Here is a 144,179-nt window from a genome sequence, read left to right on the forward strand (position 1 = left end):
CACTTATCCTTGCATGAAAATAAGTAGTATAACAAACAGTAAAAGAATGAGTCAGTCGATTCTGGCCTAAAAACACTTCTCTCTGCCTTCATCTATTGGCTTTAGGCAACACCAGCCTTAAAGAAGGATTGTCACTCCCTCTTACAAACATAGTTTTCAGCTTCTACCTTCATACCCGTTCCCCCCAGAGCTTCCTTAATGTGCTAATAAATAATTGTTGTATGAAGGAATTAATTATTAAAATAACTAAAATGATGGTTTAAGGCTAATGTCTGTGCATCTAAGAAAATTAAGTTGTGTATGGCTTTGGGTTTTGATGGAAAATACAAAGGCCAGTGGTGTGAACTATCCTATGCAGAGGGACACAGTAACAACCATCTTGAATATCAAGGACAGCTCATTTGAGATGAGTCAGGTTTAATATTATGACAGGAATAACTTTCTAAGAAGCAAACATACAGAGAAAATAGCCAACACCTATTCTTAAAACCAATCAAGGCCAGGTATTTGATGCTCTTTATTGAGTTTACAAATAAAAAGGAGAATAAATCAAGCTCAACTATCCACAGTAAACAAACCAAGGCTGTGACTTTTATTCCTTATTGATCACCATTAAGTAGAAAAGGAAAACATGCATATGGATGATATCCAGATAGTGTGTACTTTAACTTTCAAAAGTCTATGTGGCTAATCTCAGACAGATGGGCACAGATAGGGTTTTTGGAGCTGCATTTCACACAAAATCTTTTATAAAGAAGCAAGAGAAACGTTTAAAATTTTTTCTTAAAAAGCTAAGCTATTAAATGCATGGAATTTCATTCTCAACCATCAAGAACCAGGAGATTGAAACTGCATCTCTGAAAAAGCTGCAAGTGAATGAACATCCACTATGGTGTTGGATACTTTGTTCCAGGAATATCCATGGGAAAGTAGTCTTCAGTTCTGTAGAGTGTGGGCAGTTCATACATCTGTGGAACTGGTGGGGGCTTTTTCTGAAATCAAAAGAACAACTTTTGAAAAGTGGTTAAGTGAGAAGAGGGACTTAGCTAAACACTATAGCACTGGACACTACAGACTCTATTATTTTAGAGTCATATAGTTGCTCAGTACATGGCTTATAACTCATTGAGGCCTTTGAAAACCTTTCTTATTCTGCCTGTATTTTATACCACCAGTTGATACAGGGACAGTTTCTCAGTTCTCAATTGCCCCAGTCTTAACCCCTCTACCGCTGTCCAAACAGCTAACTCTGAGCTACTGTTGGGTCTTACCATGGCCACTATATCATATTCTAGCCTCAGAGTGCTCTCCTATGCTGCTAATGTAAATTACTTTGTTCTGTATTGTAGGGGAAGAATGTGATCCAAAATTGCCATCATTGTTTATTTCCAGGACTCCAGCCTCTCCCAGAAGACCTCTGCTGGGCAGCAGCTGCTTATTCACTTGACTTTGGGTAGAGGAAAACCAGTATGATGGCATCTGTAACTCACTGTGGTCAAGGATGTCATCCAGGAGGGAGATCTCTAATAAAGTATTCACAACTTTGTACTAGACCTTGTCCTATTTAAGAGCCTTATTAAGAACTGAGATGAAAACATCTCAAAAGGTCAAAGAATTTCAGATCTAAAAGGGACCTCAGAGGTCATCTATTACTATCCCCTTACCTGAAGAATTATCTCTGCAACATCACTAACAAGTTGTTGTCCTTCACTTAGTCATTCACTCTACTTCATGATATGGCTCACTCTACTGACCTTTAACTGTCAAGAAATTTTCTTTACTATCAAGCTGAAATCTGCCCCTGTAGTCCATTACTCAGTTCTGCCTTCTTGGAACAGCTTACCTACTTCTACCTTGGATAAGTCTCTTTTCTGGGCCTCAGTTTCTTCTTCTGTAAAATAAGGAAGTTGGAACAGTATAAAAACAACTCTGAAATGCTTAAAAATTCTAATCAGTGTAATTGTTGTTTCTGTTATTGATGAGTCTTTTCAGTCATGTCTGACTATTCATGGGGTTTTCTTGTTAAGGATACTAGAGTGGTTTGCCCTTTCCTTCTCCAGCTCATTTTTACAGATGAGGAACAGAGGCAAACAGGATTAAGTGACTTACCCAGGGTCATATAGCTAGTAAGTATCTGAAACCAGATTTGAACTCATGAAGATAAGTTGTCCTGATTCAAAGCCCAGTGCTCTATCCACCATACCACCTAACCAATCTCAATTCCAGAGGTCCAGTGATGAAGCTTATTACTCACCTCCTGACAGAGAGGTGATGGAATCAAGATGCAGAATTAACATGCATTTTGGCACATGACCAGGGTGGGAATTTTTTTCCTCTTTGCCATGCATATTTGTTGCAAAGGCTTTGTTTTTCTTTTTTCTTGTTTAAAGTGGTGGGGGAGGGGAGAGGTGGAAGCAGGGAAGGAAGGGAGAAAAAAATAAATGCTTATAATTTTAAAAAAATTTAAGTGAGGGAATTGGACTGTGGGATCTCTACAGTTCCTTCCCACTTTAAAGTCTATGAGTTTCTACTTCACTTGAACTTCAGTTTCCTCATCTATAAATTATGGTAACATGTTTCCTTCATAGGGAAGGACATTTGTAAGGATCAAATGAAATAATGTGGATCCCTGACCCATGGGTTTGATGATCCCATGAAGAATAGCCTTATGAGTTTTTGTTTCTGTAGGGAGATGTAACTTCTGATTGTCTGGGGGACCTCTGAGTCCATGATATGCTTATGTATAGGAAGAAATTACTCCTGAACGTAGAAGACAGAAGTAGGGGTACAGAGAAGCCCTCCAGAGCCATAAGTATATGGGGAAGAGTTATTACCTTCATCATATCACTTGACTCTCAGTACCTGTACCCCAGAGATTGCTAAGAGTGGGTGAGATCATCTTCTCCTCAGCTGAGCTGAGATTTTTATCACACTCTCAGATTTTAGAGCACCTCACTCTTGTGTCTTCTGTCACCTACATGAATTTGAATGACTTCCCTATTACTGTTTTACTGCTTTCTTTGATCAATATTTGTGCTTGCTATCTGTGATTGTCTTTTAATCTAATAAACATTTGGTGGGAAGGGAGCCAAAAGGACAGAGATTAAAGTAACTGTTACCCTCCAGGTCTGGGAAAAGACTATTTCCTTCCCCCAAAGTAATAACAAGGGAAAGTAGCTTTTATCCTCAACTTTACAAAAAAAGGGGGGGGGGAATATCAAATCACTAGATAGGTAATTGATGGGTATAAGCTCAGCCCCATACCCTTCTTGAAGATTAAAGAACATGGGAGTGATTGGCTTGTCACAGCCATCTTCCTATTCTCCACAAAGGTGAAACTCCAGTATCTCTGAGACATGAGATGACTTGTTCCAGCTCTATCTAAAAATCAGTGTTACAAGCATAGTAGCTCTGGTCCTTATGTTCCACTGCATTCTTTGTTACTAACATATAAAACAACTACTACAATCATAAGATGCTATAGAATTGGAAATCTGAACAGTACCTCATTGAACTGAAAGTTTCAAAAACTATAAGGTTACTGATTAACACTGAAAGACTTGCAGCCACCCTACTTAAGACTTGAGTAAGGCTAGCTACGAATCACCTATTGTGCACACACAGGGACTGTCACCCAGCCTGACAGTCCAACCTCATCAGGAAGCAGAATTCTGACCTGACCTCATTGCCACAGCCAAATGCCAGCATCCCCTTCTCTCAAGAACAATTGCACCAGGGCCTCCTAAGATGCACTTCAGACTTAGTCAGTTTAAGACTGCCCTTGCGGGAATCTGCAACACCTGTAAGGCCTAAAAGCACTAGATGCTAGAGCAAAGCCATGGGAAAATGTCCAAGGGCTCAGAACCTCACTGGTCATTCTCTCACCTCAAGAAAGGCTCTTAGAAAAGATAGGTCTTTCCCCCATCAAACTCTTTACAAACTGGATTAGCGTGTCCTGAGGCAGAAGACCTGGGTGCCAGTCCCAGCTCTGTCTCTAACTCACTCTGCAACTAAGCCCCATTTTCCCTTTTCTGATGGCATCTTCTTGAGGACCTAAACCACATAGATCACCACCTCTACCATGCTTACCTGCTATATTACAACAATAGCTTAGGTTCCTTTAACTCATTTATTGGCAAACTTAAAGTTTGCCAAGCACTTTGAACACATTATCTGATTGGATATACCAGAAACCTCCCCCTAGCCAGCATCAAGTGGAATCTTTTAGGGACTCATTTTCCACTTTCTTTTCACAAGCTGCCTAATACATTTGTCTTATCTTCCTATTATACTGTAAACTTCACAAGGGAAGGAATAATGTCATAACTGAAACCTTGTAACTTCCCTGGAACTTAGTACAGTGACCTTCATCTAGTAGGTACCTGATTCATTCAGTAAAATAAAGATAAAAGAATAAGGTAACAAAAGAATATAAATGAGAGAATATAAGTAACCTTAGGCAAGCTACTTTCTGGCCTTAAGTTTGTTTTCTCCTGTGCAGAATGTTGAGGTTCATGAAGCAATAGGCACTACTGTCGGGTACCAGGGGAAACAAAAATAGGCCTTTCTCTCAAGAAGTTTATAGTTTATCAGATGGACAAGATCAACTGGTCTCTAAGGACTCTTCCAGGTCTGATGATCAATGGCCTTCTGGAAAGCCAGGGGAAGTTATTGCCTAAGCTGAGGTTGAACCATAAGATGATGGAATGAGTAGAAAGTGCTAACAACAACAGAAAATGGTAAGCCCTTTGGGATGAGGAACAGACAAATCCATTTCAAATCTAGGCTTCGAGGTCTGAACTACATTTAAGGTGGATCCAACTCCCACAGTATTTCCACCATCACCTAGCACAAGTGTCATTCTTCCTTGTTTTTTAGATGATAAAATGAGGTTAAATAAGCTATGTTCAGTCACTCAGTAAGCCCATAGCAGCACTGTGCTCTGAACCAATTTTCTGACTTAAAAGCCAATGTTCTCTCCACTCTACCAAGATTGTCTCTTCAGTGTGGTTGCTCACTAATGTTTCATAATTGATGGAGGCCCCTAAGAAACCTCACTCATTCCCCCGTGTTTTTTTCTACCTGTGTTCCTTCCTACCACTTGATAAAGGGGGAGGTCTGAACTGTCCCAGAGTCCCAGTAACTTCACCATCCAAACAGAGCCTGCACTGAGTCAATCACAGTGAAAAGGTGGAAACTCAAATTGAGAATGTTACAAGCCAAAGGCAGAATTAGACAATGCTGGCCCTAGAGTCAAAGGACCTGGGTTCAAATCCCACCTATGAGGCTTTACCCTCCCATGATCTTTGGCAAATCACTTAACCAGACCTGGTTTTAGTTTCCTCATCTGTGAAATAAAAGGATTGGACTAGATGGCCTCTGAGGTTCCTTAGGGCTCTGGATCCACTGCTCTGTGGGAGGATCAGACTCTCACAGTAGCCTGCTCTCACTTTCTAGCACATAAGACCTTTTCCTAACAAAAAAAAAGGGGGTGGGGGGGGTGGGGGGGGGCACAGCTAGAAACAGCAAAGCCCATCTATACTATACAAACCTGGAACACAGGATAGTATAAGAGGTAGAACTGTCCAGCAGACAGGTCCTTTCACAGAGAGTAACAAGTTAATGGGGAACTGAGAACATAGGAAATTATATTCTTGAGTCATGTTACTATGGTTCGTGTAGTCTAGGATTCCATTTCTTATTGGTTTCTAAGGAAAGAATCATCAGGGAAAAGGGATCTGTCCTCCAGTGATTTTTTTCCCCAATGTTATATTAATGTTCGTTTTTTTTTTTTACATCACTGTCACTCTCCAATAACCTCCCCCAACACCCATATATCACCTTGTAAAAAAAATAAGTACAGTTAACAAATCAACACTTGACTTTGCCTGCAAATGGGCACCTCATTTTGCATTTATAGTCCAACTCTTCTCTATCAAGTGATAAGAGGCAAGCTTGACTGTATATCCTCTGAGGTCAACTGGTCACTGATTAGTCTTTTCACATTGTTCTATATTATAGTGTTCACTTTATAAACTGTCCTAGTCCTGCTTACTTCACTTTGCTTCAGTTCATACATGCCTACCCAAGTTTCTCTGAATTCTTTACATCCACAATTTCCTAAGGTACAAAAATATTTCATTATATTCATATAACAAAATTTGTTCAACCATTCCCCAAAGGACCTTCTCTTTGCTTAGAGTTCCCTGTTGCTATAAAAAGTGCTGCTATAAATATTTGTGAATACATGGGACCCATCCACCTGCCTCTGACCTCCATGGGATATAGTTCTATACCCATATCACTCGGTTAAAGAATATGTACAGTATATTGTCCTTTTTTCTGGTAAAATTCCACATTATTTCCAGATCCACTGGATCAAACGACAGCTCCACCAACACTGGAGTGTTCCTATCTATGTTCCTATTTTCCCACAGCTTCTCCAGTATTTACAGTTTTCAACTGTAGGCACCTTTACCAATCTAATAGGGGTAAGGTGAAAATGGAAAACTTTTAATTTACATTTTTCTTATTTGTAGTGATTTGGAGCATTCTTTCATATGATTATTGATAGTTTGAATTTCTTCTTCTGAAAACTGTCTGTTCATATCCCTGGACCACTTATCTACAGGAAAATCATGAGTTTCTTTAAACTCTTCTTGATCTCTTTCTATCACCCAAGCCTGTACCACCATAAGTGTATTCCCTATTGTGTTAAGTAGTATCAAGGGTTGTACTTTAGTACTTTAATGGGTCTGAGACCTCACTGATGTGGTACATCCCCTCCAACAGTATAAACCACAATTCAACCATGTTTCTTCAACCTGTATAATTCTTGTCCATTTCTTTCCAAGAAATTCTCCTTAGGGGATGTTGAAGGCTTTCTTCTAAGTCTTAGAATCTCTCGTGGATCCCCTTGCAACACTATTACCTTGAGCTCTCATTATATGACCAGCTAACCTCTTTTTCCAATCATACAGATGCAAGGTGGTATCTTTTCTGCCACATGTTGAACAGAACTCATCATCATTAATATGCTGCAGCCAACTTTTGCTCACCACACATCTCTCCATTGCCCAACCATCCTTTCCCATTGCCATTGACCACCTTCTGGACACCTGCAATTCTAATTTTTCAGAGACTGTGGTATTCTATGATTTGTGCCCAAATAACATCATCAGAAGAATAATGAAGGTTAAAAATGAGTTTTAATTTCAGATAGGATTATTGAAAATGTCACACAATTTCCCAAATGCAATTAAGTCAGTCAGTAAACATTTAAGTATCTACTGCGGGCCAGGCATTGTGCTCAACCCCTCTTTTTGATGATCTATAGCTAAATGTGATGTCTAAAACTAAACACAGCGCTCTAGAGGTGATCTGATTGGGGCACAGCACTGGAGGACTATGCCCCTCTTAATGCATCCTAAAATCACATTAGCATTCTAGGCTGTCTAGCAACCACAAAGAATCATACAAACTTATAACTAGAAACAAACAGGAATGGAAACAGTAGTGTGCTAATAAATGTTTAACAACTGGCTCTCAAGAGATATATATATATGGATATACATATATATGGATATATGTAAGTTTAATCTGCTTTATTAATATGTTCTTCTTCATTTTCTTAAGTCTAGATAGGCAACAGAACAATAAACCAAGCCCTGATTTGTAACAGTTGCTGATTTCCAGTGTAAATGCTCACAATCAAAATTTAACAACCTGCTCTCTGGAGTGAGTTTGAGTTTGTGCCTTCAGCACACCCCTAACAGCATCGTGACCCTAGGTGTTCCTTCAACTCTACGATACTCTATTACTCTGCCAAGGAGTAAACATGCCATGGAGACAACATAGTTCAAGGGAGTTCACACCAATTTTCTAATCAATCTATTAATTAATCGTCAGCAAGCATTTATGAAGTGCCTACTATGTGCCAGGCTCTGGGCTAGATGTTGCGGACTCAAGACAAAAATGAAACAGTTCCTGTCCAAGGAGGCTGCCCTCTTTTTGGAGCCAAGGTAGCTGGTCTAGGATCACCAGTCACTAGAGTTCTTACCCTGTCTTCAGAGGTGTCACTTTTCCTACCTGCAGCCTGCAAGGACTGAAAACAGCTGAGACTTGGCTACCACGCCTGCATATTTGTCCCAACCTCCCCCTTCCCTAACCTATTATGTCAGGGTAGGGTGTGGCTATTCTGCCTCCCACAGCATGGCCTCAACCACTGAACTCTGTGGGAACATGGCTGCCTCCTCTGGGCAGCAATCCCACATGTTACAGTGGGAAATGAGGCACATGGGGGCCTCTTTGTTCTGTAGTTACTCTCAGAAGCACTTTCCTCCTACTGCATTTTTCTAATGCTATACCTGGTATGACCAGGAGCAAATCATGAAGTCTCTGTCTATCTAATCCAGTGTCCTCATTTGATTTTATTATTTTTTTCAATCAATAAGTCCATTTTTTTTTTTACTTTCAAGAATAAACTACCTCAAACTTTCTACTTTGTTAGTAAAAATTAACAAATTATTAACAAAATTGTTAACAAAAATTAACAAACCTCTTTCAAATAAGAGGTTTCAACACCCTCATTTTACATTTACAGATGAGGAAACTGAGATCCAGAGAGATGAAATAAATTGCCTGAGGTCACATGAACAGAGGATAACCTAGCCAGGATTCAAACCTGACCTTAAATCAGGCAGTCTTTTTGCACCCTTCATCTTGGAATGATGAGAAAAAACACTCAACTTGAGATTAGGAGACCTAGGGAGATTTAAATCCTAACTTTGCCAATTACTATGTACCTATGACAAGTCAATTAACTTCTCTGAACCTCTGTTCTCTTCCTTCTAGAACAGCAATAATAACACAAGAGCAGTAGGTTTGGAAAGTGAAGGTAGAGGCTCAAATTCTGGCTGTCACTTACCACCTGTGTGATTGTGGGCACATGTAACCTCTATGGACCATAGTTTCTTCATTTGTAAAATGAAGTGGTTAGACAAGATGATCTCCAACATTCTTTCCAACTATAGATACTTTAATTATGTCTTTGAACTACTTACTTCACAGGAATGTTGTAAGGAATGTGCTTTATAAATGTGAATTTTTTATAGCTATCTATATTATTCATATTTCACCTTCACAGATTCCACAGTTGTCCCCTGCCCAATATCCTGTTTGGAGTGATAATAATTACAAACACACCTGATCTCCTGGACCTACAAAATGAGTGGGCCAACCAAGTGCGTTGGGGGCTTTGCTTCTTTGCCATACCTCTCTTGCCTGCATAGTCACTACTGCAACTCCTGGGACTAACTCTTAAGGCCTGCCCAGGCAGTAGCTATGCCCAGGGGCCAGGAACCTTGGAGGCCATCCCCAAGAGGAGCAACACTCCTTCCTCTGTGCAAAAATTCTGCATGTTGAGTCCTGCCTAGAGAGTCAAAATGGCTGGTGGCAGCTTTGCAGGATGCAATGGAGATTTTCCCTCCTCTTCTCTCCCCCCACCAAAGTCTTCCTGATCAGACTTATTCTATACAAAGAGAATTTCATGGACTACACCTTAAAAAGTAGTGACTAAAAGAACAGCTAATGGGGAGGATTTAAAAGTACCCCTGTCAGAGTCTGGTGGAAACACCACTAGGACAGTCATCTATTGGCAAGGACTAGTCCCCCAGTGGCTAACTGATTTATGGTCAGGATGTCTCCATATGTGTTCGTCCTTCGTTGCTGAAGAAGACCATGCCATCAGAGAATGTTTACATGACTTGCACCTGACTTCGTTTTGAGTGAGGGAGGGCTGTACAAGTCACCAGCCTCACTTCTCCTCCAGAGCCCTCTGGATCCAGTGACCAAATATTCATTAGGATGACTGGAGATGACCCAGGATGAGGTAATTGGGGTTAAGTGACTTGCCCAAGCTAGTGAGTGTCAAGTGTCTGAGGTGAGATTTGAACTCAGGTCCTCCTGACTTCTGCACTGGTGCTGTATCCACTGCACCACCTAGCTGCCCCTTCTCCTTCATATAATTCAACATCAAGAACAATTCTAAAAAAGAGTGACTCACAAATTACTGTACTTGTAGTTCTTGTTATTTTTAAATAGGCAACACAAAAGAGGGAGGAGTATCACATAACTGAAAAAGACTGACTTTGGAATCAAAAGATCTAGGTTCAAATTCTAATCATTATTGTGTGATCTTGGGCAAATCATTTTCCCTCTCTGGGCCCTAGTTTTCTCCTTATAAAATTATTTAGGTTTTTTTTTGGGGGGGGGGGATAATTTAAGGTAACTTTTCATTCAAAATCCTGATTCTGTAAGATATCAAATGTTATTTCCCAGAAACCATCTGGAGGAATCCAAACTTGCCCTGTCCTTCACAGTAGTAGAAGAGTTGAGAATATAAATTAAAAGGCAGCTTAATGGATTATTATTATTATAGTAACATATTTTCATAGCACTTCAAAGTTTGCAAAGTAGTTTCCTACCAACAAATCTGTGAGATAGCTGGTGTGAGTATTTTCATCTACATTTTACATTTATCCAAGACTTAAGGCAGTAGGCGTGACTATCCCAGAGTTACCCATTAGGGCAGCAGAAAGGGTGCAGGCTCCCAGATCTGATACTTATTATCTATAAGATCCTGAGCAAACCACCTCTCTCAGACTGGTTTTCTTATATGTAAAATGGGGATAGGGTGGGGAAAATATCATCAACTATAGTACCTACCTCACAGCGTTGTTGTGAGGATTAAATGAGATAATGTCTATAAAGCACATTGTAAAGAGAAAAGAAAAAACAAGTCCTATTGTAACTGATAAAGCAGGACATAAATGTCCATAATTATTAGCATTTTAGCAATATTAATAATGATAATAAATGCCATGGAATTTGAGTCAAAAGAACATGCCCCAAACCTCAGATAGGTACTAATTACATAGGTCAGAGACTCAGATCTGAGCTCTTTAGGGGTTCTTTAGTCTGGCAGTCAGTTAATAAGCATTTTTAAGCACCTATGTGCCAGGTATTGTGCTAAATATTGAGGATACAAAAAGAGGTAAAAAGCCTTCTCTGCCCTCAAGGAGTTCACCAGTCTAATGGAGAAATCAGCAAACAAATAAATATGTACAAACAAGCTAAATGCAGGATAAATAGGAAATAAAGAGAAGGCACTAGAAAGAGGGGCTGGGAAAGGCTTCCTGTAGAAAATGGACCTTTATTTGGCCTTGAAGGAGCTTGGGGATCAGGGAGATAGAGTACTCTAGGCATGGGGAACAGTCAGAGAAAATGCTCAGAGCTGAGAAAGAGTGTCTTGTTTGTGGAACAGCAAGGAGACACTGGTCATTGAATTAAAGAGTACATGGTAGGGAATAAGACATAAGAAGACTGGAAAGGTGGGGTGAGGCATTAGGCTACAAGAGAGCTTTGAACACCAGAGGATATAATCCTGAAGGTGACAGGAAATCACTGATAGGGAGTTTATTGGGTGACATGGTCAGGCCTGTACTTCAGGAAAATCATTTTGGTGTATGAATAGAGAATGGATTGCAGTGGGGACAGAACTGAGGCAAGCAGACCCATCAGCAGGCTATTGCAATAATCTAAAGCAAGAGGTGCTGAGGACATGTGCCAGGGTGGTGACAGTATCAAAGAGAAGGAGGTGTATTCAAGATATGTTGCAAAGGTGAAATTGATAGGCCTTAACTATACATTGGATATGGGAAGTGAGAGATAATGAGGAGCTGAGTATGACACCAAGATTTCAAGGATGGTAGTGCCCTTAACAGTAACAGGGAAGTTTGAAGGGGATTGAGAGGGAGGAGATTAGAGGGAAAAAATCATGAATTCTGTTTTGGATATGTTGCATTGAAGATGTCTACTAGATATCCAGTTTGAGATGTCTAATAGGTAGTTAGAGATGTGAGCTGGTGGCAGCTTTGCAGAATGCAGCATGAAGATGATAATTAATCCATGCGAGCTAAAGATCATCAGGTGAAGCAGTAGCAGAAGAGAAGAGAGCTCAGGACAGAGTCTTGTGGGATATCAATGATTTCAGGGCATGACCTGGGTAAGGATACTGAAAAGGAGAATAAGAAGTGATCTGATGGGTAGGAGGAGAGCCAGGAGAGAGTGGTCTTATTTTACAGATAAGGAAACTGAGGCTCAGAAAGATTAGGCGACTTGCTCAGCCAAGGTCACAAAGCTAATATTATAGACAGGATCTGAACCGAGGTCTTCTTGGCTCCAAGTCCAGGATTCTATCTCTCACTCTCTCTCCCTAATGATCCTATACACCTACTTCCATGCTAGTGACTAAGACCATCCTTTTCCAGGATGTGGAACTCTTGACTGCATAGAGTTCTTGATTCTAGTCTCTTATGTTCCTGCCTTCACTTCCTATTTGCTCTATCTACTCCAAAATTCTGATCTTTTTCTTTCTAGTACTAACTTGGTGACCAAACTACACTGATTTAGACTAGATATAAAAGCTTGGTTTGGTGTTCTTAGAATTTTATTATACTCTCAATTCCAATTACCATGGCCCTAGTAGCTTAGCAGAAAAGCCAAACCCCAATCCCTATCCTAATTAAAAATATAATGGGCCCAAAGATTGCACCACCTTAGGTATCTAGGAAAGATGGGATTCCCAATCTAAACAAAGGGGATAATGATAAAGTTTATACTTGTCATAATGGAAAAAGCACTGGTTCTTGAACCAGACCCGAATAAATTCAGTTATGGGCTCCTTATCTGACTATTTGCCACCACATATAAATCATCTCCCTTCTCTGGCCCTCAGTTTCTTCAAACGTAAAATAAGATGGTTGGGGTAAATGATCTCTAGGGTCTCTTCCATTCTAAATTCTTACATCCTATGCCTAATATTTTCATAGCCAACAGCTAATGTCCAGCAATGTCTAATCTCCAAAAAAGATGAACACATTAATAGATTTTCTTGACACATTTTTCTCAAGCTAATGGTCTGTTTGTTTATTTGGTTGCCCTAATTAAAACCTCAGGATCATTAAGACAGTGTTGAAAATGACAATCAGCCTTGAAGACAAAAAGGTAAACAGGAGCACAACTTACCCCTTTTACGAAGCTCCACAAGAGTCACTAAAGTGTGCCAACAGTGCCTGATGGAGTCAGCAGTCATTAGTTAAATAAGGAAATAAGGACTAGAATTTACTCTAGTAGAAATCCTCAATCTCAGAAGCCCCACTTAGGACATTTTATCCTCAGGCCTCTGACTCACTAACCAGAGGCACTGAACTAAAATTCTCCCATAGGAGAAAGATATGGCCCAGTACCTTGTCTTTAGAGGCTACTGAATGAAAGAAGATCTCAGGTCCTTTGCCAATCATTAATTGTTCCTCCTTCTCAGCCCTGAGCGAACTGTGCTAGGGAAATGGACTTATAGCAATGCATGGATCCTTCAACTCCCTCCCCTAGTAAAAAACAGTCTGAACCCAACCTAACATCCTGGTTCCCCAACCACTCGACTTACTCCAAGCTCTAGTCCTGTCCTGTCACAGTTTCTTCCCAAAGTGTATAATAAGCAAGCTCAGAAATACCATCCTGGCTCTCTAAAAGACCAAAGCCCTTGGCAGAATAGTACCAGGCTAATGGACCTACAGAGGGACCTAAGGGCACAAAGCCTCAGCCTGAAGAGCAGTTGTTGTGTTTACCTGTTAGTGACTTAATTGATTAAATCTCTGTTGGTCACATACACCGCCAGAGGATTAATAAACTCAATGTATATGGCCCGTTTACAAGACAATTCATGCTAATATGCTTTTTTAAAATCACATTTTGTCCATTTGAGCCTCTTCAGTATGAAAAGAGTCTGTTACCAAGGTTGAGAAAATAACATGGGAGAAAGGGAGAGAGTGGGAGGGAAATGAAAGAAACAAAGGGGGAGGGAGTGAGGGAGAGGGAGAGGGAGAGGGGGAGGGACAGGGACAGGGACAGGGAGAGGGACAGGGAGAGAGAGAGAGAGAGAGAGAGAGAGAGAGAGAGAGAGAGAGAGAGAGTTGTTGTTTATTCTTTGTTCTCAAAGAGGACCATGGCATCAGGAAGATGATGCCATGACTTGCAAGTGAATTGGATTTAAGTGAGGGAGAGCTGTGCAAAGTCACCAGCCTCACACTCTCCTCTAGAGCCATCTGGGTCCAGTGCCAAGATATAGCTTAGGACAACTGAAGATGGCCCCAGATGCAGTGTGAGACCTTGGCCTTTTTAAATTAAGGTCTTTCCCAAGTCTCAGTTTGACTGAAGCAACACCTGTTCAATGATTAAGGTTAGGAAAGAAATGAGGCAAAGAATAGTCTCTTTTTACTTAGTAAAAAAAAAAATCAATCTAGGAGAGAAGACCCTTAGGGTTTCTGGCCAAAACAGAAACAACTGCTATTTACACTCACTCTATGCTATTTACACTCACTCTGAACCTTAAGGGCCCAAACAATAACCAAACTTGGGCTGGGACCTATTGTTGGCCAATCAATGAGAGCCAAAGTGATTTGGGTTTAAGGCATGGTTCTTAAGAAAAAAATCTAGCCTGTAAACCCCAAGATATCTCATGAGGTTTCAGCGAATCAAAATTTAAATTCCTTTGGGCAGAGCATCTGCAGGTAAGGCTATGATACTCTATGTGGACAGAGAAAGAGGAAGGAGGAAGTGGAGAAAGGAAGGAGGGAGGGAGACATTGAAAAAAGGAAATGGGAAAGGATCACCAAAGGAGATGACAGGATTTAGGGGTGTGAAGTCCCTTAAGAGATTTCCAAGGCCAGTCCCCTCATTTTACCAATCAGGAAACTAAAGGCACTATGGCGTTAAGTGACTTGCCTAAAGTCATGCAGATAATGTGTAGCAGAGCTGGGATTTAAAACTTCAAATCCAGTGTTCTCTATGCTACCTATTTCAAAAATGGAATCTTAAGAAGAGGAAACTATGAAAGAAAGGAGTAAATAGAAAAGTGGGAACTGGAAGGAGAAGAAAAGGAAAGAGGACAAGGCAAGGGAAATTCTTTTCTCTAAATTGAACAGCCAGTGAGTTCAGCATCAGGACCAGAACCCAGGTGTGCCAACCAGTCGGTTGTTTTTCATTCGACGGTCTTCCACTTTGATACAATGTATCTGTGTATAAAGTCCTACCAACAGTGTGACCAGCTGTTTTCCATCTGTCTGCCCTGGGCCGTCCCCAAGCCTCCTTGAGATTAGCAGTGAGCACCCATGGTCCTGAGCTGCTTGGGCAGGTGCACTAAGGGAAAACTGCTAGAGGAGAATAACACAAAGAATGAACAGAATGAAGAGCACACTGGCCCTGGAGAACCCCTATGCAGTTAGCTTGGGGTGATTCTGGGGACCGGCCCTCTCCTCCATTCCTGCACACAGCAGTGGGGGAAATGAGACCCCAAAGGCCTGCTTCCCTTAAGCACAGGCAGAACTGAAGCCATAAGGCTGGGAAAAGAATGGGAAGCTACAAGGTCCTGGTCTTCCCCACCCCCTACCACAGAGCCTTGGTCAATGGCGCCCTGCCTGCCTTCCGCCTGCTGCTGCTGATCCTGTTGCATGTTGGGAAAGGAAAAGAAAAGAAATAAAGAGAGGGATCTTTCCTAGGTTGTCTTGCTTAGCAAGACATTTGCCTAGACCCTCCAAAAATTCCCTGAAGGGAAAAAGTGAGAACACGTTGGATGGCGACAAGGCAATAAAAGAGTTAAACCCAACCTAGGGGTACAGAAGCAGTGGGGCGAAAGGTAGGGGATTACTCTCTCTCTCTCTCTCTCTCTCTCTTTCTCTCTCTCTCTCTCTCTCTCTCCTTCTCCTCCCTTCTCTCTTTCTCACTCACTCACTCACATACCCCTGTGAAGAGCCCAGCTCAGGTCAAAGCAGTGGTTACCCATGAAACAGCTAATGAAGAATAAAAATAGTCTGTGTATGAGTATGTGAGGGGGAGGGGGGCTGGCGGTGGGGGAGAGAGAAGAAGGCAAGCCCACAGAACTGGCATTGCAGTAGCGTGGGGGGATGGGCTGCATTCAAATCAGGCTGCAGCTCGGGGTGACTCCTGCAGGCTGGATCTGCTGGTGAACTAAGCTACACAATGCGGAGGAACCACCAGCGGCAGGCCGACCCGAGGCTCTGCAACGCCACTGCAGTCAGACTCTACCCGCCAGAGGGGACTAGAATATTCCAAGGGGTGAAGGGGGGGGTGGGGAGGCTGGGCAGGAGAGGAAGCTCCTCTTTGGTTATTGGCTGGTGGAGTCCAACACTAGCTTTCCGGAAGACATGTAAGCCTTCCCACACCCAGGACCAAGCCAGACAATAGAGTGCAGTGGCCAGAGCTCAAGACTTAGAGCCAGGAGATGTGGGTTCAAATCCAAACTCCCCAACATTTTTGCAGGGTCTCATCTCTCTGAGCCTCAGTTTCTTCCTCTATAAAAATGGATAATAATACTTGATCTAATGTCCTCAAAGAATTACTGTGAGGAAAGAACTTTGTTAATAAGAATTTACATTTATGTAGCCTTTAAGGTTGGTAAAACACTATTTTCCACACAGTTGTTACAATGGATATAGCACTGGGCTTGGAGTCAGGAAGACCTGAGTTCAAATTTGGTTTCAGATACTTACTAGCTGTGTAATCCTGGACAAGTCACTTGACGGCTGACTCAGTTTCCTCAGTTGTAAAATGACAATAAGAGTAGCACCTACCCCACAGGGTTTTGAGGATCCAGTGAGATGATATTTGCAGAGTGCTCAGCACAGTAGCTGCTAGTAAGGCACTTTTGTGGCTGTTACCCTCAGCTTTCCTGAGGTGCTGTTTGAATCTGGGTATCTTGATTCTGGCACTCTTTTCACTATACTACACCAAAGTGCCTCTCAGTCTTAAAGAACTATATAAAATGAATGGTTACTAAAACTAGATGAGGTACAGGGAAGAAGTCTTGCTCTAGAAAGCAATTTAGGGAAAGGAGGCAGAAAATCCTAGAAGCAAAAGTGACATTTTCCACTGGACCCTTCATCCAGACTGGTAAACCTGACTCTCTATAGCCATGGTCATCCTTATAGACCTCAAACACTGAGTTGTCCAACCATGTCCTTGCCTTCATGCCCCACCTGGGGCAAGGTACTGCCCATGTGCTGACAAAGTAAATCAATGCTCAGAGACTGGAAATAAGTGAAGAGTCCCTTGCAGTGGGCATGGGATGCTGTGATCTAAAACAGTTTCCAAATGCTGGACCCAGCCAGGGCTTCCTGATTGGCTCCAGATGATGTCATTCAGATGGCCAGCATCCCCAGTACCGAGCCAGGGCCTTTACTTGCTCTCTGAATAATCCATTTCAAAGCAAGCACCTTCAAGTTTCCTGTCTTGTTCCCTAGGTTAATGATTATACTTCTCAGGTAATAGTTAAAGTCAGTCTGACCTTAGGCCCCAAAACACCCATCAAGGTGTGATATTATCACACCAAAACAGCCACCTGGAAGGTATTATTACTTAATGAGACAAGGTTTATTTCATAGCCTGAAGGCAGCAAATTAAAGGGTTTCCCCAAACTTCTAGGGGCATCAAAGAGGTGTCATAGGGGCATCCTAGGGGCCTCTGGTTCCTCCAGAACACCTTGAAGAACAAAATAAAAAGCTCACGGTGGTAGTAACTATTGAAAATTATAATTGTCACCTCTTCATTGTATGTATGACCTAAGGATAAAATCCCTTCTGTTTGTTACAACATCCCCATACTCAAGAGCATGTAATGTCTCCCTGTTGCCTACCATTGCTAGTCCAAACTCTTCTAACTGGCTTCCAAGGTCCCCTACAACCTGGCATCTTAATTGATCTTAAAACACTTCCACATACACCTTGTGCTCCATCATGGCTGGTCACTCTACTGTCTTTCTTACTCCTATCTCTGTGTTTCTAGTTAAGTGTTGTCTCTGCCTAGAACTTCCTCAGTCTTTCCCTCTCACTATCCATGATGGCTCACATTTATTCAGTACATTAAGAGTTACAGAGCACTTACCTCATGTCAACTCTATAAAGTAGTGCTAGCATTAATATTTCCATCTTACAGATGAGAAAAGAGAAGCCCAGAGAGGAGATATAACTTACCCATGATCACATATCCCTGACTGTCAAAGTTGGGATTTGAACCCATCACTCTCCTGACTCCATGTCCAATGTCCTTTCCACTACACAATATGGCCTTTGTAAAGACCCAATAGAATCCTGATGATATTTGCACACCTGTTCCCCCTAGGTAGGATGGTGGTTCTGAAAGCACTAATTCTGAAGAGAAACCTTTGAGTCCACTTGGGGATCTGAGCCAGAGAAGAGTTAGGTCAGGTCATCTGTTTTACCTCCAACCAAAACCATAGGACCTGTGTTTCCTCAATGTCACAAGAACTAAGCTGGCATTCACTGGACAAAGAAAGGGCTACTTCCCACTAAAATAGAACAAAATAATCCATTAATAGTCAACTCAAAGGAAGAGACAAAAAAATCAATTTCTAGGGCCAAGACTCCTTCAGAACCATTTTGAAATGATTTCCTGGGCCATGAGAACAAATGATAGTTAATAATGTAGTTTGGCATCTGTAAGAGTGGATGTTTACCAGCATCCTCAGAGTTAAAATTCTGGGAGGATGCAAGAGTGCTTGCATGGGGGCTACATGTCTAGAAAGGAGAGAGTAGGCTGTGTAAAATATTAATCAGGCACCGTTTTGAGCAGAGCTTGCAACAATCCTGAGCCAATCCCCTCTCTGCAGCCCAACACGCTCAATGACATGACTCACAACTTCTGGAACTCATGCATTCTCTTGCCCTGGATGAACATGGAACAATTACAAAAGCTACTCATAGCAAGAGAATAGACAAGGGGGCAGTGGTGGTACACAGCAGGATTGGAAAATAAGGTTATCTCGCATTATGATAATCATCATCATCATTTCATGTGGTGCTTTAAGGTCTTAAACATTCTTACATATTTTAGTTATCTCATTTGATCCTCACAAGTTTAGGAGGCAGGTGCTATTATTATTTCTACTTTGTTAATAAGGAAACTGAGACTGTGAGAAGTTAAAAGACTTGCCCAGGGTCACATATCTAGTAAATGTCCAACACAGGATTTGAACTCAGGTCTTCTTAACTCCAAGCCCATTAATCATATCCATTGCACCACAACCATGTTGTTAGTTTCTCCACGGTAAGGACACCATTATACTTGTATCCTACTCAAATTAAACTCACATACACAAGTAAATAATGATTGCAACTATGTGGGTCCCCCCTCCAACCATGCAGATAAGCAGTCCCTTTTGCCTTTGAGAATTGCTGTGGCCAAAAGAATTCATCTCCTGGTCAACCTGGCAATAAGACTCTGCACTTAGCAAGTTGGTCCTCAGGCAACAGACACTTCATCACTGAGCTCATACTGGAAAACTTTCTAGCTTAGTGGTCTTGGCAGAGCTTGGGTTCCATCTGCAAAGCATTTAAGAACCTACGATCAAGGAAGCAAGTCGTGGTGAAGAGCTGGCCTCATAGTCAAGAAGACCAGGATCCAAGTGTTGCTTCTGCCACATTTATCTCAGTGCCCCAAGCAACTTTCTTACAAAAACCACTGAATAGAGTGCTAGAGTTGGAGTCAGGAAGACCTAAGTTCCAAACTTGCCACTAGCTAGCTATGTGTCCTTGGGCATGTCACTTAGCCTCACCTAGGTTAATCTCTCCTCATCTATAAAGTGAAAATAATAACACCAGATTGTTGAGAGGATAAAATGGGAGCACCCTCCAAACCTTTAGGACTAAGTTACAGGGCAAGGACCTATATACTTTCATAGAGGGAGTTTTCTTCACTAGGAATTCCTATCCCAATGAAATCATAGATTTAGTCAAAAAATGAGGAGAAAAAAGAGAAGCAAAAGAAAGGCAAGGAAGAAAAGGAGAAGGAAGAGAAAGAGCAATATTACAAAGAAGATGATGATGATGAAGAAGAAGAAGCAAAGATAACCACCCCCACAGAGTGAAGATAAAGGACCAGAAGATTTTCATGGAGGATATTAAAATTTCTTTATCTATCCATATACATGTATCATACAAGTATACATACAATTTATGCATACATATTACACATCTTTAGAATGCTTTTATGTATGTTGCCTTATTTGATCCTTACACAGTAAACGTTATTTTCTTCATTTTATAGACACAGACAAATATGGCTCATAGCAGGGAAATGATTTGCCTAATCAGAATGTCGAACCCAAGTCTTCAAATTCCAGGTTCAGTGCTCTGTTACCATATCACACTTAATCTTTCAAATCCCAAGTGCAGGTAGAGTTCCTGTCCCATCATAGCTTTCCAGTCACTGATTTGTCATGAATGTTGTCATGGAGTGGCAGCCTATCCCTAACGGCAGCCTGGAGACCTAGCTCTGCCACTTATTAGTTCAACTCTGGGCCAGTTACTTCATCTCTCTTGGGCATCAAAGTATCTTCAAATGGAAATTGGAGATAAGAATCTTTGTAGTATCTACCTTTTAGGGTCCTTGTGAAGCAATGTGGTATGGTGAATAGAATCCTACTTCTTATACATCTTGGCTGGGTGACTCTGGGCAAGTCACTTAACCTCTCAGTGCTCCCAGACAGTTCTCCAAGACTTAGAAGTTCATAGAAAGTGCTGACCTGTACAAGTAGAGGGAATTTCCTAACTGGGGAGCTGGATATAACAATGAAATTACAGATTATGCCTTTGTCCCTCTCCACCTTTCAGAGTCATTCTGAAGAAAGGGCTTAATAAAAAGTAAAGCACTATAGAAATGCAAGGTATTATTAACAATGGAAATGCAAAGTATTGGGGGAACAGGACAATGACCTGGGTGAGCCAGCTTTTCACCTAGTATCCAGAGAAATACTGACCCTTAATGGACACATCATTATTTAGGTTCCCTTAACCAATCAGGCTCTCCCCAAATGTCTGCCCCCCCCCCTTAAAATGTCCACTGAATTGGCAATTGAAATCATACCTCCAGGAATCTTCTGCCAGTCAACATACCACCCAACATTCCGAGTGGAATAAATTTATTACCTTATAAACACTATTCAACTAGCTGAACACCAGTGGAGGTGGGGGTGGGCGGCTCAGGAGCAAGGGAGGGATAGTGACAGGAGAGAGAACCTGGGTCCAGGAACACAGTTAAATCCACTCCTCTCAGACCCTGTATTTTGTGTTAATACTTGCCATCTGCTCATGTTGCATTTTTACCACAGAGAGGGAAATGGAAAGGGGGAGGAGAGAGACAGAAAGAGAGAGTGAGAGAGGTGGGGGGAGAGAAGAGAAGGGAAGTGGATGACAAGGAGAAGGAAAGAGAAAGGGGGAGGAGGAAGATAGAAAGATACCATGGCTTAGCATTAGAGCTAAGTCTTGAAGGAAGTCAGTCATTCTAAGAGGGGGAGGGAGATAATCAGAGAAAGAGTCAGTCATTCTAAGAGGGGGAGGGAGATAATCAGAGACAGAAAGAGGGAGAGAGAAAGGGAACAGAGAGAAAAGGAGAGGGGGAGAAGGAGGGGAAGGAGAGGGGAAAGGAGAGGGAGAGGGAAGATAGATATCATGGCTAAGTAAAGACACGAAAATCTCTCTCAGTCTTTGTGTTGCTCTCCTTGCCCTTGCTTCACCACCAGAGAACAAAACCAGAGCCAAATCATGCCTCCTCAGAACTGCCACTGAAGGGAAATTCTTCAAGAGGAAGGGAAGGCAAGGGGAGGCCTCCTCTGCACGTCTGATACTCCACCAGGCAAGAAATCTGCCTCAGGGAGAAGCTCAGTGCAGAGCTGGTGGGGGGAGGGAGAGGGAGAGAGAGAGTGAGAGTGTGTATGTGTGTGTGTGTGTGTGTGTGTGTATGTATGTGTATATGTGTGTGTGTGTGTGTGTATTCACCAGCAAATGTGTGTGTATGTGTGTGTGTGTGTGTATATATGTGTGTGTGTGCGTGCGTGCATGTGTGTGTGTGTGTGTGTGTGTGTGTGTGTGTGTGTGTGTGTGTGTGTGTTGGGGTGGCGAAGGGAGGGGGTGGGGGTTCTAATGGGGAGGAGACTCAGCAGCTGGCAGCTGCGACTCCTACAGGCAGAAATAGGGGACAGCATCCTCTCCCACATCCTCCATTACATCACAGACGGAAAAGCTGCCCCAACCACAGAAAAAGAAAGGCCTCAGACCTTCCTTATGGTGCCTGGGGCCAGGTCTGTCCAATGGCATCATATCAGCCAAGAATTATGAGGGGAGAAGATTCAGGACCAGGGTTGAATGAATCATTTTTTAATCAAATTAAAGTTGAGTGGCACAGTGGACAAAGCCCTGGCCTGGGAACCAAGAGGGCTGGGTTTTAATGTCCTGGTTCTGTCATCCATTTTTGAGGTGACCTTGGGAAAGTCACTTCCATCTCTGAATCTCATCTGCTTCCTCAATAAAAATGGCTGAGGGTAGAAGGTACAGTTAGATGCTCTCTAAGTTCCCTGTAACTTTCTAAGTTCCTCCTAACCTCCTAACAAGTTCTAAGAGCCATTCCAGTTCGGACATTTTCTGTTCAAAGATCCCTTCCAGTTCTGAGATTCTTTGTTGTTGGATCCTTCCAACTCCAATATTCTATATTCCTCCCAATTCTGACATTTTATGTTCCATCCCAATGCTAACATTCTATATTCTATGATCCATTCCTGATTCAACATTCTATGTTTCTTCAAGTTCTGACATTTTATGTTCTAAGGATCTTATAGTCTTAACATTCTATTGTCTGTTATTGTATGACCTTCTCTAAACCCCTTATCCAAAGTACTTGAAAGAAGTTGAAGGATTTTAACAAGTATTGCCCTTTCAACTGAAAAACAGGGCAAGCTTCGTGGAATACTGAGTCTCCAAAGCTTGTTTTCACATACTGCAAGAGGTCAATTGGTTTTCAGACCTACCCTGGGCTGGAATCATTTAAAAGAGAGCCAACCCTGAGGGGGTCTCTGAACTTGGGATCAGGTTTTCCAACCATTCCTCTAGGTGCCTGTTTCCTCAGAGGCCCAGGGCTTTACACACCCCACAGTTCTCTCCTGTGCAAAATCTGCTTGTGCAACTTTGGAAGCCTGGTGTTGGGACTTGGCCCAAAGTGGTTTTGTTATTAGCCAAAGAGTCATCCTTGGAAAGAGTTGTGCTCTTAACCATTGGAAAAATTAATCAAAATGACACCTCGTGAACAAGATGTTTTGGCTCACTGGAAAACAAACAGCGGTTTACAACAAATTAGCAAGGTTCACTCTGTGCTTCTGGGCAAAGAGGCAATTTAGAGCATTCTGAATACTATTCCTGATGCCTTTTCTAGACTAGGACTGGCTCTTGGCAAATAGGAAAACTATCCAAGACAACCATGTCCCTTGGTCTCCCTCTCCTGCATTTTGAAGGGCCCCAAGGCCTAGGGAGCAAGCTGAGATGTCTCCAGTTCATTTTTACACTTTCCTGCTTCTGCCGCCTGCCCTGATAATGTGTTGCAGATGTGAAGCTCTCTCTTCCTTTGTATGAAGTTGCTGGACCAGACTCCCTCTTCAGAGCAACTTTACTCCCTCTAAGTCCGTGTCCTCTGCACCAGGTACACACACCCTCCTAGGTATCTTTGGTATGATATTTAGCAAGACCTCCACTATTTCTCCCCCACCTCCCACAGTAAGTGGATTCAAAGAGAAAGGAAACTTGAATGGCTGATGATTTCTCCCTAATTGTGAAAGATCAATAACCAGTCCTAGAACTACAGAAGGAACAAAACATGTCCAGGGTCCACCAGGACACACTGTCTCTTTGTCTTGGTCTTTTTCTCTACTTCATATTCCTTCAAGTTTCAAAGTGAAGTCTTATGTCCAGAAGCCCCAGCCTCATCTCCAAGTAAGGATCCTATGGCTAACTCAATCTGACACCTCTGTGAGTAACTCAACTTCTGGCTTCAGCCATAATGAAGTGTTCATTTCACCTACTCTACCAATTTCAGATGGTCCCAGGGTACCAGGTACCCAAAACCATATGGGAAAAGTATTTCTGATAACTCCAGGGAAGGGAATTATTCCTAAATACCCAAGCCCTCTCCCTCCTTCCAAAACCTACCACTTATATTCATTAATTGCACAAACATATATGAAGTATCTTCTACAATCCAGGAACACTGGGGATAGAGACAAAAATGAGGAACTTACATGAACAGAGGAAATAACTGAACTTGAATATGTTATATAAAATACTTAGAGTAAAAATAAAGGACTTGGGGAGGGGCTCTACTAATAAAAACTCATACTGATATGAGCTTTGCACTCTTCCAAATGTTTTCACCTGTATGATCATATTGGTCCTCCTTCATAATCCTTTGAAGTAGGCAGGGCATGAATTATGATATCCATTTAACAGAAGAGGAATTGGAAATGGTCACATAGTTAAAAAGTGGTTATGACTTGAACCCAGATCTCCTGAGTTAGTCACAGAATTTTTGAGCTAAAAGGGCCTTTCAAGACAATCTAGTTCATTCCTATCCCTCTTCTCAAATGAGGACATTGAGGTACATGATAGGGAGGTGATTTTGTTCAGGATCATCCAACTAGTATCGGTCAGGAATAAAACCTGGCTCTTTTGATTTATATTACAGTGTTTTATTGGGCATATATAGTGAGCTGTCCCCCATCTAAGGGCCTTGTGTATAGGAATATCCACCATCCCCAAATCCACCTTTTCACATACCTAGGATAAGGTTATTTCTATAGTAAAGAAGAAAAGGCCTTGTGTAAGGGGGACTTATTTATTCGTGGTTCTGTTACAAGATTGCTACATGATCTTTGCTAAATCACTAATCCTCAATGATGAGCTGGTTCACTTTAGAAAAACATGGAAAGACTTGCTTGAAATAATGAAGAATGAACTAAGCAGTACCAAGAGAACATTGTATGTCAAAACAGCAATGTTGTTCTAAGAGCAACTCTGAACAGCTAAGTCATTACCAAAATCAACTACAAGGGACCTATAAAGATGCTATCAACATCCAGAGAAAGAACTAATAAATAGAAGTATATATATATATATATATATATATATATATATATATATATATATATATACACATATATATATGTAGTATGGTTTTACACATATACGCATATTTGTGTCTAATGGTAACCTTCTCTATGGCAGGGCAGGGAGAGAGGGAGAAAACAATTAAAAGCACATGGCAGAGAAGAAAAGAAAACTTAGAAGGAAACACAGAAAAGCGGGGTAGCTTTGAAAATGGTTTATAATATTTATTACATAGTTTTTCAAAGAAAGTAAACTGTGAGATGGAAATTCATAGCTTTATATTGGATCCCCTATGTTGTGCTTTGTACACGTTGTGAAATGTTCTTTTTTTTTTGTCTTCTTGTATTTAAATTCAAAGTGAATTTTTAAAAGGGAAAAAATCATTTACCTTCTGTGTGCCTCCATTAATTTTGTTTCTTTTTTAGTTTAGACCTGTAATGTCATTTGTATAAGGCATTTCAAGCAAGAACATTCCCTCTACTCACGGAGATCAGCAACTGTTCTGCAACTCATAGTGTCAGAGAGGTAAGGGCACTTAAGGACCAGGGCACTAAGAGGACTGGGCCAGGATGACCACCAGTATGTGCCATAGATAGGACTTAAACTTAGGTCCTTCTTACTCCAAGGCCAACCTTTAATCCTTTGCCTTGGCAGTCCATTTCCTTCAATCCACCTACCTCCATATGTAAAGTGAACTGGGATACAATGACAGGCAGTTGTAATGAGTTGAGAAAGATATGGTTAATACAGGCTAGAAAGGCAGGAAAGAATCATTTTCTTCTCAGAAGCTTCATAGAATGTTAGAACCTGAGGAGACCTTAGAACATAGACTATCCAAGCTAAGGGGGACCTTAGATCATAGAATGTTGAAGCCTCTTCTTGAATTACAATAGAACAAGACCTCCTTGAAGGCAGGAACTGTTTCATCTTTGTTCTCATATCCCTAGAGCTAAACACAATACTTTGTACTTAGTAGGAAATCAATTTGTGTTTAATTCAATTGAACATAGAACACAGAATGTTAGCACAGGACCTGAGAGATCACTAAGTACAAGCACCTGATAGAAAGCCCCAGAGGGGAAGGTCACAGCCCCAGCCTACAGCAAAGCTAGGACTTTACAGTCAGCCCACAGAAAACCCAGGTCTTCTGACTTTGAATCTAATGTCCCTTTCAATAAACCATGGCTCCCTTCAAATTAATTCTATGTAGTCCATACACACACATTCACACACAAATACTAGATGTAATTATTGTTGATGTGAGAGCAGGAATAGGGGAAGATGGGGAAGGGAGGAGGGATCTACACTGCTTTCTGAGACTGACTGCTCACTGCAGCTGCTGCCATATAGAACGGAGGGCCAACAAATTGGCCGATCCTCCTCCAGCCTCTTGGAGGCCCCACAAAGAGATCCCCTCTCCCCTCCCCCATTTCTAGAAATCCAGGCCCTGAGACTGCCCTGGTGCCAGCTGTACTGGCCTATACCTTCTGGGCTGAGTTTGGGGGAAGGGAGAGGAGGAGATCCAGAAATGGTGTGGCTAACCCCAGACATGAATTCAAAAGGCATCTGGGGCCCAGTCCAGGGGCTGTCAGAGCTGTCAATCCCCTTTCCCTCTCCTCACCAGGTTGGGGGAGGGAGTAGTCTTCAAAGGCAAGGGGGGAGGAGGGAAAGAGATTCACCAGCAGAGAGGACTGGCTGGAGCAGAGAGATGGAATCAAGGAAGAAGTCAAGACTTTTGGGGAGAGAAGAGAGAAGGGAAGGTGGTCCTCAGGGTAGGCCTCCAATTTAGCCAGGGCAGTCTTCCTAGGAAGTTTTCAAGTAAGTCTGACAAACTGGGTTAAGATCCCAGCCTGGGTCCGCCCGTATGTTTAGCGAAGACTCTGTCTGATCTTCCTGGGGCCTTCTTTCCCCTTTCAGTGTTTACTGGATCTAGGGCAAAAGGGGCCAAGAGGAAGAAAAGCAATTAAGGGCACAAGTCTGGGTAGTTTACTTTGGCTTATTCCCTCTCCTGGGTGAAGCATCTGGAGTTGGGAGAGAGAGGAAAGTCCAAAGTAGATTTCACCCTTAAAAGTCAGTTGCTGATACTAGACCCAATCTAGCTACCTGAGATCAGAACACCTTCTCAAAGGGGGGAATAGTTAACTCTGGGGCAGGCCGTGGGGCAAGACAATGAGGGAGAATGGATTCAAGATCAAACACAAAGCTGAGTTGAGGGATTCAGAGAGAAAATTAAGTAGAGAAAGAGAGAAAACTAAGACTGTTAGGGATTTCTCTCTCTCACACATAAACAAACAAACAAACACATGCACACACACTCTCTCTGTCTCTCTCTCATAGGGCCTGTCCTGGCTCTGATGCTCCCTTGGTGACTGTAATCATGACCACCAAGGAAGGCTCCTCATGTAGGCCAAGATTAACACTCCTTGCTAGAGTGTACTCACTGGGTGACTCACTGGCTACTGGCAGGGATGCATTTCCCAGGACAAGTTACTACAGGTAATGTCTACCAGCTTCATGCTGCTGTGGGAAAACAGGGTCCAACAAGGATTCAGAGTCCCAACAGCAGGAGCTCCCAGCGACATCAGGCTACCTGAAGGTCATCAGGAGGCACTGGACCTCCATCTTACCTGTGGTATCCATAGAAGAGGAAGAGGGCTGGAAAGCAACCAGCCACTTACAGAATTCCTCTCCCTTGTTGGTGATGCAATCAGAGTTGCTGGCCTTGGTTTGCTTATTTCTTCAACAAATATTTGTTGAAAGAAGTGGAAACTAAGGGGGTTCCCATCAACTGGGGAAGAGCTCAACCAACTATGGCATATGAATCCAAGGGAGTATTACTGTACCCTAAGAAATGATGACAAGGGACCATTTTCAGGGAAACACTGAGATTTATATAGCCTGATTCAGAGTGAAGTGAGGAGAACCAGGAGCGCAATTTACATAAAAACAACTCTGAAAGTCTTAACATTTCCTGTGAATGCAATGACTGAATCTATCTCCAGAGGTCCTCTCATGGAGCATACCACCCCATCTCCTGACTGACCACTGGTCCATAAGCACTTATTAAGCGTCTTCTGCGTACCAGGCACCGCGCTAAGTGCTAGGGATACAAAGGAAGGCAAAAGCCAGTCTCTGCTCTCAAGGAGCTCACAGCCTAATGGATGAGACAACATGCTTCTTTTATGTGGTGTTTTTTAAGTTCAGATAAAAAGCTAGGTAGTGAAACAATGAAGGCAGAGCAATGGGCCTGGAGTCAGGAGTCAAGACGACTTGATCCTCAGACACTTACTAGCTGTGTGACCCTGGGTAAGTCACTTCACCTCCTGTTTGCCTCAGTTTCCTAAACTGTAAAGTTTAAAGATATAACCTATCTCCTGGGGCTGATGCAAAGATCAAATGTGATATTTGTAAAGTGCTTAGCCCAGCACCTGGCACATAGTAGATATTTACTAAATGCTCTCTAGTCTATATCTTCTTCTTGTACGTATATAAATGAGTAAATTTGTTTGATGACATGTAACCAAATTGTGATTATATAGCACTACCCTGATCTACCGGTCAACTTAACCCTCTCAAAAAAGAAACTGAGGTTAGTTTCTTATGTCCTTTTCTAGGTGAAATCTTTCTGGCCCTCAGTGGTGACTGATCCCTCTTCTGGCTATCTACATACTATTTTTTAAAAATACTATATTCTTAAATTTTCCCAGGAATCAGTCAATGACAGCGTCTGGCACATAGTGCACAACCTATAAATGTTAGTTGTTGTTGTTAAAAATTCCTTTGTGCAAGGAGATAGTGTACTGGCACTAAAGGAATTACAATCTAGTCAGAGAGTTAAGAGAATTAAGTGGTATACAGATATCATACTGGATTTATAATCAGGAAAACCTGAGTTCAAATCCTACCTCAGGCAGTTACTAGCTGTGTGACATTGGACAAGTAATCTAACCTCTCTATGTCACAGTTTCCCCATGTGTGAAATAAGGGGATTAGATTCAGTGACTTTTGAAGTCCCTATCAGCTCTAACTCTATGATCCTATGAACTACAACACTTATTTGTATATGATTAAGTTGTTATGAGATAACTACACATTAGAGCTTGGAGAACATCTTGGATCCATGATCCTTCCTGTCCAGAGGAAGAAACTGGAACACAAAAAGATTTTAAGTAATTTGAACCAAAGTTATATGGTGAGTTAGGGGCAGAGTTGAGATTTGAACCCAGGTTTCTTCTACTAAAGCTGAGATCTAAAGAACATTAATAGGCAGTTCATATGATGGGAAAAACAGGAGGGAAGTCTGTGATCTGTGTGGGTGGAGAGACTAGCCATATCATTGAATTCACAGATCCAGCAGGTAGAATATATTGCTGAGGTCCGTGCCATTTATTTGACCACTGCTCTGTCATCATCAAAGATAATCATAGTACCATAGACTGGTAGAATGGGAAAAGACCTCATAACATGGCACACTGAATGTCAATGAGTATCTGGAGGGTATCTAAGAAATCATCTAATTTCTCTGATGAAAGTGAAGTGTAGGAATTGACTTGCCCAAGGTCACTCAACTTGTTCCTTAATAGCAAAGCTGGAACTAAATCCTTAGATTACCAGGGCCAAAGGGGCTTTGAATGATGCCATTATCCAGGTTGGTGAGGATATAAACCAGCTGAACCATAGCACTGGAAAGCCCTTTCTCTCCATTTCTACAGTATGACAGGCAGGGTTGTTTTTCACCCCACTCCCTGCCAGGAGGAGAAGGTGGGATACTCACATTTCGGAAGGCAGGCAAACTGGTTGACTGTAACCACTTTCGAATGGTGTGAGGGAACGTTCCATAATCCTTCTCAGCCTGGAGGACTTGTGCCTCCAGAAAGGAGACATGGTGTCCCACCATCTTCACAAATGCCTTGGGGGAAGGTTTTTTTTGGGGGGGGGGGGGGAGTGGAAGGGAACACGGGTAGAGACAAAGAAAACAAAACCAGGAGAAAAGCTTAGACACATCTGCCTTGGATTTGAACACATTCCTGGCTGCAGCTCCACGGCCCAGAGCAAGACGTCAAAACCCCTAATTACTAACACAAGTCTTCCCTCAGCAGCTCAGGTTTCATGCAATGCCCCATAGCCATCCCTGGGAGGACATGACAGAAGGACTATTTCCTGGGGATCCCAGGGTCCAAGTGGACACACTTCAGACAACAAAAGGCTGCTGCTCTGGTGCTGATTTGCTGTGTGACTTCAGCAAAAATTCCTGAATGTTTCTGGGCTTCCGTTGCTCCAAATGTCATAAAATTAGGAAGCATGGTGCAGTGGAAAGGGAGCATTAGTTATAGAATCAGAAGACTTGGATTCAAATCCTGGTTCACTAAACTATTTCCTGTATGACTTCATGTAATCCATTTAATCTCTCCAGGCTTCAGGTTTCTCCTAAGAGAAAAAAAGTTGGACTAGATGATCTCTAGGGTAAAAAATATTGTCCTATGGAACTTTTCCCATTTCCCAGGACTGGGAATGAATGAGATCAGTTCTTCGAAGCTCCTTGGCCAAAAGGCATTAAAGAAATTCAAGATGGTATTATTAGCATAATTCTTCAGGTGCTCTAGCAGATGTGATTTCTCAACAATAGCTTTATCACAGCCTGAGAAGGCAATCTACTCTTTGGGGGGAGGGGAGAAAAAGAATGGAGAGGAAGGAGTTCAGGGTCCACTTGGCAATTGTATATAAACAGGGACCAGAAAGTCCCTACTCACAAGGGCATTCACTGTCTCTTTCTCTTCACCCTTCTGAGTCAATTCACATGGTATCAAAGAGGAGGAGAGTCTTCCTCTCTCTTCTTCATGCTCTGCATCCTACAAACAACTCATCCTACGAACAACTCCAATTGCCTCTCTCACATTAATACCATTCTGGTAGGAGTGTGAGGCACTGCACTGGAATGTAATCATTCCAAGGCCTGAGCTGCCTTTGAAATGCCAATAACTGCCTCATGGCAAAACCACAGCAGGAAGAGAGAGAGAAAGCTGCAAGGCCCAGCCTACTGTGGTCTCATGGGCCAGGCACACGGTTCATTCAACACCCATAGGATTGGGTTTTTTTGTTTGTTTTGAAGTATATCTGTTAAGCTTTTCTCCCTCCCTCCAACTCACCCAAGGTCTAGTGAGGACACTGCCTAGAAACTGCCTCAGACTCAAAAGGCTGAAGAATTCATAGGATTTAGAACTGGGAAAGGACCTTAGAGCTCCTTCTTATTGAACAGAAGAGAATCAGAGGCCCAGAGAGGGGAAGTGATGCTCAAATATCAAGTGGCCTAGTCAGGACTCAAACCCAAGTCCTCCAACTCCAAATTCAGAGCTTAGATTATGATGAGAAGGCACCCAGAGCTGCTCCTCTCAACACAGAATGACCTTGTCTCCAGGAGAAGAGCACCTTTGCTAGGAACCTGACACTGGATGGGCAAGATGATATATTGAGGGTGATACAGCTACAATTTGCATCTGCAGGACTTTCAGGTTTATAAAACACGGAGGCAGGCCATTCCCACATCAGAATCCTCATTTTACAGATAAAGAAACTGAAACAAATCAGTTTCCTTCTTCTGGGCCTCCATTTCCTCATCTGTAAAATGAGGAGGCTGGTCTAGATGACCTATGATGTCCCTTCCAGCTCTTCATCAATGATCCCATGATCCCTAAACTCTGAGAGATTAAGGAACTCACCTAACGGGACTAAAGGTCACAGCTGGGATTCCAGCCTCCACCTCCTACCCCTAAGTCCATTGGTCTGCCACACTGCTTTAATGTGAGGTTAGCTCCTGCCACGCTCACCCTCAGCTCTTCCGTTTCCATCTTTCCTTCAGTTTAGCGGGAAATCCTGGGTCTTTCAATGTTTTAAACAGCTAGTTCTCTTTTTCCTGTATCCCCTATCACCTCTTCCCACAATCCCACCCAAAGCCTTACTCCTGAGTTAGAGCTGAGGCCCTTGCTGGGGAAAAGACAGGGAAGGGATGGGATAGTACTGCTCTATTAGGGAAAACTGGAGAACTTCTTAGGAATAAGAACCCTTAAATTACTTAAATATAGTAAATTGAATTACTATAGATGAGGAAACAGAGACAAGAAATGAGGCAATTTTCCAAAAGTCATATAGTTAGTGTCAGTGCTAGGACTGGAACCCAGGAGCCCTGACTTGATGGCCTGTTAAGTTCCCTTCAAGTTATAAATCTATGATCCTATGACTCCAAGTTGATTGTTCTTTCTATCTACACTGTCATCTACACTAACTACATTGTCTACACTAACTACACCGTCTACATTGACTATACTATCTCTCAAAGTGAATCCCATGAATGCACAAGAGGTGAATGGGGGAAGGGGGTAGCCAGAAGACATATAGCACTAGTCCCAGATGCTGCTCTACTTGTCTGGGAGCATTCAAATCAAATCCATTTCAGAGCAGGTTGGCAACAGATGTTAAACTAATTGCCTCAAGTAGCAGCCCAGCTACTGCCAGGAACAATTTACGCATGTTTAATGTCCAGAGAATCTCAAAGCACTTCATAGAACCCTAAATAGGAAGCCTTGATGGCATGTAGCCATACAAATGGGCTCAGTGATCACTGGCTTCCCAACTGGACCCCCTTCTTCCTCATGGACTGGCCCTCACACCGTGGGAAACCTAAACACTAGTTATTTCTCTACCTCCAAGAAGTCCTATCATTCTGTCTAGGAGAATCCCATCCTACCACCTCACTCCATTTGAAGCAGTAAGACTATGATAAATAACCAAGTTAATTCTGGTGTTGGTTTAGTGAGGCAGGGTGGACTTGTAGAAAAAGTAGCTATTTCAGAGCTCAGAGACATGAGTTCAAATACCAAATCAGACTCTTCATGGCTGGGTATCCTTGGGTAAATCATTTAACCTCTCTGAGACTTGGTTTCCCCCTCTGTTAAACAGAGGTGATAATACTTAATACTTAACTCAGGGAACTGTTGTAAAAAAAAATCACTTTGTAAATCCAAAGAGGCTATAGAAATGTGAGTTATTCTACTTTAGTATGGGGGGGGCGGGTTAGGCCTCCACTAAATAAGGATAATTCTGATGATCTCATTGTGGTTTAGAGGTGACCCTGCTTCCTGACAGCTGTTCCAGGAGGAATACAAGTTCCAACATGTTCGACCATGTTGGAAAACCTTCGAGTAAGGACATGGTGACAATACAGGTCTATCATCTAGAGACAAGCCTAGCATAAGTTGGAAATCAGATTGTTTTCAGGTTGATGAAATTCTTGAGCATAGCAGTTCTGTAAGTACATCAACTAAGCTTTACAGGAGTTGCAGTCTGTGTCAGTGGAAGGAATATGTATGCTGAAGAACTCATGTGTGTTTGAAGAATTTAAAGTAACTTGCATGTTGGCTGGATTCAAGAGGGGCAGGAAGTTTTGTAAGCCAAATCCAGGCTCCTGTAACTGCCGGCAAGATCACCTTACCAAAAAAAAAAAAGAGATGCTTTATTATTGGTTCCAGCTAAAATCATGTAGATCACAAGGATTTTACCATGTTGGAATTATGAAAAAGGATTCAGGAAGTAGGGGATAGGCCAAGGTCAAGAATCAAGCATCAATCCTGCAGGATGAGACAGGCTGGGGCTGATGACCTCTGTGAGCCCCCTGCCTCTGCTCAGACTTGCCTTAGCTCATTCCTAGACCTCAGGGAAGGGGTTAAGACAAGAGACCTTTCCTCTCTCCAAGGGAAAGGAAAAAAATAGTCCAAACTAGTCCAGGGAGCAGTGCATAGAAGTCAACTTCATCCAAGCTAGGAACATCATTCCATGCAAAGAAAAAAAGGACAGGATTTCATTTTCAGGGCTGGAAAAAGTCAGACAGAGAATAGGAAAAAGAAGCTACAGACCTTTGCTTTTTCCCTCTTCAAAAAAAAAATCCAGTAACCAAAATTAAAATCAATCAGCTTTTATAATGTCAAGACTTTTTTTAAAAACAATATTCACTCCTGCCTCTCAGTTGACCCTGTTTCCTAAGGTATATCTGGTTCATACTCACAGACTCTCCTGCAGGAGGCCCAAAAGACAGGAATAGTCAATGTCAGAGGGGTTGTAAAAAGACACACACACTAATCATATGCATTGTTGGTGGAGTTGTGAATTGGAACAACTGGAAAGAAGTTTGGAATTATGCAGAGAAGGTAATTAAAATGTCTATCTCCTTTGACTCAGAGATTCCACTGTGAGACATATACTCCCAAAGAACTAACTGACAAAAGAAAGGGTCCATGAACATCCAATGTTTATAACAGCACTTTTTTTTAGCAGAGAACTGGAAACAAAATAGATGTCCATTGATTGGAGGATGGCTAAACAAATTGTGATAGGTGAACGCAATCTTTTAAGATGCATTTTTTAAAAGAAATGATAACCATAATGACAACAAAATATGGAAAGACTTAGATGAACTGATACCAAATGAGGTAAGCAGAGTAAACAATATAGACAACTATAATAGTGTAAAATGTAAAGAGTGACAGTCACAAAAGTTGGAACTGGATGCTGTAAAACTTTAAAGAGTAAGTTTGGTTCCAAAGAGGATATATGAGAAAACACCTCTCCCTCTACTCCTCTGCAGAGATGATACATTTAGCTGTGGGGAGAATTGCAGGTGTCATAATTTTTTCAGCGTTTTGGTTGGTTTTGCTAACTTTCTTTCCTCTTAGAAAAAATTATCTGTTATATGAGGTGGCTTCTTGGGAGTGAGGAGGAAGGACACAGAGAAAATGTACATGATATAAATATATATATGTGAATAATAATATTTCTGAAGGGGGAAGGAAGAAAAGAAGAAAGGAAAGAAGGAAGAAAGGAACAGAGAGTTAGGGACAGCAAATGTTCAGGTTATTCAGGTCTAGCCTAACAATCTAGCCCCCCAACCTATCCACAGCCCAATGCCTTCTCCTCAGAATTAGATTCTTGAGAGAAAGGCAAAAGAACAACCCCGCCCCAACCTTCATTTGATTTTCAAACACCTTCAAATATCAATATGACAAACCTCTAATTTATCCACTTTGGAGTATATGCCACTCATCTCCATCACTTTGGCTTTAACAAGGGGAATATTTTCATCCAGAATCTGCGACGTGTCATTCCTGATCTGCATGAGACAAAGCAGCTCATCAGGGCAGATGATTCTCTCTCTGGGGCCCTGCTCCCTATTCTATATGCCTTGTCTTCCTCCATGAAGGGGAATGGATTGTGGATAAGCAAGGGTCTGGGAGGAGAAAGTAGAGGAGATTCAGTCTCATCAGTGATATACAGTGGCTGCTGTGATCTGTGGCTTGCTGTCATGTCAGTGTATCATGGTGTATTGTGACACCTGACTAACATAATCGGGGACAGGAATTAACCCAAACTAAGGTGGGGGAGGGGGGAGGAGAGGATTGGAACATGCTAAATTTCTCAAATCTAAATCCAACCCAAATATAAATTAGTTACTTAATTAGAGACCAAAGTTTCTCAGCTCCCCACCACCAGTCCTAATCAATCAGATACATTTTCTAACAAGCACAGAACATGAAAATGTGTCAAAGCCAGACTCAACCAATACTTCTTTCCTTAATTATCAATCAAGCACTGTGCTGTGGTGGGGATACAAGGAAATATAAGAGTATGGTGGATTTGGAATTAAGAAGACCTGAATTAAAATCCTTCCTCTGAAAATTAGTGGCTGTGTGACTTTGGGCAAGTTGTTTAAGGTGAGCTTCCGTTTCCTCACCTATAAAATGGTTGAACCAGATGGCCAGCTTTAAGATCCTATAATCTGCCACTGAGTCCTGTAGGCACCACTTACTATGTGTGTGAATTTGGATCAGTCTCTTCACCTCTTTAGACCCATTTCCTCATTTATAAAATTGGGAATTAGACTCCAGCCTCTTCATTATATGTTACATGTTCTAAGAGCCCTTCTAGCTCTGACATTCTAGGATTATCTTCTGGTGCCACTCTGGGGAAAAGTGGGGAGAAGTGTCCTTGTGAGTAAGTGCAGGTCAGGGCATCTGTTACTTCTTCAAGGAGAGGTTGCCAGCAGATTAGAAAGGTACAGTTGTCCACCTTCCCCAACATTCCCTTCCCATTACCCTCTGCTCCTTCCTTATTTGGAGAGCTGCTCTTCCCCACCCCCAATACCTTGTTCTCATTGGCCAGAAACCAAAAAGGACTCTCATGCTCCCAGAGTTTGAAAAAGGGTCTGAGAAACATCAAAATGAGACCCAGAATGGAAAACCAAGAGAGCAATTACGGGTACACCTGCTTCAGGGGAGGTGGGGGGGGGGGGAACTGGGCCAATTTCTCGGGCTCATTATGTCTGATAGGAAACCAGATCAAGCAGTGGGAGGGCCCATCAAAAGGGAACCAGTGCCTCACTGCTATGCTTCAAAGAAGGTTATTTTTGTAAAACCAAAATGGAGTGAATGGAAAGAGACAGCCAGCTGGGGAGGCCTCAGCTCTGGATCTCGTCCTAGGTGGAGCCTGTCTATTCCCTCAACTCCCGAGAAGGTCTCAGCTTCAAACTCTGATTGGCGTGCCTTTGGTCGGGGTATCAATCTCTTTCCCCACCCACCCCCTCTCCAATACCTTCTGCCTGTCCCCTGGCCCACAGGGAATAGCCAAATGCCCACTGCCCCTTTTTTGCAGAGTCCAATTCTGGAGAGAACCCCACTGCAAGGCAAAAGCCAACCGGGGAGAGAATTATTCCATGCAACAAAGAGTAGAAAATTATCCTTGCTACAAGGTCAGAGTGTCAGTGGAACAAGCCTAGATCTTCTCTCTCACCCTTTCTCCCCTCCTTTTAATCTTTTCAGAGATAGAAAAGAAAAAGGAAAAAAAGGTGGCACAAGATTCAGGCTGTTAGCTATGTGGAATAAAAGAAATGCTTAGAATGGTACAGCCAGGGACAGAGGAGGAGAAGGGGCTTCTTCAATCAGGTAGAAACCCTGTATTATGCTGGGAAATCCTGGGGAAAGCACCTTCAGTTTGGTAACTTAAAGGCAACGTGGTATACTAAGTGGGACTCGAAGAAAACCCAAGTTTGAGCCCCAGCTCAAATTTCTGTGTCTGAGAGCAGGTAATTTTACATCCTTGAACCCTCCGGTTCCTCATCTGCAAAATAGAGACAATATTTGCATGATCTATTTTCATAATTGTTTTGAACAAAGTTCTTTGCCAAGTAAAGCTCATTTAAAAGTGAATTGTTTTTATTAAGGAAGACCCTATCCAGAGACTAAGAGGAGAAACAAAGGAATATTATGATAGGAATTCCAAAGCTTCCCCTACGAATTCCCAGGGCCCAACCCCCCCCTCCCCCTGGGCAGCAGCACAAGCCCAATCTCCTTAGGCTACTGCGCTGCCATCTTCTCAAAGCCATCCTTCTGAAATCAGAGGTGTAGGCAATGGGTGCTGAGGTCGGATGGAGGCCCACCCCAGAGAAGCAAGGAGTATCCTCAGTGATTCAGGGCCCCAGGAAGAAAAGCAAAACACACTTGACCCAAGAAACAGAAGCCCTGCCAAATGCAGCTGCTGGACTAAGGCCAGGGAGAACTTTTCTCCCTCTATTTACAGAGAGAAACAGCTCCCTGGAGAAAGGTGGGATTCAGGCTGCTGAGAGAGGACCCTCATCCGAAGCTGCTCCAGTGAAAATGGTGGGAGCCCTGAGAAGTAACGACTCCACAGATCACAAATGTTGGCAATTCTCACCAACCAGCCTACTCATTTCTACCTACCTATGGTCCCCCCTGGGTCCCCCTCCCCCCAACTAATGTTTCTATAGGTGAGACCATCTATTGATCTCTGCTACTTCTGGGATGACATGACTCATTTCTAGTGCTATTTCCCTTATCACAGCCTTGTAGGGTAGGTAGGAAAAGTGTTGTTCTCATTTTAAACATGAGGAAACAGAACGAGAAAAGTGAAGGGGCTGACCTGAGGGACACAAGCGGCAGACCTGTTATTAGAACGCAAGACTCCTGACCACAAATCCAGGGTTCTGGCCAATAAATAAAGCTGAAAAGGAAGCCCTTACATGTGCATAACCCTTTGCAGCTTATACAGTATCACCTTAACCTTACAGTTTATAAATACTTTCACACATGTTACCTTCAACAACCCCTAAATTATGGCCAAATGAAATTGTTCGGTTTTTTTTAATTGCTTCTGCATTTTTCCTACCTCTATACCTTTGCCAGCGCTGTTCCTATACTTGGAGTATCTTCTCTACCATCTCTCCCTGATGGTGTCTGCTCTTATTAAGATGCACATGCTACTCTGTCATTTCAATTTAATTCAAGAGAACAGATATTTAATGTGTATGCAGAGAACTACTATACTTGAGAAAGATAAGACAGAGTCCTTGCCTTAAGGGAGTTTATCCAGGTGGAACTGACATAAATATAAATAGCTGATATATATTATCTGACATCTTACATGAAATCTCCCCTGATCTCCCAGTCAGGTGCAATCTCTTTGCCTCCTTTAATCTCCTAGGACTTTGTGGTCTTCTTATATTCCTCATCTTCTTATCAGAGTTAAAATCAGGGGGCATGTCTGGTTATCTGCCCATTTTCACATGGTCCATAAGCTAAGAATTGTTTTTATATATACAAATAAATTACATTACTTTACCTAGATCTATGTCTTTACTCCCCTATTTGACTAAGCCTCTTGAGGTCAGGAACCATCTTCTTCCTTGTTTCTCTGTTTCCCTTAGCAACTAACACAAGGCTTTTGTATATAAGTCACAAATGTTTGGGGAATGGGATCAGATTCACCGAGCTGGTCACACAACAGCAGGCGGGATGCACTTTGTCATTTTATCCAGACATCGCAGAGTTCTGGGTATGTGACTCTGGCTATGTTCATGAGCATTAGGTATCACATAGGATACAAAGTGATAAAAAAATTAAATTACATACGGTGGCAGAGTGTGAAGAACATGACTTGGAGTCAGGAGGCCTGTATTTAGATCTCAGCTGTAGGGCCCTAAGCAAGGAATGTATCTTCTCTGGGCCTGCCTGTTTTTACATATATTACATGGGGAATTAGAATACTTACACTATCTACCACACAGAGTAGTGCAGGATTGTTATGGAGAAAGCATTTGGAAAACCTTAAAGCTTTATAGAAACATGAACTAGGAAAGATGCATTTCTGTCTCCAGCCTCTGAATTGAGATGATGCTTCTAGCACCTAGCAGTGATTGTTATCATCCACCTATGTAGGTGACCACTGATACTTCCTATAGCAAGAAGCCTTGAAACTCTGCAGGAGGGGTTCACTGGGTCACCTCTATGAAATCTGACTCCTAACTCCTGCCTGAGTCCATTCTGAACAGGACTACTGAAGTCTAAGGCTTCAGCCCTCCCAGAAGATAGTGACCATTGCTGCAGAACTGTCAGAGCCCCAAAAGCATCAGCCATGAAGAATGGTAATGATGATCCCTCATAATGCATCACTGAAAAAATACTCTGAAGACCGGGTGGAAAGTCTCTAAAATCTAAGCTTTCAGAGTCCCCAGTTGTCCAGATCATGTTCTGAGCCCCTCCCCATCTAGCAGGGATGCAGAGCTAAAGGATGTTGGGATGGGAAAAGGAGATCCTTTGAGAACATGACCAGGAAAATAATCGAATACTAAAATCATAGAGTTACGAAGGTTCTCAGAGTTCAAATATGAGAGCTGGGAGGGTCCTCAGAACATAGAAAGTCAGCTGGGAAAGACTTCAAAAGAAAGAATGTCTGGGAGAGATATGACAGCATAGAATGTCAGAACTGGGAGGAGCTTTGGAACACAAAATGTCAGAGCTGGGAGGAGCCCTGGAACACAGAATGGCAGAGCTGGGAGAGACCTTGGAACATAGAAAATCAGAGCTAGGAGAGACCTTAGAACACAGATTATCTGAGGAAGAGAACATGGAAATTAGAAGGGTGAATATCGAAAGGGCCTTAGGGACCATCAAGTCGAACTGTCTTACTTTACAAAGAAGGAAACTGAGACCTAAGAAAGAGAAATTGGCTTTTCAAGGTCACACAGAAAATGAGTGATAGTCTGACACCAGACCAGAGTACAGATCTGACTTCCATTAAAATCCTCCAGGAACCAACCTTTGCAGCTCAAAGTCAATTCCTTCATGGGACAAACACAACCCTCATACAGCCATGAGGTTTCTCAAGCTGCCTTTGTATTAACAAAAGAGGGTAGACATCAGTCAGGTGGGGGCCTGAGAGAGCAAACAGGCGCGAGGCAGAATATTGCCCACAAGGACACCTCCCCTGGGCCTCTGTATGCTGAAGCCCTTTGAGGCTTCCTAGATGTTTGTACAGTGAGCTGCTGGAACCAGAGGAGAGTTAAATATAGTATTTCCATCCCCACTGTACATCTTCCTGCAGAGGTGCCCGAGAGTGCCACCTTGTGGCTTGGTCTGCGATCCTCTGTGTAATAAGACCATCTCAGGGGAAGAGACTTATCAAGATGGCCGCCTCAGGAAATACTTGGGGGGGGTAAGAGTGGGGAGTGTGTGTGTGTGTGTGTGTGCGTGTGTGCGTGTGTGTATGTGTGTTCCCTCTCCACTGCTGGCTGCTGCCCCACTCGTCTGGTTGCTAAATCACTAGCAACATGGCCTCCCTAGAAAGCTCCCGGAAGGAGTTTTCTGGCCTGGGCCTGAGCTGAGCCCTTCAGGCAGAGAAGCACCTACCATGTCAGTCAGGCCACAGAACTCCTCCAGCCTGAGGAGCATGTCTTCAATGGTGGCTTCCACGTCCTTTACCTGCAAAGGAAAGAACAGCCCAGGGGATTAGGTTTACTGGGCAGAAGGAAGACAAAAAATCCATTTAGAAAAAAAAAATTACTTTTTTTTTTTAAAGGAAAGTGATATAAGGATGAGTCAGTAGGGTAAAGAATAACAGGATTTTGGATCAAAGACCTGAGTTCAAATCCTCAGTTTTGCTTAATTCCAGTGTGACCTTGGGTGATTCATTTTGCCTTTGGCTCCCTCCTTTGTGAAATAAGGGAGTTAGACCAAATAATCTCTACAATTTCTTTCCAGATTGGACATTTCTGTCCTCTAAAAGCTCTTCCAGCTCTAAATTCAGTCATCCTTTTTGTCTTGTTTTTTTAAACAACCAAATGATAAGGCAGGTCTAGAGAGAGGAAAAACAAAAGACAGATCGGGAACCGTTGCTAGATTAATTCATATAATAATAATGATGATAGATAACAATAATTACGTCTCTAATTGTATTTTGTTTGTAAGCTTCAGACTCACATAGCACTTTCCTCAAGAAAACCTTGAGTGCAAATATTATTGTCCCTATTTTCAGATGAAGAAACTGAAGCTCAGAGAGGAGTGATTCACCCAAGATCACATGCCCAGTAAGCGGCAGAGTTGAAATGAATCCTAGTGTCTGCACGCAGGGCCAGAAGGGAGAAATAACTTGCCTAAGGTCACACTGCTAGCTGAAACTCCAACATCTCCTGTTGCTTTCTAGAGATGGCTCTAGAACTCAGCCACTGGGAGATACTAAGATTTCTGTAGGTAGCCATCCTCCTCCACCCCCAGCCCCAACCTGTGGAAAATTTCCACTTTTTCCCATCCATCTTTCCATGGGGAATTGATACTACTCACATTTATACATCTGGGTACTTTCAGACCAAAGGCTAGTGGTATAAAGACAGAAAAAAAAAGCCCTCTGCTCAGAAACATCTTTAGGGCTGGAATATAAATAGTACAAAGTGAATGTAAAACTCTAAAAACTCTGTCACAGCTGGAGTTATTTTTGTGGGTAAATCGGGTGGGGGGAAGAAATAAAAACTGTGCACCATATTGATGGTTCCAGGGGAAGTGGAAAATGTGCAGGAAACACTCTTCTCCCCACCCCTCACCCCCAACAAAGCAAAATAAAAACAAAACACAATTGACACAGAGAAAAGTGTTTTCAAAACATTGACAAAAGCTGCCTAATCAGTGGCCAGGGTAGCAGAAAGGCCAGGCTAGTTCCTTCCATTCATCCATGGAAAGCCAGGTGAGATGTAAAGGCTTCACTGAGGACCCACGAGAAATCTAAACATTCTCTACAGAGAACTTGCTCAAGCCCAAGGAGGCTGAAGGTGAGCTAAATTTCTGTTCTGGGAAAGTCAGCTAGACAACATCGGCAGTCTGAGCCTCAGTCTCCACATCTGCCAAATGAGGTAGGCACTAGATGATGTCCAGTGTCCCTTCTGGCTCTGTTTATGAGTCTATGAATAAAACATAACAAGGAAGGCAGATCTCTGTGTCCCACCTCATCCCCCAAAGAGACAGAAAATCATACAACACATTCAAAAGCCACACAGAAATAAATGACTTTTAGAACATCTACATCGCAGGTGACAAAACAAATATGTTGCCTGCAATACCCTTTGTGTAGAGAAACCATTAAAACATCACTGGAAAATATTTAATAAAATGAGTAAAAATGCAATAAAACATAGATAACATTACATTTTTTCAAATATGTGGCCCCTAGGGATCCTACGTACTGACACCTCCTGTCTAACCATTGTTTCCTTTCATTAGTGCACATAACTATGCAGATAAGGTCAACCAAACTATGTTTTCCTCTGAAATATATTCTCTAATATAGCCTTGGAATAAGATAGCCACATTGTCCAAGCCACACATATTTTTAATCAGCCTGCTATCTTCATCATAAGCAGGAGAAAATGGATGATTTCAGTGTTCACTCAACTTGGGAGATCCAGTGTCTAATTTTAATATGAATAACAACAGAATTTATTTACAGCTGTTATCTTACTGGATTACTTGCTATATATCATCTAGTTCTACCCTCTTCATTTTACACATGAAGACACTGAAGCCCAGGGGGGTTAAGTGACTTGCCCAAGGTCACACAGAAGTAAGAGGTACCATTTGAATCCAGGTCCTTAACTCTACCCTATATTATAATGTCTTCCCAAATAGGGACTACTATCCCCATCTTATAGATAAGAAAACTGAGGCTTAGAGAGGATCCATTCAATTCAACATTTAGTTGAATTAATAATGAATAACCAATGTGTGCATCATTAAGTACTGAGGATACAGAGACAAAAAAATGAAATAGACCCTGCTCTCTAAGAGGTTACATTCTACTGGGAAGATACAATGTATATATAGGTAAATAAATACAAAGTATATATAACAGAGTACAAAGTAACTCTGAGACCTCCAGATTCTATCAATTGAGGAGAACAGAGATCTATAGGGCAGCTAATAAATGGCAGAGCCAGGTTTGTCTCAGATCATCACTCCTTCCACAACAACCATGACATTTGTCAAGGCTGTTCTTAGAAGTCAAGGCTTCAGTTTCCTCATTTATAAAATAAAGGGGCTGGGATCCACTAGATGATTTTTTAAAGTTCTTTCCAGCATTGATATTCTCTGAGTCTACCTCTCATGAGATACAAAATGAGTATTTTTCTTTCTGTTTATGAACAATGAATTTCAACCTATTTTTCACATTTCCCCTTCTCCACAGGGGCAAGAGCACAGCCTTTCACACTAAACACAGTCAGAAATTTGGTGTAACAGCCATGTCCAGTCCATGGGACAGGACAACTGGCCCTAGAGTCCGGAGGAACCTTGTTCTAGTTCTTGCTGTGCTCCTGGATCATTCTATGGCCTTGAGCAAGTCATCAACCATCTCTGTTCTTTGGTTTCCCCTGTCTGTGAAACAGGAAGGTCAGTCTCTACATACTCTTACTTTGTAAGGATGTCACTAGTGGTGAACAACATAGCCAAAGAGATTGTGAGCTCTTTTAGAGAAAAGATTAAAGGTTTTCTTTTTTCTTTCTTTTTTTTTTTTTAATTCTGAGCTTATACCACATCATACCTATAAGAATGGCAAACATGATAGAACAGGAAAATTATAAATGTTGGAGAGGATGTGGGAGACTTGGAACATTAATTCATTGTTGGTGGAGTTGTGAGCTCATTCAACCATTCTGGAGAGCAGTTTGAAACTATGCCCAAAGGGCTACAAAAATGTGCATACCCTTTGACCCAGCAATATCACTACTAGGACTGTATCCCAAGAGATCATAAAAATGGGAAAGGGTCCCACATGTACAAAAATATTTATAGCAGCACTCTTTGTAGTTGCCCAAAACTGGAAATCAAGGGGATGCCCATCAATTGGGGAATGGCTGAATAAATTATGGTATATGAATGTAATGGAGTACTATTGTGCCATAAGAAATGATGAACAAGTAGACTTCAGAGAAGCCTGGAAAGACTTATATGATCTGATGCTGAGTGCAAGGAGCAGAACCAGGAGAACTTTGTGCACAGCAATGACCACAGTGTGCAAGAGTTTTTTCTGGTAGACTTGGAACTTAGTAATAATGCAAGAACTTAAAAAAAAAATTCCCAATGGTTTTCTAAGGCAATATGCCTTCCACACTCAAAGAAAGAACTATGGAATTCATTTGCAGAATGTAGCAGATCATGTTTGTGTGTATGTGTGTGTGTGTGTGTGTGTGTATTATGTTTTGATTTGTTATATGATTTCTTCCATTTATTTTAGTTCGTCTACACAGCATGACTATAGTGAAAACGTATTCAATAGGAAAGTATATGTAGATCCTATATAGAATTGTATACCGTCTTGGGGAGGGAGGGGGGCTGGAGGGTAGGTGGAGGGGGTAAAAATCTAAGTTTTGTGGTAGTGATTGTAGAACATTAAAATAAATAAGTAAATTTAAAAAAAAGAAAAAAAAATCTGAGTTTAAACACCAAAAAGGAGCATTCCAAAATACATAGAACACAAAAGGAGTTTATATAAGAAACTGACTCCATTTCATGCCACTTGCTTTTAAATATATATACATAACATATACATATATAATAAATTTCATACATTACTTTCTTTTTAAAATATTTTTTCCCTGATTACATGTAAAACAATCTTAACATTCATTTAAAAAATTTTAATTACAAATTCTCTCCCTCCATCCCTCTTCTCTTCTCTCTGAAACAGTAAGCAAATTGATATAGGTTATACAAGTGCAATCATGCAAAACATACTTCCATATTAGTCACATACATTACTTTCAAAACTACCTTGTTATTCTGTACTTCCTTCTGAACTTCTTTCTTTTCTCCCAGTGCATTTTAAAAACTGTTTCAATAGCCCTCTCTTTTTTTTGGACATCACTGTTGCTAATCCCTCACTTTCAATTAAAAATAGAGAAAAAGAAAAACATGTAACAAATAAACACAAATAAAATTAATCCATATAGTGATCATAACCAAAAACATATGCCTCTTTCTGCACCATAAGTCTATCACCTGTCAGGAGAAGGGTAATATGTTTCATCATAGGTCCTCTGGAGGGGTCATTTTATTAATCTGACTTCTTAAGTCTTTCAAAATTATTTTTCTTTACAATATTGTTGTTATATAAATTGTTCTCCCTGTTCTATTCACTTCATCCTGCATCAGTTCATACTACATAACAATTTTTTAAAGCCATCTCTTTCGTTATTTCTTACAGCATAATAAATTCCATTACATTCATACCTCACCATTTGTTCAGCCATCCCCCAATTGGTTGGCACCTCTCTTAGATTCTAATTCTGAAGGGTTTTTTTCTTCCTTTTAATTCCCCTCTTCTTTAATTCCAGAAGCTAGTTTTCCTTGTGAATACACCCTAGGAGTTATCCTTCCTCTTAACATCCTTTCTCCCTCTTCCATATATTCCCCATCTCCTCAGGATTGGAGGTTTTCAATGACCACTTGTCAGGATGTCGTTGAAGAGACTCCTGCTGAGAAACAGATCAGTCAAAGTGACAGCTTCTCATGCTTCCTCATCCCATATATCCAATCAGTTACCAAATCTTGCCATTTCTACTTTCACATTTCTCACATCTGACTCCTCTCCACTCATACATTTACCATCTTAGCTCAGCTCCTCATCACCAATCCCTCCCCTAGTTTATTGTAATAACTTCTAATTGGACTCTCTGCCTGAAGTTTCTCACCATTCCACTTCATCCTGCACACCAGGGTCAAAGAAATTTTACTTAAGCACAGATCTTACCATGAGACTCCTCAACTCAGTCATCTCCAGTGGTTTCCTAATGTCTCTAGGATAAATTATAACCTCCTCTCTTTAGCATCTAAAGCCCTATACAACCTGACCCCAACCTAAGTTTCCAGTTTCTTTGGGCATTACTTCCCCTCCCTTATTCTGCAATGTAGCCAGAAAGGCCTTCTCTCTGTTCCTCACTCCATTTCCCATCTCTGTGTCCTTTCTGTGGCCATCCCACATTCCTGGAAAGCTCTTCCTCCTTATCTCCCCCTTATAGACTCCTTCTCTTCCTTTACAATGAAGTCCAGGCACCATCTTGTACCTTCCTGATTCCCCCAACTACATCCTCCCTTCAACTTCCTTGTATTTAACTACTTTGTATAACTTTAATTTATTTGCTTTGTATTTAAGCTACATACATACATATTAATATGTACTTATCTCCTTCATTAAAATGCATGTTCATTGAGAGTAAGGATTGTTTATTCCTGGTACTTGCATCCCCAGCACTGGTATAGTGCCTGGCACATAGAAGGTACTTCATAAAAATTTGCTGATTGATTGCTGAACACTGTCCTACATGTAGGAGGATACAAAGAGTAGCTAGGGTCAGAAATTACCTTAAGGGTCATCTAATCTAAGACCTTCCTTTTATGAATGAGGAAACTGAGGTGCAGAGAGGTAAGCTCACATGCCTAAGGTCACACATCTAGAACAGCAGAACTAGGGCTGGAATTCATGTCTTCTAATTCCAACAAAAGCACCAAAACAAGAGAGTACATCCAGGATACAGAGAATTATCCAGTTTTGCTGAAATGTAGTAAATGGAGGGAAGCAATATGAGATAGCAAATGTATGGGGATTCCAGGTAGTCAAGATCCTTGAATGCAAGTCAGAAGCTGAATTTTATTTGAGAGACTGAGACACTGAGGATTTAAAAAAAAAACCAGAATTATATAGATCTATGTAGGAGAAAGCTTATTCTGGCAGCAATATGAGTGGAAATTGAAGGCAAGGTGAAAGAGGGTACAGATTAGAGATGGGAAGGCCTTTAAATTTAATATATTCTATTTTTTCTCCAATTACATGTTAAAATAATTTTTTGACTTTTTAAAAATAGTTTTGAGTTCCAAATTCTATCCTTCTCTCCATCTCCTCCCCCACTATGCGACATATAGATTATATAATATAATAATATATATATATATAATATTATATAATATATTATACAATACATGTACTGGCTCTCTGAACCTGATAAGTCACTTAACCTCCCAGAGGCTAGATGTATCCCACAGGCTTACAAAATTCCTAGGTCCAGCCTGAAGCATATGAAAATGTAATTGGGAACTGTGTAACTCACAGGAATCCATTTTTATTTGAGTCTGGCACTATCACTTTAGGCAGCTCTCTTGGGTTTTAAGTTGCTGAGGGAGTGCAGAGCTGCTTTGGCAGAGGGAGTTTCCTTATCTGAGAGTTTCCTATACCAGTGAGGTCAATATAATACAATACAAATATAAATATAATATAATATATTATATAATATATATAGTAATACATATTATATATATAATTTAATATAAATATAGATTATACAATCAGATATAGATTATATAAAGAAAGCCGTTAAAGAGGCTACTGCAATAGTCCAGGGAAGTGGTAATGGGAACCTGAACTAGGGTGGTAGCGTGAGAATTAAAAAATAGGGTACATATTAAGAGATGGAATCATCAGGATCCAGGAAGTGATTGGATGGCAGAGAAGAGGAAAGGGAAAATCAGAGATTATCCTGAGAGGAAGTCTTGCTTAGTAGATATGGACTGAATTCTGACTCAGAAAAATCTGGGTTCACATTCCATTTCAGATCCATTAGCTGTGTGACCATAAGTGACTTAATCTCTCTGAGCTTCATCTGTAAAAGAGTCAATAATATCTGGTGAATCTACCTCAAAGGGTTGTTATAAAGCACAACTGAGATTTATACAGATATGTGTGTATGTATGTGGGTATATATGTATATACACACATATTTATTTGTACACACATATATGTGTGTATGTGTGTGTGTATGTGTGTATGTGTGTATGTGTGTGTGTGTGTATATATATATATATATATATATATATATATATATATATATCTTTGCAAGCTTTAAAGTACTTTATCAATGGCTATTATTATTCTAAGACTGTGAAAATAGAAGACCAAGTAAAAGGCTGTCACAATTAGAAAGAGTACAGTCATGAATAAATTTGGTTTGGTATATGTTGAATCTGAGTTGCCAGTGGTAGAACCAAGTGCATGGTGTCCCAAAGACAATTAAAGATGTAGACCTAGATCTCAGAAGAAAAGTCAGGATTATAAATATAAATCTGGGAATCCTCTACATGGAAATGGCAATTGAATCCATGGAAATGAATGAGAGAGCCAAGGGAGAGAATGCAGAGTGAGAACATAAAAGGGCTAAGCAAGGATAAAGCTTTGGAGAACAATGGAATTAAGGAATAAGAAAGAAGATAGTTTGTGAAGGAAACAGGGAGAGCAAAATTGGTGAGCTAGGACAACAACCAAGATAGCACAGTATCTCAAATCCAAGAAAGAGAGTCTACCTCTGTGGTCAGTAATGTCAAAAACTGAAGAAGTCAAGAAGAATGAAGACTGAAAATAAAGAAACGCACACACATAAAATTAGATTAAACAATTCAGAGGTCAGTGACCATGCTAGAGAAAGCAGTTTTTCCAAAGAGGGATGGTTGGGGGTAGGGGAAGGAGAGGAAACCCATTTACAAGACAGTAAGAACAGTATGGATGGTGAGAAAGTATAAATGTGAGTCACAGAAAACTCTTTCAAGTTTAGCAATAACAAGAGAAAAACGGGAAACTATGGCTGGATGCATCCAGGGAACATTTTTTAGAACTGGAGAATTCTGAATATGTTTGCAGGCAAGTAAGAAGGAGCTAGTAGCATATGATGACCTAAAGACACAAAAGAGAAAAGAGGCCCAATTAAGCAAGGTCTTGGAAGAGATCAGAAAGAATGGGGATCAAGGTCACAGACAGAGAAATTAGCCTAAATGATTAGTTAAAGTAGCTGTCCTTTCGACTGGAGAGAAGGTAAAGGAAGAAGGAATGGAAAAAAAAATGTGAGAAACCTATAGAAGATGGTCTTATTCTTCTAAGTGAAATACTGACTACTCCAAAAGTCTTAGTGTAGTATTAAATTTTCTTAAAACTGCACAAAGACTTTTGAGTCTCTGTGTAGAAGATGACATTATTTCCTTTAATTCACTAGGGGAGAAGGAATGGTGGTGGAAGTTGGTTTCGTAGAATCATATATTTTCCATCTGAAGGGACCTTAGAGGATATTGATGAGAAGAAGAAAAGGTTTGGAACAGTCATTGTGAAGGACATAAAGCAGATAATAAAAGCAGAATAAGAAGACTATTGAGTAGAACCACTCATTGGTCTAGGTTACAATATTATGAATTTGTGATGGGTCAAACCAACTTGATTTCATAATGTTCTCCAGCAATGCTTAACAAGTCTTAAGCAGGAACAGAGAAACTGTATGGGGAGGGTAACCCATGGGTGACAGTTCATAGGTCACAAGCACCCAAAGGTAAATGGGGAGGGAGTCTCAAATGACAAACCACTGAATTAGGGGTGGGTATGAAGCAAGAAAAGTTATAATGAGAGAGATAAACCAGAGGAGAATAGATGAATAGAGTCCAAAACTTATGATAAGAGTAAGGGACCAAGGTAGGGAATAGACCTGTGACCTCACTGGTATAGGAAACTCTCAGATAAGGAAACTCCCTCTGCCAAAGCAGCTCTGCACTCCCTCAGCAACTTAAAATCTAAGAGAGCTGCCTAAAGTGATAGTGCCAGACTCAAATAAAAACAGATTCCTGCGAGTTACTCAGTTCCCAATTACATTTTCATATGCTTCAGGCTGGACCTAGGAATTTTGTTAGCCTGTGGGATACATCTAGCCTCTGGGAGGTTAAGCGACTTATCAGGGTCAGAGAGCCAGTACATGTCAGAAATGGAACTTGAACTATTCTTTTAGTCACCTAGGTGTGTAAGCTAACTCTTCACTCTCACTCCAGACCCCAGACCAAATCAGTTGCTAATTCCACCTCCCCTTCTAGGTGGCCAAGTGGACAGAGTGCTGAGCCAAAAGTCAGGAAATCCTGAGTGTTCAAATCTGGTCTCAGATTTGAACTGTGTGACATCAGGCAAGTCACTTAACCTCTGCCCACCCCAGTTTCCTCATCTGTAAAATGGGGATAACAACAGCACCTACCTTCTAGAGTTGTGAGGACAAAGTGAGATAAGGCTTGCAAAGCACTTTGCAAACTTTAAAGTTATACATATACATATATACACACACGCACGCACACACACACGCACACATACACACACACACACATACGCTGGCTATTGTTGTTGCTACTGCTACAACAACCTAGTCCAGGCCTTTATCATCTCCCACCTGGACTCACCTTGCCTCCAGCACTTAGCACAGTGCCTAACGCATAGTAGGTGCTTAATGAATGCTTATTGATTGACTATTTAAATAAAGTGTTAATTGATCATCTCGCTGAACCTCTTCCTTCTCCCATCCATCTACCAAGCAGCTGCCAAACTGATATTTCTATAAGGCCCAGGCCTGACCATGTCACTCTTTCGTCCAAAAACCTCCACTTGCTCCATGTTCTCTCTAGGATCAAATACACACTCTTCAGAGTGGCATTTAAAGCCCTTCACAATCTGGCTCCAGATCTCTCCTTCCAGGCTGATTAGCTGTATACCCTTCATACACTCTACACTCCAGCCCAAATGACCTAGTTGGTGTTTTCCACATACAACATCCCATCTCCCATAGAGGTTTTGACAGAGACCATCCCTGGTACCTGGAATGCATCCCAACATCTGCTTCTTAAAACCCCTACCTCTCTTCAAGAGGCCCTTTCTTATCCCCCAATTGCATATGCCCTTCCCTAATCTCTGTATATTTGATTAGTAAATAGTCTGTATTTACTAATCTGTGATCATGTTGGATTCTCTGAGCAGAAAGTCAGCATTTTTAAAAATTGGGACTCTTCATTTCTAAGTTGTATCCCCAGTTCCTGCGCCTGGCACAGAGAAAACGTCTAATAAATACTTGGTGATTGATTGAATTAAACCTCAGTGAAGTAGTTCAAGAAATGTGCTCTTTAAATCTGATAAAAATTACTTGTGTAATATTACAAACATTATGACTTGAACAACAGTTTTCCAACCAAACCTCTGATCTTCTGTCAAAATTGCAGGCCTGACCAGGGGCTCACCTAAGAATTGTCCTCTAAAATGTCACAAACAAGGGCAGTTCTTCCTTGTCTGGTTCAGCTAGTGAAAACAAACCATCTCTCCTACACATGGTATCAAAAGCCTCAGACTTGAGGGACAGGTAGGCCTCAGGGCAGAGGGGTCATAGAACAGCTTGTTAGAAAGGCTTGTGGACTCATTTCTTTCCAAAATCTTTAGAGTAATGCAGACATTCATCTGTTTGGGATGGTTAAGAAAAAAAAAAAAAGAGGTTGTTATATATAGAGGCAGAAGAATGGACTTGACCACTAAACACCCATAAAACTTTAGGACTGCATGATTCCACAGATACAGTCTGATCACTTAGAAGCTTAGGAAATGAAGTCTCTTTCAATGAATTTCTTACTCCTGACATTCAATGCTTTTGGCAGCATGATCACTAATTGATTGGGGGGGGGGGGAACAAAGTAAAACAAAACAAAAACTAAAAACACTGAAATCAGTCTTCAAACTGCCCCCTCCAACTTCAGTTACTTCCCTCTTCCTTTCACTTTCAGATTTCCCAAAATAAGTGATTTATACCTGTTGCTTCTATTTCTTTAAAAAAATATATATATTATGTTGATATGGTTTGCCTTGACACAATAGACACTTCCCAACAAATATACAAACCCACCTCCCCAAAAAGTACATTCCTCGAAAAAAATATTAGTATACCCATTGCTGACAGAAAAGAGAGAAATGTCCTTTCAATTCAACACCATGTTACTAATATTCACTACTGTGTTTGGTCAGAGTTGTGTTGCCATTTAACATTTTCTTTCTTTACACCGGTGAAGTCACTGGGCAGTGTTCTCTTCTGTCTATTCTCTTCACTCTGCAGGAATTCATGAGTGTTCCATGTTTCTATGAATTCTTCATAGTCATCGATTCCTTACAGCCAAGTCATATTCCATTACTCTCATATGTCCAGCCATTGCACATCTGTCAGGTCCATATTTTCTTTTCAGGTTGTCGTTATCACAAATAATGTTGTACATAAGGGTCTTTTCTTGCCATCAAAAATCTCCTTGGAGCACAGCCCTAGTAGCAGAGTCTCTGGGCCAAAGGGTACAAATAGTGTAGTAACTTTTCTTACTTAATTCCAAACCATTTGCAAGAATGGCTAAACCAGTTGAGAGCCCCACCAGCAGCTAATTAGCATGGCTATCATCCTAACACCTCTCCAACTGCTTTTTCACTTTTTCTCACCTTTGCTGTGCCACTCCCCTTTATTCAGCACCCAGACCTTCTCTAATCCCCAGCAATCTGGTTTCTACCTGCAGCACGTTATCCTGCCCTCCCCCTGCCTCTAGGACCACTCCTCCAGTCTCCTTTGCTAACTTCCTCCTTCCTACTCCTCAACTCTGGACATTGTTAACTTAGTCTTTAGCTTTCTGCCCTTCTCTCTTCCCTTAGTGCTAACAAGCATATCATAGATTCTCAGAATTAGAAGAAATGTAGGCGCTATCTACTCCAACCCTTACCTAAACTTCTACAAAATGCATGACATGGTCAGCCAACCCTTGCTTAAAGGGATGAGGGGAACCCACAACCACCTAAGCATCCCCTTGTGCTCTACTTGTTAGGAAGTTTTTCCTTACCTAGGAACAAAAACAATCTTTTTTGCACCTTCCACTGGCTGTTCCTGATTCTGCTCTTAGTGACCAAGCTGTACAAATGTGATGTTTCTCCCACATGACAACCCTTTGGGTGCTTGAAGATAGAGGTCACATTTTCTCTCCAGACTAAATGTCAGAATTTCCATCAACTCTTAGGCTCTTTCACCATCCTAGTCAATATCCTCTGGATGTTCTCAAATTATCAATGTGCTTCCTTAAATGACCAGTTAAGGACAGGAATTGGGTCTGGACCTGTGATTTTATTGGTGCAGAAACCTCCAACATAAAGAAACTCCCTCTGCCAATTCATACTGGCAGTTTCTCTGCAACTGAAGTCTGAGAGAGTTGCCTAGAATGCAACTCTTGGGTTGCCTAGCATCATACAGCCAATATCTATCAGAGATAGGATTTGAACCCTGTCTTTGAGTCCAGCTTTCTATCCACTATGCTACACTGGTCATGATCATGGATTGGTTAGCACTCAATATTGTGATGGCCAGAACCAAACATAATATACCAGATTTGGTCTGACCAACGAAGAGTCCAATGGGCTATTATTACCTACTTATTCCTCATGCCTTTCATGGTGTACTCAACAATCAAACTGGGGGTTTGGGGCTTCCATATCATAGTGTTGATTCATATGGAGCCCACTAAAACACTCAGATGATTTTCACACAAACTGTGGTCTATCTACTCTCTTGTATCTGGTTACTCATGAACTTCAAAGCAAAAGTTGTACACTAACATATTAAGTGATAAGACTGGTCTTTAAGATGTAAAAAACTGACACCCAGATGGGCATTATTATCATGATTATGATTATTAATAACACGTTTACATAGTACTTTAAGTTTTTCAAAGCACTTTCCTCATAACAAACCTGTGATGTACTGAAAACAAGGATTATTAACCCCCAGTTTAAAAAGGAGGCAACTGAGGCTCTGAAAGGTGAAATGCCTTGGCTATTAAGTTTCAGAGGCAAGATTAAGTGACTTTCCCTAGCATGAACAACAAACTGCGATAAAAAGGAAAAGTCTTTCCTTAGATATTTGAGTTCCCCTTAGTTTTTACTAATGATAGAGGTTTACCAGAGGACCACAAATATTCGGAAGGCCTCCCTGTTTTCTCTCTGTAAGGTGAAACATAAGGTTGGACACAACTCAAGGAAGACCAGTTTGTAACTTTGCAAAAAGCCTTCTTGATTCCTGTTCTTACCTCTACCCCAAAGTGCTAAGAAAATGAGTTCTTATTATCCCAACAACCCTAGCACTCACTCCTTCTCTGAGGTCATCAAGCTTCCACATCTTTCCTGAACAAATTCAGACAAGACTCAGGAAAAGGATTTGTCTGAGTCCCTTTGGAATCTTCCATAGTTAAATGACTTTATTTCCCTCTGAGGCCTTCCCCGTTCAGCATCATGGGTCCCCATAGTCCGTTTATCTTCTGCTCTGGAAGATAAACTTGGAACAACTTTGAAAAACTTGAAAATTCCAACTGGCACAATGACCAAACTCAATTCCAGAGACCTAATGGTGAAGGACACTACCCACCTCCAGAGAGAGAGGTGATGGACTCAGGTTGCAGAGGGAGACGTACATGTGTATATATGTGTGCCTCCACATGCACATACATATATGTGTATGTGTGTGCATGCACATATATGTATGTTAATGTTTATGTATGTGTTGTGTATGTGTGTACATACATATATACTCATGCCACATATATGTATATGAAATCTCCAGACAGGGATAGGAATTGGAAACAGACTTGTGATTTCATGGGTGTATCCATGTATATGTATGCTTATTACAAGGACATCTATATATCTTTAATATAAACACGTGTACCTTTTTAGTAAACAGAATCCTAAACATGAATAATGAGTCAAATCAAATTACTGAATTAGTAACGTCCAAATACATAAACACATATATGTGTAGGTGTTTATAATTACTACATTGGTAATGTTCAAATACACACACACACATTACCAATCAATAATTTGTTTTGATTTACTATGTATGTTTATTGCAAGGATTTTCTTTTTCTTTTCCAATGGGGAGAGGGGAGGATGTGAGACAGAGAAAAATGAATTTTTGTTCATCAAAAATATTTATACATATATAAGTATATATGATTAGATGCATATACAGAAAAAGTAAAAAGAAAATCAGTTCAGCATAAAGCAGGCTCTTGGCTAGGGGTTTCACAGACATTCCAGGAGCAGGATGTTCTGGTCATGACAGAAGCAGATCACATTTCTTGGGCTCTTTAAGACCTACAAAATGCTTTTTTCCCCCAACAACCCTATAAGATAAGGAATGTAAGGATTACCATGCCTCTTTTACAGATAAAGCCACTGAGGCTGAGAGAAGCAAATGATTTGCCCTGGGTCACGAAACTATTAACAGGGTCAAAAGACGTGAGTACCAAATAGGCCTTGAAGAAGCCCAGTGTTGAGCCCAAGGTCAGGGCTGTTTCCATTACACTGAAGCGAGGGGCCTGCCCACAGCATCTCTAGCTGCAGCTGGAGGGAGAACAGCCCCAGACTCCGCCCCCAACTCCTGACCTATCAGCGGAGAGTGAAAGGCCAAAGAACTCAGGCAGGAGGCAGCTGACAGAGACAGCCTGGCCTGCTCCCAGCGACATGGGCAAAGTTACTGGAGGAGTCCCAGCCCTGGTTCTGAACTCCAGCAATGGGGGGAAACAGGAAAAAAGGCCCCAGTTGGGGGTGAAGCGGAAGGCTTATTCTTCTAGCATGTGACTTTAGGATGGTGGGCTTTAGAACTGGAGGGCCCCTTAAAGAAAATAACTCTTTTATTTCACAGCCGAGGAAGCTGGAGCTCAGAGAGGGGAAAGGACTTGTTCAAAGCCACACAGCCAGGAAATAGCAAAACTGGTACTCAAACCCAAGTCTTCAACTTCAAATATAATGCTGGCTAGACTATATCTAGACTCAGACCACATTCTCCTATACTATACTGCCTCCTCTTAGAAATGGAATTTACTCTCTCATTTAGAAGAGGAAACAAGTAGAAGGGTCTTTAGTGGATTAAGATCATCTTGAGGGGAGCTCCCTAAAGAAGCACCCAGGGGAGCGATGCTTGACCCTGTGTTGTTGTGCATTGTTGTGACTGTCACATGGCATATTTATCTAATTTGTAAGTGAGAAAATGCTGAAAAGGAGAGCTAAAACTTTGGATGATTCTGTTAAGAACCAAAAAAAGATCTTCACAGTCAAGAAGAATGGGCTTAAAAATAAGTTAGGATTTAATAGAGAGAAGCTTGGTGGCTCAGCGGATAAGGCACCAAGTTTAGAGTCAGGAAGACCAGAGTTCAAATCCAGCCTCAGACACTTGCTAGCTGTGTGACCCTGAGCAATTCACTTTACCCTGTTTGCTTCAATTTCTTTTTCTGTAAAAGTGGGCTAGAAAAGGAAATGTCCAAGAAAACCCTAAATGGGGTCATGAAGAGTTGGGTATGACTGAAAATTACTGAACAACAACAAAAATACAGTGGAGCATAAGATCATAGATCTTTGTTAATCAAAAAACAATTATTAAATTTACATATAAAAAAAAAAGAAAGCAGTTTGGCACGAAGTAGGCTCTTGGGTAAGAGTTTCCCAGATCTTTAGAACCAAGATATTCTAAAGCCCTCTAATCTAACCCTCTTATTTTACAGATGAGGAAATCAACACGTAAGTGACATAGCCAACATCATATAGGAAGCAAGTAGAAAAGCCAGGTTCTCAGACTCCAAAACTTGAGTTCTTTCCATACTATTTTTGCTACAGTTACCAAAAAATGAACGCTATAAGGATAAGATGGAGGAGGAATGGCTGGATAACAACTTGTATGAAAGTCTCAGGATTTTAATAGACCACAAGTTCAATGTCAATGTGTAATATGACAATCAAAAAACAAAACACTTAGTGTGTTCTTAGGCAGCATTAAAAGAGAACGGAAAAATCAGAGGTCATAGTCTTACTTCAGTCTGCTCTGGGCAAACCCCAACTGGAATACTGTACCCAGATGTGGCATTGTATTTAAGAAGAGCAATGACAGACAAGGTAGAAGGTGACCAGGCTAGTAAGAGACCTGGAGACCACAATATCTGAAGATCACTTAAAGGACCTAGGGAGGCTTAGCCTAGATTACAGAAGCCAGGGGAGACATAAAAACTGAAGGGCTGTCATGTGGGAAAGGCATGAAATGTGTTCTGTTTGGCTCCAGAAGATAACACTAGGAGTAATGGGGTAGACATCTCCAAGAGGCAAACTACCCAATCTCATTGTAAGGACAATGCTCCTACAAGACTACCCTATCCAAAAGGGAAATAGACTGTCTTGGAGGACTTTACAAAAAATCTTTACATGAAAACTGGATAAACACTTGTTAGTTTTAGGAGAGGAGATTCCTGTACTGGTGGACAGAGAAGGTCTCTGCTGAGATTTCTTCCAACTGTTAGATTCTGTGATGGTAGCAATGAGCAGAAGGCAGAGACAGGCAGATTACAGACTGACATGGTGGGGGAGGGGAGAGAGCCAAATAATTAGCTGTCAAGTGGAATGAACTACTTTGAGAGTGAGTTCCCCATCACTACAGGACTATAGGCAAAAGTTAGATGAGCATCCAGGATGCTAGATACAGAATTCATTCATTGAGCAGGGAATTGTGCTATATTCTGTTTATTATATCCTTCAGTTTTGACATTTTATTTTTTATGGAACCTGCCAGCACTGACATTCTATGTTTTACGTTAGCTTCCAGCTCTGAGATTTTAAATTCTATTTTCTAAGGTCCCCTCCAGCTCTAACCTCCTCTAATAATCACATCCCAGAGAAGGAGAAATGGGATTGTGAATCAAGATGTCTCTGTTTAGCTACACCTTTCGGGTAAAGGAAATTTTGCCCTGGCCAACACCGGCTTCATCTGTACTAAGGAATTTAAAATGTTGAGATAGCTTTCTTCTCTCACTCAGGCAAAATTCATCTCACTCCAAAACCTTATGTTTCTAGATTTTTTAGAACGCAATCCTGGGTGCAGAGAAGGCTTGATAATAGTAAGAGCCCTGGATCCACAGTCAAAGGGCTTTGGTTCAAATTCTAGTTCTGCCACTTACTATGTGACCTTAGAATCAAGTTATTCCCTCTCCATATGCCTGTTTCCCTAGCTATCAAATGAGGAAGGTGCACTCCCTCACACTTTCTCAAACTTTTTTTTTTTTTATGTCACAGACTTGCTTGGAAGTCTGGTGCACAGTGCCTAGTACCTAGTAAGCACTTAATCAGTGTTTATTGATTGTCTGGCTAAAGCCTATGGACATTCTCTGAATAATGTTTTTAAAGGCATAAAATATGTAAGACTGCAAAGAATTACAAATTATATTGAAATAAAGATGTAATTTTTCCCAACCAAGTCCATGGATCCCTTGAAACCCATTCATGCACCCCAAGTTAAGATCCATTGGGCCAAATTATCCCTAAAGTCCCTTATATTTCTGACAATCTGTGAACTTGACACCTTGAGGCTTCTTCTAGAAATGAACTATGAACTTTCCCCCAAAGGAGGAACTTGGAACTGAAAAAATAGAAAGCCAGTGACAGGAAACCCCCAACCAAACAGTCTGCAGCATGTGCCCATTGGCCAACCAGAACAGAGCTTCAGAATAATGTCCCTTCACCAGCAGCCTCCTTCTGCCACCCCTTCCGCCCCCCTCCCCAGGAAACCAAGATTTCAATGGCCTACCTGAATAACAATAATGGACATTAATATAGCACTTTAAAGGTTTACAAATCAGCCAAATTTGGCTCACTTGATCCTCACAAGAACCTTGTGAGACCAGCAGTGCAAGTATATTATTTCCATTTTATTCCTGGCTACTAAGGAACAAAGCTGGGGCTTTCAAACTCCAAATCTAATACCCTTTAAACCAAATGACATTATCTCTTCCTTCACTGCCTCCTCTATCAAAAATGCCATTTGTTCTTCTAAGTTGAAGAGTACAGAACTAGAGTGATCAAAGGGAAACTGAGACTCAGAGAGGTAAAATAATTATCCTAAGGTCACAGAATTAGCGAATGACTCAGCAGGCATTTAAACATCAACCTTCTGATTTTAACTACTGTGCTCTTTTCCATCTCACCATGTAAAGGTCAAAAATCACTCCAGAGAGGCTCTGCCAAATTAACAAGGTCAAAGGACATGATCTAGCCAGGCCTGGTCCCCATTGAACTTTTATTTCTAAGGACTACACTGCCACACTTAAGACAGAAGCTCAAAAGGCGGAAGACTAGGATTCTAGTCTCTGTTCTGTTATCAACTAAATACGTGACTGTAAGTAAATCATATTCCCTTCTCTATGCTTCTATCAAATAAGGGTATTTGATTATGTTTGCTAAGGTACCTTCCAGCTCTTAAATCCCATGATCCTACAACATGATCAGGGTCCTGATTACATTCCTAAAAATCATTTTTTAAAGATGCATTAAAAAAAAAAAACAACCCACCTCTACCCTTGTTCCTTGGTTCTAGCTCTAGTTCTTTCATTGGCTGTGTGACCTCAGACAAATCACTTCCCCTTTTGGGGCCTCAACTTCCTCATCTGTCAAATTAGAAGGCTGAAGATTTAGATGGTCCAACAGGTCTCTTCCAGATGGGATAGTCTATGATATTGATCCTTTCTGATCTATTCTTTAATATTTTCATTAAGTTCAGCCTACTATGTTATAATGATTGAGATCTACTGATGAGTTGATTTCAAGGGAGAAGCAATGAATGGCTCTAAGCCCCTGTACATTCTCTTTCTTTAATATTTCTGTTTCTATTTGCAAATAAATTGTACAGGCTTTTTAAATGGGTCTGTTGCTGCACACTAGTAATAAAAAAATACTTCAACTCTTTCTACATTTGGTCCCTTATCAATGCTAGTGATCCTATCTCTTGTGTAAGCAAAGGAGAATCCTGAATAAGGAAATTAATTTAATACACATCAAATCTCTCAAAGGCCATCTCTAACAGAGGAAAAAATAAAGCCTATATTTAGCTGCTAGGCACAATGACATATCCTTATTTTGAAGAGAGATGGGAGTGAATACAGCCTAAAACAAAACAAAAATTCAAGAATGGGCAATGTTGGGCATAGGTTTAATTTCCTTCTCTGGGAAACTCCAAATGAACTCAGAGACTTGAGTATCTTTTTTTCTGACACTGTCACAAGCTGGAGTGCATGGCGGGCTGTCCAGCTGACAGGGTTGTGTTTGATTTTTTTTTAAGTGTATTTCTTTTGCAGTGACAGGAAGGGGGAATGTTATGCTGATAAAAGGTCATCTTGAAATCATGTCAAGAGCAGTCAAGGGAACTCAGGATCAACATATTCTGGAGATGAAAGGGAACTCTGAAATCATCTACCCCAACCCCTAAAGATTGTAAGTGATTTGCCCAAGGTCACACAGCTAATAAATAGCAGAAGCAGAATTCAAATCCAGAGCTTCTGAATCCAGGTCCAAGGCTCTTTCCATTAAGCCATGGGGACTTATGTTTGCCTAGAGAAAGTTAGTAAGTAGGACTTGGTCCCAGTCTTCAGCTGTTTAAAAGGCATGTAAAAAAGACCAGTTGGTAGAAATTAGGGGGACTCAGCTCAATTGCAAGAATTCCTAACAATCAGAGCTGTCCAACACAGCTGTCTCATAAGATAGTGAGCCTTCTGTCACTGGATGTGTTCAAGGTGAAGTTGGTTGTTGTTGAAGGGATTCTACTTCAGGAAGGCACTGGCCTATTTGATCTCTGAGGTCCTTTCCCACTTTTAGACTTGAAGATTCATGATTTCAAAGCACAGACTCCAACTGACAAACTATCCCACTCCCCTTTAGGTAATAAAACGACTTGATTAGAGATCAGGTGGCCCAGTGATCTGATGGAGTCTTTGCGGTCCATTAGGCTGATACGACGGGAGAGAGGGAAAGTCAAGCCTCTGCTTTCTTCCCTTTATGTGTTGTCTTTCCACAGTAGAAGGTAAGATCCTTGAGGGAAGGGGTGGGGGAGTGGGAGGACTTAAGACTCTTTATTTCAGTTTTGTGAGAGAACCGCTGATACCCAAAACACTCGGTAACATAGTGGGAGAAGGATCTGCATATCAAAGCTAGATTGAACCGCCTTGGGATAAATGCCTGGGTCCGGGTTCCCCATCTCCTGGCTTCCCGGTGACAATACCAGGATAACGGGAAAATTCCCCAGGGAATCCCTGGGCGGATCTAGGTGAGTAGTCGTTGGGGCATTTAGAGCAGCGCCATCCCCTAGAGGATCCAACACTATTCTTCCACCTGCTTGTATTCACCCTCGATCCTCCCTCCTTGAGCAAGGCCCCTGCACGGCCCGGGCACATATGGGCGCATCATCATGGGCTGCGATCTCCGGCAGGGGCCATAGAGCAGAATGCCAGAGCAGGCAGAGACGTAACACATGCCCTACCCAGCCGAGGGTACCCGAGCGCTCCTTCCCCGGAGGAGGAAACTGGAGAAGAATATGAACTTGTCTGGGTGGGGAACGCAGAGGACCCGGTGGGGCAGAGCGAGTCCTCCCGGTAAAAGTTTGGCCTCCCTCACTTTCTCCTCCGCCCCCTCCCACTCCCGCTTTCCCAAGGCGGTTTAACCCTTAGAGCCCCGAGCTGCCCCTTGGGGTCCTACCTCGGCCCCGGGTTCGGGGGTGAGGAAGAGGGCGAGCTCCTGCGCCCCGCTGTGCAGCGGCTCGGGCTGCGGCTCGGGCTGCGGCTCCGACTGCTCCCTGTCCCCAACCCTGTTCCCGTCCCGGTCCCGGTCCCCGTCCACCAGGAGCATCATGAAGGCGGCGGCGGCGGCGGCGGCTGCAGGACCCGGCTCGGGCACGCTCATTTCAAAGGCTCCTCCCAATCGCGCCCCGCTTCCCCGCCACCCCCGGCCCTTCCCCCGGCTCCTGCTGGCAGAGGTAGGGCAGGTGCATGCAAATTCGGGGCGGTCGAGCGTCGCCGCTGGTCCCGCCCAGCTCCGGCCGCCTCCACCCGCGGGGAGCCCGTGCTGGGGCCGGGCGGCCGCCGCCGCTGCTCGGGCTGCTGATGGGGCCGCTGCCGGAGCTGCCGGAGCTGCTGGAACCGCTGCTGCGCTCGCCGCCGCCGCCGCCGAGGCCAGGCACAGCCCGGAGGCGCGGCGGGCCTGCCCCCCAGCGGCACGCGGCCGGTAGTGCAGCCCCAGGCCCAGCCCCAGCCGCTCTCCCGCCTGGGTCCCCGCGGAGCTCTGGCTCCCTCCGCCTCCCCGCTCTCTTAGGTTCCTCCCCTCCTCTCTTCCATGCAACTGGAGATGGGGACGGCTCAGCCGCAGGACCTTGGCGGGGCAAAGTGGGGCGGGGCCTCGGGGGACCCTGGCTGCAGAAGGGGGGCTCTGGCTACTTTCTGTGCCAGACTAGAATCCCTGCCCTTCTCCAGCCCCGAGCAGCGTCTTCTGGGTCCTGTCCCGGTCCCAAGAACCTGGACTCTCTTTTCCCTTGGGGCTTCCCTGGGGCATCTTCTTTTGGCTGAATTTCTAGGTGAAATCGATTGCTTTTCTTTTAAGAGAGGAAGAGGTCAGAGTGGGAGACGGAGCCTCATTTTTGGTCCTCTCCTCCTTCCCTCCCCCTTTCTTTCACCGAACTTTATTCCCTATCAGAGATGAAATCCCAGATCCTTGATGTATGGAATTAGAATAGTTGACTGGGGGTTAGAAGGAGTCCTAGCAATCGTTAGAGCCGGAAGGGGCCGTAGCCGCCGGCCAGCCCCTCACTTTACAGGTGTGGGAAGTGAGAGGTTAGGTTAGTGACTTGCTCAGGATCACAGAGCTATTTAGTGTCTTAGCAGGTTTTTGTGGTTTGTTTTTTTAACGCAGGTCCTCTGATACTGCGTCCAGAATCTTCCATGGTACCTCTCTGGCTCTGGCCCAATACCCTAATTTTACCAATAAGGGAACTAAGGTCCAGCGAGCACAAGTGACCTGCCCAAAGTCGTCGGGTAAGTTTAGCAGCGGAGCTGAACTCTGGTCTCTAAACTCTCTGTTGGGGGTAGAAAGAGGCAAGCCAGAGAAAGCTTTCCCCTCTCTGCCTCTGAGGAATGAAATTCCCAGTTCTCTACTGCATTTTCTCTACAACTGACCCATACCCTAAACCTATAGCCAGGTGGCAGCATTAAAATTCCCAGAAACCCCGCTAGCCAAAAGGGCAAAGGGACTGCATAGCAGAAGGGGAAAACTGGCTTAATTAGAAACAAATTAACCCCTGCTCCGCTGTTCGTTGTCAGCCAACGTGGAGCCACAGTGAAGACTTTAAGAGCTCACTTCTTAGCTTCAGGGCTCCTCTACTATCTCTGTTTTATGAGAGTTGAAAGTTCCCCAGGAACAGGGCCCTACCTGCACTGGGACTTGTGAGAAAGATTAATTCACAGACCTCTCAGTTCCTACTTCCTCCTAATTTTGCCCCTCACTGAGCCCAGCAAGTTACCTCATCTTGACCTAGAATCGTAGAATGCCAGCTGGAAGAAACCTTCGAAGATAAATTGGCAGAGCTAGACTAACATGAGAGATTATCCAGTACAATCCCATCATTTTCGGGCATGTAAACAGAGCCCGGAGAGGCTGTGACTCACCCAAGGTCACAAAGGATTGTGCAGGGCCAGGGGTAGGAGCCAAGTCTCCTGACTGCTAGTTCAGGATTCTTTCCACCACTCCAGGTGACCACTTAGAGCAAGGTGTTCTCTGGAAAAGCTGGGGATCTGCTGTGTAGAGGGAGAGTCCTCTGACATTTCCCCCTTCCTTGTTTTTCCTGTCCCTACCCCATCTCCACTTTTCCTGGGACCATTTCTGAAGATGGACTTTCAGTGTAAACTGTGTGATCTTGGGCAAGTTCTTTTCCCCCCTCTAGGTCTCCATTTCCTCATCTATAAATGAAGGCTATGTGTTAAATTAGATAATCCCTTCTAACAATGACATTCTTTGGTCCAAGAGTAATAGCCCTCTAACTTCCCACATCTTATATGCTATGGGCCCTTCTGGCTCTGATGCTTTAAGTTCCAAGGTCCCTTCCAGTTCTGGCATGTGTGTTCTGCACCCTGAGGTCCCTTCTAGCTCTAATCCTGTGATTCTGACTGGTGAACATGGTGGACAAGGGGAGTGGGCAGAGAGTGGAACTGTAACAAAAGCTACCCCTGGGGCTTTGTTGCAAGGCTTTGACCATGCCAATCAATGCCCTTTCCCCTGACCGCCTCTGCCCTGGAAAGTGGTTCTCTGTGCCCCCACCATGCTTGGAGAGAAAGACAAGGGGAGCAAAAGCTGGCAGCCCTGGGGGCTGGGACAGAAGGCAGCTGCCCGCACTGACCGCACCCTGACTGAACCAGTTTAAACCAGCTGCACTGATTGAAGAGGAGCATCACAGACTAGCTCCCTCTAGTGCCCAAGTGAAGCCTTGAAGGCTACTAGATGCTGAGCAGTGGGAGGGTTGGAGCCGGCGGGGACAGGCTCAGGCCTGGTCTTCTCCTCCAGGAATGCTGTCTGGGGGTGGGCCTTGAGGCGTGGCTTGACTGGCCTCAGAAGGGAACCTGGCTGGCCCCATGGGGCGTTCTTCTCTCTTCTTCACCCTCTTACTTTCTCCGCCTTGTCCTCATTTCCAGATCCAAAACAAGTAGTGGAGCATTAGAAAGACCATGCATTCCAATCCTAGCACTTCGTAGACATAGAAACTGAGGCCCAGAGAGAACAAGCGACCTGTCGAGGGTTGGCATATTTCTCTATCAGCAAGGCCAGTTTTCCAGGCTTTATGGCTGAAGGGCTCTAAAGGCAAGAGGAAATTATTTTTAGCAGATGACCAGAAGCTCTGAATTCTAATGTTTTATTACTCTAGGATTATAGACAAATTGCCTTTCTTCTTTGTGGTTTCTCCATCAGTTCACCATCCTAACTTCCTTCACAAACATGCAGGTGTACATGTTTTGAGGAGTAGCAAACAGGCTTGTTAAGAAAGTTAATCGCTAGAATACTGGAAAATAATAGTGCCCAAATTAAAATGGGCTGCCTCAATGGGAGTGAGCTCTCTGTCACTGGAGATCCTCAAGGGGAGGCTGGATCCTTCTTGTTGGGGACGTTGTCACAAGGATTCCTGCTTCTAGCTTAGTTAGAGGGTGGCCTGGATCCAAGATCCAGAGTCAGAGACCCTGGATCTGGGTCTTACATCTTTTACTTAATACCCATGGGACCTCTATCGAGTTCCTTCCTGTCTCTGAATCTGTTTCCTTATCTGTCAAATGAGGGCTTTGGTCTGGATGAGCTCTAAGCTCCCTTCCAACTCTAATCCTCAGACTTCTGAGGTTCTTCCAGCTCTGAATGTTCATGATTCTTTTTTCTATGCAGTGTTAGGCCTCCAGTTCCCAGCAGGAGCTTAGCTCACTATCACCTTTGCTTCCAGCACAGAGCACACACACATAGTGTGGAAACAGCAGAAACGTACAATTCAAGGTTGTTTTCAAGTACCTGATGTTCTTTTTAACAGAAAGAGCCAGACAGGCTGACAACCAAAAAATATTCCTGGATAAAGAAAATAGAAGATTCAGGATAGGAAAGAAAAGCAGAAAATTCTGGAATCTCTCTCCTCCCAGAACATTCATGCATCTAATTCATTTAAGAAATATTTAAGTGCTTACCTTGTAAAAATCCTAGCAATAAAGGATTCTTTTGGGGGGAAAAAAAGTTATACTAGTAGAGCCTGAGATTACACTTCCTACCTACCAAATTGGGAAGATAGGAGTTTGGGCCTAGAAACAGACTATCCATTGCTTGAGAACCATTCTAGTTAAGTGTAAAAAACCTTGGGGTGCAGTAGGAAGAAGCTTAGATTTGAAGACTGCAGGCCTATTTTTTTAACTAAATTAAATTAGTTTTTTATCACATTTTAAGTTCTATCTCCCTCCCTCCCTCCCCAGGCCTGGTTTCAAAATCTTAGACCTACAACACATTCTCTACCTGTTATGTTATTGTCATTCAGTTGTGTCTGACTCTTTGTGACCCCATTAGGGGTTTTCTTGGCAGAGGTACTAAAATAGTTTGCTATTTCCTTCTCCAGATTATTTTATAGATAAGGAGATTGAGGCAAACAGAATTAAGTGACTTGCCCAGGGTCACACAGCTAGTAAGTGTCTGAGGCTAGATTTAAACTCAGTAAGATAATTTTTCCTGACTTCAAGCTGAATGCTCTAACCACTGTGCCATCTAGATGCCTCTCTACTTGTACAACCTTAAGCAAATATTGAAATTCTCTGGGCCCCAGTCTCTTCATTGGTTAAATGAAGGACTTGGACAAGATGACCTCCAAGTTCCCCTCTAGGTCTTAATCTTTTCTCCCTTGACTTGTGGACCAAGAGCATCGGAGGCTGATGAATTTTTTCAACAACTCAAAGACCATTTATGTAGGCAGGGAAAGCTCTGCAGTTTTTGTTGCTGAAAAGATCACTAGCACCAATGAAATTAAATACCCTTGAAATACTGAAATGGAATTGTAGGAGTTAGAAGGGACTTCAGATGCTGTATAATTCAACCCCCTCATTTTAGATATGAGAAGCCTGGCCTGAGAACAGTGAAGGACTTGCCTCAGGTCACTCAGATAGTAAATTTTGGAACCAAGATCAGAACCTGGCTTCTCTTTTTTGTTGTAAAATATTAGTTTGAAGTTTCACAGATCTAATTAAATTTTAAAAATAAAGGGGAGGGAGAAAAAATTGCCTACATATATCCACGAAGCTCAGTACCATAACAACTAGGTAAAATGTAAGAAGAAAAGTAGTAAAAGATATGCAGAAATTCACAGGAGACAAAAATCCAAGTAAACAACCAGAAATAAAAACCTATGGCCCTATTCAGTTTGTTGTCCAACCTTCATACTCAAAGAGGGCCAATAGCATCACCATGTTGAGGTCAAAGCACAGTGTGTCCAACTGTGGCTGATTAGTCCAATATGAGCTCAAAGGGCTCTACCACAGGCCAGGCACAAATAATCCACGTGGACTATTTGGAGTGGAGATGTCTTTAAATTTGTACATCTCATGCTTTCTTTCTGCTTCTTTGATTCTGCTCTGTTCAGAGAATACAGTGCCTTCTTTGATTCGGGCATATCATAACTGGGTACCTTGTGCCAGTGTCTCCCATGTCTCACAAGCTATACTAAAATTCTTCAGGGACACCTTGAGGGTGTCCTTGTATTGCTTCTTCTGACCACCATGGGAGTGTTTGCCCTGTGTGAATTCTCTGTAAAATAGTCCTTTAGATAGACATATGTTTGGCATTTGGACTACGTGACCAGCCAATTGGAGTTACATGCTCTTAGAGTTTGAATGCTTGGTGGTTCAGCTCAAGAGAGACCTCAGTGTCTGGTACTTTATCCTACCAGGTGATCTTCAGAATCTTCCTAAAACAATTCAAATGAAAGCTGTTCAGTTTTCTGGCATGACACTGGTATACTATCCAGGTTTCATAGGCATACAATGAAGTCAGCAAGGGCTCTATAGACTTTCAGTTTGGTAGTCAGTCTAATACTGCTTCTCTCTCACTTCCTCTTTTGGAGCCTCCCAAATGCTGAGCTAGCTCTGGCAATGTCTGTATCAACCTCATTATTTATGTGGGACATCCCTAGAAAATATACTTCCAAGGTAAGTGTACTTATCCACAGCATGCAAAATTTCTGCATTTGCTGTAAGCAGTGGTTCTATATATGGATGGTGTGGTGCTGGCTGGTGAAGAACCTCTATTTTCTTGGTGTTAATTGTCAGGCCAAAATTAGCACAAGTGGCATCAATACTCTGTTGTATCTCAGCCTCAGAGGCAGCACTGAGTGCAGTCATCTATAAACAAAAAGTCACGCAACAACTCTCCCTTCACTTTAGTCTTGGCATGTAGCCTTTAGAAGTTAAATAGTTTACCATAAGTGCAGTAGTTGACCTTGATGCCATTTCCATCTTCATAGAAGGTGTCTGACAACATTGTGGAAAACGTTATGCTAAAAAGCATGGGAGCAAGCCCGTAGCCGTATTTAAATCCACTGGTGACTGGGAAAGTGTGCAAGCATCTTCCTTTATCCATTATCTGTGAAAGTATGCCATCATGAAACTGGCATATGATATTGATGAACTTATCTGGGCAACCAAATTTCACAAAGATTTTCCACAAACCCTAAAAACTGACAGTATCAAAGACCTTGGTCAGATCAGTGAACATTGTGTACAGACTTTTGATCTGCTTCTGGAACTGTCAGGCAGAAAATACCATGTGGACTGCTCCTCAGACCTTTTTGAAGCCACACTGGCTGTCAGGTACATGACCATCTTTCTGGTGAAAGATCAGCCTATTAAGGAGGACTCTGGAAAGAATCTTTCCAATAATGGCTTAGATAGAGACCTCCCCTGTAATTGTCATAAGTCAACCTATTTCCTTTTCATTTACAGAGATGTACAATGGAGGCAATCTTGTACTCTTGGTGGATAACCTCTTCTTGCCATACAACTTGGAAGGTTTCAGGCAACTTTTATATGAGTAGATCTCTACATTATAGATATCTGCTGGGATAGAATCAACACCAGACACTTTGCTACATGAAATAAGCCTTAATGGCATTCAAAACCTCTTTTTCAAAATGATGAGCAGGCAGACTTCAGAAAAACCTACATATATATGAACTGATACTGAGTGAAGTGATCAGAACCAGGAGAACATTATACATAGTAACAGCAGTATTGTGTGATGACTAACTTTGATAGACTTAGCTCTTCTCAGCAATTCAAGGATCTAAGACAACTCCAAAAGACTTATGATGAAAAATGCTATCCACATCTAGAAAAAGAACTATGGAGTCTGAATGCACTATTTGCTCTCTTTTTAAAAATTTTGTTTCTTCTTTCTCTTGGTTCCTCCTATTGGTTCTAATTCTTCTTTACAACATGACTAATATAAAAATATGTTTACTATGAATGCATATGTAGAGCCTATATCATATTGCATGTTGTCTTGAGGAGGGAGAAAGGGGAGGGAAAGAAGGGGAAGAAAACTTGGAACTCAAAATCTTAGTAAGTGAATGTTGAAAACTAAAAATTAATTAATTTAAAAAATTTAAAAACCCTCTTCCTCAGTTGGAAATTTGACTAGAGAGGGATAAACTTCAACCTGAGGTGTATAGTCAGTGTCTTAAGCATTGATTGATGATGGTCTGTTGATAACATTATGGAAGTGTTCAGCCTATCTCTCCAGGATCATGTCCACATCACTAATCAATGTGACTCCATCAGCAATGAGCAGCTGAAGTGTACCATAGGTCTTTGCTCATAAATAGCCTTCAGGGCATCATGTAAGTACTTTGGGTTTATTTGGGTTGTTACTATTGGTATAAAACTGAATTTCATCTGCTTTCTTACTAAGCCAAGAATCCTGCCTTGAAGCTTCACTTACACTTTAATTTTGATGGAGTTAAACACTAATGGACAAACTGTCCTGCTGGTAAACTCTGTGAAATCCTTGTTTTGTTTTTTTAATTTAGTATTTTCTGAGTTTCCCCATCATTTTCATCAGATCAGTCCTGATGTTTGTGAGTGTTCTGGCCCAGATGAGGAAATGCAGTGCTGTCACCAAGTCTCTGGAAACTGCCCACTTTTTCTGCTCCACTGTTTCTGTGTGCTGACTCAGCTTTCCCTTCAGATCAGCAATAAACTGTTCATGCATGGAGAAGTGTTCTAATTGGTTGATGTTGAATCTTCTGACAGTTGTCTTGCCATAAGGCCACTGCTTTTGTTGAATTTGAATATTTAGCTTGTAGAGAGTAAGTCTGTGATTGGTCCAGCACTCTGTGCCACACATCACTTTCATCACATTCTTACATCCTGTCTGTGTCTTCTCTTTACAATGATGTTGTCTATTAAGTGCTAATGTTTACTGCAAGGGTTCATTCATGAAATTTTATTGCATTTATAGAAGCAGAAGACACTAATAGTGATGAGAAGGTCATGAGATGCACAAATCTTCAGTAGTATAGTGACCATTGTTGATGTTTGTGACTGTTCCTCCCAAGGACTCCCTGCCATGTGTGATAGACTGTGCTTATTCTAGGTGTTAAAGTCACCCAGAATTTTGGCACACCTCTTTTGAAACATTGATGATGAGGGTCTCCAGGTCTTCATAAAACTTTTTTATTCTAATCAGGATTCGTTATGGTGGAAGTATATGCATTAATTGCGGTGGCAAGACATTTTCCTATAAGTGGCAGCCACATTGTCATGATCCTGTCACTCATTCCTTTTAGGAGGCATACAAGCTTGCTGACTAGATTAGATCTGCTTATGAAACCTATGCCAGCTTCATAGTGTTCCTTATCATGGCAGCTATCCAGAAAAATATGCATCCAGCTCCAACTCCAGTAAGCTAACCTTCATTTGCCAGACTAGTTTCACTCAGGGCTGTTAATTGGATGTAGTACCTGCTGAGTCCTCTCACAATAAAAGCTGTTCATTTTTCAGGTCTATTCATTTTTGTTTTGCCCATGGGTATGTACACATTTCATGTACCAGTGGTGAAGTGAATCATCTTTGCAAAAACTTTTTGCATTTTTTTTTTTTTTTTGCATTTCAGCCACAGGGTAGGATCTCTGCCTACTGCTGCAAACAGGCCTGGGTTGGGCAAAGAAGACAGTTTTGGGGGCACATTTTTTAGTTCCTTTTTCAAGCCAGAAGGTGAGCAGTGCAGTCATTAAAAAAGACTGCTTGGGGGTGGGGCCAAGATGGTGGAGTAAAGGCAAGGACTCATCTCAGCTTTCCCCCAAACCTCTCCAAACATCCTTTAGAAATGGCTCTAAACAAATTCTAGAGCAGCAGAACTCACAAAATTACAGAGAGAAACAAATTTCTAGCCTAAGATAACCTGGAAGACCTATAGGAAAGGTCTGTTGCACCAGGCTGAGAGGTGAGTGCAGTCGAGCACAGGCTAAACACACCCCAACAAACCTGGAGCAGGCCTCGGGACTGAATCACTGGCAACAGTGGTGGTTTCCAGACTTCTGAGCCCACAGATGCCAAAGACAACTTAGAAGGTCAGAAGGAAAGGTCTGTCAGACCTGGGTGAGAGAGGAGTATGGTCTAGCACAGGCTGCACCACCACAGCCCTTGCTCCAGCAAATCAGAAACAGGCTTTGGGAGTGACTGGATCAGCAGCAACATCGGCAAAAGCAATAGATGCTTCTGGAGCTCTCAGCCCACAGATGGTAAGGGGATGGAACCACTGATCAGAAGGAGATTAATGGAGTCTTTTTGTTAGCACTGAGGCAGAACTCTTTTGCTTTGCCCATATGTAGATCTGGGTCACAGTCCTGGAACAAGGAGGAGCTTGTGGCAGTAGTGGAGAGGAGACCCTCCTCAAAGTTCCAGGGTAGAAAAAAGTGCTTGTGGTTACTCACAGACCAGAGAAAAGGCCAGGTGAGAATCTCAGATCATACCACCTTGGAAGAACCAAAAACTTACAGGTCTCTAGAAGTATCTCTCAAAACAGCTTCACAAAACCCCTGAAGCTTGGGCCAGTATGCTCTCCATACTGCAAGCAGAGTCCTACCTTAACAAAGAGATAAAAAGGCAAATAATGAGCTGGGAAAATGAGCAAACAATGGAAAGAAAGACTAGAGAAACTTATTTTGATGACAAGGAAGATCAAAAAACACTCAGAAGAAGATAACAAAGTCAAAGCTCCTACATCCAAAGCCTTTAAGAAAAATATGAATTGTTCTCAGACCATGGAAGAGTTCAAAGAGGATTTTGAAAATTAAGCAAGAGAAGTAGAGGAAAAATTGGGAAGAGAAATGAGAGTGATACAAGAAAAACATGAAAATTGAGTCAATAGCTTGCTAAAAGGGACCCAAAAAATGCTAAAGAAAATAACACCTTAAAAAATAGACTAACCCAAATGACAAAAGTGATCCAAAAAGCCCATGAGGAGAGGAATGCCTTAAAAAGTAGAATTGGTCAAATGGAAAAGGAGGTACAAAAACTCACTGAAGAAAATAATTCCTTAAAAATTAAAATGGAAGCTAATGACTTTATGAGAAATCAAGAAATCATAAAACAAAACTAAAAGAATGAAAAAATAGAAGACAATGTGAAATATCTCATTGGAAAAAACAACTGACCTGGAAAATAGATCCAGGAAAGATAATTTAAAAATTATTGGACTACCTGAAAACCATGACCAGAAAAAGAGCTTAGACATCATCTTTCAAGAAATAATTAAGGAAAACTGCCCTGATATTCTAGAATCAAGTGGTTAAAATAGAAATTGAAAGAATCCTCCTCAAAGAGAACATCAAATGAAAATTCTCAGGAATATTATAGCCAAATTCCAGAGTCCCCAGGTCAAGGTGAAAATATTGCAAGAAGCCAGAAAGAAACAATTCAAGTATCATGGAGCTACAATCAGGATAACACAAAATTTAGCAGCTTATACATTAAAAAATTGGAGGGCTTGGAACAGGATATTTCAAAGGGTAAAGGAGCTAGGATTAAAACCAAGAATCACCTACCCAGCAAAACTGAGTATAATCCATGAGGGGAAAAAATGGATATTCAATGAGATAGAGGAATCTCATGCATTCTTGAGAAAAGATCAGAGCTAAATAGAAATTTTGACTTTCAAATACAAGACTCAAGAGAAGCATGAAAAGGTAAACAGGAAATACAAATAATAAAGGACTTATTAAAGTTAAACTTTACATTCCTACATGGAAAGGTGATATTTATAGCTCATAAGACCCTAATAATGATTAGGATAGTTAGAAGGAGTGTATATGGACAAAAGGCACAGGTATGAGTTGAATATGAAAGGATGATATCTAAAAAATAAAGAGTCAGGGAGGAATGTACTGGGAGAAAGAGAAAGAAAGAAGTAGAGTGGGCTAAAGTATCTCACATAAAAGAGGCAAGAAAAAGCTTTTACAATGGAGGGGAAGAGGAGGGAAGTGAGAGGGAGTGAGTTAATCTTACTCTCATTGGAATTGTCTCAAAGAGGGAATAACATTCACATTCAATTGAGTATAAAAATCTATCTTACCATACAAGAAAGTAGGAGGCAAGAGGATAAGGGGGGGCATGATAGAAAGGAAGGCAGATGAGAGAAGGTGGTAGTCAGAAGCAAAACACTTTTGAGGAAGGATACGGTGAAAGGAGAGGGAGAATAGAATAAAAGGGAGGGGGGATAGAATGGAGGGAAACATAGTTAATCTTTCACAAGATGACTATTATGGAAGTGTTTTGCATAACTACACATGTATAACCTATATCAAATTACTTGCCTTCTCAATGGGGCAGGGGGGAAGGAAGAGAATTTGGAACTCAAAGTTTTAAAAATGTTAAAATTGTTTTTACATGTAACTGAGGAAAAATAAAATACTAAATAATTTTTTTAATTAAAAAAATGTTTTTAAAGCTGCTTGGCAATTTGGAACTATGCCCAAATATGTATAGCAGCTCTTTTCTAGTGGCAAAGAATTGGAAAGTGAAGGGATGCCCATCAACTGGGGAATGGATGAACAATTTGTGGTATATAATTGTGATATAAGAAATGATGAGCTAGATACTCTCAGGAAAACCCTGGAAAGACTTACATGAACTGATGCAAAGTGAAATGAGCAAACTAGGAGGACGTTGTACATAATAACAGCAATATTGTAAGAGGAACGACTTAGCTATTCTCAGCAATACAATAATCCAAGACAACTCTAAAGGACTTATGTTGAAAAATTCTATCCATTTCCAGAGAAAGAACTAATGCAGTCTGAATTCAGACTGAAGCATACTTTTTAAAAACATTTCAGGGATTTCTATCTTAGTCTATATTTTCATTTACAATATGACTAATATGGAAATATGTTTTGCATGACTACACATGTATAACCTATATAAAACTGCTTGACTTCTCAATGAGAGGGGTGAGAAAGGAGGGAGAGAATTTGGAACTCAATTTTAAAAATGAATGTTGAGCCCTTCACCCTCAGGAGCCAGCATGGGTAGTGTTTGGACCCAGATCATGAAGAAGGTGGTTCAAGTCATCATCAAAAAGTACTATGCTCACCTGGGCAACGACTTCTACACCAACAAGCTTGTGTGCAAGGAGATCTCCATCATCCCCAGCAAGAAGTTAACGCAACAAGATTGCTGCACATGTTACTCATCTAATGAAGTGGATCCAGAGAGACCCTGGGAGAGGTATCTCCATCAAATTGCAGGAAGAAGAAAGCAAAAGGAGAGATACCTATGTCCCTGAGGTCTCTGCTTTGGATCAGAAAATCATTAAAGTGGACCCTGATACCAAAGAAATGTTAAAACTCCTGGACATTGGCAGTTTGTCCAACCTGCAAGTTACCCAGCCCACAGTTGGGATGAACTTCAAAACACCAAGAGGAGCTGTTTGATATTTACTTTTGCCTTCTTTCCAATAAACATGGGAACTCCCCCAAAAAAATCAATGTGAAAATTTGTTTTGACATGTGATTAGGGAACAATAAAATACTGAAGCAAAAAAAAATTATTTGAAAAGGTTGCTTGGATACCCAAGGGACTGCTGAATCCAACTGCTGCTTCAGTCCAGTGGGAAGACAACCCTATAGCTTGGGCTGCCTATGTGCAGAGTTGTGACTACAGCTCCCAATGTATCCACACCTCCTGCTTCGTCACTCTCCTGTTGCCACAGGACTTCAAGGTATGTAAAATAGTAAGATAGTAAAATAATGGGTGATGAGTGATGTCTTGACTTGCATATGAATTGGATTTAAGGGATGCAGAGTTGTGCATAGTCATCAGCCTCACTCTCTCTTCCAGAGTCATTGAAGTCCAGTGGCAAGATGAAAGTTAAGATGACTGTTGATGGCCCAGGATCACCAGGGAAAGTCTTCACATGCTTGGGGTAGACATTCCCCTAACTCACCAACAGGTTTAAGGCTTGTTGGTTACCTGCAAGCTGGTTTAGCTAGTCTGCCAAGATAGTGTTACTGGAGGGTAGCTGCTGCTTATGCTGTAGCTTCTTGGAGTCACAGGTTTTGGGTGACAAGTGGACCCCAAAGGTGGTTGATGAGCAGCCCTGAAAAGGGTTTGGAAAGCCCTAGAGGTTCTAGTCTTCCTTAAACACCCCATACACCCTCCCTTGTCTATACATAAATGCAAAAACTACAAATCCTAGGATTTAGAGGCAAATTTGATACATTGGTATCATTGAGATTTCATGAGATGGGTCTCATGACTGGAATTTGAATCTGGGAGAGTAAAGTTTATTCAAGAGAAATGTACAGGTAAACGGAAGTGAGGAGACCATGAGCAGTGCAGGATAGGTATTACATTTTTAACAATAATAATTGCTAACATTTATGTAGTGTTTACCAAGTGTCAGATACTGTGCTAAGCAATTTACAAATTTTATCATATTTGATCTTACAATAACCCAGGGCAGTGAGGGCCATCATTATCCCCATTTTACATATGAAGAAACTGAGGCAAATAGAGGTTAGCTGATTTTTCCCAAAGTCACACAGCTAGGAAGTATTTGTGGCTGTATTTGAATTCAGGCCTTCCTGACTCCAGACCCAGAACTCTGTCTATTATACCACCTAAAAAATCCAGAAACCAAAGTGGAGAACTGAAGTAGAAGGAATTTGGATGAAGATCAATGGAAACAGACAGAAACAGAAATAATATTGCCTTTGGAGTATAATACAGACCACCTGGACAGAAATAAAGAGTTCATGAAACAAAGCACAAGCCTAGCACAGAAGCATGATGTAGAAATAATGAGCCACTGTTGGGGGCCAGTCACAGAGGGAAATGTCATCCAGTTTTACCCTTCAAGGGTAAAAAGGGGGTGGTTTGGAGTTGATGCAGAGAGGATGCTTACTAGTTTGTGACCAGATGCAGTGGGAAGGGAAATCTGGGTCTAAGGGTGATGTAAATCTTTTTAGACCAGATAAAGTGAAAGATTAGAATCTCCAGGAAACATAGGCAATTATTTCTTGGAACATAGGTGTGGGAACTTCTAGATTCATCCATAATCTATTGCAATCCTGAATCTTAGAAATTTCAGGCCTTAACTACAGTTAAAGACTTATGTACTTTCAGTACTATCCACTCTCCTTTTCTGCAGTCTCCCAACTAACATCTTCTGTTTATGTCATGTAACAGGTCATTTTTTGGGTCTCAGATACCAGGGAGCTGTCAGGTGAGGAACTGAGTTGCTATTCTAGAACAAAAGAGCTTCTCATTGCTCCCTTTTGATCTCTCTTGCCCCTCCTTGTTCCTCACCCTTGTCTGTGCCAGCACCAGCTTCCTTGATCCCTTGTGAGCACCAGCAAACAGAAGAGGTGATCTTAGGAGGTGAATAAGGAATGGATTGATAGAGGCTATTAAATTGGTAGCCTTTCCTCATTAATTTTCTCCATTCATTTTGATGGTTGATGTTTTTAGGAGTTGTCCTTCTCTCCACTGGAATCCCACACTGATATTCAGATTTATTATATGGCCTAGACCAGAGTGTGACTTTTTATTTTCCCCTGAGACAATAAATGATGATTTTAAGAGAACTGCTCAACAGGGAATTGGTTTCTGTTGCAACACAAAAGACCATTGTATTTGATTTGATGTGCAACTTTGTGAGGTTCAGCTTAGTGTAAATTCTTTTTTCCCCCTTCACCAAATATTAGCACCTCTGAGAGGAGGATGCCATCCCAGTCTCTAATACTTGCACAATTCTTCTCCAGGCAGTCTTAGATTATTCCCAGCCCAGCCAAGTCAGTGAGCTGGTATTTGTATGGCTGCAGCAGTGAATATATTGAATCATTTTATAAGGTGGAAATAAAAGGTAAACAAATTGAATGAATTACTAAATACAAGTAATCGGCATGGATTGGCCATTCGCTAGGAAGTGGACATTTAGAAGGCATGTCCAAACTTAAGCATTTACAACCCATTTGCCATAGGAGTTGATAAGGTAGGGTTTGCCTCTTCATTTCTACTCTCCTTCCAAATAGTTGTATCCAAGAAACTGTTCCCTCTACTTCCCTTCTTGCTCCCTCTGTTAGACCAGGCACAAGGATTGATTTGCCTCCAGTACCTAAAGACATGTAAAATTTGTACAAAGATATCTTCTATGAAAAGGGTTTGTAATGTGTAGACTTACTACCTGGGATATGTCATATGATCCTTTGGGCTGAGGGATTTGGTGGTGTTTTGTTTCCAGGTATTTTGTTTTGTTTTGTTTTCTCCAAATAAGCCTAATCTTTAAAGTTAAAAAGAAAAGAAATGAGTCACTTCCATCATCTCTCTTTGCCAGAGCAGAAAAACTAATAATTTCTTGATATACCTTAAGGATTATTTCATCCTTCAAAATGTGGAAGAATCAATGATGGGAACTTCAGTTTGGGAACGGATTCTGACTAATAAGGAGAAACTGGATTCTGGGGTGAACCTCAGAGGGAAATGACCACTCCATCTTAGAATCTGTAATAGAGGAGAGGAAATCAGGCATAGTCTGACACACAACCCTGACTTGGGGAGAGCAAATTTCAGAGAAATGATAGGTTCCTACCTATTTTCTAACTATAATTACAGTAAGGGAAACAAATTGTTTAAAGGAACATATGTGGATACACAAGGAACTTAGGGTGGTTTTTTTTAAGGATATGTACAGATATATAAATAAAGTGATTAAAATGTCCATATCCTTTGAATCAAAGACTCCATAACTGGGCTTATACCCCAAAGAAGCTATCATCTAAGAAACCAAAGAAAGTCCTCATATACTCTAAAATATTTTTAGGAGCACTTTTTGTAATAGCTAAGAACTGGAAGCAAAATCAGTTCAGTCATTTTTCAGCAGTGTCCAACTTTTCATGATCTAATTTGCCCATCAAATTAGATGCCCATAAATTGAGGAATGGTTAAACAAATTGTGGCACGTTAATATAATGGAATATTACTGTGTTATAAGAAATTATGTGTGTGATGAATATAAAGAAGTATGGAAAGATCTATATGAACTGATATAAAGGGAAGTAAGCAGAGCCAAGAAAACAATATAGACTAACTATAATGATGTAAATGGAAAGAGCACTTACTCACCAAATATTCAAAAGTGAAAGTAATAAAATTATAAAGATCAAGCAGGATTAGAATGAAGACATATGAGAAGATACCCCCAATCTATGCCCTTCGTGGAGGCCTACAGGTGTTACAAAGTTTTTGGATGTTTTCAATGTATCAATCAGTTGTGTTGATTTTTTTTCCTCTTTAAAAAGTACTATTTGTCACATGGGATGGTTCTCTGGCAGGGGAAGGGGGAAGGATATGTACAATAATTATGGTGATAGAAGAAGAAAAAATAGATATAAAAACTTAAGCAAACCCCCCCTCCCCAAAGACATGCAGAAGATGTTCACAAGGGAAGGGAATGGAAGATAATGGGGGGATGAATACAAATTTATATCACAGCATGACTTCATAAGAATAGTCTCAGGAGTCCTAAAACTCAGAATGAACTGAGGTTTGTGAGGAAGACTAAAAGAAGACTGAAAAGTGTTGTTTTGTTTTTCTAACTCAGTTGGGTGAAAAAGGAGGTTGGAAGAAAGGATAAGACTGTGAGAGAAGGGATGTTGGTAAGGAATCGTACAGAGAAGAGAGAATTCCATACCTCTTATTATTCTTGAAAGTGGTGGTCTCCAAAGTGTAGGCTGATATCACAGGGGACATGGCATCAACCCAAGGGATTGGTGGGTGACCTACATTTAAGAAGTATATAATTGATCAGTTAATAGTTGGGAAGCAAAGGATATAATGGGAGTAAATTGTTAAATTTTCAGTGTGAACATTTACACATCAGAAATCAAATGCTACAAATCAGGGTCTGATTTATTATTTTGTTGACTGTCTATTCTTTAGAAAGTGAAAGAGCAAAGGTGAGTTAAATAGATTAAACTTAAAAAGCATCACCTGGGAAAGCCAACTGTCAAACATTTATCAGCATACTCCTGTTGGGAAGACGGGTCACATATCACCCTCGCTACAATAGCCAGTTGATAGACAGTTGTGGGACTTGTCCCCAGCACAACTGCACATCCCCCAACACTACATCTCTTTCTTCTTATGTAAAAGCTACCAACCACCCTTCTTTTGAGCCTGGTGTAGACCCATCAGTGTAGTTATAACATAAATTAATGGCAATCCACAGTAGCCACACTGGTACCACTGGGGAAAATTCCTTTAGACCCCAGATCACCTCATGGTTTTGGCAGGTGCATTTGGGAGGGTGGGCTCCACTCTCTGGGGCAGTGAACAATGACTGGTGATATCCAGTTTTCATTTTGGGTAGGATGAAAGGAGTCACCCAAGAGGAGAAGACAAGTCGATTATTGTCTGTAGCACAGAGGATCCTTCACTTGGAATGGCAGAGAATAAATTCATCTAAGAACCTCCATCAAAGGGCCACTTGGTCTCAGAGGGGAGAAGGCCACAAGACTATAGAAAGTTCCAGAGCTGACAGGTCTTTTTGAAATGTCTTAGCATCTATTCAAAGAGCTTCCTCTTCACCACATGGCTAGCCAGTCTAACCCATAGTTAGCTACAGAATGTCTATAAAGGCGTTTCATTCTATGTCATCACAACTCTCCTGAGAAGCAGGCTTCTTGGCTTATCTGATGGAGAGATGCCATCCTGGGTGCTCTACACATGCTCCAGACCCAGGTTTCGGAAATAAAACCAGACTTTGCCCTCCACTATTGCTGTGAGTTAGGAGAACAATGAAGATCTAGATTTTCCATTTCCATTTTGCGGCCCTGTACTCTACTTTTGCATAGTCTCGGAATTCCTCTGTTTCATCCAACAACATTTCCTTATTCTGTCGGCAACTAGATGGCACACTGGGCCTGCAGCCAGGAAGACCTGAGTTCAAATCCAGCCTCAGACAGCTGTGTGACCCTAGGCAAAGTCACTTAACCTCTGTCTGCCTCAATTTCCTCATCTATAAATAATGATAGCACTAAACTCCCAGAGTTGTTGAGAGAAATCAAATGATCCACTCTTTAATTAACAGGCCCAAATGAACTATATCAAGGTACTAAAAACTGGTGGGTCTGATTGCTGATCCACTCTTGATGGTCTTTGAAAGATTACAGAGAACAGGGAAGATGTAACAAAACTGGACAGTGGCAGATGTCCCAACTGTCTAAGAAGGAAAGAGATTAGAATCTGCACACTACAGGCCAGTGAGTTTGACTTAGATTCAGTAAAAGGAAGCAGTAATGACAAAGACCCAACACAAGAACATGCCAGACTAATTTCCCTTTTTGACAGGACAAGTAAATCAAATTATTATTAAATTGATAATAATAAAAATTATAAACAAATGATAAATTATTATTAAATTAAAGATTAGGGCAACGATATAGATCTAGTCTACTTAGATTTTAACAAAATATTGGATCAAGTTTCTCATTCTATTCCTGTGGGAAAAGTTGGAGAGATGAGATCGAGACAATTGTATAGTTGGTGGATTCAGAATTGGCTAAGTAGCCAGATGCCCAAAGGGTAGTTAATCAAATTCCACATCAATTTGAAAGTCCTTAATGGAATGCCCCAGGGATCTGTGCTTTGCTTTGGACTGTTAAACATTTTTATTCATGACTTAGAAAATGCACAAATGGCATGCTTATCAATTTGTAAAATACAGAAAGCTGGTTGTAATAGATAATAGGTTAGATGCTTAAGGATTCAAAAAAGATTTTGACAGATAAGAATGATGAACTGAAACTAATTAAATGAAATGTAATAGTAAAAGAAAACGTAAAATTCTGCACTTGGGTTCAAAAAATCAACTTCACAAAGACAAGATAGGAGAAATATGCCTGGATAATGGTTGGTCTGAAAAAATGGAAGGGGCACTGGGCAGTACTGAGTTGTAGACTACTGCAAGGGAAATAAATCAACATTGTGGTACACCAGCCAAAAAAGCTAACGCAATCGTAAATTGCATTTTAAAAAGCAGTGTCCAGGAAGAGAGGTCATAATCTTATTACACTCAACACTGATCAGACTACATGATGTATTTATTTCTGACTGTTGTATTTTCAGAAAGATGTAGGTAACCCAGAAAGTACCCAAAAGAGGGTGACCAGGCTGGTGAAGGGTTTTAAGATTATAACATGAGGCTCAGCTAAAAGCAATAAAGAAAAGAAGATATAAAAGCTGTTCTCGAGTATCTGAAGGGTTGTCATTTGGAAAAGGGATTTGACTTGTTTCTCTTGGAGGGCAGCACCTGAAGTCATGGATCAAAGATGCAAAGGAGCAGATTTAGGCCTTATGGAATAAAAAGTTTCTTCATAATTATGGAATGGACTGCCTGGGGAGAAGATAAGCTCTTCTCACCAGAGGTCTTTAAGCAAAGGCTGGCACATTGTAAAGGGGATTCCTGTTCTGGAACACATTATAAACCTCTGGAATTCCTTCTACCTCTGAGACACTATAGTTCGGCGACTACTAATCCATTCTCTTTCCACTGTGAAATATCAAAGCTTGAGGAACCCTTAGAGATCAAATTCTTCATTTTGTAGTCCAGGGAAGGCATGCGTAGTAGCAGAGGGGGACAAGGTAACTGCAATCTCTGTCTAGTGTTTTCTGTCACATCTTATGTCTTAGTTGATGCCATAGTGTCTGTGGGAAATGGGGGCAAAGAAGAGGACTGATAAAAGTACCCCCAAAAATATCTTGTCCCATTATTTACATGGAGAGTAGTCAGAGAATAAAATGACCCTGTGTTTAAATCCCTGCATCTAGGTGGGAATGGTGGCACATGCTTATAATCCCTGTTACTAGGGAGCCTGAGGCTGGTGGATCACATGAACTCAGGAGTTCTGAGCTGCAGTAGGGTAAAGTCAATGTTGGGTGGGTGCTTTGTCTGCCAGTATGGTGAGACTTCAGGAATGGGGAGCCACAAGGCTGACTAAAGAGGCGACAAATCTGCCAAAGCTTGGAAATAGAACAGGTCAAAGTTTCAGTGCCAGTTAGCGGTTGGATTGAGCCCATTAATGCTCATTGCTTTTCCAGCCTGGGCAAAATAGAGAAGTTGTTGTTGAGTCCAGCTCTTTGTGACCTCATTTGGAGTTTTCTTGGCAAAGATACTGGAGCAGTTTGCCATTTCCTTCTCTAGCTCGTTTTTTTATAGGTGAGGAAACTGAGGCAAACAGGTTTAAGTGTTTGCCCAGGGTCACACAGGCCCAATTTGAATTCAGAAAAATGAATGTTCCTGATTCCAAGACTGGTACCCTATCCCCTGTGCCACCTAGCTGTCGAAACATAGGGGAAAACAGTCTCAAAAACCCCAACCCCAAACCTTCAAATCCCTATGTTCAATCACTCATTCTATAGAGTCAACTACAGTTCTGACTTGATAACCCTGTCATATGGCAGCCAAGCAGAGAGTCTACTAAAAAGATATATAGACAGGGAGTAAACATTAACTAGAAGGGACCCAAGCTATGTCAGTACCAGGAAGCAAATGAATTTTTTTGAGTAGTGAAGGAATGCTGGCATGGCAGAGTGGATAGAGAGTTGAGCTCAGAGTCAGAAAGATCTAAGTTCAGATCCTGCCTCTGACATATCCTGACCTGGGATCAGAGGCAAAACAACTTCTTATCACCCCAGACAATTCTCCAAGGCTATGGGGTTGAAGAACAGTTGCTGGTATATGCATTGGTAGTGGGAATTTCCTTGCTAAGAATTCCTTATACAAATGAAATCAAAAGTTTCTATCAAAAGAAGAAAAAAAGACAAGATGCCATAAAGAAGATACTATATATTCCTGCATTTCTCTAAGGCTGTAAGTTCCTTAAAGATAGATAGGATTTCAATTTTGCTTTTGTATTCTGTACTTAACTGAATCAGAATAGGTAACTTTCTAGCTTCAGAATGTCATGAATCTAGATCTCTATGAACTGACCTTAGAAGGTGTGTAATGTGTTATTGTAACAAAGGACTGGCCAATTAGTACTGGAAGCTTGTGTAATTAATTAGTCCTGCCTAATGAGGCAGCTCAGTGGCATAATATGAGGGATGCTGGGCCTGGAGTCAGGAAGACCTGAGTTCAAATCTTGCCTCAGAAACTTACTAGTTGTGTGACCCTGAGCAAGTAATTTTTCTTTTGTTTGCCTCAGTTTCCTCAACCGTAAAATGGGAATAATAATACCTGTCTCCCAGGGTTGTTGTGAGAACCAAATTAGATAATATTTGTAAAATGCTTAGCATAGTACCTGGCACAAAGTAGGCACTTTAAAAATGCTTGTTTCACCACCACCACCACTACCACTGGCAAGCCATATGGTAAGCCTACTTCTGGAAGTATACGATGATGTGGAATGGAGGGGCCTACGTTGCTGCTTCAGAGTATGTGCATGTATTCTGTGACTGTTTCCTGTCCATTTACTGAGTAGTGAAGAAAAGCCTTTCCATTGGTAGCTGAGCTGGAACTACAAAAGGCCCTAACCAGCTGACTTAATCTCCATTTTCCCTGATGTCAAATAAAGTAAAGGATGATTGACAACAGAACAACCTTGTGAGTTTCAAAAGGTCATTAGAGCCAGCAGAATTTACCAATAGCCATAGCTGCTTCAGCCCTGAGGAGCAACTTGCTTGTTCTGGTCTAGCAGTGGATCAGCCAAGTGGTCAAAAGCCCATGTCCTACAAGCAAAGGAGTGACTAATCCTTTGGCTATGCTGGACCCACAAGTAAACTTAGTGGTGGGAGGAATGTTTGTAGCAGTCACTTTATGTTTGCACCCTCTCTCCCAGGAATCACAGTGGTAGAGGGAATGGTGTGCCCCCATTTCTGAGGGGTGTGTTTATACTTCTAGTCTTTCTATATCTTCTCAGTAAATATCCCTTTGTAAAAAAACAAAACAAAACAAAAATTAAAAACCAATCTGATCAATTATCTATGATACAGACGAAATGTGAACTGGTTAAATTGATAGTTGAACACTAATCAGTGGTACTGATGATAGTAAGGGATTATTGTCACTGGGCACTTTATATTGGAGAGAACATATCAGAATGGGAACTAGGGCTAAAAACATCGCAAGAATCACTGTAACTTCTTGGGGTTATCCTTTGAACTCTGTGGAGGAAATGTAGCTGTCTTTTGGGAGCCCAATTTGCCAAGGCAAGTGGATATTGGGATTAGGATCCTCAGAGTCTTATAAAGGTTACATTAATTCATAATTAGAATGAGTTTCATTTTAACAAATCTCCAACAACCTTAAATAAGTCACAGTTTCTTCCTCTGTAAAATGAAATGGGAGTTGAACTAGATGAGTTCTAAAAATCCTTTCAGGTCTGAGTAAGTAATGGTAACAAACAAAGTGTGTGGTTTGTCCTTTGTTCTTGAAGAGGACCATGACATCAAGGAGGTGATGCCATGACAAGCAAGTGATTTGGATTTAAGTGAGAGAGAGCTGCACAAAGTCACCAGCCTCACTTTCTTCTCCAGAGCCATCTGGGTCCACTGGCAAGATATAGATCAGGATGACTGGGGATGGCACCTAGGCAGTGAGAGACTTTGGTCTTTTTAAAGCTAAGGTCTTTCCCTGGTCTCAGTCTGACTGAAGCAATGCCCAATCAGTGATTAAGGCTAGGTAAGAAATGAGGCAGAGAATGGCAATTCTTTTGCCTAGTCAAAAAAAAAAAAATCAATCTGGGAGAGGAAGACCCTCAAGATTTCTGGCCAAAACAGAAACAACTGCTAATTACATTCACTCTGAGTCAACTAGGGTCCAAACAAAATAGCCTTTCCCACTCTCATTAAAATATATTTATAATTATTCAGGTTTTTGATGGGAAAAATGCTTTGAGATCTTCAAAGGCAGATATTAAAGAAATGAAGTACCTGGTATAATGCTGGATAGTGGAGGCAATGTGGCTGAAGGGAAGGAAAAAAGAAAGGAAGGAATTGGAGAAAGAAAAGGAAGGAAGGAAGAGAATAGAAGGAAGAAAGAGAATGGAAGGAAGGAAGGAAGAAAGAAAGAGAGGGGAGGAAATAAGAAAGACTGTATTTGTAAGGGAATGAGAGTGGAGGGCTTCCATGAGAAAGCCCCAGGATGTTCAGAAATTAGTAAGAAGAGTAGACTTTGGAAGCAAATGGGAGTTTCAATCACTACCAGTCCAGGTGTAGCAGCTGTCAGACTAGAATACCCCATGCCTGCGTCTCTGAAATCACTAGTGCTTTGTTCTGAGACAGCAGTGAAGGTCCAACACTCTGAACCTCAAAATCCAATGTGCCCTAACCCAGGAGGTAGAGTTCAAGACACTTGCCTAAGCAACCTGGGTTGAAATCTAATAAAGCTAACCACAAAAAAAGATAGCAGGAGACAGAGCTTAGCCCTGGTACAAATCCTCAATTAAAGAACTGAAGCTTGAGAGATGAAATAATACAAGAAGATACATACCATTTAATGAATTATAATAAATATACTGAAATTGTAAAAAATCATACCTAGAAGAAGAGAACAATTCCATAACAATTGTAAGCAGAGGTTCAACAGATTTTAAAAAAAGAAAAGGACCTATATGTACAAAAATATTTATAGCAGACATTTTCTGGTGGCAAAGAATTGGAAATTGAGGGGCTGTCCATCAATTGGGGAATGACTGAACAAACTGTGGTATGTGATCATGATGGAATACTACTGTGCTATAAGAAATGATGAACAGTAAAGCTTGAGGGGACCTGGAAGGACATCTTGCCCACTCCTTACTTTGAACACTTCCATACACATGAGGAAATGGGCTCTGCTTTTTATTATTTATGTGACCTTGGACAAGCCACTTCTCCACTTTACATATTGTCTTTCTATATTAGAATGTAAGTTCCTTGAGGATAGGGACTCTTTTATTTGCTTTTATTTGTATCCCCAGCTCTTAGCAGTGTGAGTGCTCAATAAATGCTTAACCTATCTACCGATCTTTCTAGCATCTTTCATCTATTCACCTATCTGTCCATCCAACTATTTATCTCTCTCTCTCTCTCTCTCTCTCTCTCTCTCTCTCTCTCTCTCTCTCTCTCTCTCTCTATCCCCCAAAATTAGAATACACCAAACAGAAATCAATGACTCCATGCAACATGAAAAATATTAGGAGTAGATGGAAGTGTCCAAAGTAAGGAGGAATATAAAGTGCTAAGAGAGCAGAAGAAGGAGAGATCTCTTCCAGTTGAGAATCAGTGAAAGTTTCTTGGAGGAAGGGCACTGAAGTCAATCTAATAAAATCAACTATATGTTCATTAACCAGGTCACTTTCTCCATTTCTAAATGAGGCTGTATCTAAAATTGTACCCAAAGAATTATCACTGAGTCAAACTATTTAGAATATAGTTTAGTGCCCTGCTAGGAACAGGACAAATTGAATTTGTCCCAAAACTCCATCAGATTATCAGGTATTTATTTGCCTCTGTTCTCTCCTTTTTTAACATCTCTGTGTCTCTTCCTTATTTGACTGTAAATGCAAACCCTATTTGGCACCATTTGTAATGCTGGTATACACATAGTAGGTAAAGAACAAACACAATTTAGATGATGTCATTGATGGAATGTGTAACAGTTTTAGTGATGACACATGGCTGGGAAGGGTGAGTGATTAAGACACTGGATGACAGACCTGGGAGAGGTGGCTGAACAATGATTTATGTACAAGACACTTGGGGGGTTGAATTTATTATGCATTAAAAATGAGTCATCAGCATGACAAGTCAGGCAAAAAAAAAAAACTAATGTGATCTCAATATGAAGTAATAGTCACCTAGTATCTAGGTGAGGAAGTAATAGTCACCTAGTATCTAGAAGGAGGGAGGAAATAGTCATATATTGTCTTCTGATCTGGCCAGAACCTATTTGGAGTATTGATTTAAGCTACAGGCATCATATTTGAAGAAATGGTCCGTGAAGTTCCAGCCAAGATGGCTGAACAAAGAAAGAATGTCCATTTCATATACAGTTGCTACTCAAGCAAAAGCTCACACCAGAACAAGTAATGATAAAGAAATCCCAATGAGAAGATATAGTAAGTAACTACTTATGCCCCAGATGTAACTGGAGTTCCAGTGGAACTACTCAAAAAGTCAACCAAAAGAGTCAACCAAAAGTCAACCCCTAGGAAACAGGAAGGGAGCCACCAGCCAAGTCAATGCCCACACAGGCAAACAGTCATACAAGCTCCCAGCAAGACCAGAGATAGGCCAGAAACAAGTATAGCCTGCATATTCTGTGTCCAGAGGAAGGAAGAACAGAAGGTTCCCCTGAAAAAACTCAGGGTGATCAAAAAGCAGAGGAGTAGAGTCAGGAGGAAGCTAGATGTGTAGTGGATAGAGTGCCAGGAATGGAGTCAGAAAGGGTCATCTTCTTGACTTCAAAACTGACCTCAGATACTTAATACTTTTGTGACCTTGGGCAAGTAACTTAACCTTGTTTGCCTCAGTTTCCTCATCTACAAAATGACTGGAGATGGAAATGGCGAACCACTGCAGTATCTTTGCCAAGAAAACCCCAAATGGAGTCACAAAGAGTCAAACATAACAAACAACAACAAAAGAATCAGGGAGGGGGATTCATTAATTGAGGAGTAACTGAACAAATAGCAACATTTGAATGTAATAGAATATTATAATGTCATAAAGAATGATGAAAGAGATAATTTCAGAGAATCATGTGTAGGATTAACTTTTGTAGACTGAAATGAGCAGAACCAGGAAAACACTGTATACAAGGACAAGAATATTGTAAAGGAAATCAACTTGGAAAGACTTAAGTATTCTTATCAATGAAATGATAAATCATGTCTCCATGATGAGGTGTATTATACCCACCTTTTTACCAGAGACATATCGGATTCAGCATACACAAAGAGACATGGCCACCATGTGGATTCATTTTGCTTGACTGTGTTTATTTCTTAAAAGGTTTTGGTTCAGGGGTGGAGCCAAGATGGTGGAGTGAGAGCAACTACTCACCTAAGCTCTAAGACAGACTCCTTCAGATACCTCTAAAAAGAAAATCTAAACAAATTTTAGAGTGGCAGAATTCAATAGGAGACAGACTGTGGCAGATTTCCAACCCAGGACAGACTGGAAGGCCGATGAGAAGGATCTGTTGCACGGGGTTCGAGGGGCACACAGGGCACAGTGTACAGACTATACCAGTGCGAACCCTGCCATAGCAAAGCCACACAGGAAGCCCTGGGTGATCTGAAGCAGCAGCCACACTGTGGAATCCCAAACATATCAGTCCAAGACAGGAGTCTAGTGGAACTGAGTGAGAGAGAACCACAGAATCCCAGGTAACTGCAGCAGCCACTCCTGAGACTATCAGCCCACAGAATAAATGTCTGTAAGTCACCTTGCAGACTTTCAGGAGCCAAGATGGTGGAGTGATAAGTAAGTACTCTACCCCTCTCCTTGTTGACCTTGAAAAACCCATAGAATATTTCCCCAGGAAAAATTCTGGAACAGTGGAATCAGCCAAAGGGGTAAACAGTCTCTTGGCCTGTAAGGCTAGGAAAATCACAAAGGGGAGTCCCTCTTGCTGTGGCTGAAGGGAAACTTGCAGGACTGGAGCTATCCCAGACAGCCCCACCTCAATGAAGTAGGAGGAGATCCTCAGCCCCAGGCAGGTAGAGCCCACAATCATCAACACCAGGACCCCAGGCATGCCTCAGTACAGCCAGGGGAATAGGGAAGACACAAGTGCAAACACTACTTCACCAACCACTGAGTCTGCCTGTGCTCAGGAGAGAAGAGTTCCTGTGGCTAGACTACCCCTTCCCCATACTTAACACAGCTAGCACCAGGATAACTCTGGGGAAACTCAGAGAGACTTCATCTGGCCTCTTCTTTGGCACATCAGCTAGCTTAGCACCAGGTAAGCTACAGCATTCTACCCTCTAACAGAAATAACCAGAGGCCAAGTACACAAAGCCTCAAGTTCTAAGCATAAGAATGGTGGGATAGAGCCCCCTGTGCCCCAGAAGCAGAGATCCACTTTAAAAGCCAGGAAAAGGGTGATCATCATAAGCAAGAAGCAAACTAGAAAAGATAAGACCATAGAATCTTTTTATGGGGACAAGGATCAAAACATGAATAACAAAGAGGGCGTCACTGAGACTGTACTCCCATCTGAAACTTTAGAAGGTAATATGAACTGATCTCAAGACCAAAGAGCATTCTTGGAAGAGATAAGAAGGATTTTAAAAGCCAAATTAGGGAAGTAGAAGAAAAACTGGCCAATGATTTTAAAAATAGGAAAAAAAGAAATCACAGAAGGCAAATTGGACTAATGGAAAATGAAGCACAAAAACTAATTGGAGAAAATATCCCCTTAAAAGGAACAATTGGACAGATGGAAAAGGAGATGCAAAAGTTAACTGAAGAAAACAATTCAATAAAAATTAGAATTGGGCAAGTAGAAGCTAGTGATGCTATGAGACATCAAGAATCAGTCAAACAGAATCTAAAGAATGAAAAGATAGAAGAAAATGTAAAATATCTAATTGGAAAAACAACTAATCTGGAAAACAGATCCAGGAGAGAAAAATCTAAGAATTATTGGTCTACCAGAAAGCCATGATGAAAACAAGAGTCTGGACAATATCTTCCAAGAAATCATCAAGGAAAACTGCTCAGAAATCCTAGATCCAGAGGGTAAAATGGTCATCAAAAGAATCCACCATTCACCTCATGAAAGGGATTCCAAACTAAAAACACTAAGGAATATCGTTGCCAAATTCCAGAACTATCAAGTGAGGGAGAAAATACTGCAGGCAGTCAGAAAGAAACAATTCAGATATCAAGGAGCTACAGTCAGGATCACACAGGACCTTGCAGCTTCTACACTGAAAGATTGGAGGGATTGGGATATGATATTCCACAAGGCAAAGGAGCTGGGACTACAACCAAGGATCAATTACCCAGCAAACTTGAGCATAATATTTCAGGCAAGGAGATGGACATTCAGTGAAATAAAGGATTTCCAGACCTTCCTGATGAAAAGGCCAGAGCTCAATAGAAAATTTGATCTTCAAACAGAAGTCTCAAAAGAGGCATAAAAAGGTAAACAGGGGGAAAAAAACTTGTTATTCAATATGGGCAAGTGGTTTACATCCCTATAAGGGAAGGTGATACTTGTTAAATTTGAGAATTGTATATTTATTATGATATATATAGATAGAGGGAGTGGGTATAAAGTAAATGATGTGATAATAAAAATGTTATTTAAGGCGCAAAAGGATTGTAACAGGAAATGTAAAAAGGAGGAGGCAGAAAAAAATAAATTCCATCACAGGAAGATGCACAAAAATATATTACAGTAGAAAGAGGGGAGGGAGATGAGCATTGTTTGAGATTTACTCTCATCTGATTTGGTTCAAGGAGGGAACAACAAACTCAGTTAAGTATAGAAATCTAACTAGCTCTATAGGCAGTGGGAGGAGAAAGGGAAAAGAAGAGGGAGGGGAGGCTAAAAGGGAAGGAAGAAGTAGTAAGGGAAAAGTAGAGTAAAAGGGAGGGGGGCTGAAAGAAGGGAGGGAAGGTTGAGGGAGGTGGTGGTCAAAAATTAAAACTCTATTGTGGAGGGGAAGAAAGAAGGGAGAACTAAAGGAAGAACTAAAAGCATAAATGGACAGAGGGAAAGACACAAATAGTAATCATAACTGTGAATGTGAATGGGATGAATTCTCCCATAAAATGGAGACGGATAGCAGAATGGATTAAAAACCATAAGCCAACAATATGTTGTTTACAAGAAAAACATTTGAAATGAGTGGATATGCACAGAGTAAAGGTAAAAGGTTGGAGCAGAATATATTGTGCTTCAGTTGATGTAAAAAAAGCAGGGGTAGCAATCCTAATCTCAGACTAAGCAAAAGCAGAAATGCATCTAATCAAAATAGATAAGGAAGGAAATTATATCCTTCCAAAAGGCACCATACACAACGAAGCAATTTCATTACTAAACATATATGCTTCAAGTGGTATAGCATCCAAATTCTTAGAGGAGAAGTTAAGGGAGTTACAGGAAGAAATAGACAGCAAAACTATACTAGTTGGGAGACCTCAACCACCCCCTCTCTGCACTTGATAAATCTAACCTCAAAAAAAACAAGAAACAAGTTAAGTAGGTGAATAAAACTCTGGATAAGGTAGATGTGATAGATCTCTGGAAAAAAGTGTATAGAGATGGAAAGGAATATACCTTTTTCTCAGCAGTACATGGCAAATATACAAAAATTGACCATGTACTAGGGCATAAAAACCTCACAATTCAGTACAGAAATGCAGAGATAGTCAATGAATCCTTCTCATTTCATAATGCAATAAAAATTCTATGTAATGAAAGACCATAGAAAGATAAACCAAAAATTAATTGGAAATTAAATAATCTAATCCTAAAGAATGAGTGGATTAAACAACAAATCATAGAAACAATCAACAACTTTACTCAAGAGAATGACAATAATGAGACAATCTACTAAATCTTATGGGATACTGCAAAAGCAGTTCTTAGGGGAAGTTTTATATCTTTGAATGCTTACATGAATAAAATAGAAAAAGAAGAGATCAGTGAATTGGGCATGCAGATGAAAAAGCTAGAAAAAGAACAAATTGGAAAATCCCCAAGAAAATACCAAATTAGAAATAGTGAAAACCAAAGGAGACATTAATCAAATTGAATTAAGAAAACTATTGAACTAATAAATGAAACTAAGTGTTGGTTTTATGAAAAAACCAATAAAATTGATAAACCTTTGGTCAATTTGATTAATAAAAAGAAAGAATAAAACCAAACGACCAATATCAAAAATGAAAAGGGTGAACTCTCCAATGAAGAGGAAATTAAAACAATAATAATAAATTACTTTGTCCAACCGTATGCCCATAAATTTGACAATCTAAATGAGATGGATGAATATTTTAAAAAATGTAAATTTCCCAGATTAACAGAAGAGCAATTTGAATACTTAAACAACCCCATCTCAGAAAAAGAAATTGAACAAGCCATCAATGAACTCCCTAGGATAAAATCTCCAGAGCCAGATGGATTTACAAGTGAATTTTATCAAGCATTTAAAGAACAGTTAATTCCAATGCTATAGAGACTATTTGAGAAAATTGGGGAAGATGGAGTCCTACCAAATTTTTTTTATGATACAAATATGGTTCTGATACCTGAGCTAGAAGAGCCAAAACAGAGAAAGAAAATTATAGACCAATTTCTCTAATGAATATAGATGCAAAAATTCTAAATAAGATATTAGCAAAAAGAATACAGCAACTGATCATGAGAATAATACATTATAATCAGGTAGGATTTATACCAGGAATGTAGCACTGGTTCAATATTAGGAACCATCAGCATTATTGCTCATATCAGCAACAAAACTAATAGAAACCACATGATTATCTCAATAGCTGCAGAAAAAGCTTTTGACAAAATAAAACACCCATTCCTGTTGAAAACACTGGAGAGCATAGGAATAAATGGAACTTTCCATAAAATAATAAGCAGTATCTACCTAAAACCATCAGTGAGCATTACATGCAATGGGGATAAGCTAGGTGCATTTCCAGAAAGATCAGGGGTGAAACAAGGATGTCCATTATCACCACTGTTATTCAATATGGAATTATAAATGTTAGCTTTAGCAATAAAAGAAGAAAAAGAAATTGAAGGAATTAGAATAAGTAAAGAAGAAACTAAGTTATCATTCTTTGCAGATGATATGATGATATACTTAGAGAATCCCAGAGAATCAAGTAAAAAGCTACTTGAAATAATAAACAACTCTGGCAAAGTTTCAGGTTACAAAATAAATCCAGATAAATTATCTGCATTTCTATATATTACAAACAAAGCCCAACAGCAAGAGATAGAAAAGGAAATCCCATTTAAAGCTATAGTAGACACTATAAAATATCTAGGAGTCTACCTGCCAAAATAAACCCAGGGACTATATGAACAAAATTACAAAACACTTTTCACACAAATAAAGTCAGATCTAGATAAGTGGAAAAACATCAGCTGCTCATGGGTAGGCTGAGCTAATATAATAAAAATGACAATTCTACCTAAATTAAATTACTTATTCAGTGTCATACCAATCAAACTACCAGATAATTTTTTTCTAGAGCTAGAAAAAATAATATCAAAATTCATCTCAAGAACAAAAGGTCCAGAATACCAATGGAGCTAATGAAAAGCAAAGCTAGGGAAGGTGGCCTAGCCCTACCAGATCTCAAAATGTATTATAAAGCAGCAATCATAAAAACCACGTGGTACTGGCCAAGAAATAGAGGGGTAGACCAGTGGAATTGGTTAGGTAGCCAATGAATACAACAATCTACTGTTTGATAAAACCAAGGGCCCCAGCTTCTGGGATAAAAACTCACTGTTTGAAAAAAATTGCTGAGAAAACTGGATAACAGTGTGGCAGAAACTGGGCATAGACATATGCCTGACACTGTACACAAGAATAAAGTCCAAATGGATACATGACCTAGGTATAAAGATTGATACTATAAACAAATTAGGGGAGCAAGGAATAGTGTATTTGTCTGATTTATGAAGAATGGAGAAATTTTTGACCAAACAAGAGATAGAGAACATTATGAAGTGCACAATGGATAATTGTGATTACATTAAATTGAAAAGTTTTTGCACAAACAAACCCAATACAACAAAGATTAGGAGGGAAGCAGAAAACTGGGAAATAATTTTTGCAACTAGTGTCTGTGACAAATGCCTCATTTCTAAAATATATAGAGAACTGAGTCAAATGTACAAGAATATAAGTCATTCCCCAATTGATAAATGGTCAAAGGATATGAATAGGCAGTTTTCAGAGGAAGAAATTAAAGCTATCTATAGTCATATGAAAAAATGCGCTAAATCACTATTGATTAGAGAGATGCAAATCAAAACAATTCTGAGGTCCACATCACACCTATCAGATTAGCTAACATGACAAAATAGGAAGATGATAAATGTTGGAGAAGATGTGGGAGAGTTGGAACACCAATCCATTGTTGGTGGAGCTGTGAGCTGATCCAACCATTCTGGAGAGCAATTTGGAACTATGTCCAAAGAGCTACAAAAATGTTCATACCCTTTGACCCAGCAATATTGCTTCTAGGACTGTATCCCAAAGAGATCATAAAAATGAGAAAGAGTTCCATATATACACAAATATTTATAGCAGCTCTCTTTGTGGTGGCCAAAAACTGGAAATCAAGGGGATGTCCATCAATTGGGGAATGACTGAACAAGTTATGGTATATGAATGTAATGGAATACTATTGTGCTATAAGAAATGATGAACAGGAAGACTTCGGAGAGGACTGGAAAGACTTATATGAACTGATGTTGAATGAGAGGAGCAAAACCAGGACAACTTTATACACAGCAACAACCACAGTGTGGGAGGAGTTTTTCTGGTAGACTTAGTCCTTCACAGCAATTCAAGGACCTAAAAAATTCCCAATGGACTCGAGGCAAAATGCCTTCCAAATCCAAAGCAAGAACTATGCAGAATGAAGCAGACCATTTTCTCTTGTGTTATGTTTTGTTTTGTTTTCTGGTTTCTCCCATTCATTTTAATTCTTCTATGCAACATGACTAAGGTGAAAATATAAAAGAATGTATGTGTAGAACTAATATAAAATTGCATGCTGTCTCTGGGAGGAAGTTGGGAGGGAAGGGGGAAGGAGAGGGAGGGAGAGAAAAAAAATCTATGGAAAATATATGGAAGTGATTGTAGAAAACTGAAAACAAATAAAACAATTTAAAATAAAAAAGCAAGCAAGCAAACAAAGGAATTCAAAATAAAAAAAAGGTTTTGGTTCTTTCATTCTCTAGGTTTTTAATTAGGGAGTCTGGATGGGGAGAGACATTAGCAAAAATGATCTCAAGAAAAAAGAGGGTCATTTAAACATTTTTTTAAAAAAGGCACAGAAGTAAACAGAAGGAAATTTAGACAGAAGCACAAACTAGCAGGAAAGATTTGAAATTATTTTGTGAAATGTGCTATATGCTTTTCTTTTGTAACATGATTTTGTGCATGCCCAGATTACCTGACATGGCAGGACCTATGTAGGAGATAGCATGAACCTGCTTCTGGGAGAAGACATCCTGGATTCCTCTACCACATGGGTGGGAGCAACTTGTTTATACTGGCTGTGTAGCCAGAACAGACTTTGTCTTTAAAATTACCAGCCTGAGACAGTCTTTCTCTTTCCAGCAGTGCCCACAGGATAGATGCCTTGTTCACTAATAGATTGAACTAAGATGTGATGGGAATGACTGTTTATTTCCCCTCCCCCACCTTCCACCTTTTAGGACCCATGGCCTTGGAATCAGGATTTTGTTTGTCCTTTTCCATTCTAGGTGCACCCAGTGTAGTCTCTACACCTTGAAGCTCAAGTCATGGCAACTTTGGAGCTAACATTCCAGACTGGGTATTGTTGGCAGTCCAGCAGGGAAGCCTTAAGAAGCCAGAGTACCACAACATAAAATCAAGGAGGCTTTGGACTTGGAGCTTGGCAGGATCATGCTATGCAGGAACTGAGTTAGGTTATTCACTTAACCCCCTTCCCCTCCTTAGAGATTTGGTCTAAAGTGGGATTATTCCTCTCCCAGATGTTGGAGGGAATATCTGCATACTTGTTCCTGCTTTGACTGTTCAGTGGTTAAATATAACCGGGATCCAAGGGACTCCTTAGGAGAAAACACAATCCGTGCAAGCTCACACAAATAGTAGAGATTAAACACTCCCAAACTCCCTTAAACGTACAAGAGAACTGTGAGAGAAGGGTGAAATCAGGGACATGCTGGTAAATGTTTAACAACCAGCTCTCTGGAAAAGGAATGTATCCACAACACACTTAAAAATTTAATATGTATTATTAAAACTTTTCCATAACTTTCTTAAGCCTAAGCAATCAGCCATATAGTAAATCAAACCCTGATTTATAGCATTTCTCAATTTCTAAAGTACAAATACTCATACTGAAATTTTAACAACTGGTTCTCCAGGGCTGGTAAAAGCTGGCTCCAGCACTCTCCTGCTGAAACATAAGAAGTCTGGCCATCAGGCAGCACGGGCCAGAGGAATCACTGCTATACTTTAAAAACCATTTGCTTATGAAAAAGAGATTCTCAGTTTCATATAATTTTTTTTGGCATACTGTGTATATGGAAATGATCTCTTTTGTTGTTTAGTTTCAGAATACAATATAAAATTAATTTTTTTTTAAAAAGAGTAATGTTGACAAAGTAGATCAGGTGCCCAAGAGAGCAATCCTGTTTATAGAAGAGTCTTCATGTCATATGAGGAATCTAAGAGGTAAAGATGGGATTTGGGGGGAGGGGAAGGTTGACTTCAAATATCTAATCAGGGGTAGGGAACCTGCAGCCTCAAGGCCAAATGTGGTCCTTTAGGTCCTCAAGTGCAGCACATGGACTGAATCCAAATTTCACAGAACAAATCCTTTTATTAAGAGGGGGATTTGTTTTGTAAAATTTGGATTAGTCCAAGGGCTGTACTTGAGGATCTAGAGACCACATGTGGCCTTAAGGCAAACTGATGACCCACCCCTGACCTAAACAATTTTCATGTGGAAGAAGATAAAAACTATTCTGAAGACAGAACTAAGACCATTATATGGAACTCACAGTAAGGCAAATTCTGCTTTGGGATGAAGAAAAGTTTTTTTTGTTTTTTTAAGGAGAATTGAATGAAAATTATATAGGTCACTACATCAGGCAGTGAGCTTTCTGGTTGCTGGATAGGTTCAAGTAAGATGCAGATGAATGACCACAAATATGGGGTGCTTTAGGTAAACTATAGCTTTGGGAGAAAGCTAGATTATATCTAAGTTTGGACTATGTAAATTATATATAAATTTCCTTTCCAGGTGTGAGACTTTATGATTCTAAACACTTTAAAAATACTTTCAGTCTCTGACCTAATGATCTTTGCTCTTCCCTACTATGAAACTGAGAATAAATTTTGTGTATAGGATCCAATTTCATAAAGTCAAATATATGTAGAAAAAAATATGAAACACTTCTATTTCTCATATTACTGGTTTAGAGAGGACTCCTCATACATAAGACTTTTGATTTAGTGACCACTGAGAATGAAAATCAATGACATCATTTTGGCAGCTGCTGCCATCTGGTCAGCCATTTAGAACACTTTCTGCAGTCTGACTGAGCAGGAACCATTTTCCATGTACCACAAGGGATTAGGAGGACACAGAGTGACTTCTATCAAGGATAGATTGGAATTCCTTAGTAACTCAAGGGGCCAAATTCATTGCTTCTTTTAACCCATGAAGGTATTATTTCTATCAAGTGTTTTAATTAGTCTTAACTGTTCCTCAGGGATCCCAGTCCTATTTGAAATGGCTCATGAAGAATTAGACCACTAATCAGAAACTTCCCACTTCGATTAATTTCATAAATAACAATAAACAGCAAGGACTGTCTAGATATACAGAACCAAAGGAGGTCATTGAAGGCCCTGCAGTCCAACTTTTAAATATCTTATTTTAGGTAAATGTAAATAATGGAATATTCGATTATGACATTGAGATCTTGCTGAGCAGAAGCCCTTTTTGTCTTTTCCTCCCTCTCTCAAGGTGCACTGGAACACAGTCCTTGCAGGGACAGTGTTAGTCTTCACCTAGTCCAAGGACGTCATTTTGCACACATTGCTGAGAGACCCAAAGAAAAGAAGGGGTTTTTTTAAAATTAATTTATTTAACTTTTAACATTCATTTTCACAAAATTTTGGGTTCCAAATTTTCTCCCCATTTCTCCCCTCCCCCCACCCCAAAACGCTGAGCATTCTAATTGCCCCTATCACCAATCTGCCCTCTCTTCTAACATCCCTCCCTTCCCTTGTCCCCATCTTCTCTTTTAACCTGTAGGGCCAGATAACTTTCTATACCCCTTTACCTGTATTTCTTATCTCCTAGTAGCAAGAACAATACTCGACAGTTGTTCCTAAAACTTTGACTTCCAACTTCTCTTCATTCCTCCCTCCCCACCCATTCCCTTTGGGAAGCAAGCAATTCAATATAGGCCATATCTGTGTAGTTTTGCAAATGACTTCCATAATAGTCATGTTGTGTAAGACTAACTATATTTCCCTCCATCCTATCCTGCCCCCCATTGCATCTGTTCTCTCTTTTGATCGTGTCCCTCCCCAAGAGTGTTGACTTCAAATTGCTCCGTCCTCCCACTGCCCTCCCTTCCATCATCCCCCCCACCCTGCTTATCCCCTTATCCCCCACTTTCCTGTATTGTAAGACAGGTTTTCATACCAAAATGAGTGTGCATTTTATTCCTTCCTTTAGTCGAATGTGATGAGAGTAAGCTTCATGTTTTTCTCTCACCTCCCCTCTTTTTCCCTCCACTGAAAAGTCTTTTGCTTGCCTCTTTTATGAGAGATAATTTGCCCCATTCCATTTCTCCCTTTCTCCTCCCAATATATTTCTCTCTCACTGCTTAATTTCATTTTTTTAAAGATATGATCCCATCCTCTTCAATTCACTCTGTGCTCTGTGCATGTGTGTGTGTGTGTGTGTGTGTGTGTGTGTGTGTGTAATCCCACCCATTACCCAGATGCTGAATAGTTTCAAGAGTTACAAATATTGTCTTTCCATGTAGGAATGTAAACAGTTCAACTTTAGTAAGTCCCTTATGACTTCTCTTTGCTATTTACCTTTTCATGCTTCTCTTCATTCTTGTGTTTGAAGGTCAAATTTTCTTTTCAGCTCTGGGCTTTTCATCAAGAATGCTTGAAAGTCCCCAATTTCATTGAAAGACCATTTTTTCCTCTGAAGTATTATACTCAGTTTTGCTGGGTAGGTGATTCTTGGTTTTAGTCCTAGTTCCTTTGACTTCTGGAATAGCATATTCCATGCCCTTCGATCCCTTAATGTAGAAGCTGCTAGATCTTGTGTTATCCTGATTGTATTTCCACAATACTTGAATTGTTTCTTTCTAGCTGCTTGCAATATTTTCTCCTTGACCTGGGAACTCTGGAATTTGGTCACAACGTTCCTAGGAGTTTCTATTTTTGGATCTCTTTCAGGAGGGGATCAGTGGATTCTTTCAATATTTACTTTGCCCTCTGGTTCTAGAATATCAGGGCAGTTTTCCTTGATAATTTCATGAAAGATGAAGTCTAGGCTCTTTTTTTGGTCATGGCTTTAGTTAAACCCATAATTTTTAAATTGTCTCTCCTGGATCTATTTTCCAGGTCAGTTGTTTTTCCAATGAGATATTTCACATTATCTTCCATTTTTTCATTCTTTTGGTTTTGTTTTGTGATTTTTTGGTTTCTCATAAAGTCATTAGCCTCCATCTGTTCCATTCTAATTTTGAAAGAACTATTTTCTTCAGTGAGCTTTTGAACCTCCTTTTCCATTTGGCTAACTCTGCTTCTTAAAGCATTCTTCTCCTCATTGGCTTTTTGAACCTCTTTTGCCAATTGAGTTAGCCTATTTTTAAAGGTGTTATTTTCTTCAGAATTTTTTTGGGATCTCCTTTAGCAAGGTGTTGACCTGCTTTTCATGCTTTTCTTGTATCTCTCTCATTTCTCTTCCCAGTTTTTCCTCCACCTCTCTAACTTGATTTTCAAAATCCTTTTTGAGCTCTTCCATGGCCTGAGCCCATTGAATATTTATTTTGGATGTTTGGGATACAGAAGCCTTGACTTTTATGTCTTTCCCTGATGGTAAGCATTGTTCTTCCTCATCAGAAAGGATGGGAGGAAATACCTGTTCACCAAGAAAGTAACCTTCTATAGTCTTATTTTTTTTCCCTTTTTTGGGCATTTTCCCAACCAGTTACTTGACTTTTGGGTCCTTTGTCAAGAGTAGGGTACACTCTGGGAATCTGTGAGATCTCAGTTCCTCCAAGGTGGCACAATCAAGTGTGTACTCGTCTGGACACAGAGAGGAATTTTTATGCCCAGAAGCTTAGCAGATACCTCTCCACAGCCACTTGGCCTCCAGTTCCCAAGTCAGCACTGGAGGCTGATTTTCAGATAAGCTGGATGGGCAGGGCTGCCATTCAGTGTGAGATAAAGACCAGCTTGGCCAGGGCCTCCACTCAGGGTAGAGGCAAGACTCAGCTCTTCAATGCCCCCAGGGGTTTTTACGCTCCAACAATGGAGCTTCCATATGGGCTGCTGTGCAGGCTCTGTGGCTGCTGCCTGCTGCTGGAGCTATGGGAAAGCCCTTCTCCCTTCCTGGCCTGCTGATTAAACCCCGTACTGACCTTTGGCGCCTGTGGGACAAGAGATCTGATGCCCCGCTACTGTGACTGGAGATTCCACCCCCAGGTGTCCTCCTCCCAGGTTTCGCCGTGCCCCTCGGCCAAGGCTGGGCTGGACTCTGCACTCTGCTCTGTGTCCGGGGCAACTGACATTTCCGTGGGCCTTTCAGGTCACCGTGGGCTGGAAATCTCTTCTACTCTGTTGTTCTCCACTTCTGCTGCCCCAGAATTTGTTGAGAGTCCCTCTCTACAGGTATTTTATGGGCTATGGGGAGGACCCTGCGTAAGTGTGTCTTTCTAGTCCTCCATGTTGGCTCTGCCCCCCCCCCCAAAAGAAGGTTTTTTGCCCAAGAGGTAAGGAAGGGGTTAGAATTGGGACTTGAACTCATATCTTCTGACCTAAATTCTATTTGTGTCATTGCAACAAAACAAATATTAAGTGCATGATTAGATATGAAAGCACTACACTTGGCACTGTAGATATGACATTTAAATTGTCCCTGCTTTCTTTTTCTTTCTTCCTTTCTTTCTTTCTTCTTTTTTCTTTCTTTCTTCCCTTCTTCCTTCCTTCCTTTTCTGCCCTTTTTTTGAATTTATTCAGTACTTTATTTATTTATTTATATTTATTTAGCATTTTATTTTTTTCCCAGTTACATGTAAAAACAGTTTTTGCTCTTTCCCCTCTGCTTCCTGCCAGATTGGCTTTGGGACTCACCTTTCGCTGCCGCCCTCCCTTCTCACGAAGTGAAGACGGCCACCAGCTTCCTGGTACATGAGAAGATCTGGTTTGACAAATTCAAGTACGATGACACAGAGAAAAAGTTCTATGAGCAGATGAATAGTCCTGTACTTGTCTCTTCCCGACAGGAGAATGGTGCAGTGTGATCCTCTGTGACATTGCCAGAGCCAGGGAGAATATCCAGAAATCGCTGGCCCGAAGTGCAAACACCAGCTCTTCCAGGGGTCCTAGTGGGGACCATAGTGAGCTAGTCACCAGAATTTTCAGTTTAGAGGCACAGAACCAGAGCCTTTGGAGTGTGATTCAGGACCTACAGATGACCATCTCCAAGCTTGAAATCCGTCTATGTACCCTAGCGAAATGCTCCCCTTCCCACTGCTATCTGGCTCCTCAGACTCAGCATGTATCCCCCATGCAGAAGGTGGAGCTACCCACCACATCACCTACTAAGAAGGCAGCCACCCCAGCAGAGGATGATGAAGATGATGATATTGACTTGTTTGGTAGTGATGATGAGGAAGAAGACAAGGAGGTAGCCAGACTTCAGGAGGAACGCCTTCAGCAGTATGCAGAGAAGAAGGCCAAGAAGCCAGGGATGATTGCAAAGTCTTCTATCCTCCTAGATGTCAAGCTTTGGGATGATAAGACAGACATGGCAAAGTTGGAGGAGTCCGTCTGCTCCATACAGCTGGATGGATTGGTCTGGGGAGGCTCCAAGTTGGTGTCTGTGGGGTATGGCATTTGGAAGCTGCAGATTTAGTGTGTGGCAGAGATGACAAGGTGGGCACAGACATCTTGGAGGAGATCACCAAGTTCAAAGATGATGTGCAGAGTGCTGACATTGCTGCTTTCAACAAGATCTAAAAGGCCCCTGAATGTCTGTGAATCTGTAACCAAAATAAAAGCTGAGATTTGAAAAAAAAAAACCAACCACAATTTTTAACATTCATTTTTAAAGCTTTGAGTTTCAAATTCTCTCCCTTCCCCACCTCCCACCCCACCCACCCCTCATTGAGAAGGCAAGCACTTCAATATAGGTTGTGCATGTGTAGTCATGCAAAACATTTCCATATTAGTCATGTTGTGAAAGAAAACAGAAACCAAAAAAACAAACAAACAAACCCCAAACCTCAAGAAAAATAAAGTAAAAAGGTATGCTTCAATCTATATTCAGACACCATCAGTTCTTTCTGTGGGGATGGATAGCATTTTTCAACAGAAGTCCTTCTGAGTTGTCTTAGGTCATTGTATTGCTGAGAATAGCTAAATTACTCATAGCTGATCATCTCACAATATTGCTGTTACTTTGTACACAGTACATTTCACTTGGCATCAGCTCATGTAAATCTTTCCAGCTTTTTCTGAGAGCACCCTGTTCATCATTTCTTATAGCACAATAGTATTCCATCATGATCACATACCACAATTAGTTCATTCATTCCCCAATTGATGGACACCTCTTCAATTTCCAATTCTTTGCCACCAGAAAACGTCTGCTACAAATATTTTTGTACATATAGGTCCTTGTCTTTTTTTTAATCTCTTTTGGGATACAGACCTAGTAGTGGTATTGCTAGGTTAAAGGGTACGCATGGTTTTATAGTGCTTGGAGCATAGTTTGAAACTGCTCTACAGAATGGCTAAATCAGTTCACAACTCCACCAACAGTGCATTAATGTCTCATTTCTTTTCCCCACAACCCCTCCAACATTTGTCATTTTCCTTTTCTGTCCTATTAGCCAATCTAATACCTAAGAATTATTTTAATTTGCATTTCTCCAATGAATAGTGAATTAGAGCATTTTCTCACATGGCTACTGATAGCTTTGATTACTTCATCTGAAAACCATTCATATATTTTGATCATTTATCACTTGGGGAGTGGTTCTTATTTTTATAAATTTGATTCACTTCTCTATATGTTTGAGAAATGAGGCCTTTATCAGAAAAATTTGCTTCAGAATTTTTTTCACAGTTATATTACTAACTGTATTTCCCTCTATCCTATACTTCCTTTTATTCTGTTCTCTCTCTCCTTTCACTCTGTCCCTTCTCAAAAATGCTTTGCTTTTTTGACTATTACCTGCCCCATGTGTCCTCCTTTCTATCACAACCCTCTCCCTTTTCTCTTATCCCCTTTTCCTCCTGCTTTCCCATAGGATAAGATAGATTTCTTCTACACCCAATTGAATGTGTATGTTATTGTCTTATTAAGCCAATTCTAATGAGAATAAAGTTCACTCACTCCTCCTCACCTCCTCCTCTTCCCCTCCATATAAAAGCTTTTTCTTGTCTCTTTCATGTGAGATAATTTACCTCATTCTACCTCTCCTTTTTCCTTTTTCCCAGTGCATTCTTCTCTCACTCCTTAATTCTACTTTTTTAGTTATCATCCCTTCATATTCAGCTCACACTTATGTCCTCTGTCTATATATTCTCCTTCTAACTACTCTAATAATGAGAAAGTTCTTATGAGTTACAAGTGTCATCTTCCCAAGTAGGAATGTAATCAGTTTATGATTTCTCTTTTCTGTTTACCTTTTTATGCTTCTCATTAGTCTTGTATTTGAAAGTCAAATTTTCTCTTCAGCTCTGGTCTTTTCATCAAGAATGATTGAAGGTCCTCTCTTTCATTGAATGTTTATTTGTTTTTTTCTCCTGAAAGATTATACTCAGTTTTGCTGGGTAAGAGATTCTTGGTTGTACTCCTAGCTCCTTTGACCTCTGGAATATTGCATTCCAACCCCTCCAATACTTTAATGCAGAAGCTTCAATTGTTTCTTTCTGGATGCTTGCAATATTCTCTCCTTGATCAGGCAGCTCTGGAATTTGGCTATAATAACCCTGGGAGTTTTCATTTTCAGATCTCTTCTAGGAGGTGATTAGTGGATTCTTTCAATTTCTACTTTACCCTTTGGTTCTAAAATATCAAGGCAGTTTTCCTTGATAATTTTTTGGAAGATGACGTGTAGGTTTTTTTTTTTATTATGCCTTTCAGTACTCCAAAAAATTTAAATTATTTCTCCTGGATCTATTTTCTAGGTCAGTTGTTTTTCCAATGAGATATTTCACATTGTCTTCTATTCTTTTCATTCTTTTGGTTTTGTTTTATTGTTTATGGAATTCTCATAAAATCATTAGCTTCCATTTACTCCATTCTAATTTTTAAGGAGTTATTTTCTTCAGTGAGCTTTTGGATCTCTTTTTCCATTTGGCCAATTCTACTTTTTAAGGGAATATTTTCTTTATGAATTTTTCTGCCTCTTTTTCCACTTGGCAATTCTGCTTTTAAAGTATTCTTCTCCTCATTGGCTTTTTGTATCTCTTTTACCATTTAGTCTAGTCTTTTTTAAGGTGGTTTTTTTTTTCCAGTTGTGTGTGTGTGTGTGTGTGTGTGTGTCTCCATTACCAAGCTGTTGATTCTTTTTCTGTTATTTTCTGCATCACTCTCATTTCTCTTTCCAATTTTTCCTCTACCTCTCTTACTTGATTTTCAAAATCTTTTTTGAGCTCTTTCATGACTCAAGACCAATTCATGTTTTTCTTGGAGGCTTTGGATGTTGAAGCTTTGACTTTGTTGTCTTCTTCTGAGTATGTGTTTTGATCTTCCTTGTCACCATAGTACCTTTCTATGGTCAGAATTTTTTTCTGTTGTTTGCTCATTTTCCCAGGCTTTTTCTTAACTTTTAACTCCTTGTTAAGGTAGAGCTCTGCTTCTAAGATGGAGGACAAACTGTTCTAAGCTTCAGGTTTTCTGTGCAGCTCTTTTCAGAAGTACTTCTAGGGACCTGTAAGTTTTCAGTTTGTCCAAAATGGTATGACTTAAAGAAAGGTATGTTTATTATTCTCTTGGTTTGTGCTCTGGTCCATGAGTAAACACAAACGTTCTTTTCTGCCCTAGAATTGTGAGCACGGTCTCATTTCCACTGCTGCCACAAACTCTGCTACATTAGTGCCCATCCTCATCCCAGGACTGGCATCTAGGACTACGACCCAGATTCACATATGGGCAAAACAACAGAGTCCTGCCTCAGTGTTAGCAAATAGACCCCTGCAATCTCCTTCCCGCCAGTTGCTCAACCCCCTTACCATCTGTGGGCTGAGAGCTCACTGCTAATTCAGTAGCTCCTAAGGCCTGCTCCTGGTTTGCTGGGTCTGGGTCTGTGCTGGTGTAGCCTGTGCTGAACTATGCTCCACTCTTACTCAAGTATGACACACCTTTCCTGTTGACCTTTTAAATTGTCTTTGACTGAACAAGTATTTTACCCCATCCTTTTGCAGGTTCTGCTGCTCCAAGAATTGTTTTTATGGCATTATTTAAAGATGTTTGGAGAGTTTTGTGGAAGAGCCCATGTGATTGTTGCCTTTTCTCTGTCATCTTGACTCTACACCCCTCATCTCTGCTTTCTAGGACCATACAAGCTAATGGGGAGGTTATGAACACAAACATTTTTAATTAGATAGAAATGTGGACAAATTACTAAGAGAAACATGAGGAGGAAAAAAACACTCAGATACTGTATATGTGTGCTGGAGGGGAGAGATGGTGTTGGTCAGGAAAGATTTCATGGAGAAAGTGGTACCTGAGTTGGGCCTTGAGAGAAGGAAAGGACTTCAACATAGAGAGTGGGGAAGTCCCTTTCAAGCATGATAGATGCCAGGAGGAAAGGCATGGAAATGGGAAAGGACAAGGCAAAAATGAGCAATGGGAAATAGTCCAGTTTGACTGGACTAGAGAACAAATGACGGGAAGTAATGTGATATATGGCAGGACACTAAATTGGAGCCAGATTATGAAGACCCTTGAAAGTCAAGCTCAGAATTATTTAGTAAGAATTGAGTAGCCACTGAAGGTTTTAAATAATAGTGCTATTCAATAAATCAAGACATTAAATATCTACTCTGTGCCAAGAATTATGCTAAGTGCTGGGGATAAAAAGAAAGAAAACAAAAACAAAAAACAAAAACTTGACTGATTTCTTTCCTCCAGGAGCTTATATTCTAATGGGTGGAGAAAACATGTTAAGCATATACAAAAGACATATGTAAGAAATTTTGGACATGGCCAATGTGGGAATTTGTCATTGATATCTATATCTATAAATTCATTTACGTATTACAAGTTTTATTTTTAAGTTTGTGGGAGGTTGGAGGAAGAGAAAATAAATTCTTATTAATTAAAAAAAGTAAAATAAAATATTCATATATATACACACATATATATGTATATATATATATACACACATACAGAGACACACCCACACACCTCTCTCTCTCTCTCTCTCTCTATATATATATATATATATATATAATATATATTCACATATATGGGTAGAGGGTCTACCACCTCAACAAATACAATCACAAAAGGCTCAGACATCTCTAATCAGTTAATCAATAGTACAAACTAAGTGCTAAGAAATTTTTCAATAATAAATATATAAATAATATACGTTCATTTGAGAGGAATATAAAGTTTTTGGCCATTGGATGAAGACAAATGATACCCCACAGGAAAGGTCTTATGACTGGCTGAAAGAATCAGACATCCCTCTGGGTCTAAGCATAAAAATAGCAGGCCCTGAAGTAGTGGACAAATCCAGTGCTAGAGGACTCCAAATTCAAGAACTGAGAATTCTAGAGTTGAATACAGACTCTTAAAAGGGAATCATTCTTTGAGGGAGAACACAGTTTCTTTCTTCCTCTACCACTGACCACATCATAGGAGAGAATGAACCAGTAGCAGAAAGTGTATCCAGCTAGGATCACGGAGACTGGATCAGAGACACACCACATATCCCCTCTGGGAGAAAAGTGGCAAAAGTTATCTGAAAAAAGAGGCAGCTTCAAGGAGCATGACCCTTTGCATCAGAAAATAATGCTACATATGGATCAAGAAAGGACTTCTAAGTCACAAAGCACCAGGAATTGAGTTACCTACCTCTTTGTCACATGGCCCCTTACAATATCTCACTACCATTGTACTCTAAATTTGTAACCATTCTTCCTTATGGACCTATGTGTACTTGCAAGAGAGCACGCCCGAGGTTTGGGGAGGAATATTTTGTCCCAACTATGTTTTTTTTTTCCACTTTAATAAATTCCTTTGCTAAAGCTACTTCAGGCTTATGGTTGTCGATAGGAAATTCATTAAGGGGAATTCATGAGTGATGGTACTAGAAACCTAACCCCTCAGGGTTACCCCTAGAAACTTGAAAGGGAATATATAGCCACCCTCTGAAGGCCTCAAACCTCCAGTGTGAGTATGAGTGGGCCCAGAGGGGATACATAAAATAAATACAAGGTAATTTGGAGAGAAAAGTACTAGTAGTGAGGGAGTATCAGGAAAGGCTTCATGTGGAAGATGATGCTTGACCTAAGCACATGAGGAGAGAATGCATCCTAAGAATGGATGACAGTTTTTGTAAGGAAATAAGACTTGGGAGATGGAGTGTTATGTGTGAGGAGTAGGAAGAAGGTCAGTTTGTCTGATCCATTAGGTATGTGAAGGGGAGCAAGGTCTAATGAAGTAGAAAGGTAGGTTTGGAGCCAGGTTGCGAAGGGTTTTAAATGGCTAAAAACAAAGGAATTTGTACTGAATCCTAGAGGAAATAGGGAGCCATTGAAATTTACTAAGCAGGATAGATGAATCATGAGCTACATGGTCAAAAGTGTGTCACATTTAGGAAGATTATCACAATACCATGGCTCTTTACAGCACAACATGAAGGAAAGGACCCTGCAGATTATTCAGTTCAACCCTTTCATTTCATTTTTTTAAAAAGTTGATGCCTTTTATTTTTCTTTCATGGTTATTTCCACATATACTCTACCCCTACTGCCAAACATCCCCCCCTTGTAGCTAAGAAAAACCAACTAATGCAGGCACTTTCTTTGACAGTATATACAACGTTCTACAGCCAAACTCTCCCACCTATTTCCTTCTCAGTGCCCAAACTGGTCATGACAATGACTCAACATTTGACTACTTTTTATTTTTTTTTTTTGGTACATAATTTTAATTATTATGCATATTATTTTCCTGTTGCTGCTTACTTTAATCTGCATTATTTCATATGCTTCCCATATTTCTCTGAATTATCATAATCATCATTTCTTATGGTGTAACAGTATTTTAATTATCTATTTCCCAATCAATGGGCAAGCACCTACTTTACTTCCAGACTTTTTTTTTCCAGCTACGAAGTGTACTGCTACAAATATCTTCATCTGTATGTTTTCTTTTACCTCCTTGGAGTACATGCCCAGTAATGGAGACTTTGGACCAATCAATCAACAAGTATTTATTAAGCACCTACTATATGCTACACACTGCAAATACAAAGACCAAAATGTAATCCTTCTTACCCTGGAGAATTTATGTTTTATCTAGGGAGACAAATAGTTTTGGAGGTAGATGGGATCCTGGCACCATCTTCTAGTAGAACCTCCTCATTATCACAGACGAGGAAATTAAAGCTCAGAGAGGACTAGTGAGTCAACTATTGTTGCGTAGCTAGTTATCAGCAGAGCTAACAGAGCTAGGACTAAACCCAGATCTCCTAATAACCAGCCAAGGAGAATTAACAGTGCAATGTTTGGTTTTTGTTTTGCATAATTACAAAAAAATCTTTCTTCTTTCCAGGCTACAGTTTCTTTATTTTATACATTAGGCAGCTGAGATTCACTGATAGGAAATGACCTCTTTTCTCCCTACCCAGGTGTCTTTGCTAAAAATGCTTATGAAACTAATACGGATGTCTTTCGGGAACTGGAGATTAACAATTGCAAAGTGCTTAGAGAAGTAAACATGCTATCAAAATACTCAGTTTCCCCAGCCTGGTATCCAAGCAGTTGCGGGAAAGGACAACAGGAATATTTGAATCATTGCCGAGTTAATCCAGTCCATTCAAAGATTCAGCTTGGCCTCTCTCCTGGGCTCCTTTCTTGACATTCTTGGCATGGGTCATGTCTCCCTTTACCAGCCACTTTCTAACTTTTATTGGCCCTGCCTCTTCTAGCTGCTATTGGCATAGGTCATCCATCTTGGCATCCCATACCTGTAAGAATGTGGGTGCCAGGACAGCCTGGAGGTAGGGGAAAAGATGCAGGGCTTCTGGCCAGAGAGATGTGTGGCAATTGAACTTGCAGTGGGTTATATATATAGCTTTTTGTGCAGGCTGTCCTCCACTTCTAGAATATACTTATTCTTCTTCTTCTCTGCCTCTTAGAATCCCTAACTTCCTTAAAGACTTACCTCATATGCCTTTCCTGATGCTCAATTCTTCCTTATAGAGTATATACTTCTCTGTTTACATGTTTTATCCTTCAAGTAGAATGTAAATTCCATGAAGGCAACAATGCGTCTAGCACAATGCTTCATATCTACTGTCTGTGTTCATCCTTCGTTTTCAAAGACCATGCCATCAGAGAAATGACGACATGACTTGCACTTGACTTTGTTTTGAGTGAGGGAGGGCTGTGCAGGTCACCAGCCTCACTTTCCTCTCCTGAATCATCTGGATACAGTGAACAGATATTCATCAGGACAACTGGAGAAGGCCCAGGATGCAATTGACCTTTTCAGGCACCAGGCACGTCCTGAATACTTGTTAGATTAGACTGGATTGTTGGAGTTGTCTTGGATGAGGTTTTTTTTTTAATTTCATATATTATTGGGATCATAGGATTTAGACTAACTAGAAAAGATTTTCCTACCCTTCTTTTTGGTCATTTTTTAGTTGTGGTCAACTCTTTATGACCCCATTTGGGGTTCTCTTGACAGAGATATTGGAATGGTTTGCCATTTTCTTCTCCAGCCCATTTTACAAATGAGGAACTGAGGCAAACCAGGTTAAGTGACTTGCCCAGATTAATATAGCTAGTAAGACTGAGGCCAGATTTGAACTCATGTAGTCTACCTTTCTTACTTTGCAGGTAAGGAAAATTACGTAAGGCCATGAAGCTAGGATCATGGATATAGAACCAGAAAGGGCATCAAGGATCATCTAGTCTAGCATGCCCCCTGTCTCCCCCACCCTTTTCACATGAGGAAACTGAAGCTAGTAACTGGAGGCGTCAGGTCTTAAGGCAGAGCACCTATGACATATGGCTAGATTAACCCTACTTTATGATTAAAAAATTGAGACTCAGAGAACTAGTGATTTGCCCAAGGTCACAGAACAGAAAAGTAAGCAGCAAGGTCCTGGGAAAAAAAGTCTAGTAGTTATTTAAAGCCTCCCACATTCACAAGATTCTTCCTTCAGGCGACAAACCTGATCCTTGGTCACCAGGGAAACTGGACTGTCTCTGCACTGTCATGGATGACTTCTTTATTTGTATACCCATATTTGAGGCCATCACGTTTGGGCTACCATTCCTCTCCATCCTTTTGAGATAGTCACCAAGTTAATGATTTAGAGCATGAATTACAAAAATGATAGTCATCCTCTTGAGAGAGTCACCAAGTTTCTGATTTAGAGCCTGAATTACTAATAAGAAATAATTTTCAACTGAGTCAACTAAGACATACTTTTAAAGCAGCTGCCAAAGGCATTTGGGAGTGCTGAGGGAAACCTGAAATTCAAGTCAGTACATACCATAGATGTAGGCTGAGCACGTGCTACAGTCAAGCATGGGAACAAAACAGAAAGTCTTTTATGTTATATAAGAATAGCCTTGCTTGAAGTGCCCCATAACCTGCTCTGGGTCAGGCCTTAGTCACTGACAAAGAAAGAAATGCCATTTCCTTATAGTTTCAGGCCTTGGTAAAGGATTGAATAGTGAAGGAATGCTGTCCTGATACAATCTGGCAGGTGTGTTATGAGTGACGTTCTGACATTTGTTACCACAGGTAACTCTGGCTGACCAAACCTCGGTTCCCCCTTCAAACTGACCCGGTGTCATTTCTGCTCCTGATACATTGTTTGTATTCACCTGGGTGGGAGGGCACAAGGGCAAGGGTTGTTTTAAAGTTAAAGTCGTTCTCAGAAGTCCAGTCTCCAAAGTAAAAAGCTGCATGGTTCTGGCAGACAGAGTCTTAACTAACACAGGGTTGACAGGGCTTTGCCCCAGGACACCAACATCCAAGGGTGCTTCCTTCCCCGCAGAGCATACTTCTCTCAGTTGTGACTGTTGACCTCACAACTTACTTCCTAGTCCACTGCTGGCCCAGGATGCTGCAACTATCCCCAAGGCATTATGATCTGGGGTCATCACCTGGGGCCTTCGGGGAAAAGCCAGACTTCCAAGGAAAGGCACTTACATGCTGGCACCTGTGGTTGGGGTTGAATTGTTCTCTGCACTCTTTCTGTACTCTGCCCCCCAATGACCTCTGGGCTATAGCTACACTCATTTACCCAAAACTGTTTTTAACTCCAGGCAAGAGAATTCCTAGTTATCGCTCTGTGGTCAGGTGTGAGACTGTCTGATGTAGTGGGAAGAGGACCTGACCTGTTTTGAAGTCTTGGGTTTGAGTAACATTTTAGTAATTTACTAGCTATGAGCCCTTGAGTAGTCACTTATTTGTCTCATCTTCAAAATGGGGATGCCAATTCCTTGGGAGTAAAGGGTTCAGCTAGGTGATACAATGAATAGAGTGCCGAGCCTGTAGTCAGGAAGACCTGAGTTCACATTTGGCCTCAGACATTTATTAAATGTGTGACTCTGGGCAAATCACTTCATCCTGTTTGCCTCAGTTTCCTCATCTGTAAAATGAGCTGGGGAAGAAAATGGCAAACCACTCCAGTATCTTAGGCAGGAAAACCCCAAATGGGGTGACCAAGAGCTGAACTTGACTGAAACAACCAAACAACAAAAACAAAGAAATCTTGGGAGTTTGTGGCATATTTCCAAAAATGATTTGTTCATCAGAAATGACATAAAACATATCATCAAAGACACATGTAATAAGAAAAGGAAATCTACTAAGAGGGAGGGATGGACGGCCCTGTGCGAAACTAGTATTAACACAACATTAAAAGAACCAGAAGAAGCATCAATCAATGGCCAGACATTGGGCTGGGTGCTGAAGATACAAAGACAAAAATGAAAGAATTCTGACGTTTCGAAGAGTTTACATTCTAATGAGAGAGGTGACACACATACATACAAAATAAATACAAGCCCCTTTTTTGGGGAGGGGGGAGGCAGTAGCAGCTGAGGCATCAGGAAAGGCTTCGTGTAGAAAGTGGAGTCTGTGCTGAGTTCTAAAGCAAACTAGGGATTCCAAGAAGCAAAAATGAGGGAAGAGAAAGGAGCGAGTGTGTTTCACAGGTATAGAGGATCCCTGTATAGGCAGGGCAATGGAGAAGGAATGACTGACTGTGAGGAAGAGCTCTAAGGCCAATCTGCTCAGATCCTAGAAGATACAAATAATAAGGGGGCACTGGGATTGAGAGCCTGGGCCTTGAGAACATCTTCTACCTGATGTACTCCCAGGGAGGACACTGGAAAATGTGCAGGAATTATGTGACTTCTTCTCCAATAACCACCTGGTTGGTTGGTTTTTGTCCTTTGCTCTTGAAGAGGACCAAAATGACAGCCCAGTGAAGTTTCGGTGTGTCTGACTGGCTGATCAGACCAACATGAGCTTGGAATGCTCTACCACAGATTGGGGTCAGATAGTCCGTGTGAACATTTGGGGTAGTTACTCCAAATTTGCACATTCTATGTTTTCTTTCTGCTATTTCAATTCTGCTTTGCTCATAGAGCACAGCAACCTTTTTGATGTGGGCACACCATGCTGAACAGTCCTGTGCCAGTGTCTTCCGTGTCCTACAATCAAATCCAAAGTTCTAGAGAGACCTTGAGAGTGTCCTTGTGTGTATGTTCGTCCTTTGCTGCTGAAGAAGACCATGCCATCAGAGAAATGATGACATGACTTGCACTTGACTCTATTTTGAGTCAGGGAGGGCTGTGCAGGTCACCAGCCTCACTTCTCCTCCAGAGCCATCTGAATCCAGTGACCAGATATTCATCAGGATGACTGGAGATGACCCAGGATGAGGCAATTGGGGTTAAGTGACTTGCCCAAGGTCACACAGCTAGTGAGTGTCAAGTGTCTGAGGTGAGATTTGAACTCAGGTACTCCTGACTCCTGCATTGGTGCTCTATCCACTGCACCACCTAGCTGCTCTTGCGTCCTTGTATCACTTCTTCTGAACACCATATGATTGCTTGCCCTGTGTGAGTTCTCCATAAAATAGTCCTTTTGTGGGGGCGGAGCCAAGATGGCAGAGTAGAAAGACACACATACGCTAGCTCCGAACCCACAGCCCATAAAATATCTGTGAAAAAGAACTCCCAACAAATTCTGGAGCAGCAGAAGCCACAGAACAATGGAGTGGAGGAGATTTCTGTTCCAGAGAGCCCTGAAAACCTCTCGCAAAAGGTCCGTCATGCCCCAGACCCGGAGCCGAGCCCAGCCCTGCCTTGGCTGTGCATCACAGAGAAGAGCAGATCCGAGCAGGCTCTAGGGACGGAATCTCCAGCTGCCACGCGGGTCCCTCCACCCACGGGCCCCAAAGGTTGGTGAGAGGGTCTTCTCGGCTTGCTGAGAGGGGAGTGGGGTGCCCCCATAACTCAGGCCCCCTCGGGAGGCAGCAGAGGAGGCGGAAGCAGAACAGGGCTCTCCAAGCAGGCAGGAGCCCAGATCCATTGTTGAAGGTCTCTGCATAAACCCCCTGAGGGAACTGAGCCCTGTGTGGAGGCCCTGCTCCCACCTGAGCACCTGAACTTAATCTCACACTGAATAGCAGCCCTGCCCCCACCCAAAGCCCTGAGGCTGGGAAGCAGCATTTGAATCTCAGACCCCAAGCTCTGGCTGGGAGGATCTGGAGGCAAAGTGGGTGTGAAAAGAATACTCAGAAGTCAAGTCACTGGCTGGGAAAATGCCCAGAAAAGGGAAAAAAAATAAGACTATAGAAGGTTACTTTCTTGGTGAACAGGTATTTCCTCCCTTCCTTTCTGATGAGGAAGAACAATGCTTACCATCAGGGAAAGACATAAAAGTCAAGGCTTCTGTATCCCAGCCCACTCAATGGAGTCAGGTCATGGAAGAGCTCAAAAAGGATTTTGAAAATCAAGTTAGAGAGGTGGAGGAAAAACTGGGAAGAGAAATGAGACACATGCAAGTAAAACATGAAAAACAAGTAAACACCCTGCTAAAGGAGACCCCCAAAAAAATGCTGAAGAAAATAACACCTTTAAAAATAGGCTAACTCAATTGGCAAAAGAGGTTCAAAAAGCCAATGAGGAGAAGAATGCTTTAAAAAGCAGAATTAGCCAAATGGAAAAGGAGGTTCAAAAGCTCACTGAAGAAAATAGTTCTTTCAAAATTAGAATGGAACAGATGGAGGCCAATGACTTTATGAGAAACCAAGAAATCACAAAACAAAACCAAAAGAATGAAAAAATGGAAGATAATGTGAAATATCTCATTGGAGAAACAACTGACCTGGAAAATAGATCCAGGAGAGACAATTTAAAAATTATGGGATTAACTAAAGCCATGATCAAAAAAAGAGCCTAGACTTCATCTTTCATGAAATTATCAAGGAAAACTGCCCTGATATTCTAGAACCAGAGGGCAAAGTAAATATTGAAAGAATCCACTGATCCCCTCCTGAAAGAGATCCAAAAATAGAAACTCCTAGGAACGTTGTGGCCAAATTTCAGAGTTCCCAGGTCAAGGAGAAAATATTGCAAGCAGCTAGAAAGAAACAATTCAAGTATTGTGGAAATACAATCAGGATAACACAAGATCTAGCAGCTTCTACATTAAGGGATCGAAGGGCATGGAATATGCTATTCCAGCAGTCAAAGGAACTAGGACTAAAACCAAGAATCACCTACCCAGCAAAACTGAGTATAATACTTCAGAGGAAAAAATGGTCTTTCAATGAAATTGGGGACTTTCAAGCATTCTTGATGAAAAGACCAGAGCGGAAAAGAAAATTTGACTTTCAAACACAAGAATGAAGAGAAGCATGAAAAGGTGAACAGCAAAGAGAAGTCATAAGGGACTTACAAAAGTTGAACTGTTTACATTCCTATATGGAAAGACAATATTTGTAACTCTTGAAACATTTCAGTATCTGGGTACTGGGTGGGATTACACACACACACACACACACACATACACACACACACATAGAGACAGAGTGCACAGAGTGAATTGAAGAGGATGGGATCATATCTTTAAAAAAATGAAATTAAGCAGTGAGAGAGAAATATATTGGGAGGAAAAAGGGAGAAATGGAATGGGGCAAATTATCTCTCATAAAAGAGGCGAGCAAAAGATTTTTCAGTGGAGGGAAAAAGAGGGGAGGTGAGAGAAAAACATGAAGCTTACTCTCATCACATTCGACTAAAGGAAGGAATAAAATGCACACTCATTTTGGTATGAAAACCTGTCTTACAATACAGGAAAGTGGGGGATAAGGGGATAAGCAGGGTGGGGGGGATGATGGAAGGGAGGGCAGTGGGAGGACGGAGCAATTTGAAGTCAACACTCTTGGGGAGGGACAGGATCAAAAGAGAGAATAGATGCAATGGGGGGAAGGATAGGATGGAGGGAAATATAGTTAGTCTTACACAACATGACTATTGTGGAAGTCATTTGCAAAACTACACAGATATGGCCTATATTGAATTGCTTGCCTTCCAAAGGGAAGGGGTGGGGAGGGAGGGAGGAAGAGAAGTTGGAAGTCAAAGTTTTAGGAACAACTGTCGAGTATTGTTCTTGCTACTAGGAGATAAGAAATACAGGTAAAGGGGTATAGAAAGTTATCTGGCCCTACGGGACAAAAGAGAAGATGGAGACAAGGGCAGAGAGGGATGATAGAAGAGAGGGGAGATTGGTGATAAGGGCAATTAGAATGCTGGGTGTTTTGGGGTGGGGGGAGGGGACAAAAGGGGAGAAAATTTGGAACCCAAAATTTTGTGAAAATGAATGTTTAAAGTTAAATAAAAAATTAAAAAAAATAGTCTTTTTGGTAAGCGTACATTTTATATTTGAACAATGTGGCCAGCCCATCAGAGTTGCACTCTCTGAAGTTTGAATATTGGTAGTTTAGTTCGAGCAAGAACCTCAGTGTCTGGTACCTTATCCTGCCAGGTGATCTTCAGAATCTTCCTAAGACAATTCAAATGGACTGTCCATGTTTTACAGGTCAGCACAATGGCTCTGTCGACCTTCAGTTTGGTAGTCAGTCTAATACTTCTTCTCTCCCAGACTTTTCTTCAGAATCTCCCAACCACTGAGCTAGCTCTGGTAATGCACGCATCAACCTCATTGTCAATGTGTACATCCCTGGAAAGTACACTACCAAGGTCAATGAACTTATCTACAGCATTGAGGCACATCGTAGTCTCTTAATAAATGTCCTGGAGTTGTTGGACAGCAAACACCATATTAACTGTTTCTTGGCCCTTTCTGAAGCCACACTGGCTCTCAGGTATATGGCCATCTCCCAGGTGAAGGATCAGCCTATTAAGGAGGACTCTAACAAGAATTTTGCCAGCAATAACTAAGAGAGAGACCCCTCTATGATTGTCGCAAGAAAATCTATTCCCTTTACCTTTATTGAGATGGACAATGGCAGCATCCTTGAACTCCTTCTCTTGCCATGTAATTTGAAATATTTCAGTCAGCTTTTGTATGAACAATGGTCCCCCTACCTTGTAAATCTCAGCTGGAATAGAATCAGCACCAGGTGCTTTGCCACATGAAAGGAGCCTAATGGCCCTCAAAACCTCTTCTTCAGTTGGAAGTTTAGCTAAGGAGGGATTGACTTCAACCTGAGGTAAATGGTCAATGGCCTCAGCATTGATTGATGATGGTCTACTGAGAACACTATGGAAGTGTTCAGTCCATCTTTCTAGGACCATGTCTTTATCACTAATCAATGTGGCTCCATCAGTACTGAGTAGTTGTGATGCACCATAGGTTTTTGGTCCATAAATAGCTTTCAGGGAATCATACAAGTGCTTTGGATTGTTACTATCAGCATAAAACTGAATTTCATCTGATAATTAGGGAATCTCTTTACCATACAATAAAGGGACAAGAAATAGTCTTAGAATTCCTGAGCAAGCTCCAAAAACCATATTAGCCGCAGATTATGTCAAGTCAAGTGCACTGCATATGCTCATAAGGACTGAGCTCTCATTGACCAGTCCCCCATTATATATAGTAAAGTTGAAAAGGAAGGTTTGAAGACCTCTGGCCAAGCTGACTAGCTGAACAGAGGCAGACTGCCCAGCTCCCAAATACCTGTTCCAGCAAAACCCTTAAATTTGTGCCAGACCAAATAATGATCAAGAAATCCAGTGAGAAACTAAAGCAAGTGACTTCTTCAACCCTAGAACTGTACAAAAAATTAGCCAGAAGACCATGGAAAATAGCGAAGGGGACTGCCAGCAAAGCCAGTGCAGGCAAATAAGCCAGTAGCCCACCATATTACCAGAGACACTAGCTTGCAAAGATCTGTGTCTAGAGGCAACAAGAGTGGAAGGCTCAAAGAAAGCCAGAGTGGAGATATTGGAAACTCTGGGGTGCCATAGAAACCAAAATGGCTTGGCAGCACCCAGACAAGGAGAGCCCAAGCCTAGGCTTCTGAGGTCACCAGTATGCTGTCTTGCTATTCCAGAGAAGGTTCCACCTTCTGAAGCTTAAGGATCCAGGGGGTCTTACCCCAGGAGGTGGAGATCAGCAAAGGAAACTTAGGTGATCCAAGACTAAATAAGGACAATACCAAACAGGGTCTCCAATCCCACCCCAAAACACAACAAGTGGTAGAGTCTAACCCTGGCATCAAGTCCCAAATCAGGAATGAAAGCAGGAGAGAATAAATCAAAGAAAATGCCAATCAGTAGAAAAAGTAACTGCAGATCTAGACATTTGCCAAAAGAAGAAGTGAATAATTCTACAACTGCAAACAGTGAGTTAAAGGGGGAAAGGGGGGAACAATATATTTTTCCCTAAGGGTTACATGAAAACCTAGAAGAAATGAAGCGAGATAAAATATTAAATAAAAATTCTGAAGGAAAAAATTAAGGGAATAAATAACTTAGAAGAAAAAGTGGAAAGCTTTACATAAGAGAAAGACTGCCTAAAAACTAGAATTGACTAAACAGAAATCAATGATTCCATGAGGTTGTAAGAAATTCTAAAACAAAAGATTAAAAAAATAATAAAATGTAAAATCTGATATAAAAAATATAGAACAGATCAAGGAGAGATCATTTAAGAATCATTATACTCTTTGCAAACCATGATTTTTGAAAAAACTTGGACACTATATTTCAGGAAATCATAAGTCAGAGCTGCCTACATCTTGCAAACTTCAGAGTCTGGAGGATTTGGGATTTCCTTTCTTCGCACTGATGTTCAATATCTAGCCATATCCTGGGATCAGTTGGTGGCACTGACTGCATCAAGTACAAATACAGCTGGACACAGATTCACGATGTTGAAGGGGAATTCCTTGTTAACCCACGAATGGAAGAAAATGACTTCCAGAAACCAGGAGTTGTGAATTATCCATTTGCTACATGTACTACCAAAGCTTGAATCTACTTTCCTGTGGATTTTCTATGTACTTTTGGGAGAGCATGTCAGACTTTTGGTTGGATGCTTTGTTTTTACTCTACAGTAAATATCCCTTTTGGACTTTGATGGCTCAGTGGATATAGTGACAGGCCTGGAGTAGGAAGATTCATCTTCCTGAGTTCAAGTCTGGCCTCAGACACTTGCTAGCTATGTGACCATGGGCAAGTCACTTAACCTTATTTGCCTCAGTTTCCTTATCAAATGGCAAACCACTCTAGTATCTTTGCCAAGAAAACCCTAAATGGGGTCACAGAGAGTTAGACACAACTGAAATGACTGAACAATAGCAGACAGCCCTTTCCCTCAACAAATATCCCTCTCTAAAAATTGTTTAAGAATGGCTTACCAAAATAATTTTCAATTGGAGATGGGGTGTGGGGGGAAAGAGTTGGGGTAGAGGAAGGAACAGCTATGGGAACTCACACTGATAGCCCAACTCCAACCCTTAATACTTTCAGTGGGGTTATGAGACAAGAGTTTCATCTTTGAGATAAGTAGCTAGCAGGAAATTCTTAGCCATTTTCATAAAGTCAACAGTATAGTATAGTGGAAAGAACCTTAGACTTGTAAGAAGGTCTAGATCTGAGTTGTGACTCTAGAAACTCACTTCAATTCTTTGAACCTCAGTTTCATCTGTAAAATGGAAATGATACTTTATCTCAAAGAGTTTCTATCAACTTTGTAAACTACAAAGGTCCATAGGTACCTTATTGTTTCCAAAATACCCCAGTAAGTAAAGTAACTTAGAATATTTTAAATATTGAGACAAGATTATTTTTCTTTTAGGGATGAAAAGTTCATCTACGTGAGCAGAGATCTATAATCTTCACTTCTCTGCTAATTTGCAATAATTATAACTAACAGGTAATATTCACAGAACTTCATCTTATCTTTTCTACCTGAAAGCTGCTTATGCCAAATGAGAGAAGTAATACAGCATAGTATTTGCCCAATATCTAAATGTATGAACCTGGACAAGTCACCTTGCTCTTCTGTGCCTGTTTTCTTCTCATCAAATGACTGGATGACCTCTGAAGTCCCTTCTAACTATAAAATTCTATGATTTGTACTGGACAGGTAAGAATAATCATTGATGAACAAATGGAAGAAATTATTGGACACACAATAAATGAATTTGATTATATAAAAAATAAAGGAGTTTTATACAGCAAAAAGCAATATATCCAAAATAAAAATAAACAATCTAGAAGTCCAACAATGGGAGAATAGTTAAGCAAATTATGGTTCATCAATGTATTGGAAAACTATATTGCCATGTTGACCAATAAATATGAGGAATACAAAGAAAAATGGAGTATTTGTTAACTAGCTAAGAGAGAAGGTGAATGACAATGAATGAACAAAGAGGGAATGTCTTACATATTGAAATTAATTTATTTAAATGTAAATTGTTGCTAAATAACTTTAATTTGTCCTATTGATGTTCAACATGAAGTTAATTTAAAAATATTTTTATTGGTATCTTTTTTTGTCACCGAAATTTCCCCTATATCTCTCCTCCTCCATTCTCCAAGAGAGTTAATCCATTTAACAAACAATTTTTAAGGAGAAAAACAAAGAAGAGAAAATATTAGCAAAACTGATAGACTGAAAAAAATTCTGACAATATATGCATTGTTCTACATCCGTGGACTGGCCCCCTCCCAATTCTGCAAAGGATTAGGGGTAGGTATCTTTTGATGATTCTTTTGGGGCCCAAGACTGTTTTTTGTAACTTCTCAATATTTTTGTTGTGACTGTTTTTCTTTCAGTTTTCATTATTGTAGTTATCATGTATAATATTTTTCTTGGCTCTGCTTCACTTTTCATCAGTTCACAGTTAACAAGTATTTACTAAGTAAATGCTGTTTCAAGCAGTGTGGCAACAAATTTTACAAGTAAGGATGTTCCTTCCCTCAAAGGGCTTACATTCCCTGGGGAGGATATCTGTATAAAGACAAGTAGATACAGATCATATAGTAGATAAATAAGAAGCAATATGGTTAATAGAAAGAAAGCCAACTCCAGAATTTGAATCATCTGAAATTAAGTCCTGCCTCTGACTGGCTTTGTGATCATGGATTTAATCTTTCGGTACCCATGTAACTTTCTTGTGTGTTTTTTTAATTAATTTTTTTTCAATAAAGGAAAATCTGCCTCCTCTGCCTACTCTCCTCATCCTATCTCCAATTGCGAAAAAAAGAAAAACACATGATCTCAAAGTTAAAGCTAAAACAGACTTAATCAGAAGAGAAAAACATGGAACCTATACTATATGTTGGCCATATTAATCAATGTTGTTTTAGACTATTTAAAATAATTAGACAGTATAAGGTTGGAATATTGCTGTGTGTAGGAAATGATGAGCTGGTGGACTTAGAAAAATATGGAAAGATGAACTTATGAACTTATGAAATGTTATCTCCAAGTATACAAGTATAGTATGGTCTTACATAGATGCATATGAATGTATCTGTCTATATGTAAGTATGATTCTAGATATCTAAGTATACATATGTGTATATGTGTATATGTGTATGTGTGTGCAGCTTAATTGTAGCATCCTTGGGGAGGAGGGGGACAGGTAGGGGGAAAAAAGAACAAAGTAAAAAGTACCCAGTAGAAAACAACAACAAAAAAAGATGGATAGCTTTGAACTCAAAGTGTAACACTTATTAGATAGGCTTTCTTGAAATGGAAATTTATTGCTGTATATTTTGAATCCTATCTTACGTTCTGCTGTGTACACTGCAATGCTTTTTTTCTTATTTTGTATTAAATTTTAGTACTTAAATTTATATGTTTATTGTCTTGTGAATTTAAGTTTAAAACAAATTAATAATAAAATAAAAAGAAATAAAGGCAATACTCCTGTTTTTGTATATAGTCAAGTGAAACAACTTCCCAAATTGACTGTGTACAAAAAATACACCTCAGTCTATGCTCTAAGTTCATCACTTCTCTATCAGGAGGTGGGTTGCATATTCTATCTTGAGTCTTCTGGAATTATCATTGATCATTACTCTTGATCAGAATTCCTAAGTCTATCATAGTCTTTGAAAAAAACAATCCGTACAATGTTGTTGTTAATGAATAAATTGTCTCCTAACTCTGCTCACTCCATTTTGCATCATTTCATACAAGTCGAGGTAACTAGGTGAAGAGGGCACTGGGTCTGAAGCAAGAAGACCTAAGTGTAAAGACAGGTATCTCAGGGACATATTAGCTGTGTGATCTAGGCCAATTCACTTAACCTCAACTGTCCAAAAGAAAATAATAACAGTCCCTACTTCCCTGGGTCATTGTGAGGGGCACTATATAAATGTTAGCTACTATGAAACCTTCTTCAGATTTCTCCGAACCCATTCCTTTCATCTTTTTTTATACCACAATAGTATTCCATCATATTCATATATCATGACTTGGTCAGCCATTGCGCAACTGAGAGTTACCTCTTTAGTTTTCAATTCTGTCACTACATAAAGAGCCATTATAAATATTTTTGACCAGTTCAGAGAAAAGCAAGGTTCATGGTTAGGTACTCCTTGCGTCCCTGCCTCCATGTTAGGATAGACTTCCACTTGCACACCTCAGTTATATGAGATTATTTTCCCTACCATTTCTCTTCCTTTTCTCCCGTAGTTCCTCTTACCCTCCCTTTTCATTCTTCTTTTAAGATCATCAAAACATAACAGAACCACTTCTAGGCACTCTCTCTAACTAGACTCCCTCTGTTACTCCTGATGATGATAGGGTTCTGAGTGAACACACGAATTCCTATATTAGAATGTAAACAGTTTATCCCTGTTTCATCCCTTATGATTGTTGACTCGTTTAGTTTTTTACATTTTTCTCGACCCCCGTGTTCACACTCCAAAATTTCTATACAGCTCTCTTCTGTTCATCAGAAATGCTTGTTAGTCTTATTTCATTAATAGTCCATTCCATATTCCCACCCTCACCCTCCACCCCCAGTAAGATTATACTCAGTTTGGCTGTTTAAGTTATTTTTTACCTTCTGGAAAATCATATTGAAAGTTCTTTACTCCTTTAAACTAGTGGGTAATAAATCTGGTGTGATCCTGACTGTGGCTCCTTAGTAAAAAAAAATTCATGGTCCCTTGTAATATTTTTATTTGGCCTGGAAGTACTGGATTTGGGCTATAATGTTTCTGGGAGTTTTCATTTGGGGGTTTCTTTCAGAAGGTGACTTGGATTGTTTCCCCCATTTTCTCTTTGCTTTGTGGTTCTAAGAAATCTGGGCAGTTTTATTTTATGATTTCTTAAAATAATATATCCAGCTCCTTTTTAGAGGCATGACCCTCAGGTAGTTTAGTGATTCTTAAGTTATTTTTCCTCAATCTGTTGTCTGGATCAGCTGTTTTTGCTTTTGAGATACCATACATTTTCTTCTATGTTTTTGGTCTTTTGATGTTTTTTGAATATTTTTTGTTGTCTCATGGAGTCATGAGCTTCTATTTGGTCCACTCTGATTTTCAGGGTGCTTACTGCTTGGGTAAAGTAAGTAAGTACTTACTTACTTACTACCTCTCATGCCAAGCTGTTCATTCTCTTTCCATTCTTTCATAGCTCTCATTTCTTTTCCAACTTTTTCTGCTGGCACTCATTTCACTTATAAAAAAAAAAATCTTAGGCCTTAAAAAAAAAAATAAACCTCTTGATTCATCTCCTCTAGAAATTCTAGTTCAATTTGTGCAAAAAGTGTTTTTCTTTGTGGCTTTGCTTATATGTTTTGGGTCATTCTCATCCTCTGGGTTTATGTGTTGATTTTCCTCCCACCTTAATACCATTTTATGCCATTTTTTTTGTTGTTTGCTCATTCTTCAAGCCTACTTCCTTTGGATTTCATATTAGGAGCAGGCTCCACACACTTCTGGAAGGAATGTCTGGATTGAATTTGTGCCCTCTTGTGTCCTTCTTTTGTTTTCTTGGGGGTATTGAGCATTGATTTATACCAGGATCTCAGAGATAGCTAAGGGTGAGGAGCTTTTGGTGTGCTCCCAAAGTGGTCTGATCCAGAGCAAAGTCTGATTGCTGCCCTTCTGGTTTGAGCTCTGCAAATTCTTGATATTGGTATGGATCTAAGCAACATACTTGTGAACTTGCCCCAGTTGGAGTTCCAGCGAACTGTTTCTGGAATAAGCCATTATTACTCAGCTGGAAATATCTGATAGTTCAGAGACACACCTGCAGGCTGTCTGTTTGTCTGAGATTCCTGCTCCAATTATTCTACTGCAGGTTTCAGACAAGGCTGGAGGTTGGAACTGAGACCCTGCCATTTTCCTGAGACTCAGGCCATACAAGCTTTATTTTGCTTCTGCTTGTGCTCCTGACTCAGCAGACCACATGGAGCCTGTGACCATTCCTTGCCTTGGACCTCCACCTCTTGACACAAGTCCACTGCTCAGCTAGTACTGGATCACTGACTGAAGAGTGAATGACAGAACTGCTAATTGGTACTTGTTTCTGCATAAGTTTATTGTCCTCTGTGTGGGCTTGGGACTGTTTCTTCCCCTGGTACATAACTCACATTTCACCTGTGGAATACTGGAATGCTACATGCAGCAATTCTCAGCTAGAGAGGGATATAGAAAACTGGGAAAGAATTTTTACAGCTAATGTCAGTGATAAAAGCCTCATTTCTAGAATATATAGAGAACTGAGTCAAATGTACAAAAATACAAGTCATTCCCCAATTGATAAATGGTCAAAGGATATGAACAGGCAATTTTCAGAGGAAGAAATTAAAGATATCTATAGTCATATGAAAAAATGCTCTAAATCACTTTTGATTAGAGAGATGCAAATCAAATCAACTCTGAGGTACCACATCACACCTATCAGATTGGCAAACAGAACAGGAAGATGATAAATGCCGGAGAGGATGTGGGAGAGTTGGAACACTAATACATTGTTGGTGGAGCTGTGAGCTGATCCAACAATTCTGGAGAGCAATTTGGAGCTATACCAAAGGGCTACAAAAATATGCATACCCAGCAATATTGCTTCTAGGACTGTATCCGCAAGAGATCATAAAAATGGGAAAGGGTCCCACATGTACAAAAATATTTATAGCAGCCCTCTTTGTGGTGGCCAAAAACTGGGAATGGCTGAATAAATTATGGTATGTGAATGTAATGGAATACCATTGTGCTATAAGAAATAATGAACAGGAAGTCTTCAGGGAGGCCTGGAAAGACTTATACAATCTGATGCTGAGTGAAAGGAGCAGAACTAGGAGAACTTTGTACACAGCAACAACCAGTGTGCAAGAGTTTTTTCTGGTAGACTTGGAACTTCATTGCAATGCAAGGACTTAAAAAAAATTCCCAATGGTCTTCTAAAGCAAAATGCCTTCCATACTCAGAAAGAACTTTGGAATTCAATCACAGAATGTAGCAGATCATGTGTGTGTGTGTGTGTGTGTGTGTGTGTGTGTGTGTGTGTGTGTGTGTGTGTGTGTGTGTGTGTGTGTGTGTGTATTGCGTTTTGGTTTGTTAGATGATTTCTCCCACTCATTTTAATTCTTCAACACAGTATGACTATAGTGAAAATGTATTTAATAGGAATGTATGTGTAGAACCTATATAACATTGAATGCTGTCTAGGGGAGGGAGGGAAAAATAATAAACTAAGTTATATGGCAGTTATTGTAGAACACTGAAAATAAATAAAATAAATCAATTTTTAAAAAAAATTCTTGGCTAGACCCCATCTCCATCACCCAAAGATTTCTCTGTATGTCTCCCTTTGCTGACCTAAGCTGGAAAAATGACTTACTGTGATTTTTTTTTTTCTCGGCTTTCCTGATTAGAATTTGGTCTCACATGTTTTCTAGATCTGTTGGAAGAATCGTAGGGGAGAGCTAGGCTGTACTTCTCCTTTCTATTCTGCCATGTTGGCTTTACCTCCCATAGAAATCGCGTTATTCTTCTCTGTATTTATTATTGTTTCTACAGAATTTTAACATTACATTACATTCATGTATCACTCAACCAATGGACATTTGCTTTGTTTTCAGTTCTTTGCTACTACCAAAAAGAAATTGCCATAAATATTGTGAATATGGGACATTTCTTTCTTTTTCTTTTCTTTTTTTTAACAGTGACTAACTTGGGGGATAGGCCTAGTAGTGGAATACTGAAGTCAAAGGTTATAAACATTTTAGGCACTTTTTTTTTGCATAATTCCAATTTGCATTAATAGTTGTGCTAATTCACATATTCATCAGTTTCATTAGTATGCCAATCTTTCCACATCTCCAACATAAATTATTTTTGTCTTGGTCCTCAACAAGCATTTATCAAGCATTCACTACATGCTCTATAGACACTGCGTCAAGCAGTAGGTACACAAAAAAAGGTAAAGATATGGCTTCTGCCGTCAAGGAACTCACATTCTGATGGGGAAAGAACATTAAAACTACTATGCTTTTAAAAGATATGTAGTGTAAATGGAGGGCAGCTAAGTGGTACAGTGGATAGAGTGCCGGGTCTGGAGTTAGGAAGATGATACTTCTTGAGTTCAAGTCTGTATTCGGACACTACTAGCTGTGTGACCAGAGGCAAGTCATTTAACTGCTCTGGGCCCTGATTCCCTAGTCCATCAAATGGGGGAGACTGCAGTAGATTGTCTCTAAAGTCAGACTTAGACATGAGCTGTGTGACTCTGGGCAAGTCACTTAACCCTGTTTGTCTCAGTTCCCTCATCTGTAAAATGATCTGGAGAAAGAAATGGCAACCATGCCAGTATCTTTGCCAAGAAAACCCCAACTGGGGTCATGAAGAGTCAGATATGACCGAAAACAACTGAACAGCAATGTATATGAAGGCACTAGCTGGAGGTGGGGAGAAGGAAGTACGGTTAGGGATTGGGAAAGGCTTCTTATAGAAGGTGGGATTTGAGCAGAATTTTGAAAGAAGCCAGAAATGCCAAGAAGCAGAAGTGAAGAGGGAGAGAATTTCAGGCATAGGGGATAGTCATAGCAGGACCAGAATCCAAAGATTTATTGCATGTGATGTAAACATTGAGGCCAGTACAGCAGGATCATATTCAGAGGGAAATATCACAGTATACAATACAATATAAATTTACAGAGGATGTGTGGGAAAGCCTCAAGTTATTTTGATTTGTAGCATTCTTTCATATGGTTGATGACAACTTGCAATGCTTCTTTTCAAAACTCTTTGTTTACATCCTTTAACCACGCATCTATTGGGGAATGGCTTTTGGTCTTTTATATTTCTATTAGTTTTCTGTATGTAGCTGAGATACCAAACCCTTAACCAAGAAATTTGATTTTAAAAAGTTTGGGGTTTTTTTTTGCCATTCAATCATTTTCCTTCTTATTCTAAGTACAAACAGTAAGTCTTTAATAAATTAAATATTAAAAAAATAAAAAATAACTGAGCAAAAAGTTCTTTAAGTAAATTCATCTAATTTTAAAAATCTGACTTCAAGAAGCTGTAAGGATGAACTGATGCAAAGTGAAATGAGCAGAACCAGGGAACAATGTACACAGTAACAACATTGTATAATGATCAACTATGAATGACTTCTTTCTTCTCAGCAATACAATGATCCAAGGTGAATCCAAAGGACTCATGATGGAAAATGCTATTCATATCCAGAGAAAGGACTGATGGAATTGGAATGCAGATTGAAGTACACTACTTTCACTTTCTTCACTATTTTCATGGTTCTTTCCTTTTGGTCAATTTCTTTTTTCACAATTTACTAATATAGAAATAGGTTTTATGATGGCATGTCTATAACCTATATCAAATACTTTGAGGAAGAGGGAAGTTTCTTCACCTGTTAAATGAGAATAATAACACCTATCTCCCAAGGTTGTTGCAATAATCAAATAAGATATTTGTAAAGTGATTTGCACATATACTATAATGTTTAAAACACTACGTAAATAGTAGTTATTATCATTATTATAGATATGTCTTAGAGAATTGCTGGAGGCTCAGAACAGTTAAGTGAGTTGCCACAGGTCACACAGGGGTACGTCAAAAGTAGGGTTTGAATTCATTTCCCTGATTTTACATCTAGCACTTTTCTTATAACATACCATGCTTCATGAGCAATATCAATAAAAGTTACAAAACTGATCACCTAGTGAATCAACTATTAGAACTATATCCTAAGAATTTTATTAAAAGATAAACTGCTAAAAAGTCATAGCAGTGAACTAATCCAACAATTTTGGAGAGCAATCTGGAATTATGTCCACAGAATTATTAAGCTGCCTAGACCTTTTGACCCAGCAATACCAGGATTGTTGGTTTCCCAAGATGATTAGGAAAAAATAATCTATATATTCTAAAATACCTATAGCAGTTCTCTTTGTGGTGGAAAAGAAGTGGAAAGTGTGGGGATGCCCACCAATTAGGGAACAGCTAAACAAATTGTGGGTATATGATCATGATGGAATACTATTCTGCTATAAGAAACCATGAGCTTATTGATTTTAAAAAAACATGGAGACTCACATGAAATAATGAAGAGTGAAATGGACAGGACCAAGAGAACTTCTGTTGCATATAGTAAAAGCAATCTTGTTTTAAGAACAACTAAGAATCTATGAAGGAAGATGCTGTCTGCCTCCAGAAAAAGAAGATAAATAGAAGTTTGTATAGTATGGTTTTACACACACACACATGCCTAATGGCAAGCAATCTCTAGGGTAAGAAACATGAGGAAGGGGGAAAAAATATAAAAAATGCACAGCAGAGAATAAAAGAAAATGTAGAGGGAAGTATAGAAAACAGAGTAGCTTTGGAAACAATGACTAGTACTTTTAGTTTTTTTTTTTAAAGTAAACAGTGTGAAATGTAAATTCACTTCTTAGATTGTGCTGTGTATGTGAAAATATTCAGTCTTTATGTATTTAAGATGAAAATGAATAAAAAAATTCGAAGTCAGCTTTACTTATAACAACAACAAAACAAAAACTGGAAACAATACACATATCAAATAATAGGGGAATGATCACACAGTGATATATCATTATAGAGATGTGATAAGGACTGGACCTGTAATTTCATAAGCATAGGGTAGTCTCAGATGAGAATAATTCCTTCTGTTAATGCAGGCAGGTTCTCTTTTTTCTGAAAATATAGTCTTAGAGTTTCCTTAGGCAATGAGAGGTTAAGTAACATAGCCAATATATGTCAGCGATAGGACCTGAACCCAGTTCCTCGTGGTTAGTTCTCCATTCACTTTGTAACGGTGTACTCCATCAACATAATGGAATATTGATATGCCATATAAGTGAAACATAGTTGTGTGAAGATTTGTGTAAAGTAATGTAGAAGAAAGAAGGCAGAAACCAAACATATGCACTATTACATATTTTAAAAAATCAAAAGAAATCTGATAGGGACATAAAAGACAAGAAGAAAAAAAACAGAAGATATTACTTGATACTTCGGCCTGATTTCATCATGACATATACTCTGTTCAATGGGGCAGATCCTAAGCTGTCTATATCTGCCCATTTTATGGGACTCTGGTCCTTGTCCTCCCAGCAATCTTCCACAGTGGGCTGGGCTCCTTCCTCTAGATCTGCTTGCATTTGTAGCAGTAGACCACGAGAACTGTCCACCAGTCACCCTTCACTCTTCCTGCCAAACTGACTCATCTTTTTTTGCTGCTATCCATTTGTCTGACATCCAATGTTAAGCTTTCTTTCTTTATGTATTACAACCTACTTAGATCCACCCTGCACCTACCCATTTCTCTTTGGTAAAAGGTATAGATAGCACGCCCATCAGATTTGCAGATGACACAAAACTAGAAAAATATCTAACATGTTGAATGACAGGTAGAAGCCAAAAGGATCTTGACAGGCTAGAGCACTGGGCTAAATCTAATAAGAAAAAATTCAATAGGGAGAAATGTAAACTCTGGCATCTGCAGACAAAAAAAAAATTGTCACATGATGGGGGAGGCATGGAGAGGAAGTAGTAGCTTAGAAAGGTTTCTGGGAGTCTTAGTGAACTACATGGCAGTACAAAGTGACATCCAAGAAAGCTAAAGCAATCTTGGACTGAATAAGGAGGGTTTTAGCTTCCTGGAATAGGGAGGTGATAACCGTACTGTACTCTGTTCTCACCAGAATCCATCTGCAGTATTGTGTCGAGTTCTGAGCACCACAGTAGCAGAAAGATTTTATGAAGTGTCCTGAGGTGGGCAAACAGGATTCAGTCACTGTCCGTCAACAAGCATTTATTAAGCACTTTCTATGTGCCAGGCACCGGGCAAAAGTAAGCACTAGGGATACTAAAGAGGAGGCAGAGAACAGTCCTTCCTTTCAAAGACCTTAGTCTAATGGGGTAGATAGCATGCAAATAGCTACGGACAAAGTGTGTGTATGTATACGTACATCTATATACACTCATTGTATAAATATGTACATCTGTATACACATACACATTTGTGTATGTGTATACACACACACATATATACATATACATGATAAATTGGAGATAATCTAAGGGAAGCCAAGAGGAGTAGAAGAGTTGCAGCCATGGGAGATAACCAGTGAAAATGTCCAGAATCAGGAGATGGGAGTTTTAACATTTGAGAAGAGCAAGGTCATTGGCATTAGATCACAGGAATATGTGGAGAGGGGTAGGTTGTATGTAATTACTCTAAAAAGGTAGGAAAGTGCCATATTATCAAAGGCTTTAAAAGCCAAATAGAATTTTATGTCTAATCCTGAAAGTAATAAGGAGCTACTCAAATTTATTGAATGGGAGTGGGGTAGGGCGAAGGTTGAGGGGAAAGAGGTGAAGGACCTTGAGTTCACATAAGGGTTGGTTGAAGAAAGTAGGTGTTTGAAACCTAGAGAAGATTCAAGGAAGACAGCTTAATAGCTCTGTTCAAATGTTTGAAGGGATACCACAGAGGAAAGAATAGACTTGCTTTCTGCCACAAGTAGCAGAAACAAAAACAATGGGAAGAATTTAAAAGAAGGAAATTTAGCCTTGAGCTCAGGAAAGACTTCTCACTAATTATAGATAGCCTCCTCACCAATTATAGATAGCCAGAAGTAGAAGGACCTGCCTTAGAAGGTATCAGGTTCCTCTTCTTTGAAGGTCTTTAAGCAGAGGCCAGAAGACCACTTGTCAAACACTGACAGGTAGCTATAATAGGGATTCCTTCATGACTGGGTTAGATTAGATGGCCACGGAAGTCCCTTCTAACTCTCAAATTCTGTGATTTTGTGAGTCGCCCTCAACTTTGGAATATCAGGTCTCAAAGCCATAGATACTAACCAGAAGGATAATGGTGAACAGTGAAAAAGATGGGATGGACCTTTGCTTATTTTTAAATGTCATATTGTTAAGATGTAAATACTTTTTAACAAACTAGTTTATACAATTTCATAAATATGTATATATTTTAATGGTTTATTGTCAGTTCAGTTTTAATTCAATTTATTTTCAATTTGAATGAGATTAAGCACCTACCATGTTCAAAGTCTTGTGAAAATAAGGATAAAAGTCTTTCCTTAAAAGGACCTTATGAGCTACTTTTGTACATGTACACAATAAAAGTACGGTGCAAAATAATTTGAGAAAGCATTAACTTGCATAACTTCAAGAAATAGCACAGATTTAGGGGAGGGGAGGTGGTATATTTTCAAACTTACTTTAAATAATTATTTCTTTAAAATCCTTTAAGTATGAAGATTATGCTGGAACTTTTAATCCTAGCACATGAAGAGGCATAATTATAGGAACTGGGAATGGTTTGGTCTATAGAAAACATTGGGGGAGAGGGCTGCCATCTTCAAATATTTAAGATGGTATGTAGTAGGGCCAAGAGACTCATTCTGTATGGCTCCAGAGAGATTTGGATAGACGTTATGAGGTAGCAAATTTTGGTCCAGAGGCAGAGCACTAGGTCCAGTCAGGAAGATCTGTGTTCAAATCTGACCTCAGATAGTAGCTGTGTGACCCTGGGCAAGTCACATAACCTGTTTGCCTCAGTTTCCACATCTGTAAAAATGGGAATAATAGCACCTATTATGATCATTATATGCATCTGATCATTGTAAAGTGCCTAATATTCTTCCTGGTATATAGTAAAAAACTATATAAATGCTATATTTCATGATGATGATAACATATCAGACTTTTAGAACAATGACGAAGTACTTATTCTGTATCAAGCTCCCTTTCAGTTGGAGATGTTTAAGCAGAGGCTGAACATCACATTAGAGCAGCTAGATGGAGTAATGCATGAAGTACTAGCCTAGAGTTAGATGTATCTTCCTCAGTTCAAGTCTGGCCTCAAGACACTTACTAGTTATGTGTCCGTGGACAAATTTTCCTCAGATTCCTCATCTGTAAAATGAGCTGGAGAAGGAAATGGCAAACTAGTCCAATATTTTTGCCCAGAAAACCCCAAATGGGATCATAGTTTCACACAACTGAAAAACTGAACAATAAATGCTCTGTAGCGTTGCAGATGAGATTCATGGTTTTAGTTAAGGGTTAGATGATTTGATCTAACTCATGGCTTTCAGATCCTATTTAGTGGACAACCTTCTTTCTACATTTTCTACAATTATCTTCTTCAGGTGAACAGGTATCACTATCCATACCTCAAAGACAAGAGACAAGCTATCACCATCCGTTGAATCATGACAGCCAGGATGGAATTCAGGACATTTCAATTCCAGAAATCTATTCTAATTTAACGAATTAATTACTATCACACAATTTCTAATTATGCCACCAGTTGTCTCTTCATTAAGTGGAAAGTTTTGAAGTTTCATCACTTCAAGGTACTCAAGTAAGCAATTAACTCAATAACTGATAAGAAAACATTTTTTTAACAGTGCATCTAAAGTAACTGAGCAGAAAGGCTACATCCAGCTGAGTGTGTTAAGTACCATGAAGTGCCGAGCTTTGCTCTGTATTGTTACTTCTAGTACTTCCATATAGCTAGAGTTAATATTTCTTAGCTCTTGACTTTGGGCAAATCACATCTGGGCCTCTGTTGTAAAAGTTATGACAGTTCTCATGCAGTCACTGTTAGGAGAAAAAGTACTCCACACTACAAATGTATACATATAAGCTGTCGTTAATGGCACAAAATACACTGAAGATATACGACTGATGTTCAACTTGTGTTAATTATATTCCTCACTACAGAACTTTAGAACAGGAAGGAATTATTTTACAGATGAGGAAACATCAGTTACTGGGAATGAGACTGCATGTCAAATGTTTTCAAATCTAAATGTGCCAATCAAAATATTATTCTACCAGAAAATATGAGCTCATCAGGAACTTAATACTAGAAGGATCAGGGGCTCACCGGTTGATTTTTTTTTTTACTGTAATTTTATTTGGGGCAGTTGGGTAGCACAATGGATAACCCATTGGACCTAGTCAGAAAACTGGAGTTCAAAACCAGTCTTAGACACTTAAGAGCTACATGATCCTGGTCAAGTCATTTAACCTGTCTGCCTCAGGTATCTCAAATACAAAAAAGAGATCATAAGTAGCACCTACTTCACAAGGTTGTTGCAAGATCAAATGGGACATCTGTATAGTGCTTAGAACAGTGGCACAGAGTGGTTGTTTGATAAATGCTTATTCCTCCCTTTTGTTAAACATTTTCATCTATCTCTACTTGTTTTGCCTTGTGGATTAAAAAAATGCAGTTGTCAGTGGACAGTTTGGTCCTTCAACACATTCTCAAATTCTGTTCCTTTTAATATTAAATCACATCTCATCTTTGTATTTCAGGACCTACTATGGTACACCTGGCTCTTTATAAAAGGTTGCTGAATAAACACTGGCTGTGTCTTCCCACTTTAAACTCAACTTGCTACTGTCTTTTTCCCTTTATAGAAAATCATTTTGTTCTGTTCCATGGCTATAGCCCTTCACTTTTACCCTAGAACTTGGCAGACCCATTAAAGCTACCAGAAGTATTTGGTTGCAAGAAATTTTAATGTCTTAATTTGTCTGAGTAAGCCATACAGAGCAAAAACTAGATTTTTCTAAAAAGTAGTAAAAACATATACATCCAAACTGAGGCCCAGAAAAGTATGGTACTAATAGGAAACACATAAAACTGCTACAAAACTTAAGCAATGAAACAATTATATAATATTTGAGTCACTAAACTGTTTAATTTGGGAGGGTCAGGCAGAGCTGGGAAAAAAGTGTCCCTGTTTGACAGCCTCAGATGACAGCAGAGATAAGGCACACTATTGCCATCACTACTGTAAATTTGACAGCTCCTCCCTATTTTTCTAGAGGTATGACTCGAATGTAATCATAGACCTGAGCTTAAATCCGACCTCAGACACTTACTAGCTAGCTGTGTAACCCTGGGCAAGTGACAATCTCAACTGCTTTCAAAAAAAAAAAAAAAAGGCACAATTTGAATATGAATGGCAACAAAGGACAAAGGAAACCGAATATTGATCAGTCTTGGCTATGAAAATGTACTTCCCTTCTTTGCAGAGGTGGGAATGGACCATGGGTATGTAATATTTCTTGCAAAACATTGTCAGAAACTGTTCATGTTAGGTTTGCTAAATAGTTTCTTTATAGGAAAATTCTTTGTTATAAGGGAAGGCTCACTGGGTTAAGAAATGGGAAAGGACACATTCAGAAAAAGATTATATAACAAAAATATCAATACAATTAAGATGAAAAGTTTCCATAAGATGAAAACCTTTTCAACATCCACTTTGATTCAATCACAAATTTATGTAAACAAATATTCTTAATATAAGTCTTTTTATTGTTTATAAAAAATACCACTAAAACTAATTTGATTTCTCAAAAATCAACGTTCATTTAGTGAAATATCAATGTACATTTTATATTAAAGTTGTAGGAAAAATACTGACATTTAATAGTTTATACAAGTCTCATTCATGTAAAAATCACATAGCATGTAAAATTAATTAGAAAATTCATAATATCACAAAAGTATATCATTTTGTTGACAGCTCATGAGAACATTGTCCTAAACTCTGCTACGATACAGAACATAAGTTTCACAGTTCAGTTTCTTTTTTAATATTATAGGAGAAAAATAACTTTAGGAAACTTGTTTAGCTCTAAATCCAGTGTGCTATGTATTAATAAGATGCACTTGAAGTAATCTGTTTAGACTACCAATGAATTGTCATTTTTAATGTAATAACAAAGAAATAACATTTAAGATATGCTTAAAAATAAATCATTTTCCAATTGCTGTATCTTTAATTTACAGAAGTCTGGTTGAAAATCAAGTTCACCTATATCCTTAAACAAGACAATTAGTATAAAAAATGTGCTAGCAGCTTTGACCTTCCATTTTTGGAAAGTTGCAAATTTTTTTTTGACAAAACTAAATTTGGATTGTTTAAAAATTGTATGAATTCCTGAATTTTTCCAAGAAAAAAAGCTAAAAGACGTCAACTTTGCAAAATAAAAAATTAAGAGGTAGTGTGTGAAAGGCTAGTGTTTATATTTTAAAAGCTTAACTTGAACCCCTGCACCATTAACATATAAAACGATTGAACAATCTACGTGCTAACTTTTTATTATTATTGCATTCCAAAGTCACTTAAAAAATAACAGTGGAATATGAATGGAAGAGCTCCAGTGGATTTAAAAGGAACTACAGTATAAAACCAAATATTACATAATGCTGTGCAGTCAGTATTAGTTTAGTACCAACAAAATACACTTAAGCATCCTGTGTTAGGTATTCAGTATTTTAGTAATACTTTCATTCTTCACATAATTTTGCTATATATAAATCCTTCAAAATGGAGTCGTTAATTCTTCATTTTAACACCACACATTATAAAGGCATTCACACTAATCCCATCATAAAGTTAATTAATAAATAATTAGTTTGGGGAATGTGTTCACAAGTCATAAGTAAAAGGACATGCACTTCTCTTTATAATAGCCTTAACTTCTATATACAGTGTTCATGCACATGACAATTATAAATACAAAAAAAATTAAGCAAAGAATGAAAGTTAGCAGCATTACTAATTCTATCTGGATGCTTGTATTAAAGAAATAAATATCTTCTCATAAAATTAATGTGAATACACTGTTTGCCACGCATAATTTGCCCTAAAGTGTAGGCAGCTTTCTATAATCCAGATATCAATACCATTAAATGAAAACAAACCAAAAAAATCTTTATATAAAAAAGTGCATAAGTTTGTCCTATGTATAAGTAGTTCTCTTCTCTTAATCCAAGTGCATATTACATCCATGAAAATTCACATTAGAGTACATTTAAAAGGCACAAATGTACACTAACAGAAACAAAGAATTTTTTTCCAGAAGTGGTAAAAAGGAAACATCTTAAGATTCCCTCTATGACATCAGGTTACAACCACATGTGTGAGTACTGTCTTAAAACAACTTTCACAAAACTTCACTGCATTCAGGAATCACTTCTAGGTTTTGTAACAAAGTATATAATTTTTGAAAGCTGTTGATTATTTTGATTTTTTGAAAGTTAACATAAAACATTGTGTTGTGATTAGAAAATAAGCGTAATGCAAGAAATCGAAATCATAAAATACTGTAAACCAAGGGAAGAGAACTGGTCCTACAGGTACCAAAAGGAGGTGGAATCAGACTTTCACATTAGAATCATAAGACTGTAGCTAAGAGCATTAATACAGAATAATTTTACTGGGCTCTGCATGGCAGGTTAAATATACAACCACTTCAACTGGAAATGATCTAATTCATCTTGCAGTACTGAAAATGTACCCCTTTACTATAGTAGTATTCCTTACAGACAGAATATCAAAAGTTTATTATTTCACTTCCAGGTGCTCCTTAAATTCTAGTCTCAAATTCACCTCCAATCCACAATGGTTATTTACAACAGCCAGAATATTAAACTAATATTTTAAAGCTTCATTATTGTTTGCATGTACACACTTTATGTCACTGGTACAGAGGTGCATATGCTTTTGAATAGACAAACGTAAAGTTCTATGGCACCTTCAATTTAGGAAGCCACTCAGACAACAAATATCATAATGTTATAATTGTTCCATCTTCTTCTAGTGGTTTTTGATCTGAAACATGTGTTTCATGTTCCATCTTCGTGCCACTTGTGTGCTGTACATTCACATCATTAGGGATAAAACCATTCTGTGATGACTCAAAACTCAGTTCAATTTGTGTTAGTGATTCTAAGCTCTCAGTCATAGAAACTGCCTTAGGTATTTGCTGGGGCATTCCATTATCTTCAATAATTATGTCTTCCTCTTCACTATCTTCATCTTTAGGATCAAAATTTGTTTCAATATGTGGTGAGTAGCTGATAAGGCTGTTATCAGTAGACTGACCTGAACTGCCAGAAGTCCGACTATTCCTGACAACATTATTTCTCTGGTTTGCTGGTCTTACAGTTATAATCAGGTTACGGCTGTTTGCAATCATCATGTCTGTAACTTGATCAAGACTTTTTCCTGAAACTTCTATTCCATTAACTTCTAAAACCTCGTCATTAACTGCAAGTAAGCCTGTACTTTGAGCCAGACCACCTGGAACAAGCCTGGATATGAAAATCCCTGGCACTTTTTCTAGGCCATGCGGTGTGACTCTTACACTAGAGCCATCACGGATATAGAATCCTAGTGGTTTTTCGGTTCCATATTTGTAAAGACGAACTCTTCGATGTGTTTCTGGGAGAATATCCACATCTATAATGGAAGATACTGGTCTAAAATCTTGCGGCATGCTAATAACTATGTTTGTTTTCTTTTTATGGTAATCAGGACGTAATACATTTGTCAAGACATTCTTCTTCTTTGTTAGTGTGTCTGTACCAAAGGCACTGTAGTCTGCTTCTTCTGTTTAAAAAACAAAACATTGATTATCAGTATTTGTTCATATAGAAAGGTCATCAAAATATACCATTACTCTTTGATAACATAACGAGGCAGTAATGGTAGCAGATTAATATACAAACAAGTACTTATTAGTCAGTAGCTTAAAATGAACATAACTAATCAGTGACTTCATTCAATTCATAATTTAGTACCAAGGTCATGATGATATTCTAGAAAAACCACTAGATGGCCCTCTTTTGTGATAAAATAGAAAATACTACCAAGATTTTTACTAAGTTCAATCATACACACATACAAATCACAACTGTCTTCTACATGCAGAGATGTCGTTTCTTTTTGAATATATATATATTTGGGGCTACAAATTTTCCGTCTTAGAATTTTTTATTTAGGTTGACAATAAATTAAGCTCAAATAAAATTAATGTGACTTCATAAAGCAAAGTTTTCTAAGCACAACTAGTGGTCAAGGGACTACAGATTTACAGTCTTCCCTAATATATTTTTTCCAATTGGGTCCAACCCCATTTCTTGCTTGAAAAATAATGCTTAGGTACAACTGTAAGCTCCTGTGACTGAAGAGACTATGACTGAACTAGTGATTAAAAAGCAGGTGGGAATATATAGAAATGTGATAAAGCCACTAATTAGCATGTTTATTAATTATAAAGAACAAAATAACAGATCCAACAATTTACATGTAACATCACAAAATTTCACTAGATTTTACATGAAATGAGGAAAGGAAAGAATGAATATGACTGGTGGGGAAATATATACCCAGTTTAAAATGCAAGCTTATATGGTCAAATTCAGTACGGCTTGCTTGGTCATTTATAGAATAGTTCAGGAGTTGCTTGTTGCCTGTGATTTTCTTCCATTGGGCCCTTTTTGCTGTAATATATTTATTTAGCTTGCATTATTTACAATACTACTTCTTGGGGCAGCTAGGTGGTACAGAGGGTAGAGCACTGGCCCTATAGTCAGGAAGACCAGAGTTCAAATCAAGACTCATTTACATGGCTCCATATGACCCTGGGCAAATCACTTAATCCCAACTGATTCTCCGCAAAATAAAAAATAAACTATTTCTTATAAAGCACAAATTAAATATAACAGGACCAAAAGCAAATCAAGGAGTCTATCAGCTAATACAACAAGCACCTGACAAACAACTACTTCCAGAAATATGCAAAGTAACTCCTCTCAAAATTAACAGGGATTAAAACAAATTTTAATTAGGTATGATTTTAAAGTAAATCTGGATCAGGGGCTAAATTATTTTAAAAGCATTAATTTCCATATGCCCTATTACATCCCTAACATAGTGAGTTTTATATATTAATAGGAGCAAAACACACAAAATAATCAAGTTAATTGTGCTAATTGAAAGCCCAATGCATTTTAACAGTTATCTAAAATCTCTGTTTCTTTTCCAGGACATAAGAGCCTATATATTTATAGCTAAAGTATTTGCTGAACATTATTTATACCATGTTTTAAAAAATATTTCAAATTACCTTGCCCTTGTTAGAACATCATTTTCACAAAAAACTCAGGAATATCAAGTGAGATAAGACAAAGCACTCCTGATCCCCAAAGGAAATTTAACGCTATTGTTAAGATATGGGAAACACTTAAAGCTAGATGTGTAAATCATCCCTGCTGAAGGCAGACAATGTCATTCATAATTCATTGTTCACTTCAAACACCACTTTGTATAAACAACCAAAAAACCCTAACCAATGAAGCAGAAAAAAAGAAAGATGAAATAACACAACACCAAACAAGCTAACGCTATGCTTTCAAAATTTACTTAGAATAGTGGGAGAAAATGAAATATGTACCCCATGTGTACCATTCTAAAACTTGTCAGATTAAAGAAGAACGTCAATTTTCTCATTCTTTCAGCTCTGCTAGAAGTTTAAAAGTTGCCAAACTATAAGACATTTGAAACAGAAAAAAGTTGCCAACAATTCTGTCAGCCATAATCTCACACATGGAAGAATTAGCAAATGTAAGACATATGCATGGGACTTTCCTAATATCTGGGTTCCACAAATACATCATATTCTATATTAGCAAGCAGAAATATTCTTATCATCCTTAATGATCCATTTTAGACAGTTTGAATAGACAACGTACAATGTTTTCTTGTGGAAACAAGTGTTTGATTGAAAAGCTGTTTGACTTTTTAAGAAATATCTAGAAATACCAACACCACCTCTTGGCAAAACCTGACATAAGCAAATTTAAGGAAACTGCTACACTATCTTTTTCAGAATATTTCATTCTCAAATAATGTGAAGAAAATCTACATAATGGTATATATGCTAATGAAAAATATAAGGATCCCTAGTCATACAAATTCTGAACAAAATAAAATTGTCTTCCTTAACAACTGCTCATGGAAAGCTTAACCAGAGAAACTAATCTGCATAATTTGGCCATGCAGCCAGACTCCATTTGTACATTCTTGACTAAATTCTCAAAAGCAATATGCTTGAGTACAAAGGCACCTTTGTTCTCCCATCTAGCTAAGCAGTTTACAGCTACTGGGAAAAGAAATATTTTGGCAGAAAGCCACAGTACAGGGTGTTAGTTTAAAGTGTAAAGGTGAATGTCCAAACAGAATGTAAGCTGACTTTCTACTTTTAAGTCTTTATGTATGCTCTGGAACTAAAGAGAGTATGAAAAATAAATTGGAAAACTCTGATCACATTAAAGCAAAAACTGTGCTTTAATGTGCTGAGGGTCTTTATATTAGTGTCATAATTAGTAATCTTCTAGACTAACACCTGACTTATCCAGCAACCTCAAGAAACCAAAACATAGCCAACAACCTAGGAGGAAAAAATTTTGAGGAGATAACACATCATGAACCAAATCATGAACATTTCACTTAAGAATTCAAGAATCCCTCTGGTTCTCAATCAGAACCTATTTATTCTTATTTTAGGCAATGTGGTTTGGTATAAAGTACAAAAGACTTTAGGGTCAGGAGACTTAGGCTTAACTCCTGGTTTCACTACTTATTAGCTGTGTCTTGGAAGCAAGTCATTTAATTTACTTTCAGTATCCTCATCTGGAAAATGAGGCTAACTCAATTTGACAAATATTTATTAAGCTTTAAGTGCAAGGTACTGTAACAGAACTTATACTATCTATATTTCACATTAAGAAAAGTACTTGGTATATTGCAAAGCAGTATTTAAATGCTAAGGTTATAGAGGAAGGCACAGGACAACAGCAGTAAGTGACATCTAAAAGCTACTAAAGAGACAAATATTAGACAAAATATCTCAAGAAACACAGCAGTCTGTGTCTACAGACAGTATACTATATAAATAGGTTCTCTGGTTATGAACACTTTTTACCTTTTAAAAACACATAAATATTCCTAAAATTATAAGAATTAGTCAATTGTGTTCCTTGAAACTGATGATGAAACGCCTACTCAAATATATAACATTCCAGATCAAAATACAGATACTACTTTTTCCATTAAAAGTTTAAACAAGAGCACTCATTTGCAGAGAGATGTACTAGTAGGGATCGTTGGCTATTAGGATAGCCAGACAAAAATCTACTCAAGGAGGATACAGTTGAATAATGTAGGAGACAAAGATGACAATATATACAACAGCAGTGTGACTGGGTGGCTCACTTTTCCTTCTCTTAACTTCAGTTTCCTCATTAAAATGAGGAAGTTGTAGCAGATCTCTCGGGTCCCGCCCTTTCTGCTCTACATCTTCTGGTTGTTGTGTTTGTTCTTCATTCTCAAAGAGGACCACGACATCAAGATGATGACATGCCTCTCAGATGACTTTGATTTGAGAGAGAGGGTCGTGCAAGGCCACCAACCTCAAGGCCTGCAAAGGCACTTTATACACTTAAACCTTGCTACACAAATAAACACAACTGCACAATCTTGGTTACAGCCAAGAGCACCTAGTTATTAGAATTACCAGTCAACGATGTTAAACAAAACAGTATCATCTTCAATGGTATCCTTTGGCAAACACAATAATTGGTTTATTAGCCTAAATGTTACATGTCAGTTAAACAACTGACAACAAAGTGTGGGATTTTCTCTTTAAAATTTGTTTATAGTTTTTTTGAACTTCAGAGTTTTGATGTATGAGACCACTATTAAGTATGCACATTCTAACACTAGCTTTCTTTCTCTAAAAGAAAAGTGGCTCCTGGACCCACTTGGACCTGGAATAAATTACAGTACCCATTTACAATTTAAAACGCCTTACAAAGATGAATACCACTCTAAACAAGCCACACAAAAAAGTCAGGATCATATAGAATGAAACTTTCAAGAATGCATCTTATTTTATCTGAACATTTAATTCTGTGGCTTAAGGAGCAGAGGTAGAAGACAGGAGTATGGTTTTAAAGTTTCTGTCTTCTTTCCAAACACACAAGTTATAGTTCCAAAAGGAGACACAAGATGAATGCAATCACAACAATGGTTCCTTTGAATAGAATTTAAGTTCCTTGAGAACAAATATCCTAATGCCTACTCAGTACTAGGAATATAACAAGTACTACCTTAAATGTCCGCTGAATAACAGAATTTATAACTAAAAATCATAAGGAATTACTAAGAAATTAAGCAACTAATGCCTAGATTTAAGAATACCATTACAATTTTGGGACATTTGAGGGTCATCTCCCTAAGGAAATGTGACACAACAATTCTCCTGCATCTGAAGGACCAAAGGACCAAGTAACCTAAAAGTCATTAATTTTTGTCCTATTTCTCCTCAAACGCAACTTTCCCACTGCACACTGAAAAATTCTAAGTACACAGGAGATATTTTTACAGTGTGTAGATAACCAAACATTTTAGGTGCTTACTATGGGAGGCACTAGGAATAAAACTAGGAAAGAAGAGTCTCTGTCCTCAGGGAGTTTATTAACCAAAAACATTTTTCTTAGTGACCTTTTGGGGTAAAACTGACATCCTTTTTGGCAAAGCTCTTTTGCACAAGTAAAGCCAAAGTTTCAAATACAAATAAATTAGTTTCCAAACCAGATCAGGAAACTTATTTCAGCTAAATTAGGATGCACTGGGGCAGTAAAAGCATTAGACAAAAATGTAAATATTATCAATAAGTCAGTCAGTGTCTGACATTCTCACTGTAGAAATGTGAACATGAAGCAGTTGAAAGAACTCATTTTATTATTAAAAACATAATATTCCCTTAAGAGTCAAAGCCATTTTCTAGTCTGCCTCCTCCATAAATTTGATTAGGATATCTTTTGTACAACTGACCAAAAGAAAAGAAGCTAGCTAGTAAGAAAGGACCTAGAATCTTCTTTGTAAAAATCACTTTCAGGATTTAATTTTCTCTCTCCCCTTTTTTCTATTGTTTCCATGGCAACAGCACTAGAAATATGCACTGTTTATCCTTTGCCAACTAAAACCAGCCTTTGTAAGAAAAACAGTATAGCATTCAGGTGAACCTCAAGCCCCAAAAAGTTAAAGTAAAAACAACTGATTCAAGATGTCAAGGTTTCCTAAACTCAAACCAAAAAATTCTTATCCCAATACTAAATGATTTATAAAGCCTTATACTGAGAACGTCTTCTTTGAATAGTAAATATAATCTTCAGAAAGAAAAATCACAACTTAAAATTTATGATATTGTAACAAGTTGTTGCCAAGATGTATGAAACTGCTGTCTATGGAAACAAATTAGTTTACTATCAACTAAAAAGGAAGATAGTGGCAGCAGAATATGATTTCCAAGTTGAAAGCTGCTTCTTAGACAACACATAGTACCCAGTTATGTTTACATAACCTGCTGTATAAATAGCCATTAGGTGCCTAACAAGAAAAGTATCAAAATAAAGTGTGATAATGTATAGCTTTAAAGGAACTAACTGTACTTTTTTCCTTGACAGAAAAGTCATCATTTGCATTAAGTTTACTAGAACACACAGAGAAAGAATAATCTCTGGTGGGCAGAATTTTTTCCCATTAAAATGTTGCTTATTTCTATAGGGCCCTAAAAAAATTCTAAAGTCTTAATGACAATATATGCCAAATGTTCATTTTCACTATTTAGGAAACTGATATGAAAAAAGCTAAATAAGAAAAATAGGCATCTTGTTTTAATATCTTTATTGAAATTAATAACCCTTGTAATACTAAAAAATGTTGGGATAAACACCTAATAAAGTAATTTAGAAAGGTACAGACTCCTAAATGTTAAGACTGAATTTTAATGTTAAGCTAAAGGCAAAATAAGAACTAAATTAATATACAAAAACAGATGGTGTTATAATTCAACCCCTAACAAACCTTAAGACAAAATGGTTTATTAATTTTTATCTT

The 144,179-nt window shown here is 40.0% G+C and overlaps 2 protein-coding genes and 2 pseudogenes across 2 annotated transcripts in view; 2 read left to right on the forward strand and 2 right to left on the reverse strand.

Moving 5' to 3' along the window:
* Positions 1–498: 498 nt before the first annotated feature.
* Positions 499–62,353, reverse strand: BCAS4 (breast carcinoma amplified sequence 4). The gene is given in 6 exon segments (XM_072633557.1): positions 499–992; positions 29,851–29,985; positions 35,131–35,232; positions 40,820–40,891; positions 61,857–62,073; positions 62,075–62,353. Coding segments are annotated over 6 exon segments (705 nt in total). The 5' UTR covers positions 62,149–62,353; the 3' UTR covers positions 499–887.
* Positions 62,354–63,190: 837 nt separating this feature from the next.
* LOC140519982 (small ribosomal subunit protein eS17-like) lies at positions 63,191–85,768 on the forward strand (annotated as a pseudogene).
* A 14,843-nt stretch (positions 85,769–100,611) lies between these two features.
* LOC140518699 (elongation factor 1-delta pseudogene) lies at positions 100,612–102,262 on the forward strand (annotated as a pseudogene).
* A 34,026-nt stretch (positions 102,263–136,288) lies between these two features.
* Positions 136,289–144,179, reverse strand: part of PARD6B (par-6 family cell polarity regulator beta) — a 15,828-nt gene continuing 7,937 nt past the window's right edge. The window contains exon 3 of the mRNA XM_072633558.1: positions 136,289–137,825. Within this exon, the coding sequence (XP_072489659.1) occupies positions 137,002–137,825 (824 nt within the window). The 3' untranslated portion in view covers positions 136,289–137,001. The remainder of the gene's footprint in view (positions 137,826–144,179) is intronic.

This window comes from Notamacropus eugenii, chromosome 1, assembly GCF_028372415.1.
Source record: "Notamacropus eugenii isolate mMacEug1 chromosome 1, mMacEug1.pri_v2, whole genome shotgun sequence".
In the NCBI taxonomy this organism is placed as follows: domain Eukaryota; kingdom Metazoa; phylum Chordata; class Mammalia; order Diprotodontia; family Macropodidae; genus Notamacropus; species Notamacropus eugenii.